Source organism: Oryx dammah, unplaced genomic scaffold, assembly GCF_014754425.2.
Source record: "Oryx dammah isolate SB20612 unplaced genomic scaffold, SCBI_Odam_1.1 HiC_scaffold_11, whole genome shotgun sequence".
Classification (NCBI taxonomy): Eukaryota; Metazoa; Chordata; class Mammalia; order Artiodactyla; family Bovidae; genus Oryx; species Oryx dammah.
This window is the reverse complement of record NW_024070195.1, coordinates 20,023,738-20,142,561: the sequence shown is the minus strand read 5'-3', so window position 1 is coordinate 20,142,561 and position 118,824 is coordinate 20,023,738. Positions and strand designations below refer to the sequence as shown.

Genomic DNA, 118,824 nt, shown 5'->3' with positions numbered 1-118,824 from the left:
AATGGGAATGAAGTTATGGAAGGACAGGGTGAAGAGATGGAGCAAGGTCTTTGGAAACACAATAAGGATTCAAATATAGGAGTCTGCCTTGAATGTATAGAAAGAAAATGTAAAATCTGAAATAATCTTTAAAAATGGGATTCCAGGAAAAAGTCCATCAACAAATGAAAAAACAGCCTACTTAATAGAAGAGAATATTTGCAAATGATATGTTTCCATGCATGCTAAGTCACTTCAGTCATGTGCAACTCTCTGTGAACCCATGGATTATAGCCCACCATGGGATTTCTCTGTCTATGGGATTCTCCAGGCAAGAATACTGGAGTGGGTTGCTGTGTCCTCCTCCAGAGGATCTTCCCGACCCAGGGATTAAACCTGTATCTCCTTCGGCTCCTGAATTGCAGGCAAATTCTTTACTGTTGAACCACCAGGGAAGCCCATCATGTTTGATAAGAGGTTAATATCCAAAATATAAAGAACTCATATAACTCAATAACGAAAAAAATCCGACTTAAAAGTGGGTAGAAGAACTGAATAGACATTTTTCAAAAGGAGGCATAAAAGTGGCCAACAGTCACATGAAAAGTGTTCAACATCGTTAGTCATCAGTTCAGTTCAGTTCAGTTGCTCAGTCATGTCCGACTCTTTGCGACCCCATGAATCGCAGTATGCCAGGCCTCCCTGTCCATCACCAACTCCTGGAGTTCACTCAGACTCACATCCATCGAGTCAGTGATGCCATCCAGCCATCTCATCCTCTGTCGTCCCCTTCTCCTCCTGCCCCCAATCCCTCCCAGCATCAGAGTCTTTTCCAATGAATCAACTCTTCGCATGAGGTGGCCAAAGTACTGGAGTTTCAGCTTTAGCATCATTCCTTCCAAAGAAATCCCAGGGCTGACCTCCTTCAGAATGGACTGGTTGGATCTCCTTGCAGTCCAAGGGACTCTCAACAGTCTTCTCCAACACCACAGTTCAAAAGCATCAGTTCTTTGGTGCTCAGCCTTCTTCATAGTCCAACTCTCACATCCATACATGACTACTGAAAAAACCATAGCCTTGACTAGACGGACCTTAGTCGGCAAAGTGATGTCTCTGCTTTTGAATATGCTGTCTAGGTTGGTTATAACTTTTCTTCCAAGGAGTAACTGTCTTTTAATTTCATGGCTGTAGTCACCGTCTGCAGTGATTTTGGACCCCCCAAAGATAAAGTCTGACACTGTTTCCACTGTTTCCCCATCTATTTCCCATGAAGTGATGGGACCGGATGCCATGATCTTCACTAATCATCAGTGAAATGCAATTCAAAACTACAATGAGATATCATCTCATACATATTAGAATGTTCATTATCAAAAAAATAATAGATAACAAGTGTTGGTGAGGATGTGGAGAAAAGGGACCCCTGTACAATGTTGATGGGAAGGTAGTGGTGCAGCCACTAAAGAAAACAGTATGGTGATTCCTCAAAAAATTAAAAACAGAATTATTGCATGATCTAGCAGCCCCAGTTCTATGTATGCAATGGAAATGAAAACAGTATCTCAGATATCTGCACTCCTATGTTTATTGCAGCGTTATTCACAATAGCCAAAATATGGAAACAGCCCAATTGTCCATCAGTGAGGAATGGAAAATGAAGATGTTTATTTAAGCCATGAAAATGAAAGACATTCTGCACAACATGAATGGATTTTGAAGGCATTATGCTAAGCAAAATAAGTCAGATAAAGACAAATACTTTGATATCACTTATAGGGGAAATCTGGCTTCCCTGGTGGCTCAGACGGTAAAGCGTCTGTCTACAACGCAGGAGACCTGGGTTCGAGCCCTGGGTTGAGAAGATCCCCTGGAGAAGGAAATGGCAATCCACTCCAGTACTATTGCCTGGAAAATCCCATGGACAGAGGAGCCTGGTAGGCTACAGTCTACGGGGTTGCAAAGAGTCGAACACGACTGAGTGACTTCATTTTCCCTTTCCCTTTCCCTTTCCCTTTCACTTTCACAGGGGAAATCTAAAAAAGCCAAATTCATAGAAACAAGATTACAATGGTGGAGATTAGAATGGGAGTTACCAGGGGATAGGGGAAAAGGGGAGAAGTTGGTCAAAGAGTACAAACTTCCAGTTATAAGAAGAGCAATTTTGGGAATCTCATGTACAGCATAGTGATTATAGTGAATAATATATTTTACACTTGACTATTGCTAAGAGTAAATCTTAAACATTCTCAACACAAAAGAGAAAAGGTAATAATGGTAATAATGTGACATGATGGAGGTGTTAGCTAACACTATGGTGGTAATCATTTTGCAAATGTGTTTCAAGTCAACATGCTGTAAACTTATACAATGTCACATGTGAATTATATCCCAATAAAGCTGGGGGGTGGGGGGAAGTAAGGGCATCCTTTTTTTTTTTTCTCAGTAAAATGCCTCCTGACTACAGTTGTTGAACTAAATTAAGAAGTTCCAAAGTAGATACATTTTTGTTTGGTGAATCCTCTTTTTTCCCTATATTAATGTGGCAAAAGAAAAAAAAAAATTACTAATGAAACCTGTCAGTTTTTCCTGGTGGACCATATAACCTAAAGCCTCCATATGCTGTATCAGAAGAAAGATCTTGATTATTTAATCTATTATTAAAATATCTACATTGAAAATGAAAGATGACTTAAAATTGAACCAGTTGATTAACATGATCCTAACTTTAGGTGTATTATATTTTTTAAGTTATATACTATACAATGAAAGCTCCTAAAGACAGAAATTTGATTCTTCTCTTCCTATTGCAATCAAGTTTTTAAAAGTGATCTCTGTTGTCTTTTCTGAAATTCAAAACAAATACAAAAGTGTTTTCCCCACATCATAGTTGTTTTGTTTTTTGACTATGTGTGTTTGCATGCTTCAGTCATGTCCTACTCTTTGTGACCCTGTGGACTGTAGTCTCAGGCTCCTCTGCCCATGGGATTCTCTAGGCAAGAATACTGGAGTGGGTTGTCATGCCTTCTCCAGGGGATCCTCCCCACCCAGGGGTTGAACCTGTGTCTCTTAGGTCTCCTGCATTGGTAGGTAGGTTCTTTACCACTAGCTCCACCTGGGAAACCCCATGTTCATTTGATTCACTCCTTTTCATTGTATTTAAATTCCATTACACACATGAGTAGACATTATGGATGATATAATAAGTATCCCAGGATCACAAAGAGTCAGACATGACTTAGTGACTGAACAACAACAATCTTGTCACTGAGAGCACTAAATGGATGTAACTGACATGCTGAAGCCCCAACATTCCAAGGCTGTGCCATGCTCCTTTGAGTCTTCAAAATAAGCATTTTTAATGAATATCTGGTGAACCGAGTTAAAGCACTAGCGTATGGTCAGGCCTCTCAAGATAGCTTATCTCTTACTCTCTTACATCTCCTGCTTGACCTACACATGCTTCACCTACACTCTATTCACAGGAATGTGCTTTCCACCTGCTCCTTAAGCCAGAATGGCTCCACCTGCTAGTTTATTAAAGGGAAACAGCTGTGCTCATGATGGTCGTTAACCTGAGGGGCTGGGAGGGAAGTGCCCTGGCTGTTGGTTTCCCTGGTAACTGATGAGCCAATCTCCTTGATGTCATTCCCCCTATAAATGGTAACCTCCCCACAGGCCCGGGGCCTTGCATGTTTTGCTCCTTGGTTGCTGCATGTTGTGGAGGTGCTGCTTCAGGACCTGGCTTCAGACATATACAATCTCCTGTCCAATAAGCCACTGCTGTCTTCGTCACTGTCTCTAGGTTATTTCTTTGGTCTCAAGGCTGGGCAAGTACAAGGCTTGCAGGGTGAGAATGGTGAGTCAGCCAGAAGACTGAGGAAACTCTTGTGAGTGCGAGATGTTAGGAAATAAGGACAAGAAACAGAAAGTTGCAGCGGTGACTGAACATGCAGGCTGTTCACTAGCGTATGGGGCCTTGTGGCAGCTGTCTACTGTGAGAAGCATCTTTCTTTTTCCATTATGTTGACGATATCCTGTTAACCACAGAGCCTCTTTCTAGTTTAAAAGTAGCAGCCCCATGCTCGTGGCTCATTAGATTCCCAAGAGATAGCTGGTGAATAAGCCACTGTTTGGGGTCTAGAACAGCTGTGTGTGAGATTCAGGACCCCCATGGACATCAATAGTGATGAGGGAATCCACTTTTCCAGCCATGAAGTTCAGGAATGGGTCCATAAGAATGACACACAGTGGCATCTTCCCCTCCTCACAACTCCATTGCTGCTAGGGCTGTGAATGAGATGCTTCAACGTTTGATACAGGAAACCCACTCCCTCAGCAGTGGACACATCCCAGGAGCCGTGGTCCCAGTGCTGACACCATCTTAACTCAGAGGCAACTAGTCAGTGCCATCGAGTTCACTAATTGACCACTGAAGGACTGTTGCCAACTGTTGGTCAGGACAATAATTCACTTTTGCCCTCATCGTAGGATCTTCCCCAGTGAACCACATTATAACAACATGGCCCTGAGACTGGCAGGGAAGTCCCCATGGTTTGGATTTGCAGCCTTATGGGGAAGAAAATTAGAAAGGGACTTAAAGGTTTCACCTGTCTCCTCCTCCTGGGCCCCACCTAAAAGGACTAAGGTAACTAATCTAGGCCCCCTACTGGAGAAGAATGCCATTCTACTTAACCCTGAGGTCTCGTTATATGATCGCTCCAGTATTCAGCCCTCAGCTATGGGGTCTGCAGGTGGATGGGTAGCGAGGTCCTCAGGCCAGGACAGAAACCACAGACAGGGGTGGTATTATCTCAGGATGCAGGTACTGCTTGTATTTTGCTTAATGGTCATGCTCTCCCCTGTACTGCACCTGTTAAACAACTTATGTTTCATCCCTAGTCTGAGCAGAGGAAATCTGTTCACAGACTGGGTGACAACAGTGGCCTCCCTATGAAATGAGTTGGATTTCTGGGTCTACAGGGAGATGCCAATGTGGTCCTCCTCTGGACCTTCCATGAAAAATTGACCTAATAAGGGCCTGACTCAAGTTTGCCCACCTCTTGGACTCCTAACACTCTTTAGCTGCTGTCATCTATATTGCATTTGTGGTATTTAGTTGCAGTTCACCTCTGCATACCTGACCCCAGGGATAATGTGGAAGGTAAGTGGTGGGGGAGCAAGATTGTAAGGATCAGGCAGGGTGTATAGGGGAGGGGTGTTTTGTCAGGCCGCTCAAGGTGGCTGTTCTCTTGCTCTCTGTACATCTGCTCATCCTGTGCCTGCTTCAGCTACTCCCTACCTACACTACTGACCATCCTTCAAACTTGCTGCAGCCCCAGTTAATGATTGTTCTAACTTTAGATCAGAACATTTCCATTATAATTACTTATCAAAGGGGCCATGAGGGGCATGCCCCTCTGCTGGTTTCCCTGGTAACCAATGAGCCAACTTGACTCAGTCCCCGACATGAGCAAGCTTTCCCCCTGCCCCTTAGGCCAGAATGGCTCCACCTGCTAGTTTATTAAAGCAAAACATCGGCCCTCTGATGGTTGTTAACCTAAGGGGCTATGAGGGATGTGCCCTCGTTGCTGGTTTCCCTGGTAACTGATGAGCCAACCTGATATCAATTCCCCTATAAATGGTAGCCTCCTGGCCCCGCCACCCCAACCCAATTAAGACTGCTGCCACGTCCTGCCTGCCTTCCTCCCCACATGGGGTCTGTCACTCCAGGACCTGGCTTCAAACATGTAGGATTCTTTATCTGTTACACTACTGATGTTTCTGTCAATGACTCTAGGCTCATTCTTCAGTTTCGAGGATGGGCAAGTACAGGGCTTGCAGGCCTGTGGGGTGCAGCCCAGCAACCAATATCTTCCAAGTGTCCCTTCCCACCTCATTACATGAGTTTCAAGCAGAACTATCTTGAGCATGGTGTCTTAAAGAGATTCTGGTAAAACTGCTCCTTTAGTTTTTAACTGCAGACCCCTCTCTCCTCATGAAGTCTGAAGGGCTGAACCACACTCACTTTTACTCTCAATAATTGCCTCTATTTACTATGCCATTGTTACTGAATCAGCATTATTGAGATTGTGTGCCTGCCTCCATCATTCCTTTTCTTTTTTTCTGATTTTCCTTATTCCCAGGGTATCTTTAGCCACTTATGAAGAGATTCCTGGTGAGAATGACTCCATTGGATTTCTCCATAAACCAAGCATATTTTGATTTTACTATTATTAATAGAAACAGCTTAGGTTCATCCTAAGACAATCCCTACCTTAGCTATATGTGTGCTAAAAAATCAATGTAGAGATTCTTTCCCATCAAAAAGAAATCTTCAACTACATGCAGTAACTGCAATACACATCCTCCATTTGCCTTAATCAGAATGCATACTAATTTAAGGTGAGCTTTCATTTCCAGTACCTGGCACCTATTTGCCTTACTACAGAGCTGCCATAAGGTTATTGGAGCCTGTTTTGTCTACCAACAGGAACATGCCTGAGAATTTATGTCCTCTAGGAACAAGAGGCCAATAATTCATTGCCACAGAGATATAAATACTCCAGCTTCCTTGCTCCTACTCTGAGACAAAATCTACACTGTCTCCCAAACTCCATAAGAATTGATCTGAAACTTACTTGATATCCCTTCTAGATCTTCTCTGACAGTTTTTCTTGAGAATGTGTCCTACTAGATCATCTTCATAGGAATTATTTCAAGATCTGATTCTAGAGAATCTGATCCAAGACAACTGTTTCTACAAGGGAACCTAGGAGACAGAGTCTCAGGATAGACTTCTGGAGTTGAACACTCAAGTCAGATGACACAAGGACACATTTGAGGTTAGTAAGGTAGCAGTAGTAGTCTTGGCCTACTCTAACAGTAGCAGAACATTGGGATGGGAAGTGAGATACAGGTGCAAGGGCATGCACTAGCTTAGTCAATACTTCTAGTCTTGAGAGATATGGAGAAATAGCAATTATAACAACTTCGAGGTTGGCTGTGTGTTGGTCAGAACCACTGAGGGACTCAAACAGGAGAATTATATCAGAACATGATATGGAAGATCCCCTGGAGGAGACCTTGGCAACCACTCTACTATCCTTGCCTGGAGAATCCCCATGGACAGAGGAGCATGGCGGGCTATAGTCCATGAGGTTGCAAAGAGTTGGACATGACTGAGCAACTAAGAACATGATACGAAAGTCAGAAAACCTCCCTGGCAACACATAGATATCACAGTCTCCAATAGAGAGAAGATATGCTCTAAAGACTAGATTGAAGATTTGATTGTTAGATTAGCAAAAACACAAGACTATTTAAAGGCACAAAATGTCTCTTATGCTAATATCACATTTTAGATAAACCTGAAACTTATTTGCTCTGCTGTTGGCAGATAGCAGCCTCTCTGAAGACTGTTCAGGTTCTATTCTCTTTTCCTTTAATACCTAACAAATAATAAACCTAACATGAGACAAATAACTAGGTTAGATCCTGCTGCTGCTGCTAAGTCACTTCAGTCATGTCCGACTCTGTGTGATCCCATAGTTAGCAGCCCACCAGGCTCCCCCGTCCCTGGGATTCTCCAGGCAAGAACAATGGAGTGGGTTGCCATTCCCTACTCCAATGCAGCCAAGTGAAAAGTGAAAGTGAAGTCGCTCAGTCGTGTCCGACTCTTAGCAACCCCATGGACTGCAGCCTACCAGGTTCCTCTGTCCATGGGATTTTCCAGGCAAGAGTACTGGAGTGGGTTGCCATTGCCTTCTCTGAGGTTAGAGCCTAGTGTGTCTTAACTGAAATAGTTCTGGTCCCACTAAGGGAGGGAAGGGACTATTCACCAACAAAGTATCAGGGATCCAGAGAATGTGCCTGAAATATGGGACCAGGGTTTTGGGGCAAAATGTAAGGCTGGATAAGGGAGACTTTGACAATATGAGGATACAATACTATGACTCCAGACCTGATGTTATATAAGCCTAAATGGAACACCTGAAATGGTCCACTACTGGCAAATTAGCAATTCAAAAGCAATACTGCATGGCAAGTGGAATAGCAGAGAGTAATGCCATTTTAAAAGATTTACAGGATACTAGGATGATGGCCTCTACAACGTTCCCATACAACTCACCATTTTGTGGCCCCAGCAAAAATGGATTGTAACAGAAGATGAAGAATTACCATAGACTTAATCTAAACAGTGGGTGCTAAATCGCTTCAGTCGTATCCAGCTGTTTGTGACCCTATGGACTGTAGCCTGACGGACTCCTCTGTCCATGGGAGTTCCCAGACAAAACTACTGGAGTGGGTTGTCATTTCCTTCTCCAGGGGATCTTCCTGGCCCAGGGATCAGACCTGCATCTCCTGCACAGGCAGGCGGGTTCTTTACCACTAGTGCCACCTGAGAAGTCCACTTAATCCAACGGTAGTCTTAATTGCATATGTTTTGCCAGATGGCATATCATTAATAGAACTTTATTTTGAGCATGTATAGAAGTCCTAGTTCCCAGAAAAGAGGAATACTTCCAGGAATGGGCTCAGTAAGGGTTCCAAAATGCCTAAAACTATGAGTGCTGACTTGTCATGTTGGGATCCTCTTGCTGGTAGACCCAAGAGCAAAAGAAAGGAGTCACCAGACTGGCCAGAGTAATTAGCCCTGATCATTATGAGATGGTTGGTTACTACTACATAATAGGGACAGGGACAAGTATGTCCAGAGCTTGTGAAATCCCATGCCCTTTTTAACTATGAATAGGTAATTACAGGAACTACATTAGACAGAGTTGTGACATCAAACCTCCAGGGATGAATTATTGGGTCACCATACTCTGCAAGCAACCCAAAGCAACAAAAGGACTGGCCAAGAGAGGAGACCTGTAAGGTGTGGATGAGGGAAGATCGTGAATATCAGGTAAGCCTTTGGGACTGACTGCAGCTGCGGGCATGTAAATGTTTCATTAATCTTTTCTTCCTAAAGAATCAGTGCTATGAACTTAATTGAAAAGAGAATGGAACTGGACAGAGTGAAGAATAGGAAGCTGTCAGTGTTTGCCTGTATCTTCTGGGGTCTTTTACATTTTGGAGCGTGAATACCAATGCCCCTTGTGCTTTCATTAACAATAGCCAGCACACCCATCACTTGGTTTGAGGGCTGTCCTTGGGCTGCTGGAACCTACTTGACCTGTAGTCACTGAAAGAAGTGCTTGGGGACTCAGGACCTCCCGGAGGCAGCCCTTGGCCAGTGATAGGTAGATGCTGGCATATAAATACTCCAACTTCCTTAGCTTTGGTTAGAAAAACTCTGAGGTATGGCCTAGGCTATGCCCATTGCTCCCTTGCAGAATTAATCCCAAATTACCTTCCTCCAGATTTAGGTTGTTACCACACCCTTGTTTGCTCGCCTTTCTTTATCTCCTTACTTCCCTACTGTCTTTTATTGTTTTTCTGAAAATACTACCTATTAAATCACTTTTACAGGAATCTTGATCTCAAGGTCTTCTTCTAAAAGAGGCAAAAAATTTATTCAAGTAATAATGTTAGTGTTATTTTGATGTTAATATGATTATATTACAATAAAGCAAGAAAGGTAATTAAGAACCAAGGTGTTCAACATAAGGGGAAAATGCAAGAGTTATAAAATTTAACTTTTTAAAAAATTGCTCTAATATTCAGTTTGATTTGGAAATATTAGATTTTTTTTCTAAGAAATACTTTTTCTGAGTTTTTCCACTGAAATAGCTAGATGTACCCCAATGTCCAGTATGTGGTCTCTTAATATTGTTTCCTTCTGAAAGGAACCGGCATTCCCTCAGAAAGTCCAGGTCTGGGAACTGAAAATATATGAGGACCCTAGAAAATATTGTGTGCTAGAAAACAAACTATCCAAGATCACTAGGGTCATGTCATAATGACATAGGAGCCAGCTTGAAGGGACTCCTGCTGGCCAAAGAGATAATTTGAGCATCAAAATAGAGTAAGGACTGTGATTCCATGAGGTCATTTTACTTGGTCATCTTTACTAAGGCATTGAATTATTATTACTCTGAAAAGTTTTAAATACTTATCCTGACTTTCCTTTTAAATCTGTATTTCAGGGTAACCAAATATTTGACTAGGTGAATTTCCTATTTTGTAGAAAATTGCAGCTCATAAATGAAGGCACAGTAGTATTCTAGAGTTACCATTTTGCAATTTATAATGAAATAACCATTCTAGGTAACATTCAGTTCAGTTCAGTCACTCAGTAGTGTCGGACTGTTTGCAACCTCATGAATTGCAGCATGCCAGGCCTCCCTGTCCATCATCAACTCCCGGAGTTCACTCAGACTCACATCCATCGAGTCAGTGATGCCATCCAGCCATCTCATCCTCCGTCGTCCCCTTCTCCTCCTGCCCCCAATACCTCCCAGCATCAGAGTCTTTGCCAATGAGTCAGCTCTTCGCATGAGGTGGCCAAAGTACTGGAGTTTCAGCTTTAGCATCATTCCTTCCAAAGAAATCCCAGGGCTGATCTCCTTCAGAATGGACTGGTTGGATCTCCTTGCAGTCCAAGGGACTCTCAAGAGTCTTCTCCAACACCACAGTTCAAAAGGGTCAATTCTTCGGCACTCAGCCTTCTTCACAGTCCAACTCTCACATCCATACATGAGCACAGGAAAAACCATAGCCTTGACTAGACAGACATTAGTCGGCAAAGTGATGTCTCTGCTTTTGAATATACTATCTAGGTTGGTCATAACTTTTCTTTCAAGGAGTGTCTTTTAATTTCATGGCTGCAATCACCATCTGCAGTGACTTTGGAGCCCCCCAAAATAAAGTCTGACACTGTTTCCACTGTTTCCTCATCTATTTCCTACAGGTGAAAGGTTGATAAGTACTTTGTTAGTGGATAAGTCAAGCTGAGAATATCTGAACACACTGATCAGTCTTACTAAAAGTGAGGCAACCTGCTGTGGTGAAAGCATCAGACACCCTTATGAAGTACTCTTTTCCTGAATCTAACCAACTCTCCATACTCAGAGTTTTCAGGATATAAGGGGATAAAGAAATATATCAAATGACATAGGAAGCAATTAGTCAAATCAATTATGAGAATAATTCTGCAAATGACTCTTTTGTTGTATGTTTTAAATATCAGCAAACAGAAAATGTGGGTGAGTGGAAGGATTGTTACGGAATTAGACCTGAGAGCCACAACAATTAAGTGTCATATGTGGATCTTGTTTGACTCCTCATTTAAATAAATAGAGTATAAATGAATAACTTTGAAGCAATTAGGAAAATTTTCATGATAGTAGATGATATTAAGGAATTATTGCTTATTTGTTAGATGTGATGATGGCATGTTATGTTTTCCCAAGTCCTAATGAATTATATAACCATGCTGTACTTTTTGTTGGAGAAATGACATGATATAATACAGAAATCCATTGTTGGGTATGGTATATGGAAACTCAAATGGCCAAATATTGAAAATTGTGGAAACTGGTTAATGGGTCTATGGTTATATTAGATTGATCTACTTTTTTCCTATGTGTTCGAAACTTTCCATCATAAAATGTTAAACTTAAAAACTTAATAAGGAAAACACAGAATCCAGATGTAGAATCCAGAAGCAATTTCAAAGGGTATCACAAAGCAATATAAAGCTTTGGGGTCAGCAAACAGAATGATGGTTCCCTCCTGGGTAATCAGTACCTAGAACTGGGGATATTGACACCAGATGGGAAGGTTGTTTGCTTAAAACATGGACATTAAACAACTGTTGACCTACGACTTTCAGTCAATAAATGGGTCCCTTTCCCAGAAAATGTCAGAAATTGACAGCCTTTGTGTCAGATAGGACAAATAGTAAAAACATCCTGAAAGAGCCAGATAAAAATCAGCACAACCTGGACTTCAGAAAAAGAAAAAAATCCAGGTGAATATAACAAGGTATCAAAGACTTGGGCAAATGAGTTAAAGTTTTCAACATTTAAAAAAATATTTTTATTGGAGTATAATTGATTGACAATGTTGTATGAGTTTCAGGTGTACAGCAAAGTGAATCAGTTATATATATATATGTATATATATGTATAAATTACAAATTGTATATATAGGCACTTTCTTTTAAAATTCTTTTCCCATATATGCCATTACAGAGTATTGAGTTCCCTGTGCTACACAATAGGTCCTTATTAGTTATATATTTTATATATAGTAGTGTGTATATGTCAATCCCAATTTTCCGACCTGTCTCTCCCCCACTTACCCTCCAGTACCCATAAGTTTGTTTTCTGTATCTGTGACTCTACTTCTGTTTCAACGTTTCTTTAGAGAGAAAATAACTTGATCATGTTATAGAGTATCTTCTATGTGCCAAACATACATTAAGCACTTTGAAAGCATAATACATTTTAAAATGCTTCAGTATGTAAGAAATTATAGCACAAAATTTTTGATTTCAGGGCTTAGATGTCCCTATCTACTCAGTAGCTTATCTTCAAAGAGTTCCAAGGTAAAATGCTCCCAAGTACCTCTATAGACGGGAGGCTGAACCAGGAGAACTTACAGTCATTGCAGGGGAAGCCACGAGGGAATTCATAGATCTCAGAGAACACACCTCAGTAAAATGCCCCTCTTTCTGAGTAGCTTGAATACCAAACAGATGTGACCTTTGGAAGAGACGAGGGGAGATGGGGAGTGGAAGGGGAGAGGAAACAAGGAGAGGCAGAAGGGAAAGGGGGGAAGAAGGAAGGATGGAAAGAAGGGAGGGAAGGAAGATGGGGCAGAAAGCCAGTAGGACATTTACAAAGCATTTAGAACACCATAGCATGCCTGTCAAAATAGCACTGTAGACACGGAGCCATCCTCAATCGAAAAATCCTGGAAACTCTTATGGGACAGGCAGGTTCTGCCTCCTGGTAGAGAAGGAGCCTGGGGGGGTGGCAGGGCGGGATGGGGTCGGGGGGGTCTGTCTATTAAAGTCATGAAATGACTGGCAGATTTCTAGGTTTCTAGTCCATTGGATGATTTTAAGACTCCCTCCCCTGAAGATTCAAGGCAAGAATGTAAGTGAAGTTAAAAATTAAATTTTTAACTTTGACCTAGGGAGATCAAAGGATATGGTGAAGGATTTAAGTGGCTGAAATTAGCAAATCCAGAAATTCAATATTTTTTAAATTTGAGAGGAAAGTCTTCACAGGGCAAAAAGGAATCGCTTTTCCCTCCTAAATCAGGTTAGTAACTATATGCTTATATATTATTCATAAAGTGAAGTTTAGAATTAATTCTCCAGAAGGATTAATAAGGAGGGCTTCTATTAGAAATTTATCAAAGCTATTTAACAATCTGGGGAAATTTGGACAGGGGAGTTGGACAAAATATATCTTTTTATAGATTTTTCACAAGGGAAAGAAAAGAACATTCCTAGGGATGCGTTTGAGGTGGACAGTTATGTCAATAAAGGAGAGAGAAGCGTGTATTGTGTAGTCTTTAGTGCTTGTGGATGTGTGAGTGGCATGGAGAGTATGTGTGCTTGTGACAGCGGTGGGGTGTGTGTGTGTGTATGTAATACTGAAATAAATGGCAGCCCCAGATGTCCCAATGAGTAATAATGGTGGTTGACAGACTGCTCATTTATACATACTTTGCAAACCCAGCCTTAGAAATTTTAAGTATTTTTTGAGCATCTGATGTCATACATGCTGATATAGACAAAACTCTTTGATTCACCCACTTTGTGGAGCTTCCCACCAAATGCAGACCTGGCAGCAGGGGTCATTTTGTCCAGGGTAGTGAGGAGAATGATTTGCCTCTGCTTGTAAAAGCATTTTTAAAAAATCTTTTAGCTCTATGAAGATATAAGAAAAACAAAGAACTGTATGTTACCTTTAATTCCTTTTCTGACATCCTTCCTTTCTTTTTGTACATCCAAGTTTGTTGATTAGTTGCTAAATCATGTCTGATTCTTTTGCCACCCCATGGGCTGTCCTTGGTATTTCCCAGGCAAGAATACTGGAGTGGGTTGCCATTTCCTTGTCTGGGGAATCTTCCTGACCCAGGAATGGAACCTGAGGCTTTTGCCTCATCTCCTGCATTGTAGGCAGGTTCTTTACCGGTGAGCTACCTTCAATAATCTGCTTCTGTCTGAAAAGCTTCCTTTCACATTCCCTACAGGGTAGATTTCCTGGCAGTGAATTCTCTCAAGTTTTGTTTGTCAGTCTTTCTCTTTCACTTTGGAGGGATATCTTCACTAGATATAGAATTATGGCTTGGCAGGATGTCTTGTTTGCTTTTTAGAGTTTTCAGGTTTTCTGTGTATTTTGTAATTAACAAAAATATCATAAAAGTGAAATGTCAAAACAATGGGTACTGGTATGACAAAGCAAGTTTCCCTTGGATTAATGTTTTAAAGCAGAGAGAGGTGCTAGGTGGATTTTAACCAGTTCTTCCCTCTGTAATGCTGATGTCAGTGTGTTTTGCACTTGCAGGGGATAGAAAACAAACCCTTCAGCAAGAAGAAAAACAACCATAACACCATTATGCAAGTGGATAACCAGGTCTCTCCAGGGAAAGGTAGAAATTATTCTCTATGACATAGGCTTCCTTCTTCTTAAACAGGACACTACTGATTCCATGTGAGAAGATTTTGTCCATAAACACATGGACTAAAATGTAAAGCGTCTTAGAAATGTTCAGGAAAGGAGGTGGGGGGAAAAATATCCATGCCATGATTTTCCATTAGAAAAACCCTAAATAAAATAACCCATGTACCAAGATTATTCACACTGTTATTTTGATTCTTATACACCTGTCAGTTTATCACTTGGTGGAGAATGTCAGAAAGAGGGGGGACTATTTTGGTTCTATCTCAAGGAGAGAGAGACAGATACATGGATGGAAGTGAGGCAGGATGAATGTTCTTGAGTCACTGTACCCTTCAACATAAACAGCTGGATATTTACAGGATATTCTTTAGATTGTTTGTCTTAAGCAGGGCAGGGGAAAAACGATATGGAATTACTGCTATTAGATTAGAGTTATATCTACATTATGGGAGACAAAAATCCTAGAAGAGAGGGTGGGCAACAAATTGCATACTTTTTCAATTTATATAAATGTTAGTGGCCTATTAAATTTTATATTTCTTCTTGTGTCAATTTTGATACTTAATAATTTTGGTATTTTCATATTGTTCCTTTGTATTCAAATTATCTAGTCTAGTGTCTGTGTGCTCAGATGTATCCAACTCTTTGTGACCCTGTGGACTGTAGCCCACCAGGCTCCTCTATCCATGGAATTTTAATTATATGTGAACATATAAAAGATATAAACATATATATATGTCTATAAAATTGATTTCTGCCTTTATGTTTAACATTTACTTCTTTTTAGGATCTTTTCATTTTCTATTGTTCATTTTCCAAGTCTTTGAGTTCTCTCTTTTTTAATAAATATGTTCTGAGGTGTAGAATTTGCTCTTTCCAGAGCTTGACATGTAGTATCTTAATGTTACTCAGTCCCAAGCACTTTAGAACACTCCTTGTGATTTCTCTTTTTGTATGTGATTTCTTTTTTTGAGTTTCAGATTTTTTGTTCTTTGTTTTTATTGACATATAGTTGATTTACAATTTTATGCTAATTTCTGCTATACAGCAAAGTGACTGGTAAACACACATATACATTTTTTTATATTCCTTTCTAAACTCCTATGATTCCTTTTTTTCAAGACTTATTTTGAAATAATTCATATTCTTTCTGGAGCAATGTAGAGAAAAGAACATAACTCAGAAGGGTACCCTTAACTGACTGTGACAAGCCCTATTCCACACATGGTGAAGATAGCTTCCCCTTTGCCCTCTAGAGGCTTTTTTTTTCTCATCTAGGAATTTTCCCACTGTTTCCTTCAGATTTTCAGGTCTACTTACTCCCCTTTTGCTTTTGAGAATTTTAAAAAGGATGAGGTTGTTTAGAAAGCTTTGAGGCAAGTCATCTCAGTGTGCATGTATACACGTGTGGTTTGAAATGTTTTGCAGATGACCCAAGGCCAGTGAGTTTAAAGGCAAAGGAAGGGCTGGGTAATGATTAAATTTCTAAGACACTTTTTCCTTCCTTTTGCTCAGTCTCAAGGTTCAAACAGGGCAAAAATTTTTGCCTCCTGGAAAAGGTTAGGAGGCAATGGATTTTCCCCTCACTGACTCAGCAAGTCTTTGGCATGTAAACATTTCAGGAAAGGGTCACTTACTAGACTCTTCCGTTGCCAGGGCATTGGTGCCTGATTCCTGTTGCTCCATTTTCTGGGAGGCAAAAAGCAACCTGAGGGCAAATGTCTTCAGGGAAAAATCTTCCTTCAGTGATCAGTCTATGCCTTGAGGACTCTGTCTTCACAAAATTTTCGGCCTGAGTATCTTATCTTTCCTGCCAGATCATTCAAACTTTCAATGAAGTGTTAACTTTAAATAAATTTTTATCTAATATTCTTATCTGTTTACAAAGGGAGATCTGTCAAGAAACTAATTTTCCAGGTACTAATGTTACTTTTTTCACTTAATAATATATCTAAATGGAATCCTACAGTTGTACATAAAGAGCTTCCTCATCATTTTTTTAAGTTGTATATGAATTTGGTATTACTATATTATAACTTAACTAGATAATTTATTAGATAACTAGATAATTTAGATAAATTTATCTATTTAATTAGATAATTGCTAATTTATCTAATTTAAAATCTTCTGTTTCAAATAATTCTTCAAAAATGTACAATGATACAAAATTCAAGTCAATGGGATCACTGAAAAAAAAACTTATGTAACTAAATAGACTCAAATATGTAAAGCAAAATTAACACTATTTTTAAAAGATACAAAAATCCTAATAAAACATTAGCAAAACAAATTTTTTTTAATTTTTAAAAATCACAAAAACTAAGTCCAATCCTAGAAATGAAAGAATTGTTTTCTATTACAAAGTAAATAATTGTCATTCAATACAAATTAAAGAAGAAAACTATATGATGACCTCATTAGATTAAAAAAAATCTTTATGAAATTAACATTCATTCTCGATGAACACTATTAGGTAACTACGAATATGTGATGGACAGTACTCTAAGATGGCCCCTTTGCACTCTTGGGTGGAACCAAAAGGCAGAGGATAAAGCAGAGAGCTCAGAGGGCAGAGCCAAGGGCCACAAGGATTATCCCCAGGCCTCAAGAAAAGTTCAACATTTGTCTAACTGAACTTCAAAACTCTTATTGATCAGTGACTTCTTTTTACACTCCATTTCTCCCCCTTTTGAAACTGGAATGTCTGTATCAATTATCCTATGCCTGTCCCACTATTATAAGTGGAAACAGTGCGAGTGTGTAATTTGTCTCTCTAATTTCACAAGTTCGCTGATAGATACTATTCCCATAGTGGGTTACTTTTAGAAGCTTCATCCGTATTTGTTTTAAATTTTGTAAATTTGAGCTGACATTTTGATGAGGATTTGGACTTGAGTTGATAGTGTAATGAGATGAGACCTTAAGGAACTTTGGGTTGGGGTGAGTATGTTTTGTATATGGCATGAACATGGATCTTCTGGGACTAGACCGTGAATTGTTCTAAGACTGCCCACAAGATTCTGGCCCGTGGTATACATACACCTTCCTCCAGTTATTTAAGCAAATGCCAAGGTAGGTGCTGCTTGAAGGGATGTTGCAGATCTAAGCATGGCCCATAATCAGCTGATCTTAAATCCAGGTAGGACTGATCTAATCACAGGAACTCTTTAAATCTGGATCTAGAGGTCAGAGAGCAGCTAGAGAGATTCAAAGCACGAGAAGGATTTAACAGAAGAGATTCTTCCTTGCTGGTTTTGGGGACAGAGGGGGCCGTGTGACAAGCAGCATAATGCACAACATCTTAAAACTGAGAATAACTCTTAGCTGACAGTCACCAGGGAAATAGCAACAGAAGTACAACAACCACAGAAAACTGGACTCTTCCAATAGTTCCTTCCAGAGAACCTCCACCTGAGAACTCATCTTGCCTGATCACTTGATTTTAACCTTTGAGACCAGGAGTGAAAATCCAACCACATCATGCTAAAACTTATGACCTGCATAATTGTGAACCTTTTATTAAAAGGGTGCCATTTTAAGTCATTAAGTTTGTGAAAATTTTTTAACACAGCAATAGAAATAAATACACTTCATAAAGCATATCTACAACAGAACTTCCAACAAACATTATCCAAAATGTAAAAACATTAGAATTACTCTATGTAAATCAGGAACAATGGCATAAAACCAGAACTGCTTGATACAATCAGTAATATACTCGTGGTTCTGATGCAATGATACCATGAAGTAAAAGACAGAAGGATAGGAAAAGAAGAGATAAAATCATAATTTGCACATTCTGTACATAGAAAACCTCTCCAAATTAGCAGATGAATTTTTAGAAACAAGATTAACTTTTGGCTAGCTACCTGGATATAATATCAGTAATTAAAAGTCAAATTTATTTCTTGGAACTTCCCTGACTGGCCAGTGGCTAAGACTCCGAGCTTCCACTGCCTGGGATGCAGGTTCAATCCCTGATGGGGGAACTAACCCCCTGCTGCATGGTGTGGCCAAAAAATTATTTCTTTATACTAACCACAGGCAATTTAAAACCTCTACTGGGTTGTAATAATGGAGGTCCCATCCTCTTTTCTTTCAGGCTTGCCAACAGATGTGTTTTTGGATCTATGCCAATCTGATACGTGATCATAGTTTCTCTACACAATTTTTTTTGATGTATGTGGCTGGGGCATTATTCTGCCTACTACACATCCTTTTTTTTTTTTTTTTGTCTTTTTAAATTTTTATCTGCACCGCAGGGCATGTGGGATCTTAGTTTCACACAGGAGAGATGGAACCCACAACCCCTGTGGTGCAGGCACTGAGTCTTAACCACTGGACCACCTGGGAAGTCCAAAACGGTCCACATCCTTGCCAATACTCATTTCTTACCTTTTTTTCGATAAAAGTCATTTTAACAGGTGTAAGATGCTATCCCATTATGGTTTTGATTTGCATTTCCCTAATGATGAGTGAGCATTCTTTGGCTTTGCCTTTCTTTGGGATTGGAATGAAAACTGCCCACAACTGAGTGACTGAACTGAACTGAATTGAATGATGAGTGATGCTGAACATCTTTCCATGTACCTCTTAACGATATGCATCTCTTCTTTGGAAAAATGTCTCTTCAGTTTTGCCCATTTCTTAATCAGATTTTTTTGGTTTTGCTTTGTAAAAATTTTTCCTGTTAAATTGTGCGAGTTCTTTTTACTCTGCTCAATGTTATGTGGCAGCCTGGATGGGAAGAGAGCTTGAGGGAGAGTTGATACATGTATTTGTATGGCTGAGTCCTTTTGCTGTCCACCTGAAACTGTCACACTGTTTGTTAATTGGCTACATCCCAATACAGAATAAAAACAAAATTGAGTTCTTTTTATATTTTGCAGTCTAACCCCTTATCAGATAAATGATTTGCAAGTGTCTTCTCCCATTCAGTAGGTTGCCCTTTCATTTTGTTTATAATTTCCTTTGCTGTGCAGAAGACTTTTAGTTTGATATAGTGCCCTCTGTTCATTTTTGCTTTCTCTGCTTTTGCTTTTGATGTCTTATTAAAAAATCATTGCCAAGACTTATGTCAGGGAATTTACCATCTATATGTTCTTCTAGAAGTTTTATGGTTTCATGTCTTGAGTTCAAATTTTAATCCATTTTGACTTAATTTTTGTATATGGTATAAGAGAGTGGTCCAGTTTCATTCTTTTGCATGTGATTGTCCGGTTTTCCCAACAACATTATTGAATATTTTAATATTTATTGAAGTATAATTACATAAAATATGGATCTTAAGTATATATTTAGATGTGCTTTGAGAAATGTATAAACTTACAAACAAGACTCATAGAACATTACATTAGTTTAAAGTCCCATGATGTCCCTTTGCCCTCCTTACCAAGAGGAAATTGTTATTTAATATCTAGCCACATAAATTAATTTTGCCTATTTTTTGAAATTCATAGAAATAGCACGCATAAAAATGGTATTCACTCTTTGGTGTCTAGCTTCTTTAGCTGAGCAAATGTTTGTTGGGATTCATCCAGATTGTTGAGTGTATCAGTGTTTCCTTCCTTCATATTTCTGAGTAATATCCATTGTATTAATATACTACAGTATGTTCATCCATTCCAAAGATCCAGCTATTTTAAATAAAGCTGCCATGAGCAATTCAGTACAAGCCTTTTGTAGATATATATTTTTATTTCTCTTGAGAAAGGCCATTTGTTGAAAAGACTAATATCTTCCGTTGAATTGCATTAGTGCATTTATTCAAAAACATATGATCATATGGACTCCCTATTTTCTCCTATAGATGAATTTGTTTGGTCTCACACTAACACTGCATTGATTACTGTAGCTTGAAGCTACCTCAAATACATTACTTTTTTAAAAATTTATTTATTTTAATTGGAGGCCAGTAACGTTACACATTACTTTTTTTAAAATGCAACTTTCTTCTGCTATGTGCACATATGAGTTTCTCAATCAGACTAGTCATCTTAGTTTTAAGAATAAAGTAGTTTACTTGAGGGAAGGTCTTGTTGGTTATTCAGGGGACTTATTTCCAAGAGTAACTCAAGGTGTTTTTAAAAATGTTCCCTTTAAAATAAACATTAGGAAGGGCCACTCGGAAATTTGGACCCCTAATGTTAAAATATGTTTTTTTCCTCAGCTGTGTTAACAATGGATATTTTCTGGCCATTATTAGGAAAGGCCACTCGGAAATTTGGACCCCTAATGTTAAAATGTGGTTTTTTCCTCAGCTGTGTTAACGATGGATATTTTCTCTCGTACATTCCAGTTCCATATTTCTGTTCCATTCGTTATGGAATCGCTGTCTTCCTGCTCCTCTGTAATGTTATAATAATGTCACAGCGTGTGTGTATGAGCCTCACAATGATAGCCATGGTGAACAGCACGGAGCCACAGGGTTTGTCCAACACCTCCACAAAGGAGCTCCAGGATAACATAAAGGTATATCAAAAATATTACACACAGTCATAAGTTTAAAATCCTATCTTGCCAACTAATTTGTGTAGAGATTGAATGTTATCATAATTGATATGATAGTAATTATTCAAAAAAGAAGCTCAAGTCTTGATCTACCTCGTCAGTAGTAAACCTAAATGAAGATGTCCCATGACTAAAGTATGTCTCAGTATTTGTAAAGGGCAAGAGAAGTTTGGACAAGAGAAAAAAGGAAAACATCTTAAATGAGAAATAGAAATCAACACGTTTTCTTTCTTATTTATGTTTTTAACTTACAGTATATTTACATGTTTTGTTAATTTCACCTACAGAAGGTAATGGGTTGATAACTATCTGTCAGAAGATGTAATACAAAAGAAATGGAAATAGATAGGAAAAAATATTTTTTCACTATACTTATGTCCCTTTTTTAATACACAAGCAAATAAAATATTTCCTTATTTTCACCCCTATTTATATTAAGAGTAATGCTCTATATGCAATGTACTGCACCCTGATTTTTTTTTTTAACATAAGCATCAGAACCAGATCTCAGATTTGACACATATGTAGGAATTCCTACAGGGAATTTAAAATAACTGTAATTAATATGTCAAGGGGTCTAATGGGAAAAGAATACAATACCAGAGAGGTAATGTCAATAGAGAGGTGGATATTATTAGAATAAAAAAAGAAATAGTAGAAATCATGGCAATTGTAACAGGTATAAAGAATGCCTTGATGGGCTCATATGTAGTATCAACACAGGTGAGGAAAGAATCAGTGAACTGGAATATATGAACTTCCCAAGCTAAAATGAAAAAGATGAAAAAATAAAAAACTAAGCAGAACATCCCAGAACTGTGGACAGTACCAAAAGGTGTAACATGTGCTTGATTAGAATATCAGAAAGAGTAGGAAAAATGGGAAGAAGAAATATTTGAAAAATTAATGGCTGAGAACTTTTTGAAGTTAATGGCAGACACCAAACGACAAATTCAGAACACCAAACAGGGCAAATACTAAAAAGAAAATTAATCAAGAACAACAAGAATTACCATCCAGACATACATATTCAAATTGCAGAAAACCAAGACAAAAAGAATATCTCAAATAAATCTGGAGGAAAAAGACTACAGAGGAACAAGGATAAAAATTACAGATTTCTTAACAGACACCACTCAAACATAAAGAAAGAAGTGAAATTTCTAAAGTACTGAAAGAAAAAGAAACCTGCCAAACTCAAATTCTATATCCTGTGAAGTTACACATTTAAGAATTTTAGAAGTTGTATACTTTATGACAAAGATTAAATACACAGTTTATTGTGTCAACTGTACCTCAAAAAATCTGTCAAAAAATCAATTTTATTCAAAATTGTTTAATTCTTGAGTATTCCATTGCCTTGGTTTAAACATCAAGACCCCCTTTTTCTAGAGAAATGGCTACTCACAAAAGCTGTATTTTATTTCCTTCACTGCAGTAAAAGAAGGGGCAGCTCAAACTGTGAAGCTTGAACTTTTCTTTGGCACATTCACCATCCCCCTCCCCGCTAGGAATCTGCTGCTGTAATCCAGGAGAACTGACCTTCTTCAAATAAGAGTCATAGAAAAGGAATTCAGTTTTCCCCTCTACAAAGGTACTAGATGAAGAAATTGAATAGATAATTATTCTCAAATATGAAAACTCACCAGATTATTTTCCCAAAGAAGACCTAAATTGTAAACTTAAGTTACAAATGAACCTAAAAACTAGCAAAGTAACTATAACTAGGGAAGGAACTAGTGTCCCACATTTAGGTACTCAAAGCCGAGATGGCCCGGTGATAGAAGTCTCTGCTCGGATAGCGGATGAATGGAGGAAAAAAAAAAAAGAAATGGACAGAACTCAGAAAACTGATACGATAATACTAGACAGAACATTTTAGAAAAGAAGGCAAATAACAAGGAAAACGAGAGAACAGAAACCAAAGAGAGCGCAATAAGGGACACTGAGTATAGAAAAGAAAAGGAGGGAAGATGAGAAAGTGTTACACATAAATGAGAAATATCCTCTGTCTTCCCTCTGCTAAAACAGCCAAAAATATATATATAATTATTTTATTTTGTTTAAAATTTACCAATCTGATAGAAATTATGTCGTAACTTTAAAATTTATTAATGAATGTATACATTTTTATATTTCTGTGATCTATATTTATTGGTCATTACCATTTTTTTCTCTTATAAGTTATCTATTGATACCCTTAGTCCATTTTACCTACTGGGATATTATCTATTTTTTCATTTCTATGACTCATACAGATGTATATATATTTATTCCTAAGATTTATATAGGTTAATTTACATATTTATATACAGAGTACTTTATTTAATGATAACTAGTTAATGGATTGAATACGTAAATACTCAGGTTTTATTCTTCTGGTGTGGGGAATTTCATCTGAGGTGAGTGGTTTGAATTCAACTATGGTGCCCACTTTTCTTCTTTTTCTACACTCCACTAGAAAGAGTGACGGCTTTATGCCATAAAAAAAAACCCAATATTCTGAATAATTTGCACAGGGAGAGTCGAGCAAATGTGTGCTGAATCATCTGATATGTGGAAAGGTGAATATTGATATCCTTGGGAAAATACCTGTCATTTAGAAAAATATGGCAGAGCATCTTGTTCCATCCTCTGAGTAATCTCCCACCAATGAAAAAGATCTGGAGCTTCCATGACCATTTGGCTACTGTATAGAGGCCCGTCACTATTAGTATTCAATATACTCAGAGTGATGCTTCTACCAAATCTCTCATGGAAGTCCTTTCTATCAGACAAGACATCACTATCTACAGCTATAGGATGACAGGGATTTGAGAAAGGAAGACAAAGGATGAAGGGCGCAAGATAACAGTGACAAGAAAGCAAACAGACAGACTCCTACCTAGTTGATTATTTCATAGTCAACCAAGAGTACCATTTAGAACATTCTTTATCTAAAATAAACTACAAAGGGACTATTTTAGACATTTCCAAAAAAGTTTTCATCTTGTCCTCACCTACTAAAATTAAAATTTCTTCCTGTGCAGTGAGTCCAAAAATACTACAGCCTCCTCATAGTCCAAAATGTAAGTTCAATATTAAGAATTTCTTATGTCAGATTTAATAAAGCAACAAAACTATGCAAGACCCCCTAGCCAAAACCAGCAGAGGAATCCACTCCTGAGACAGACAACAAAACATGCCACATCAGAGCCAAGTGAAAGAAGAGGAATGGCCTTTTTTCCTTTATTATCCCACTCAATTATTCCCATAGTTCAGCCTGAGAACTTCTCTTCATGATTTGATATTCTCTCTGTTGCTACTTTGCTCTCTGGGATCAGCGTGTGTGTTGTTAGGGGGATACGTTGTTTTGTCAACAAGGTTAACGGAATAGAGAAAAAGGATGAAAAGGGGTAAGTAGAAATTAATAACTGCAGTCAGTGTAGTACTACATGGTATTCTACAGAGGAGTTTGCATCTATTAGTAATATTTAAGAAACAAGTATTAGAGATGTTGGAGGTGAACCTGTAGAAATGTTCTGGATTCACCGCCTCCTACAGACACACCAAACATATAGATACCTACGGAAAATTTTCCTCTGGGAAAAAAATAAAAAACTGAATACTCCTACACATCAGGAGAACAAGAAAATGCCCATAACCAAGAGGAAATGCTGAGACACAATCTCACTGCAAACCCCTGGCAAGGTGACCCAGCAAGACATCCCTCTCAGGAGTGAAGAGTCTGAACCCCGCATTGGGCATCATCCCTGCACCTGAGAGATAAGCCACCCAAAGGTCTAGCTCTGAAGGCCAACAGGGCTCACAAACACAAGTCCCACAAGGGTAAAGGGAACTGAGAAATGGTTCTTAAATGGCTTGCCCATGGACTCACCTACCCCTTGGCACAGCACAGAAGCAGCTGTTTGAAAAGCACCAAGACATTCTATGAAAGAGGTTTATTTGCTTACCATAAACTGTTGACTTGCGGCACAAGCATCTAATTTAATACACATCCAGGGTCTCCTGGGGTTCTTTCTCTTTGGGGACAGAAGCCAGTGAATGCCATCCTTGTGTTCTCTCTTTGCTGTACTCCAGAGAGCCAGTATCTCCCAAAGGGGCAGCTTTTACATTCACCTGGCACTCTTGTTCTGGTGCTCCATTTTTTTTTTTTTTCCTTTTTAGCAGCTGCTCCCTTGATCACCTGGCTCTGGTGGCCAGCAGGGCTTGACAAAAGTAGTATCTATTTGTGATAAAAATTCTCAGCAAGTGAATATACAGGGAACATGCTTCAGCATAGTAAAGACCAGCAATGTAACAAGGCCACAGATAACATCATACCTAATGGTGAAAATCTGAAAGCTTTTCTTCCAATGTCAGGAAGAAACAGTGATGCCCACTCCCACCACTTTTATTCAGCATAGTTTTAGAAGGTTTCACTGGCACAATTAGGCAAGGTAAAAAAGGAGGGGTATCCAAACTGTAAAGGAAGAAGAAAAATTGTCACTATTTGCAGATGACATGACATTACATATAGAAAATTCTAAAGACTTCACTAAGGAAACTGTTAGGGCTAATAAATGAATCTGGTAAACTCGTGAGATACAAAATCAATATACAAAAATCTTTTGTGTTTCTATGCACTAATAAAAAACTGGCAGAAATAAAATTAAAACAATTGCATCAAAAAGAATAAAATAGCAGGAATACATTTAATCGAGAAGGTGAAACACCTATGCACTAAAAACTACGTGACACTGATGAAAGAAACAGAAGAAGATACAAGTAAGTGGAGAGATATTTTGTGCTCATAGATTGGAAGAATTCATACTGTCAAAAAGTCTACAGATTAGATGTAATCTTTATCAAAATTCCAATTACATTTTTTACAGAAATAGAACAAACAGTGCAATTTGTATGGACCCAAAATAGCCAAAGCAATAAGAAGAAAGAAAAACAATAATAAGAAGAAAGAAAAAGGCATCAACCCCTCTAATTTCGAACTATATCCCAAAACTATAATAATCAAGAAAGTATGGTATTGATATAAACACAGACACGTTGATCAATGAAGCAGAGTAGGTAGCCCAGAAATAAATCCATACATAAGGTGGGCAATTAATCTATGACAGAGGAGTCAAGAATTTACCATGATGAATGGACAATCTCTTCAATGAGTGGTGTTGGAAAAACTAGACCCCTAACTTATAACAGACACAAAAATTAACTCAAAATGAATCCAACTTGGAACATAAAACCTAGAACCATGAAACTAAAAGAAAATATAAATGAAAAACTCATTGACGTTAGTCTTGGCTATGATTTTTTGGATTTGACATCAAAGTCAATGGCAACAAAAGCAAAAGTAAACAAGTGAGACTACATCAAACTAAAAGCTTCTGCATGGCAAAGGAAACCATCAACAAAATGAAAAGGCAACCTACTGAATGGGAGAAAATACTTGCAAATCATGTATCTGATCAGGGATTAATATCCAAGATATATGAAGAACTCATCTAACTCTATAGCAAAAAAAAAAAAAAAATCCAACCAAAAAGGAGCAGAGGATATAAATGGACATTTTTCTGAGAAAATGCATTCAATATCATCATGGAAATGTAATTCAAACCCATAAGATATCACCTCACACCTGTCAGAATCAGTTCAGTTCAGTTCAGTTGCTCAGTCGTGTCCAACTCTTTGCGACCCCATGAATCGCAGCACGCCAGGCCTCCCTGTCCATCACCAACTCCTGGAGTTCACTCAGACTCATGTCCATCGAGTCAGTGACGCCATCCAGCCATCTCATCCTCTGAGGTCCCCTTCTCCTCCTGCCCCCAATCCCTCCCAGCATCAGAGTCTTTTCCAATGAGTCAACTCTTCGCATGAGGTGGCCAAAGTACTGGAGTTTCAGCTTTAGCATCATTCCTTCCCAAGAAATCCCAGGGCTGATCTCCTTCAGAATGGACTGGTTGGATCTCCTTGCAGTCCAAGGGACTCTCAAGAGTCTTCTCCAACACCACAGTTCAAAAGTATCAATTCTTCAGCGCTCAGCCTTCTTCACAGTCCAACTCTCACATCCATACCTGACTACTGGAAAACCATAGCCTTGACTAGACGGACCTTAGTCGGCAAATATGGATATCCTGTCAGAATGGATATTAGCAAAAAGATAAATATTGTATTGGCTAAGATGTAGAAATATGGGAACACTAGTGCACTGGTGGTATAATGTAAATTACTACAGTTGCCATGGAAAACAGTATGTATGAAGGTTCTTCAAAAAAAATAACCATATGATCCAGCAATTCTACTTCTGGGTATTTATCCAAAGAAAAAGAAAACACTAACTTGAAGAAATATCTACATCCCATGTTCATTGCAGCATTATTTACAATATCCTAAGTATTCATGAATAGATAATGTAAATGTGGTACTAATATTTAATAGAATATTACTTGGACATAAAATATGAAATCTTGCCATTTGCTGAAACATGAATGGATCTTGAGGGCCCTGTGCTAAGTGAAATAAATCAGACAAAGACAACTACTATATAATTTCATTTATATGTAAATTCTAAAAAAAAACCAAGCTCCTGGACACAGAGAATAGGTTGGTGATTGCTAGTAGCATGGGATTGGGGAGGCTGGGCAAAATGGGTAAAAGGAGTTAAAAAGTGCAAACATCCAGCTACGAAATAAGTTATGATGGTGTAGTAGATGGCATGGTGACTACAGTTAAAAGTACTATTTTGTATAGTTGAAAGTGGCTAAGAGAGTAGATCTTAAAAGTTTTCATCACAACTAAAACTAGAACCATATGTTGTCATGGATGTTGACTTACTGTGGTGATCATTTCTCAATATATACAAATAGCCAATCATGTTGTACACCTGAAATAATATGCCAATTGCATCTAATTTTTTTTTAAAACAAGTTTTAAATGTCTATGCTGTGCAGGTATGGGAGGAACAGATGATGCCCTTTATAGCAAGGACTTTGTTATAGTTGAGGATGCCAATGATAAAACATAATTACAAACAGAAAATGATGTTATCAGAAATAAATAAGTCATATAACAGAGGAGATTAGGCAGAGGGCAGATATTTTACATGGGGTAAACTGGAAGACTGGAAGACCAATTTTCCCGCATTCCTGAACATTGTAGAAAATCATTTGCAGAGTGGCTAAATCCATCTCCTTTTTTCTTTCAGAACCCTGTGTATAACTGGAGCACTGAAATCCAGGGGATCATGTTAAGTTCCATCTTCTATGGTGTACTCATCAGCCAAATTCCTGCAGGATATTTATCTGGAATATACTCTTTAAAGAAAATGATTGGTTTTGCATTACTTCTCAGCTCTCTATTTACCCTGCTCCTCCCACTGGCAGCTGAATTTGGAGAAATTTTGGTCATTATATGCCGAGTAATCAAGGGAATGTTCCAGGTATAAAATAATGCAAAATAGAATATTACTCAGCCATAAAAAAGAATGAATTTGATTCAGTTCTAATGAGGTGGATGGACCTAAAATCTGTTATACAGAGTGAAGTCAGAAAGAGAAAAACAAATATCATATATTAATGCATATATATGGAATCTAGAAAATGGCATTGAGAAACTTGTTTGCAGTGAAGGAATGGAGACACAGATGTAGAGAATGGACTTGTGGACCCAGTGGGGGAAGGCAAGAGTGGGATGAATGGAGAAAGTAGCATTGACATATATACACTGCTACTGCTAAGTCGCTTCAGTTGTGTCCGACACTGTGTGACCCCATAGACGGCAGCCTACCAGGCTCCTCCGTCCCTGAGATTCTCCAGGCAAGAACACTGGTGTGGGTTGCCATTTCCTTCTCCAATGGATGAAAGTGAACAGTGAAAGTGAAGTTGCTCAGTCATGTCCAACTCTTCACGACCCCATGGACTGAAGCCCACCAGGCTTCTCCATCCATGGGATTCTCCAGGCAAGAGTACTGGAGTGGGGTGCCATTGCCTTCTCTGCATATATACACTACTAAGTGAAAAATAGATAGCTGGTGTAAAGCTGTGTATAACACAGGGAGCCATATGGCTGATTCACATTCTTGTACAGCAGAAACCAATATAACATTGTAAAGTGATTTTCCTCCAATTAAAAAGATAAAAAAGATAGTGCAAAAACTAGAGTTTAAATTCACAGAACATGTCAGCGATCAAATGTTCTAATCATTCTTTCAGGGGATAACTTTAACAACTCAGCAAGTAATATGGATCAAGTGGGCTCCTCCCTTGGAACTAGCCCGACTTACTGCTCTGAGTTTGTCAGGTAATGACTTAGGGCCTAGAATGTTTAATCCCATTGTCATCTCATTGTAGCATGTTCTGCCCTAGAACATAAGAAATATGTGTGTTTTGAACTGTCAAGCGCTTTGGAAACCATCCACACTAAATATGTGGAAATTGTCCAGGACAGAGAAGAGGTTTCCTTATCTCTAACAACAGCAAAAAGAGAAAAAAGCAAATATTTCATTATTTTCTTCTGTTTGGTATTACATGAATGTTTCACTAGAAGTTGTTCACTGCCACCATGAAGCTACGTTATCTCCATTTCCAGATGCCTGCATTCATTACGGATGTTCTTTGTGCCTTCTGATTAGGACTTCTACTAGGACCCTGCATTGTCCTGCTTATCACTGGATTCATCTGTGACTCCCTGGGATGGCCCATGGTCTTTTATATTTTTGGTGAGTCTCTTTCTATAAAAATCCAAGTCATTATTTAAAGGTCTAAAAAACCTAAAAGTAAATGCAAAATTTGATAATTTATATGAAGTTAACAATATTAAAAATAATCACATTGAAGGAAAAAGAGCAGTCAACATTCATTAATTTCTTATTGCAAGCAAGACATCATGTTCAGAACTATACATGCATCATTGTACATAATTTCACAACTCTATAACATCAGTGCTACAGAAACATATCCCTTATGTAAACTCATGGGGAAAGGGATGATCAGAACAGGTCAAACATAATATGAGTATACTATGTATACTTAATATCCCAAGCATGATTTGGTACATCATCTTATGTGAAAGTGAAAGTTGCTCAGTCATGACTGACTCTTTGAGACTGCATGGACTATACAGTCTCCAGGCCAGAATACTGGAGTGGGTAGCTATTCCCTTAACCAGGGGATCTTCCCAACCCAGGGATCAAACCCAGGTCTTCCACACTGCAGGCGGATTCTTCACCAGCTGAAACACCAGAGAAGCCCAAGAATACTGGAGTGGGTAACCTATCCCTTCTCTAGGGGATCTTCCAGACCCAGGGTTCGAACTGGGGTCTCCTGCATTGCAGGTTGATTCTTTACCAGCTGAGCTACCAGGGAAGCCCTATCATCTCATAATCAAACACATTAGTTTCTAGAGTGACACACGAAATTCTCAACAAATTGGAATAAATGAAAAACTATAAAGGACTGGGGTTTCCAGATAAGTTAGAAAATCACTTTCAAATCTTGATTTTAAATTTGTCAATAAGGGACTGTGGATGAGTGCTTTTATGCTCATTTGATAGACAAATAATATAGAGTCTTAATGCAGAGGGATCTATTTATGAAGTGATTATTTAAAATGATATAAAGATGTGGCAGAATCACAGGGTTAGAGCAGTGATCTGGTGCTAGCAAAATCAAAATTAGCTAGAAGCTAATACCATCCCCAGGCCCAAAGGGGCAAGCAAGGGAGTAGTTGAGGGGAATCCACTAGGAGAGAGTCCTGTAGAGATATCTACATTGAGAGGACCTGTGACTTTTCATAAAAGGGAGTATAGACTGAGGCAATGCTGGGGAAGGTGATAACTAGGGAACGAGACACCCTGATCTCATTCAGGTCTCTCCTTCTAATCTTCTGCTTAGGCTTTCTTCTGCCTAAATCTATCTGGAAAGCAGAAGACATGGGGCCTGTTGATGTTCATTCAAGTCAGCCATCTGTGGCCAAAGCAGGGTAAAGAAGGGTGGAGAATGAATCTACAGGGAGCCTCCAATACCCACAGGGAGCCTCCAATACCCACAGGGAGCAACTGGGCAAGCCATAATGTGAAAATATGTCTTCCATCCTCTCAGTTTCACTGCTCTTCATCACTGTCATTAGTCATCAAATATTTTTTCTGCTCCTTTCTCTTATTCTCTTTCTGATATTCCCACTACACATATATTACACCATTGTAGTTGTCCCACAATTGTTGGATATTCTTTTCCTTTTAATGTTTTTATTCTATTTGCATTTCAGGTTTGGAAATTCATATGGCCATTTCTTGAAGTTCAGTGATTTTTTTTTCCTTCAACTATGTCTATCTTAATGAGCCCATTAAAGGCATTCTTCATTTCTGTTACAATGTTTTTTAATTTACAGCATTTTCTTTTGATTGTTAGAATTTGTCTCTCTACTTACTACTTATTCTTATATGCTATCTTTTTCACAGGCTTTTTAATCATGTGTTAAATTCTTGATCTCATAATTCCACACCTCTGCTAATATCTGAGTCTAGTTCTGATGCTTGCTGTGTCCCTTCAAACTGTTTTGTTGTTGTTGTTGTTTTCTATGCTTCGTGGTTCTCTTGTTGAAAGCTCAACAAAATACACTAAAATGAACTGAAATAAATAGCCCTTCAGTGTGAGGTTTTATGTTTTACTGGCTACAGGTTAATCTGGCTTACTGTGTGCTCTGTTTCAGAGGCTACAATTTCCTCCAGTATCTTTGTTTTTGTCTTTCCTGTAGTTTTTTTAGTTTCTCTAGAGACTTCTTAAATAAGATTTGGGACATGCAATTCTAGATGGATTCCCACTAACATGCAAGGATTCTTCTGATATGGTGGTAAGGTGTGTATGTGGGGAGACAGTGTCCTGTGGTCTATGATTTGGTCTCAGGGTTTTGGTGAGCCTGTGCCCCTGAGCTTCACCAGTTCTTCTCAGTTTTGTTTTTTCCCCCTCCTTAAGTGAGACAGGAAGAAGGGTCTGGAGTTGGGTGTTGCCCTTTCCTTAAGTTGGTGAGGCTCTGATAAAATAATTTCCCCTTGAGTAGTTTTTGTGAAGAACAGAATGCTCTAGATGTAATTAAAAATGGTTACTTTCTCCATCTTCTCCTAGAAGGATTAAGAGATTTTATTCTTATATTCACTGTGAGAATCTGGCAGGTCTTCTGGAAATAAAACTCACAAAAGTGTGAGGGGTCTGCTTAAGCCTGGGACCCCTCCCACCCAGACCTTTCATCTCTCAAACTTGTCCACACTGAACCTACAGTAAACCATCAAATGCTAGGTTTTCCTACCCTGCTACTGACTGGTTCCATTGGAGTTTTCTGTTTGGGGGCTTCTGTTCTGAGAACTTGTAATTCTCTGCAACTGTCTGTCTGTCTCTCTAGAGACAGGAGGGCAGTGGTTTGGGGACAGTGGTTTGCCCTGTGACCTCAATTCTCTGCCAGATCAAAGAAGCATTGTTGATGTTTATAATTTCATTTGATGATGACTTCCAAACTCCTTATATGCCTCCCAAATGTTAGAACTGTCCAAGCCTTGATGCCCATAAATCAAGTTGAATTTCTTCAGTCCACATTTGACCTGAACAAGTACCATCAGTCAACCCAACAATACCATTCTTTCCCTGATGCCTGTACCTTTGACTCCATGTGCTGAACTTCAGTGATCAGGCATTTCCTTCTCATCTCAGTTGCTGTGGTCCTGCTTTCCCTGCATTAGACTTCATCCTTCTGGCCATTTCCTCTCAATCTCTTTTGCAAAGACTTGCAGAGATTCTCCTCTTCTATTTGCCACTAACTGTTGTCTTTCTTCAAAGCTTTTCTCCAGTCTCCTCCTCTACAGCTATTTTCCCTCTCTAGACAATATAATCCATGCTTAAGTGTCAGTTACCGCTTACTAACCATGTACCCCTGAGCAAGTAAGTAGACCTTTCTGAGCATCTATTTTCCCATTTTTAAAGAAAGCTAATAGCATCAAATGAATTTTCTAAGGATTGACTACAGTAATTTAGAGAAATATATTGTATTTCCTGTGTATTTATTAGGTGTTCATGTCTACTTACATTTTGCCTTGTGTTTCGGCACTCAGGTCACAGAATGAGGTGGAAATGGTATACTGTCAAACTATTCTTTTAATGTTGTCTTCAAGTGTGTTGCAGAAGTCTGAGATGCCACAGTGGCTCCGGCTTTCCACATGGTCTGATCTCACTACCTCTCATCCTCATCCATTACCATCCTCACCTTGCTTGCTGTCCAGTGACACTGGCTTCATAACTCTGGACCTTGGTACTTATTTCTCCCCCAGCCTGGAGTATCTGTGTCCACATCGATGTCCTCACTTTCCCTGAACATAGTGCTCCTTTGTTCCTCTCCCCATAACTCTCTTCCCTAGCTCTTGTCACTGACATTTATTACCTTTTGCTTAATCATTATTCACTATCTCTCTCATCCATTAGAAAGTAAATGCTATAAAGGCAGGGTATATGTCTGCTTTATTCACTGCTGCATTCCCATGACCTAGAATGGTACATGGTACATAATGGCATTTAACCAGTATATTTGTCAAATGAATGAATGCATTTCTGGAGCCTGACTACTAAGCAGTATACATTCCCTATCCTAACAGAGGATTCCTTATGATCAGATCATTAGTATGAAAAAGTCAAAAGCAACAAATAATTTGGCACACTCTTATGGGACTTGGACAATCCTGAAGGCCTAGGCTGCAACTTAGGAGTATGGCTAAGGCCTACTTCTCAAAACCAGGTGATTGTCAAGCCCATATGAGCCCAGTTACACCCTCCTCTCACAATAGAACACATTAAGAATCTGTAGAGATGATGGCCTAAGAGCAAGGAGGCCCAGCTATCCTACATGGAGAATAATAGAGGCTAAGAAGTCAGAAGAGGCCAGAGGGTTTGCTACCATTTCTGTAAAATTCACTCTGTTTGGAGATGCAGGTGTGGATACAAAGAAAATTATGAAAAATGTAAGCCTTGCTGCAAATTTCCAAAAAGAAAGAGGAGGTCCTAGTTCTCAGACCAGTAATGAAAAGTGCCAATTTGGAAAAGAAACTCACTACAGACAGAGCAATTTCAATTCTAATTTGTCCTGCTCTGATAGGTGCTTGTGGCTGTGCCTTAAGTGTTCTCTGGTTCATTCTGTTTTATGAGGACCCAAAGGACCATCCATATATAAGCATCAGAGAGAAGGAATACATCACATCCGCTCTCACCCAGCAGGTAGAACCCGCATGCTCCACTTTGGTATCGCCCAGATTCTGTGCCAAATGAAATGTGTTCCAGCTTGACCTAATGGGCTAATGATTAATGGGTTCCCTTCCAGGTCAGGTCAAGTACACCCACCAAAGTGCCCATCAAAGCTATGCTGAAGTCTACTCCACTCTGGGTCATTTCCCTCTGTAATTTTGCTTTTTTCTGGTCAAATACCTTCCTGAGTATTTATACACCAATATATATTGACTACAAGCTTCATGTTGATGTAAAAGAGGTAAGTACACCTTTTCCTCTTCACTTTATGAAGGACTTTGTGACCATGTCTTTCTACCATGACTCTAGTCCTAGCTCTTGCCCATCCCTATATTATTTGAGCTTTCGAAGTGGTGCTAGTGGTAAAGAACCTGACTGTTAATGCAGGAGACAGAGAGACAAGGGTTCAATCCCTGGGTCAGGAAGATCCCCTGGAGGAGGGCATGGCAACCCACTCCAGTATTCTTGCCTGGAGAATCGCATGGACAGAGGAGCCTGGCAGGCTATAGTCCATAGGGTCTCAAAGTCAGACATGACTGAAGCGACTTAGCACTCATACTATTTAGCTGATGTTCTTTACCTAGAGACTTCACCATTTCCAATTATTATGTTAATGTTGCCCAGAACAAAAGGTGTAGCCATCCTGTCTAGCACTCCCACAAAAATACACACCACCCAGCTTCCCAGCTTCCCTATCTCCCATTCCCTATAACAACAACCTCTGTGTATTCCTCAAAGCTCAATACTATTGTTCCCTGCAGGGATGGGGATCCTCCCCTGAAAGTCAATTGGCCAGAGTCTACCACCCATCACAGCTCATACCAATCCTCTCCATGGGGGAGAGGCAAAGAGTCATGTGAACCCATGACTCATGTCTTGCTCTGAAAGGACTGGCATTCTCCTTGCTTTTCTGACTTGAAAAAGTACAAATGCTTGAAACCTTCTGTTGCTTGATGCCATAATAACCAGGAAAGACTCCTTTAGAAATGGAATCTGGGCTTGCCACTTTGAGACATTCTATAATGAATTTCCAACTACCCAGCCTAGGGACTAGCATGACAAAAGTCTTTTGAGCTCCATATGATTCAGTGTAATCTTCCACTAGACCACAGATTTGTTGCAAAGATTAACAGCAGCTGGTCCAGAATAAGCACCATATACATGTCTTCTGTTATCATTATTATTTGTCATTTTCCTCAGGGACAGCATTTCCCATTCCCAACTTAGTTTTCCTCTCTACCATCTAGAACTTTCAGGCCCCATGATAATACAATAGAAAACTAAGCAAATTGTGATATCTGTTTCTGACCTCAAAACTATTTTTCTCTTTCTCTTGGGTAGCATGAAATAATTCTGGGGTTGCATGTTGATTGTTTCCTGTGTGACAATTCAAACTTTCAATACTGAATTTCAGTGTAGAGATTATTCCATTTCTCATATTCACTCACAATAACATTTCCTCCTCAGAATGGGCTGCTGTCTTCCCTCCCCCATTTGTTTGCCTGGATTTTTGGTGTCCTAGCAGGTTATATGGCAGACATCTTCCAGACAAGGAATACTTTCAGTCTAGTCACCATCCGGAAACTCTTCACCTCACTAGGTAAGAAATAGCCAATACGTTCAAGTATTTTGGGGTATCCCCCATCTTTGGCATACACCTGACTGTTGTCTGAATCATTCCGTAGGATTTCTCCTGCCTACCCTCTTCAGCCTCTGCCTGCTTTACCTGAGTTCCAACTTCTATGCCACTATAATTTTCCTGATACTTGCTAATTCAACAGCAAGCTTTGCTATGGGTGGACTAATGATAAATGTCGTGGATATCGCTCCCAGGTAGGTTTTTAAAATCTCTTTCTTGTATCTAAGTTCTTAAGGATGTTTTAAGATTTCAACTATTTTGGAATTGATGGTCAACAGGCCAAACATTCTGAAGAAGCATCGATATAGGTCAGACTTAAAAAGTATATATTATCACTCCTCAACCAACAATTAGTAATATTTATTTTGCAACGAAGGAAACTGACATTCAGATACTTGATTATCAGCCTAAGATCTCACCACTGGCTTGGATATTACCTAGGATTTTAATCCAGATCCAGTTGGCAAAAAACTTTTCCTCTTTTTACTGTGCTATATGCCCTTTTTAGGTATAATAAGTGTGATTAATGGAAGCAGTTCTGTTGTTTGCACAACTCCAGGGGACACTGTCCAGGGCTGGCACTTTCTGGAGAACATAGATCCAATATGAACAGAATTCTCTGAAGTTTTGTAAATCTGCGGCCTGGGGTAGAGAGGCAAAGATCAACCAAGAATATTCTAATTTGTCACAATTCTGTAAAGAATCTTGTCCATCAGATCTATACTAGGGGAAGGCCAAAGTAACAAAGACATGTATGCATTTGATTTATTCATTTTTAGACCCTCCTTGAAAATGCCTGAAAGTTTTCTGGCTACTTGAAATTATATAAAGACATAAAAGGATTATTTGATACAGAATACACAATGCCAGTTGGGCTATATACACTCTGAGAAACAGGTAAATTAAAAATGTGTCTACAAATGCTGCTGCTGCTAAGTTGCTTCAGTCATGTCTGACTTTGTGCGACCCCATAGACGGCAGCCCACCAGACTCCCCTATCCCTGGGATTCTCCAGGCAAGAACACTGGAGTAGGTTGCCATTTCCTTCTCCAATGCATGAAAGTGGAAAGTGAAAGTGAAGTCGCTCAGTCGTGTCCAACTCTTCGAGACCCTATGGACTGCAGCCTACCAGGCTTCTCCACCCATGGGATTTTCCAGGCAAGAGCACTAGAGTGTTAAGAAAATTATAAAGAGCTACCATTTTGGGGGTCTTCCCTGTTGGCTCAGTGGTAAAGAATCTGCCTGCCAATGCAGGAGATAGGTGTTCAATCCCCAAGTCAGGCAGATCCCTCTGGAGTAAGAAATGGCAATCCACTCCAATATGCTTAGCTAGGAAATCTCATGGACAGAGGAGCTGGGCGAGCTGCAAGTCCATGGGGTTGCAAAAGAGTTGGACATGACTTGGTGACTAATCAGCAAGAACAAACATTTATTATTTTTTATGTGACATGCCCCACTGTAAGATAATATTGTCCACAAAGTATGAGAAAAGAAACCAAAGACCAGGGAAATGAATGTATGTAAAGTCACATGATTAGTAATAAATAGGAGGATTAATACCTAGATTTACCTGCCTCCAGAGCTGCCTAGATGTAGTCAATGCCTCCCTAGTGTTATCCACTAGTACCTGGTCAGTAGGATGGGAAATAGCTTGGCCAGCAATGGCGTCAATATCAGAGAACTTGACCTGCGTTGCATCATTCCAGTGGGTCCAAATTCCATGTTAGCCAGGTGATTTTGTAAGGTCACAGAAGATAGACTAATATACAATTTGGAAATATTATTAGCCTCTTAAGCTAGATCATCATTAATATTTAGGGCATATGTATTAATACCTTATGTCACAAACATATTGACATAATACATTATGTCACAAACAATTCTTAAACTTTTTAATTAATGAGTTAAATGAAACTTATTCCTAATGTTCCTAGTCATATACCTCCCTTGCCTATTAAAAAGAGTTCCCTTAGAGGATAAATTACTAAATTGTCCTTTTAGGGGAATTTGATCTTTGCTAGAACTGAAAGTGAAAGTGAAGTCGCTCAGTCGTGTGCAACTCTTTGGGACCCCATGGACTGTAGCCTACCAGGCTCCTCGGTCCATGGAATTTTCCAGGCAAGAGGACTGGAGTGGGTTGCCATTTCCTTCTCCAGAGGATCTTCCCAACCCAGGGATCGAACCCAGGTCTCCCGCATTGCAGGCAGACTCTTTAACCTCTGAGCCACCAGGGAAGACTAGAACTGAGGAATGGGCAAATGATTACATTTGTTTGAGTAGAACCCAGATGGCAAGAAAGAAGGTCTGGAAGGAAGAAGAGACACAGATGTGGTTCCATGAGAATATTGTTTGGGAAATGGAGTGAGATATAGTGGACCTGGAAATGTAGTGACCATCTCTTTGGTGGGTAGCAAGAGTAGAGAAGCACAGAGGATTCTAAAGATGCTATGTGATGCATTAAGAAGGCACTGTCATTCCCTTGACATTCTTAAAGGGAGGCTCCAAAATGTTTTATAATTGCTTTTAATTATTTTTGACTGATGGATGGGTCATGCACTGGAGTGGGTTGCCATACTGTCCTTCGTCTTTCGGGGGTCTTCCCAACCCAGGGATCAAACCCAGGTCTCCCACATTGCAGGCGAATTTCCCTCCATGTGAGACTATAGTTTAGACATCTGAATCTTGTTCTGGTTCTACTGAATCATTATTAAACCAAATATAAAATCAATTAAATTGAAAGGCTGCTTCAACAGCTATTTATACTTCCAAAATGCTTTTACCATGTGATGTTACAGCTGAAGAAGGAGCAATTTTAGAGCTAACTCCTGTCCAGGGAATCGTCCAGCATTAAAACAATGTCAGGGCTTTCCTGATAGCTCAGCTGGTAAAGAATTCGCCTGCAATGTGGGAGACCTGCGTTTGATCCCTGGGTTGGGAAGATCCCCTGGAGGAGGGTATGGCAACCCTCTCCAGTAGTCTTGCCCAGAGAATCCCCAAGGACAGAGGAGCCTGGCAGGCTGTAGTCCATGGGGTCACAAAGAGTTGGACATGACTGAGCAATTTTAGAGCTAATTGCTATCCAGGGAATTGTCCAGCATTAAAACAATCTCAAGACTGTTTTCATTGCCCATATCAATACCTACCATCTGAGGTTTGGATGGCATGAGGAGTGGAGCATAAAAGGCTCTCACCTTGTCAATCTCAGGTTGGTGAACCACTCCATATTCTGGATGTGTAATGATTTTCAGAGGAACTGTCATGGCACTCAGGACTCTTGACACTGGGGACTGCAGAATCATATAGCAAACTGAATTAAGATTAAATGACTGTAATCACTCAGAATACATTCTTTAATCACAGTGAAATTAGGGTTGCTATCAAAAGCAAATGATAGATAACTCCCATTGCTTTGAAATTAATGTTTAGGTCAAAGGAGAAATCACATTTGAAATTAGAAAATACTTTAAATTACAATGAAATGTGAAATATCATTGATAAGCATGTGGGGTACATTTAAAAATCATACCCAGAGAGAAATGTATAGCTTTAAACTTATATATTGACAGACAATTAAGTCCTAAAATCAGTAACCATGTTTGTATCTCAAGTAGGTAAGGGGAAAAAGTAGCAAATTAAACCCAAAGAAAGTAGAAGGAAAGAAATTATGAAGATGAGGACCAAAAAACCCCCCAAATGATGCATAAAGCCAACAATATCAAAGTTGCTTCTTTTAAAATTAACAAAATAAGATCAAGAAAAAAATTATCAATATAAGAAATGAAAAAGGATACACTGTAGTAAGTTTTAGCACATAATAAAGCAACAGAATATTGTAAACAATATTATAAATATTATAAACAATTTTTGAAGGCAAAAGTGACAGAGGCTCCCAAAGGCAGAAGTGGCCCTAAACCCAGGGAGTCTATTGCTAAAATAAAAAAGGAAGCAATGAATACTGGAGACAATTGGTGGTTTCTGCCCAATCGGTACCTGTGGCTGCTCATAACCATAAATGTTCTTCTTCACATATTAAAAGACACTCTGCAGCTCCCCTCAAAAAGAGACAACTCAAATTTCCATCCTGTGACTACATACACCTCCACAATCCAGGGACTCTAGGTCCACTTGCCAAGAATGTTTCATTAATCAAAAACGAAAGCCAGAGGTTCAAAGACAATCAAATACTATTATAGTTCCAACCTTAAGAGGGATGGCCAGGGGTGCATTTCAGGTGAAACTCTTGGACTGGAGCAAGAGGGACCAGAGCAAAAGCATACACCAGGGATTCTGGGCCCAAATGTGATGCTTCTTTGATCAGGAACCCATAAATAAATTATACACTCCCCCCCCCCCATACTCAACATGTAAAGGTAGAGAAAGATTGGAATAGACCCAAGGAAATAAAAGACAAAAAGCCCTCACTGTCACAAAAGGGAAGAATTGAAAGCATACAATCTTTGGTGGTGAAATGTGTTGGGCAGGAAAGTCACAGATTCCCTGTCCTGGAGTGAACTAATTTCTTGTTTAGACAGATTCTGTTCTCCAAAAGGCACTTCCTTGTTCTTGATGACTGATAGATTTGACCCCTACTTTATATGTTATTCCCTGTGGCTCCCCTGCTTTCTGCAGTGCTCATTTTCTGCTGAAGTTGGTTTTGGCACTCAGGATTGGCCAATCACAGTTGCTTATAAACAAGTTTCTGGTTTCCTTGCCTGAGCAATCATTGCTCCTTGCCTGGGAACAATCACTGGGACCAGTAATTCTGGGATGGTGAGAAGAGGCCAGGTGAACAGAACCCTTCAATTTTGTATTAATCCCAAACCAGTTCCTATTACCAACACACATCACCTTTGGAATTTCTCAAACATAGATTTCACAACTAGCTGGCTTTCACTCTTAATATGCTTTCATTTTCTCAATATATTAATATTCTTTACTGTTAAAGCCAAGTTTTCTGACTCTGTAGTATAACCAGAAAGTTACTTATGTATCCATATACTTTTTCAGACATTTTAATGGAATTTGAATAGTGGGAATGGGAAATTTAGGAAGTCAACAGTTCTCTCTCTTAAACTCTTGATACATTATGGTTTTTTCCTGTAGCATTTGTATTACTTTACATTTGTGTATTGTCATTCATTTTTGTATAGATATTATGGATTTCTTAGAGGAGTTACAAATGTAATTGGACTAACAGGAGGGCTCATTGCTTCCACTGTGACTGGAATCATCCTTAGTGAGGTAAGGAACATCAAGACATGGGTAGTTACTTTTCTAATATTAACTGTACAGAAAAAGAAGGTAATGCATATAAAAAATTGCAGAGGAGACATCATCAAGAGGTGAGTTATGAGATTCTGTGTCATATTAAACTTGGTCAAATCAGGCATTGCCTCCAAATTCACAGATGATACAATTTCTTTTTTGTAATATGTCAACTAATGATGCTGGTAACTTTAACTATTGGTTATTGAAACAGAGGTGGACTTCTGTGCTTTTTAACAATTAATGTGTGCCTTGATCAAAATAGTTAGTTGACTGGGTGAATGGTAATAAAAGTATTAAGACATGGTTTTGTCAGTAAAGGAATGAAAAATTAGGAACAAAGACAAGTTTAAATGACCAAACAAAACAGTTCTAAGAAGGCTGGCTTCTGTTTCCATGGACAAAGTTACCTGAAATTCTTCTTCTAAAAATACTTAAAATGCCTTTTCTGGTGTTGAAGGAAGATAACTACTAGTCTAGAATTCTACAGTCCATCAAAAAAAAAATCGCCATAAAAAATGGAGTTTAAATGCATCCATTTAAAAAAAAAAAAAAAAGAGTTCATCAAAAGTAGGCTAGCCCTGGGAAAAAAAAGCTAAAGGTAGTTTTTTTTAGAGAAAAATAAAATTATCCCAAATGGTAGATTAGAGATATGAAAAAGAAAAGAGGCAACAGAGATGATAAATAAATGGGCAATTCTGAATGAATATTGTATAAATTGATAGTATCATGTAAAGAAACTCAATTCCCAGAGCTGGTTGCCTGGGGGCAAAATCACTATAGTCACTATGGTGATTATTGGAAACCATTCCTCAACCATCACATTTACTCTGACTTTTCTTCTTAAGTCACAGATTATTTACCCACTAACTATTAATAATAAGTTTATTATTTGTTAGCTCAGTTGGTAAAGAATCCACCTGCAGTGAAGGAGACCCTGGTTTGATTCCTGGGTTGGGAAGATCCGCTGGAGAAGGGATAGGCTACTCACTTCAGTATTCTGGCCTAGAGAATTCCATGGACTGTACAGTCCATAGGGTCGCAAAGAGTTGGACACGACTGAGAGGCTTTCACTTTACTATTTGCTAGATTGGTTTATCTTTGACCAGGATTTATTGTTCTGATACGATGACTGTTGTAACACCTGAATATACTTTCTCCAGCCCACTGGATTCAAATGGCTGTACAATCTTTGCCAACATAATCTGATGACTTCTGTGGTTCCAGAACCTAATTATATATATTCAAAGAAATTTAAGTGCCTTATCAAATTTTAACAATCATGCTAAAGGCATGCCTGACCTTGAAAAGGGCTTCCCTTGTCGCTCAGCTGGTAAAGAATCCGCCTGCAATGAGGGAGACCTGGGTTCGATCCCTGGGTTGGGAAGATTCCCTGGAAAAGGGGAAGGCTACCCATTCCAGTATTTTGGCCTAGAGAATTCCATGGATTGTATAGTCCACGGGGTCACAGAGTCGGACATGACTGAGGTCACTTTCACTTTGACCTTGAAAAAAAATGTAAGGGAAAATTTCAGAGACTGAAAATGAAGGAAGGGCTTGATTCCAGAGAGGTAAATGACCAGCAAAGCCACTGGCTGCCTTGGGGAAATTGCCCATGCTGGGTGATCTATAGCTCCAGTTATTATGGACAAACAGAGCACAAGCAATAATACTCCCAAAACCACTCACAAAGAAGAGCCAAAATGAAAATGCTGACATAAAACTGTAATCACTAGGGACCATAAACTGATACCACTACTACCGTGTATCTACTAAGCTGAGAAATAGCAGTATACAGGAAAATCCTCCAAATGCTCTTTATCCCACAACTTCGGCAGCCCCTCACCATCATGTGTTAGGATTTATGGTATCAGAAAGGCTGAAAACATCACTATAACCATGGAGACTCCATGGTCAGAGAGGTGGCTTCAATAAAAAAGAACTCTTAAAGACCAGAGTGTGTTTTCTCCTCCTGAGCATGTAGCCCACTCAGCCAGTTCAGCCTTTCAGTGAACTCATTTGGACCTTCTGAGCTGACTTTCCCAAAAGGTGGCAAGAAACATGACTCCAGAACTGTCTGAAGTTGTCTCTGCCCAGTGAGGAAACTTGTCTCAGCCTCAGCTACAAAGGGAGAGGGAAATCTGAATAAAGACTCGTTTGAACATTTGAAACAATAAACCATTCACAAGGATTTGAGACCTTAATTCAAACTCTGTTGGGTCCTAATGCCATAAGCCAATAAATTAATTTCAAGTAGTCCACAGATGTCTAGAAAAAGTAAAATTTTTTTTTCTGAAGAAACTAACCCTAAAATTCAACCTCCAGAATTTCTTATGCATAAAGTTTTGGTGAATATGATTTCACAATCAATCAAAAATTACAAAATGCTTGAGGAAATGAAATGTCATGTGAGAGAAGAATAAAAACCACAGAATCAGATGAGATATTGGACATATATGTATATATTTAAAGAACTAAAAGGACTGAACATATAAGAAACATAAAGTTTAACAAAGAGTTAAATCTAACTCCTGGCAATTAAAAATATAAAATTAAAAATTCAGATTAAATACATCTAATAAGAGAATTTGTGAGGCTTCTGCTTCCATTCCAGAGAAGGCAATGGCACCCCACTCCAGTACTCTTGCCTGGAAAATCCCATGGACGGAGGAGCCTGGTAGGCTGCAGTCCATGGAGTCACTAAGAGTCAGGCACGACTGAGTGACTTCACTTTCGCTTTTCACTTTCATGCATTGGAGAAGGAAATGGCAACCCACTCCAGTATTCTTGCCTGGAGAATCCTAGAGACAGAGTAGCCTAGTGGGCTGCTGTCTATGGGGTCGCACAGAGTCGGACACGACTGAAGCGACTTAGCAGCAGCAGCAGTAGCAGCTGCTTCCATTCATTGGAAAGGTAAGGAATTTGGACCAGTTCTCTTAAGACAATTTAAAGGCCTGAAAATGTATAAAAACTTACATGCATAGCAATTTTATTCCTTCTATAAGGAAGTCAGTTCAGTTCAGTTCAGTCACTCAGTCACGTACGACTCTTTGCGACCCCATGAATCGCAGCACGCCAGGCCTCCCTGTCCATCACCAACTCCTGCAGTTCACTCAGACTCATGTCCATTGAGTCAGTGATGCCACTCAGCCATCTCATCCTCTGTTGTCCCCTTCTCCTCCTGCCCCCAATCCCTCCCAGCATAAAAGTCTTTTCCAATGAGTCAGCTCTTCACATGAGGTGGGCCAAAGTACTGGAGTTTCAGCTTTAGCATCATTCCTTCCAAAGAAATCCCAGGGTTGATCTCCTTCAGAATGGCCTGGTTGGATCTCCTTGCAGTCCAAGGGACTCTCAACAGTCTTCTCCAACACCACAGTTCAAAAGCATCAATTCTTCAGCACTCAGCCTTCTTCACAGTCCAACTCTCACATCCATACATGACTACTGGAAAAACCATAGCCTTGACTAGATGGACCTTAGTCGGCAAAGTAATGTCTCTGCTTTTCAATACGCTGTCTAGGTTGGTCATAACTTTTCTTCCAAGGAGTAAGTGACTTTTAATTTCATGGCTGCAGTCACCATCTGCAGTGATTTTGGAGCCCAAAAAAATAAAGTCTGACACTGTTTCCACTGTTTCCCCATCTATTTCCTATGAAGTGATGGGACCGGATGCCATGATCTTCGTTTTCTGAATGTTGAGCTTTAAGCCAACTTTTTCACTCTCCTCTTTTACTTTCATCAAGAGGTTTTTTCAACAGATAACCAAAGTCACATCTAGATATGGCATCAAGTTCAAAGTGCAGAATGTGTCCACCCCTTCATTGGGAGAGAACCCTCTATACCAGGGGCTACATGTTCTATCATTCTGTATATAATGGTAGCATAGCAATCCAATAGCTGCAATAAATATTTCCTTTCAGAAAAGAAGGATTGGGAGACAAACAGAAGCCATGGGTCCTTAGTTATGCTGACACAACCCCCAGGTGGTTCAATGGTAAAGAATCTGCCTGCCATTGCAAGAGACGTGAGAGTTGTGGGTATAATCCCTGGGTCAAGAAGATACCCTGGAGTAGGAAATGGCAACCCACTCCAGTACTCTTGCCGGGAAAATCCCACGGACAGAGGAGCCTGGCAGGCTATAGTTGATGGGGTCGCAAAAGAGTCACACAGACACCAATGCTGATGACACACTGCCAGGCAGACAGTTTGAGAGCCACGTCCTGGTGAATGTTTGAATCTTCTTCAATGAGGCTCTGAAGCAAATGAAGGTAGGGCTGGAGGGCCTGTGGAGTGGTCCCTCTTGATTAGTGTGTTTGGCATAGAGGAAGGTAAGTGAATCCATTTGTGGAGCAGAGGGCAGGCTGGGGAGTAATTATTGCAGATACAATAATTTTTCTGGTTCTCCTCTTGGGCATTTCCCACTTCCTTGAAGTTAGATATATTTTATATAACTTGTTTTGACCAGTGACACATGAGAGAAAGTGATATGTGTTCATTCTGAAGACAAGCATTAAGAATCAACAGACCACTTTCTTGTTTTGACACAGCAACTGGCAACAGTCAGAACAGCAACTACAAATCCATCAACCAGGAGCCAGGAATAAAGAGACATGGAGCACGATCTCTAGCCAACTTGCTATGAACCTTGTTGTTGTTGTTGAGTCATTAAGTTGTGTCCAACTCTTTGTGACTCCAGGCTCCTCTGTCCATGGGATTTCCCAGGCAGGAATACTGGAGTGGGTTGGCATCCTTCTCCAGGGGATCTCCCTGACCCAGGGATCGAACCAGCATCTCCTGCATTGGCAGATGGATTCTTTATCACTGAGCCCTGGGGAAGCTATGAACCTTTGGTTTAAATAAAAACCAAATCTCTGCCATTAAAAGCCACTAGGATTTGTGAGGGGTTGGGGAGTGGGTATTAGTATCTGTAGTATATAACTCACTTTATCTTGACCTATCTGGAGGATCTATCCAGAGTGAATCACATTAAAAAATATATAGAAGGTATAGAATATGTGGACTCAGGGAGAAGGCCCAACATACATTTAACTGGAGTTCCAGAAAAGAGAATAGGGCAGAAGTTAAATTTGAAGAAAAAGTGATTGTTTTCTAGTTTTACAGAAAGACAGCAATTCACACCTTTAAGAAACCCAATAATGACAAGTAGGATAAACTGAAATCCACAGTTGCATACCTCATAGAGAAATTATTTATATAAAATACATAAATATTATATAAATAAAAAAATAAATATATAACACACATACCTAAAATAGACATGTGAAGTGAAGTTGCTCAGTCGTGTCCAACTCTTTGCGACCCCATGGACTGTAGCCCACCAGGCTCCTCCATCCATGGAATTTTCTAGGCAAGAGTACTGGAGTGGGTTGGTATTTCCTTCTCTAGGGGATCTTCCCAATCCAGGGACTGAACCCAGGTGTCCCGCACTGCAGGCAGATTCTTTATCAGCTGAGCCACAAGGGAAGGCCTAACAGTTTCTTAGCAGTTTCAGTTTCTCCAGCAAAACTATCTTGTTCAAGTCTTAGCTACTTACAAGATATGTGACCTGGAAACACTTCTTAATCTCAGTGTCTCTAGCTGTAAATGCCTAAGATGACATAGAAACTTAATGGAGTTAAGGTAATTACTACATCAGATCATTCATGGGAGTATTAGATGTTTGTGTTCAATGCATAACAGCTATTAGTAGTTTTATTCTTATATACTTTTAAATCAGGAAAAATAAAAGTGTATTGCTAGCCATCCTATTGTTTAGCATTCTGAAAATGCTAGCAAACACACCTGTCAAAAAAACTAAATTATTGATATACACCATGTAAATGCAGAGGAAAAATACAACACTATGGACAGAGATTGTGATTATCTTCCTGGCAGGGGGTGGGGGGTGAAATCAAAGTTAGATAGCATAATGTGAAGAAAGCACAGTGTCAACTAATATTGCAAAACACCTATGAGTATTTTGAAAATTGTACAAAGTCCATATGAAGAAGACTGCACACTTATTGAGCAACGTCAGTGAAAATATTAGAAGGGAGATGCACATTAAATTTCTAGGTTGGACTTCAATTCCAAATGACAATAAATTCTATTAACTTAAAATTATCAAAACTTTTTTATCATTAAATTTATAAACACATCTTGGTTCTTTTTTTCTTCACTCTGTTTATTAGCTGTCAAATTTGGCATGTTTTAATTATAGAAATCATTATCATTAAATATATTTAATGTCTAGTTTGGCAAGAAACATTTTTTTCAACTTCTACTTTTAATTATATTTTAATTGAAACTGGTGATGATTTGGTCAAGTTCTGGAGAAAAAAAAAAAACACATTCTTTATAATAAAGTTTCATCTCAAACCAGAAGGAATGGATTGATTTCTTTAAAAACACAGTGGTGAGCCCACTTGAAAAAAATAATTACATTCTGTTCTCATATTTACCCCCAAGTTAATTATGGATGATAACAAATGTAAATGAAGAAAGGATATAATAAAGATACTAAAGTAAAATAGGAGTTAATAATTATTTAAACTTTAGACAGGACATCCATCCTTCAAAAGCATGACACCAGAGACCAAAATGCAATCACAATGCATTTTTACATTTAACTGCATAAAATTTAACCTCAGCTGATCAAAAAGTAAAGGGCAAAGTAGTAAACAAACCTGAAACATAACTGAAATTTAATGTCGAGTATGGATGCCAAAAATAAATTACCTGTGCATAGAGTTCACCAATATATTAAAATATGTACAACATCATGATTAAGTAGGCCTTTTTCTAAGAAAGTGAAGTGGCTCTATTTATTAATAAAATGTATTAATGAAACTGATCATATTAATAGGCTGAAAGAGAAAATGTATCAACCATTTTTATAAATAAGGAAAGGGTATTTGATAAATCTTATTCAAGAGCATTGCTGTGTTTGTAATTAATCACCAACCTATTTAAGCTTGTAGCAACAAAAAGTGAAAAACAACTTTAAAGAAATAAGGGGTGCTCTTATAAATTTTGCAAATCTAAACTCTGGATTACAAGTCAGTAACAGTTACAATACAGTCAAATATTTCCTAATATACAAACATGTTTATGGGATATTTCTGAATATAAAACCATATACATTCTTGGCTTTAGCACTATATTCATGCAATTTTATACATGAAAAGTTATATGTATGTAGACACAAACCATAAGTCAAATGGTGATTATCTTTGTAGAGTGGAATTTAACTTTTTGTTCCTTATTAAAATGTTTTGCCATGTTTAAATGACCTGCATCAAGCCTATATTAATTTTAATACTATATTTTAGATGTTACAAAACATAATAGTTTATAATTGTTGGCACTTTAATTCCTTAGGATGCAGAATCTCCCTGGCTTAAAATCTTCCTCCTGATGATAGCCAATAACATGATAAGCCTAATCTTCTACCTTATATTTGCTAAAGCAGAAGTTCAAGACTGGGCTAAAGAAAGACAAAACACCTATCTCTGAAGGTAAGAAGTGTTTCAATTAAGGGCAGATTTTGAAACTGTGGATGTAGGATAGAAAGTAGCTAAATGGCCTCTGAGCAAACTGTGGTGTTGCTGACTGAGATGGGAAAAAATAAGGGGTGCAGGTTCAGGGGAGTAGAGGGGGCCAGGTAAAGTCTGAAACTATTTGACACCTTGATGAAATGGCAGCCTGGCGGCTGTACTGCTCTAGAATTCTTGAGAGATATTGTGGCTAGAGAGAAATTTGGGAGTGTGGGCCTCTCTAACATTTAAAAGTGAGGAAGAGAGGTGGACTCTTGAAAGGGGAACTGAGAAGGGCCTTTGATGAAGTAGGAAGGATGGTTGGAGAATGTGGTATCTCAGAAGAAAACTGAAAAAGGTGGGAATGAGTACCGATGGCAAATGCTATCAAGGGGTCAAATTATGTAAGATTCTGAGAATTTATTAATTGGTTTGGCAAGAGGTACTTTAAAGATGATCCCGACTAGAATGGTTTTTCAAATAAATGATGGAGACAAAGGGTCCATTAAAGTTCAAAGGAGAATCTGATATTGTGCCTTTTTTTGTCTAAACTCCATCAGTGGTAAGTAAACAGTAGGAGAAATGTCCCTTCGTAGATTAGTTTAGCTAATACATCAATGAGAATTGATAGATGTAGAATATCCCTGTTTTACAAACCCCAGTGAATTAAGAGATCTAGGGTTGAGCATCAGGCTGTTATCACAAAGAGAGATAGACGTTTTATACCTCCTGGTGCAAGAACACACCACCACCAAGGTCTTGCTAAAAAGATCAAAGTGAATGTGGTCAAACCTCTGGGTACAGCTACTGTTTTGTAAAAAATACAGAGAACAGAGAATATGTTGAACTAAATCCTAAGGATATCATCAGCAAATCCAAACAGCTTTATAATTATCTTAAACAAATGAATCATCAAGAAAAAGAAGAGTGATGGAGGGGGAATCTCTAGATTCAGAGACTTAAAAGACATACAGTTTTCTAAAAATTGGCAAAACTAAAGTCTATTAACATGTGTGGGTGACAAATCTATAAAACATGTGTGGGTGATAAATCTATAAAGACATGCACAAAAGATGTTATGCCAGGGTCAGGACAGTCATTACTTTTAGGGGGAGAGGCTGTGATGGGGATAAACTACATGGAAAACTGCTGGGATCCTGGTGATAGTCTGCTTTTCATGTCCATGATTAAAAGAGTGTTCACTGGGCTGAGACTTCCGGGTTCTCTATAGAGAGTATCATGCCGTCTGCAAATCATGACAGTTTTACCTCTTCCCTTCCAATCTGAATACCTTTTATTTCTTTTTCTCATCTGATTGCTGTGGCTAAGGAAATGGAGACAGCAAAATAGACAGCCCTCTAAAGGAAAGCAGAGAAATGGCATGGTACAGCAGGGAAATTTTACATGTTTGTTGTTTTAGAATTAGATGTAATAGTATATCAGCTGATGGTATAATCCAATAGTGAGGTTTCACAGCGTTGGAGAGAGAATGGAATGCACATGCAGAATTAAACCACTTGAATTGCCTGGACATATATATACTATCTGAGACTCAGCTTGAAACGGTGGCTGAGGCCCTGTCCACAGAGAAGCCAGAAAGCATGGCACACAGGATACAGGCATGCCCCGGTGGGCACTTGAGGTAGAGCTCTCCTTGGAGATGTGAGCTTCTGCAAGGCACAGCCTAATTGCTTTACTCATTCAAGTCATCCCAGGTCTTCCCCAAGGTCCCCTCTTCCTCTCCCTGAAGAAACTATCATGACAGAGACTGGTAAAGGGGCTCTGGCCAGCATGTGCATGTATACATCACAGATGAAGAGAGGCTTGTCTTCCTGGTGCAGGACCCCTGGGCTGGGGAGCCCAATGTGGGGCTCAGAAACACTCACTCCTTAAGGAAACCTCTGACTATAATTATTCTCCAGTTTGTGGGTAGCCCACCTGAGGTGATGGGACTTGTTATATAGTGAGTCCACCCCTCCTACGTATCTCATTTTGGTTCTTCTTTCTGCCTTTAGTTGTCAATCTCTTTCTGATAGGTTGCAGTCTTTTTCATAGATGATTATTCTGCAAGTAGTGATTTTGATGTGCTTGTAAGAAGAGGTAAGGTCTTTCTACTCCCACATCTTGGTTGATCTACAAGGTTTTCACTTAAGAAAGAAGTTGAGAGAAACTGAAAGAAAAGGAATCCACATTGGAAAAGGGTAAAATTACCATTATGAGTTGATGATACAATTGTTTACCTAGAAAATGTAACTGGGTTGGCTGGAAAGCTACAGAAAAAATAAGTGCATGCATTAAGTTTCCTGACTAACTTATTAATACAGAAATATTTTTTCATGTTGAATGGCAATAACTAGTTAGAAAGTTTATTGAAATTTATTTAGTTAGAAAAATTATTGAAATGATCCAAATGATGGTTGGAGGAAAATTTGATCATTATTAATCCAATATTAACTTGACTTAGTTTGCTAGCACCAAGAAATTTCCATAAATGGTACACTCACAAAAATTCATCAAGATGCATTTATGCTCAAGATTGCTGATTAGAAATGGCAAAAATTTGGATCTGGAATTAAACATGTCTATCAATGTCATCTTTATTAATACATTTTGTAGGTGAATGGAATATAACTAGCAGTTGAAAAATATGGGATCTCATACAAATATTTTAATATAGAAATTACTGAGGTCATTGTTATGAATAAGCACGTAACAGCACTAGGATATATTTCATCAGTTCAGTTCAGCTCAGTCGCTCAGTCGTGTCTGACTCTTTGCGATCCCATGAATCACAGCATGCCAGGCCTCCCTGTCCATCACCAACTCCTGGAGTTCACTCGGATATATTTCATAGGCATTAGCAAAAGTTCCTCTTCTGTTTCCAAGGTACAGAGTGGGCACAGCTGTGAAAACAATCACACTACTCAGACCCTATAAATCTCACTTGTTTGCATATATTTGATGTATTAAATACTGAAAGTTATAAGAGTTTTCCGTTATGGTTATTTCTACTTATTTCTGTTTATCTCCAAGCAGTCATTAATGAATATTCTGAGATTATATTACAATTTCCAAAAGATTTTGACAAGTTAATTTTGTAAAGCTCTCAGCCTTTTCCATTTTATGGTTTTTACTCTTAACTGACTTTCTGATATTGATATTGCAACCTCAAACTTTGTGCATTTGTGCTTGTTTTAGATTCCCAGGAATACTTTTTCATAGCCTTTATATTCCACCTTTCTGAGTCATTTCACTTACATGTGTTTCGTACGAAGGATATATAGTTGGGTTCAGTGATTTCACCCATTCCGAATGTTGTCTATGTTAGCTGAGTTCCAACTGTATTCATTCTAATTAGAAATAGACTTCATTTTCTGTCATTTTATATTCTCTCTGTCCTCCTTTTCTTCCTGCTCCCTTGCCTGCCTCTACTAATTTGGAAGTTTTATGAAATATTGTAAGTTTGGGTTGTGTTTATACTCTAATTAAATCTTCTTTGAAAATGTGGTCATGTCCCCTTACCTTGCCATATTCTTTTTCTGCCTTCTTTTCCCTTCCAAAATATCTAACATACTCGACTTTTCTAATTACTTTTCCCTGGCGAGGATCGATTCTCCCAGAGATTGCAATTCCTCAAACATGTTGTGGATAGAATTTCCTCAATATTCCTGTTTACCTGGTCGCTGTTTCCATCTTCCCATCAGGCTGCTGTTGGAGAGCCAGGAGTTGAAATCTGCTTTTCAGACCCTAGGCTTAGACAGCTCAGGGAACGCAAGCTCCGGTACTGTGATAGTTCTGGAGACGTTTTCCCAGCCTTGTCTTCTGTTTTGATGTGCTACTGTTGTTTCTTCCCTCACCTACGTCTCAAGGGCTGTCAGCCGTTAGGCAGTGCACGGGCGTCGTATTTCTGGAATCGGCAGTATTTCTGGCGTCGGTCAAACTGACACACTGTTGCAAAGTTGGTCAGTCTCCACTTCCCATCTTCATTTAAGAAACTGAGGGAAAAGAAGAAAGAGTTGAGTCACAGCCACGTGTTTCTCCTCCAACCCAGAAGCCACTGCTAAAGGGCATGAGACGCCACAATTGCAAGGGTCTATCTTGTTCCTAGATGCACTTCTTCCTGGTGGAAGGATATAGCAGCCCCTGGACCTGGGGCTTACCCTCTCTTATTTCCAGAGGAATGCACCTACCTTTTCAGTCTGGTATCCATCTGTGAGTTGATGTCCGATGTCACTTTTTTATTTGGTTCTCATTGTTTTGAATTTAGCAGATACTCTTTATTGTTTGGGGCATGATGTCGTTCTCCAGTATTTATAATTTTTTGATTTTGCATCTTTGAATGTATTTCAGTGGGTTCCAGATATAATAGTTGTGTAAAGGGACATACATTCTGCCTGTGAAGTCCTTTAGACCAAGCCTGCTTAACTTTTTTGTGATGGGCCTCAATTCAGAATATAATGCAGAGAACTCCAAAGGAGAACAGTTATGTTGAAAGTCATCAAAGATATTTAAAAGCATGTTTATGATCATACATATGCTCTTTTATTAATTCATTAAATAATGAGAACTACCAGCCTAATAGAGCTACTGTAATTTCAAAATAGTGTTGAGCAAAACAATGTATTTTGAGACTTTGAGATATTAATTACTGAAATGTCATAAGAAAATATCTGTGATTTCATATGGTATCGGTCATCAATACTGCTATTACTGTGGTTTGATACTTACATTCATAATAGAAATGTTGAATTTCAACCAGAGGTTGGGGATATAAAGATGTAACTTTTTCTATAAAGTTCACAGATCTGAGATTAAAAGCCCCTGCTTTCTAATATTCAACCAGATAACAAATTTTTACAGCATTTTTATAAGTACTGAGAAGTCAGCTACATCATCAGGACTTCTAATTCTAAAAGAGCTTTACATTGTATTGTGTGTGGTGAGGTGTGTATTTTGGGGGTGGAATGGGGAGAGAAGATGAATGATATATGTATTCTGAAAGTTAAGACAATTCCAGGTCCTAATTAATAGACCATATAGAACATGAAAGAGGGTAGCATGGCAGTGTCCAGGAAAGTTGCTTTAGCTAGAGGTCCAGGAGGTGACATTTGTGTTCAGTAATGAGAAGAGTCTCGTGACAATCAGGGGAAGGAGTGCTTCAAGTATCAAAAATAAGCAAGGAAACAACCCAGAGGTGGGAGTGAACTGAGTCTGCCTAACAGGGAGAACAAGAGTGTGCTGGGGCTGGAATCTAGTGAGTGACAGGAAATGAGATTTGGAATTAGTTAAAAGCCAGATCCTGTGGTGCTTGCAGATCATGTGAAGGACTTGGTTTGAATTTAATTCTGTTTATAATTGAATCAATTAAATGCTTTTGAGGAGCGGAATGACTTGCCTGATTAATGCTTTATAGAGATCCTCTGGCTGCCTTCTAGGAAACGGTCTCTAGGGAAACGAGTGGAGGCAGGGAGACCAGATTGAAGCTGTTTCAGAAATTCATTGCCAAAGATGCTGGTGGTGTGGACTAGGATGGAGGCAGAAGAAATGGTGAGAAGCAGTTAGATGTAGACTCTGGAGGCAGAGCTAGGCAGACACGGCAGGGAGATTATGGACTGTGCAGGAGAGAGACTCTTGGGATGGGACCTAGATTTTGGCATTAGCAACTAAATGAATCAGGAAGTACGTTCCACAGAGCTCTCCGAATTTCATCCATGGTGTGTTGTCATACTTGTCTTTGCCACCTTACTGGTTTCCATCGTGGAGATACTGTTGAACATTTCCACCAGCAATGTCTGAAGGTTCCAATTTTCTGCATCCTTGCATTTGTTGTTTCCTATTTTGTTTTTGTTTTATTATATTCATCTCACTGGGTTTGAAGTGGATTTATTTGGTTTGCATTTTCCTAATGATTAATGGGGCTTCCCAGATGGCTCACTGGTAAAGAATCTGCCTACCAATCCAGGAGACCCAGATTTGATCCCTGGGTTGGGTTGGGAAGATCCCCTGGAGAAGGAAGTGGCAACCCACTCCAGTATTCCTGCCTGGGAAATCCCATGGACAGAGGGGTCTTGTGGGCTATAGTTCACGGGGTTGCAAGAGAGTCAGACTTCACTGACAACAGTGATTAATGATGGTGAGCATCTTTTCATTGCATTGCCAGTCATTTTTATATCTTCTTTGAAAAAATATTTATTCAAGTTCTGCTCATTTTTCAATTGAATTGTCTTTTATTGTTGAGTTTATATATTCTAGATACTAGATCTTTATCAGATCTGTGATTTGCAAATAGTTTCTCCCATTCTGAGGCTGTTTTTTTTTGCTTTCTTGACAGTGTCCCTTGGCCACCCAGAAGTTTTTAATATATATGAAGTCCACTTTATCTATTTTTTCTTTTGCTGCTTATGCTTTTGATGTTATATATCTAAGAAGCCATTGCCAACTCGGAGGTTGTGGAGATTTACCCTTATGTTCCCTTCTAAGAATTTTATTGTTTTAGCTGTTACATCTAGACCTGTGACCTATTTTTATCTATGTTAATTTTTGCAAATAGTATGAACCTAGGGATCCAAATTCATTCTTTAGAATGTAGCTATCCAGTTGTCCCAGGACAATTTGTTAAAAGACTGTTCTTTCCCCACTGAATGGTCTTGGCATCCTTGTCAAAAATCAGTTGATCATGGACACATTGGTTTATTTCTAGACTCTGAATCCTATTCCACTGGTCTATGTGTCTATCCTTATGCTAGTACAACTCTTGCCTTGATTACTTTTGCTTTGTGGAGAGTTTTGAAGTGTGAGTCCTCCAACTTTATTCTTTTTAAAGATTGTTTTGGCTATTCTGGGTCCCTTGCAATTCTGTATCAATTTTGGAATCACTGTCAATTTCCGCAGAGAAAGTGCTGGAATTCTGATAGAAATTGCATTAAATCTGTGGATCAGTTTCAGGAGTTTTTCCATTTTACCAGTATTGACGTCTTCCAATCCATAAAAATCAATTTTTTTATTCATTTAAATCTCTCATTTCTTTCAACAATTTTTTTTTTTACTTTTTGAGTATAAATCTTACATTTCTTTTGCTAAATTTATTCCTAAATGTATTCTTTTTATGCTACTGTAAATGAAATTAGTTTAATTTTTGGATTGTTTGTTGCAAGTCTGTAGTATATGTGTATTGATCTTGTACCCCAGAACTTCACTAAACTCATTTATTAGTTCAAACAATTTTTTAGCGATTCCTTACAATTTCTATATAGAGGATTATGCCATCTGTGAATATGGTCTGATTTCTTCTCTTATAACCTAGACGCCTTTTCTTTCTTTTTAAAATGATTTTCTTTATATATTTTTAGCTGTGCTGGGTCTTCGTTGCTACATGAGCTTTTCTGTAGTTGTGGTCAGTGGGGGCTACTCTCTGGTTGTGTTGTGCGGGGTTCTCATTGTAGTGGCTTCTCCTGTTGTACAGCACGGGCTCTAGGGTGCTCAGGCTTCAGTACTTGTGGCTCCCAGACTCTAGAACAGAGTTGTATCACACAGGCATAGTTGCTCCACGACATGTGGGATCTTCCCTGATCAGGGATAAAACCTGTGTCTCCTTCACTGACAGGCGGATTCTTTACCACTGCCTTCTAAAGGAAGACCCTGCCTTTTATTTCATTTTCTTGCCTACATGCCCTGTCTAGAACCTCTAATAGGATATTGAATAGAAGTGGCAAGAGTGGAACACCTTTGTCTTGTTCTTGACCTTAGGGGGAAAACACACGTTTTAAAATTCTTTCTAAGCCTGTCTCCAACTCCATGCTCACAAGGTTTTTACTTTTATCTAATCCTAAATGATTTTAGAACCATCAGTTCAGTTAGTTCAGTCACTCAGTCATGTCCAACTCTTTGCGACCCCATGAATTGCAGCACGCCAGGCCTCCCTGTCCATTACCATCTCCCGGAGTTCACTCAAACTCACGTCCATCAAGTCAGTGATGCCATCCAGCCATCTCATCCTCTGTCGTCCCCTTTTCCTCCTGCCCCTAATCCCTCGTAGCATCAGAGTCTTTTCCAATGTACTGGAGTTTCAGCTTTAGCATCATTCCTTCCAAAGAACACCCAGGGCGGCTTTTTAAAAAAGCATATCCTGAATAATATCTGTAACGTACCCTAACACCTCACTTTGGAATTTTATAGCTGTTGTACATGGCCACCTATAGCTAGTCTTCAGTATAACATTGTTATATAGCCTCTTAGAGAATTAGTCACCGTACATTTGGCCAAATACAGGGCATCCCAGAAAAGAGGAAACAAGAGAAACCTTTATTTCTTCCAATGGACTATGGGCACTTAAAGGAGTGACATTTTGGTGAGGGATACAAACTTTTTTCTCAGTCATAGGTGAAATACCTGTGTTACATAGCATTTTCCCTGCTGTGGAAAAAATGCATCAAGATTGCCTACCTTAAAGAAATGTTTATATTCAGCTAACATGTAGAAACACATGTTTTCTTATTGGGTACTTACTGAGAGTTATTAGGCAGGGTAACTGTTTCTACTGGGAAACCCAGAAAATGTCTACTTGTGTGAATGGCCATGTTTCAAGTGTGCCTTCCTCACTGTTGCCCAGATAGGCTCCCTGATTGATACCCAAAGCAAGCACCTTGGCCACTTTCCTTTTTGGGTTTTGGAAAACATTACAGCAGATGAATTAATCTGGACACCTACTAACCAGATGAAACTGGGTTTCCGTCCAGTTTTCCAGATAGCACTGTTACAGTTGCCACAGGCGTTGGTAGCTTGCTCTTTGAAAGGACTGGGATGCTTCTGAGTGGGACCAGTGTGTGTGGTTGGTGGAGGGTCACAAGAAGTTTCATTGTTATTTTCTTTGTAATAATATTAGTTACAGAGAATGGGAATTTGGGCAAATACAAAAAGTGTGCCTTGTGAATGCTGTGGATAAAATGTGTTCTTATTAGGGAGGGAAGCAATATTAGACTACCTGCATCCCAGCCCCCAAGAGTGTGCAGTGTCTTTGTTTTCAAGTTACAGCATAGGTCTAGAGCAGATGGTGGGTGACTTCATACCACATGCCTGGACCTGGAAAGATATTGACATGGAAACTTGTGAGAGTAGGGACAAGGAAGGAGGACAAAATCACACCATTTTTAAGTCAAGAAGAGAGAGTGTAACAAACTCCTAGGATAACCTGTAATTCGGACAAAGGAAACAACTTGAAAAAATACACTAAGTGGGACTATTCCTTAGAACTGTTATATAAAACTTTTTATATCCACTGGCTATCAGGGCTTAGCAGTGACATTGTGTGTGCTTTTTGCTTTTTCTACACAACTTAGTGTAAAACAGAGTGTTTAGAGAGCCTGAGACTAAACTCCTTTTGTAGGGGAGAGGGACCAGCACCTGAGTTGGGACTGAGGGTCATTGACTTCCAGTCACCAACCCAAGGAGGAAGATGGCATGGAGAGTCCAAGGAAGCCAGTCCCCACCCCCACCTCCTGCCACCATGCACATGCCGTGGCCATCTCTTTTGTCCATGTGTTGTTTATAACACATCTGAAATTTAAACTCAGATTTATTTGTCTTCTATTCTGCATTAATTGCTTTATAAAAGATAGTGAAATAAACCAAAAACAAGCACAAGAAGATAAGATTTTATTCTAAGACTTTGTGAAAGAGCTTTTCCACAATTTGCAGCTCTTACTCCTCCATGTCCTAGATGTATGGGCTACTGGAAAATTGAAGAAATTTTCTGTGCTTAAGGACAGCCTTAAAGTAAGGGACAAAACTATTAGGCTGGCCAAAAAGTTTGTCCAGTGTTAAGTAAAAATAAAAGACACATTTTTTTTTTAATTTTCACCAAGAACTTTATTGAATAATGTATTGAATTAACAAAACTTTTTGCCAACCCAATATAAGTCAGGCCCAGAGAGAAATCACTTGTTTTCAGAAGCAACTAAAAGTGACAGATTAGAAAGAAATAAAAGGGCCTAGAGAAGGAAAAGAGGTGAATAAAAGCAGACATGGTTGACTCATAAATAAACAAGAAACTCTGTGCCCTGATGGCAAACATCTTAACCATCACCGATGAGAGCCTGAAGTTGACTGTGTGATGGCTATGGAATGGAGCAGACCTAGTTTCTCAATATCTAAATATCAGATGAGATAAGGAAGAGAGTCTATGGGTGTAAGTGATTCTATTTTGTAAAACAAAGGGAGTTAAAGAAAAATTGGATCAAAATAGGATCCTTTTTCCCCCATCATTTCTTTCCTAACTTATGTCTCATATCACCCCAAAGCCATTTCATTTCTGACTCATACAGGGATTCAACAAGTATTTCATACACACACACACACACGTTTATTAGCACTAACTGTGTACAAGATGCTAATATCTTCTGTGTTAAAGATATTACAAAATAGTGTATGTCATGGTTCCTAAACCTTAGAAATTTACAATCATACTAGGTAGAGGGGACTGTCATAAATGAAACAGTTGTGGAATAATGTGTAACACTGGCATTACTCTGTGGGAGGTGATCACCTTGCCTGGCTACCTGCAGGATGTGTCACTCCTTTTTGGTCCTCTTGTCTGACAAGAGCACTTTAGACCTTTCTCTTACCCCTTCCAAATAGGAGGCAACATAGAATAAAACCACTTGATGGGCCTTCCCAGCTCCCTCCTGCCACCAATCTTTTCTTATTTTATACCATATTTCTAGAACATTCTCTCCATCCACCTTCTGTATCAATTAACTATTGTTCTTCAGATCCTAGCAAAAAATTGAAACTTTGTTATGGGGGCCCTTCCTCATCTTCAGATGTGTGCATATGCCTTTATCATTCACTCTCATAGCCTGGTGTACCTCTCATGATGTCATTCCACAGACATCGCACATTCATTTGAGTGGTATTTTGATTCAAAGTCATCCACCCTCCTGAGAAGTTGAAGCTATATCTGGTTTTGGTCTCTGCCATTGCTCCATGTTATGTGTTGATGAATATTTATTTAGTGTTCATGTTGCCCACATGAGGGATTAATGAAAGCAGATATACCATATATACTGTCCAGATATTTGGGATGGAGTCAAGCCAGCACAGGAATTGTACTCATTTTTGGAAGACATGTTAACAGGTGAATATTAAATGAGGCCCTCTGAAGGCAGGTAGAGTTCCAGCATAGGAGCAGAGGAAGGACATCAGAGACAGGAGTGGCAGCATAAACAGGTGTTTGAAGGAATAGGGGAGAAACTGGACAATATCTGTTCACCAAGATTCAAGGGATCTGCATGGTGCTGCAAGCCAGATGTGAGGCAGAGGTCATGATGGCCAGAAAGAAGGAAAGAGCTGACCCTGGAGAGGACCCCAGCACTGCAGTATTAAGAAGGGTTTCTGATTCCAAAGCTAGCCTCCATAGAAAGCAAGTTGTCTGAAATAGCTGAAGTCTACTACCCCACCCCATTCATTGCAGGTATGTTTCTTACTCTTGTTAAAATGGATTCAGTCATTTTTTAAAAACTTTTTATTTTGTATTGGAGTATACCTGATTAACAATGTCATGATATTTACAGGTGCACAGCAAAGTGACAGCCATGTGTGTGTGTGAGAGAGAGAGAGTGTGTGTGTGAGTGTGTGCGTGCATGCTCAGTCGAGTCTGATTCTTTGTGGGCCAATGGCCTGTAGCTCACTAGGCTCCTCTGTCCATGGGATTTTCCAGGCAAGAATACTGGAGTAGCTTGCCATTTCCTACTCCAGGGGATCCTCTTAATCCTGGTTCGAACCTGCATCTCTTGGATCTCCTGCATTGGCAGGCAGATTCTTTACCACTGCACCACCTGGGAGTATCCTAAAATGGATTCAGTCTTTAGTGTCCATTCTGCTTTGACATTTTTCACCTGGGCATCCTATCCAAGCCAAGCCTCAGAATGGCCCTGTATCCCTCCTTACTTAATTCCCTGCTCTGTCTTCCTGGTCCAGGACTTTGGATTTATACACTGTGGCTTCCATTGTTTGGGGCTTTTTTTTGATAGTAGTGCTCAGGATTCATCTTCTGGATGTTTGGCTACAAGTCCTATTGTGATTCTCAGTCTTCACTCCCCATGGTTCTGGTGGCCTCTTTTGCTTTGGTAAGAAATTGTCCTCTAGCCTCTCTAGCTTATATCTGGATAACTAAAGAAAAATTGTTTCTCCATTTACAACACTGTTGCAATGGCACCCCACTCCAGTACTCTTGCCTGGAGAATCCCATTGACTGAGGAGCCTGGTGGGCTGCAGTCCATGGGGTCGCTAAAGGTCGGCACGACTGAGCGACTTCACTTTCACTTTTCACTTTCATGCATTGGAGAAGGAAATGGCAACCCACTCCAGTGTTCTTGCCTGGAGAATCCCAGGGACGGGGGATCCTGGTGGGCTGCCGTCCCTGGGTCACACAGAGTCGGACACGACTGAAGTGACTTAGTAGCAGCAGCAGTAGCACAGCAAATGTGGCTTTTCCACACCAAGCAGTTCTCCAGTTCTCTGTGGACACCAAGATCCTACTTAATTCAATTTTGATAACAGCTACTCAGACACCGATCAAAATAGTGGGTGCCCAAGGTACCCAGACTTCTGTTTACTTTCAGAACTCAGGGTCCCCATGGCCCCTCCTCAAATTTGGTAATTTGCTAGGCTGACTCCCAGAACTCAGGAAAATTGTTTACCTACTGTTAACGGTTTATATACTAAAGGATGCATCTGAGGAACAGCCAAACAGAAAAGATGCATAGGGCAAGCTATGTGGGAAGGGATGCTGGGCTTGCATGCCCTCTCTGGGTGCACCATTCCCAGAACCTCTGTGTGTTTACCATCCCAGAAATCCTCAGAACCCCACTGTTAGGGTTTTTACAGAGATTTTTATTGTGTAGGCATAATAGATTAATTCACTGGCCATTGATGAATAACTAAATCTCAAGCCCCTCTCCCCTCCCCAGATGTGGGATGGCACAGCTGAAAGTTCCAACCTTCTAATCAAGTCTTGGTCTTTTGGCAACCAACCCCCATCCTGAAGCTATCTAGAGCCCCCAGCCCCCAGTCATCTTATTTGTATACCACAAAGACACTGTGGTCACTCCAGAGATACTGAGGGTCTTAGAAGCTCTTCTGTCTGGAACCAAGGACTAAGACCAAATATTATAATAAAAGATTCTCCTCTCTTCCCTATCACTCAAGAAATTAACAAGGGTTTTAGGAGCTCTGTGCCATTTTAAGAAATATGTATTTCGTCGCTACCAAATATGTTGCAATAACAGTGAAAAGAGTGGAGAACACATAGAAATTCAGACACACCTATGCTCTCAAGAGCTTAGAGTTAAATAACTAACCTTCCCCTCACCATCCCTTGTAAAATCTCCAGGCAGCATTTTCAGTATGACATAGTATATCAGAGAAGATACAGGAAGTAAAGCCAATTCAAGTTGAAAGGCTAATTAGTCAAGCAGGTATGAAAGGGGAATGTCCATGAGGGCAAACAGTGAACAACTAAGCGCTGGCATCTGAGGCGTCACTCGGTTCGCTCAGAAGCGGGTGCATATCTGCATTTAGCCCAATCTTGCACTTCTGCTTGGCCGAAAATGAGGTAGAAAATCAGGCCTAATACACCCACAGCAGCTGAAAGTAAGAAGACATTTCTCCAACCAAGCTCTGGATCCTGGAGGCAGGAAACCACAAGTTATCAACAGTCCCCTTGTTCTTGTCCATCCTGCTGCAGAAAGGCTCTGGCACCATGTTCCACTGACCCCACCCCCAACTCTGCCCTAAATTATATATTCCTGGTTGTTCCTAGAATTTCTGGTGCCCAGGGCTTTCCCTCTGCTGGAATGTTACTCCCCTCAGGTAGCCATTTGTCTCACCCATGTGCTTGCTTCCCATTCTTGCTTACTTCCCATTCTTTCCATTCTTACTTTTTCAGCCACCCCATTTAAAACTGTAACCCCACACCCCCCCCCCCTTATATGCCCTACTCTCCTTTCCTGCCTTACTTTTTCTCTTAGCACTTACCATCATTCAGTATATCATGTTTTTGTTTAGCTTATTAGTTTTCTGTTGTTTTTTTTTCCCTACCATATCAACCTTACAAGGGCAGGGACTTTTGTTTTATTCATTTAAACATTGCATGGCCCATTCCAATATTCATTGCATACTTGTTGAATGAATAAGTGAGTAACAAAGAAAAGAAGGGCTATTTGAAAATGTCTATTTTAACAGCAATTTGAGAATTTCTATTGTAAACAGCAATTTGAAAATTTCTATTTTCTGACAGTGTCTTAGGGGCTGGAAGAGAACTGAAGCTTCAAACAAAGAAAGGACTTCATATAAAAAAAATACCCTTTCTTTATTATTCTCTATTCATTTTCCTGGCTTACTGGTAGAAACCGCAAGAAACTTAAAGAATGATTGTCATGTGACTGTCATATACATATTTCTCACAAAAAGTCTGTACCAAGTCTGAGTCATATGAAGTTGTCATCAGATGAATTTGTTTATTCTGACAACTTTAAATGCACCTCCCAGGACAGAAGGTTGTATGAGTGTAAAAACACTATGTAAGGAATACTGGGCAGAGGAATTGCTATACTAACCACTGGTGAACATATGTGAAGGTGCAGATTACGCTTTCACTCTGTCATCTACTCAGCATCTCGCTCATTTGTTCTATAAATATTTGTTGGGTTCCTACATAGGATAACCAACTCTTTCCGGATTGCCTGGAACTTTCAAGGTTTTAGCATTAAAAGCTTCACATCCCAGGAAAGTCCTCAGCCCCAGGCAAATCAGAATGTTGGCTATTCTATACTTTACAATAAATGCTGTGATTATTCCTAGAAATTTTGATGATTAGCATGAGAAACTCATCTAAAAACTTATAAGGCATAAACTCATACAATGGAGCATTCTCCTTCACTTCATACCCTGAACATGTGGTGATTCCTCTGCATGAGATGAGCCTAGGGTGAGAATGAGAGGCTGGGTGACCTTTCTAGGTGATTCTTGTGACTGTCATCATCATCAGAACATTTTACCTTACCTGACTGATCAAAAATCCATTGACCATGGGAGAGATGGCTCCTGCCAGGTAAGAAAAGATCTGTGATAGTGCCCTGAGTAAGGCACTGTGCCTGGAGAAAGCAATATTCCTGTGTAAGCATAGAGTTCATATCAGCTCATCTGTTGCAACTCTGTGTTTATCTGGGGATTCCTGGGGCTGTGTTGGTCCTTAGTCAAACCTGAGTGAAATGTACTGACTAGTGATGCATATAATCCAGTGCCAGGATCTTGGATTTCCAGGGGGGTATAAACTGTACTAACTTGTCAACATTCTTTATACCAAATGCACAAATTGATGGCTGGCACCTACTTTATATGTTCTCTTGGCTTCTGCTAAGAAGCCTTGTTTTTAGGTATAAAAGATCTCTCATTGGATGAGACATTGGCTCCCCTAAGACCAAGGTATCTCCCATGTAATTTGGTGGTTCATTATCTGAAGATGAAGTGTGTCCTGTTGACTGTGAACGGTCCGTGGATGGTCCCTGGGAGCTACATTTGGAAGTCTCACTCATCTCTGATATTTCCTATATCAGAGGTAAATGTTTCTCCTGCTATCCTCTATCTATATTAAAGGCTTACATAAGCATACCCTCTGAAGTTTATGAGTCCTTTCAGTGACCCAGTCCTGTGTAACTGCTGCATTCCCCAACAGAAAGAGCTTGGCAGGAGTCTCCCACAGTTGAACTGTGAGTGCAGCCACTGACTCCTGTTTTCATCTGGAAAAACTAATTTAATAGTGGTTGACGAGCTTTGGGTCCCTTCCAGGAGTTATTTGGATGAGGAGTGGTGCTGAAATTTCCTATGACCCATAGTACATGTCACATTTTACTCGTGTGTGTCAGAGCAGATTACTGGATATGAACTGAACTTCTGTGAGGATCAGGCAAAGGGGTCCCTACCGAGGAGCAATATCCATGAAGTTGACAAGGGCTCCTGATTGGGCGAAGCTTTTGATGGCAGAAGATATTGTCAAGAAGGCTATAGTGGTGCTGAAGCTGGATCTAACCCAGAAAACAGATGTGAAGAGCACAGCTGGGAGGAGAACCCCTGGGGCAAGAGAACAAAGAGTGAATAGGAAGCTTCCCTGAGCATCCCACATCCACCCCCTGTATCCACCTCAGTTCTTACCTATAGTAGTGAAGAGTTTCCTGATGGTACTGAGTCTGAGGATTTTTCTGGAGAGGAGAAAATCTGCCAGTAGACCTCCAGGGACAAGACAGATACAGGCAGAAGCAAACGGCAGGGCTGACAGTATCCCACTCTGAGAACCAGAACTGAGGTGAAGCGCATGCCTCACTACAGCCACCATGACATAGATTGATCCCTGGGTGGATTGTCTACATCTGTAGCTTTTCTTGTATATACATAGCACTTTTAATAAAAACTTAAGTTACTGGAATGAGCCAATATAATTTTAGTGTCTGAGGAAAAATATACATTAAGTTCAATTTGAAAAAAATGGACTAATGTTATCATATGTAAGGATCTTATGGAAATAGATATTAAAAAGAACAAAAGCTCAGTAGAAAAATAGTCAAAGGGTATGAAAGACAAGTTACTGGGGAAAAAAAAGTGATTCCTAAATGTATTAAAAGGTAACCAACCTCATAATAGTAAAATTACTATGAGATAACATTTTGTCAAATTGGCAAGAGTGCAACAGTTTTTTGACTTGATCTGTGGTGATGCCAAGGGGAATCAAGCACTTCCAAATATTAATGCCCCATGGAAGGCAATTTGTTGATAAATATAAAAGTTTATAGAGGAGGGAGATCAAGATGGTGGAGTAAGAGGATGCAAAGCTCACCTCCCTATGAACACATCAAGAATACAAACTACATGTGGAAAAATTCTCACTGAAAACAAACTGGAGACTGGCAGAAAGACTGCTATCCAACCAACACTGTAAGAAAGATCCACACGGAATTGGGTAGAAATGAAGAGAAGTGATCGGATCAGGATTTGCATCCTTAGGAGGGTACACAGAAGAGGGAGAATTACATAGGTTCGGAGATGCTCCCTGGGGAGTGAGTGGTGAGAACCACATACTGAGTGCTACACCCTGGGGTCTGACACCAATAGGACAATTCCCCTTAGCTGATATTTTGAAAAATAGTGGGATTGATAGCCGGACTATTAAAAAAAAGAAGAAAGAGAGAAACCTAGACTCCATTTAGGAAGAGAATGCACACACTAGCTTACTCCCCAAAATAAGGCAGAAGAAGCAGATTGAAACTGACAAGGACTCTGGATGGTTTCCCACCACTGGGTAACACACATCAACCTGAGCAGAGCACCTGCTGCAGCCCCTCTTGCTCCCAATGCAGCTCCACACTGGGGAGAGGGCTGCCATGCCTGAGAAGAGTATGCAGTTGTGAGGGAGAGAGACAGCTCCGACTAAGCGTAACATCTGAACCTTGCTGGTGCCTATGAAGGCAGCAGATCAGAAGCTGTCCCGGACTCTGACTGATGCTGGGACTACCACAGCCCACACCCAAACTCATGCCAAGCACCCACTTCGGCTCCTCTTGCTCCAGCACTGTTTCTCCCTGGGTGAGGGCGCCAGTCCTGGGAGTGGGCAGAGCACACAAAGAAGGAATGTAACCGGATCAGACCAACCCTCAAGGCTTTTGACCCAGAACCTTGGGACGCACCCATCGCCCCACCCCCACACAAACAGTGTGGTGTTGGCTGTCAAACTGAGGAGAAGCCCTGGCTCACAACTGGCTCTTGCTGTAGCCCTTCTACCTCTAGTTCTACCTCCTACTCTTGTGATAGCTACCAGCAAACCATGGGGAAGAGTGACTCATGTTCAACATTGAACCTAGCTTTCCCACCAAAGACACTGGGCGCAACAGACTGCACAGGGATGCTTCTACATAAGCACACCCCTTCAAGTTTGAGATAGGTAACTGTTTCACTTAATTTCATAGATACAGAGAAGATTACGCAAAATGAAAAGACAGAGGAATTTAATTCAAACAGCTAATGAAACAAACAATGTATCAGAGTTCAAATAATTAGTAATAAGAATGCTAATCTGAATTAGAAAAATAAACAGTGATAATTTTAATGAGATAAAAAATATTTTTAAAAAAGAGCCAGCCGGAACTAAAGAATACAATAATTGAAATTAAAAACATACTGAAAAGAATTAACAGACTAGATGATACAGAAGAATGCATATGTGATCTGGAAGATAGAATAATGGAAATCAGCAATCAGAGCTGCAAAAAGAAAGAGTTTAAGAGATCTCATGCTTTGTACTACAAGAGTCCCAGAAGAAGAAGAACAAAAAGAGAGGACAAAAATGTGTATATTTGATAAAATTGTGGCAGAAACCTTTCCAAACCTGAAGAAAGAAATATATTCAGGTACAAGAAGCACAAAGCGTTCCAAACAAGATGAACCTAAACAGAGCCACACCAAGACATATTATAAGCAAAGTGACAAAAATTAAAGATGAAAAGATAATTCTAAAGGCAGCAAGAAAAAGCAGTTATATACAAGGGAACCCCTGTAAGACTATTGTCTGAGTTCCTGCAGAAACTTTGCAGAAACTTCCTTTTGGTTTCAAAAGGAAATGGCATGATGTATTTAAAGTGCTCAAAGGGGAAAACCTGCAACTAGGATACTCTACCCTGCAAGATTATCATTTAGAATTGAAAGAAGAGAAAACTTCTTAGACAAGCAAAAACTAAGAGTTAATCAATACTAAACCTACCCAAAAAGAAATGTTAAAATGTCCTCTCTACGTGAAAAGAAAAGGCTACAACAAGAAGTAAAAATCTATAGGACATAAACTGGCAATTCGATTCTTACATGATATTATACATGTTTCAATGCCATTCTCCCAAATCATCTCACCCTCTCCCTCTCCCTCTGAGTCCAAAAGTCCGCTATACACATCTGTGTCTTTTTTGCTGTCCTGCATACAGGGTCATCATTGCCATCTTTCTAAATTCCATATATATGTGTTAGTATACTGTATTGGTGTTTTTTTTCTGGCTTACTTCACTCTGTATAATTGGCTCCAGTTTCATCCAAGACTGATTCAAGCCAGTCTATGTCCGATGCAGGATACAGCACGCTTAGGGCTGGTACACGGGGATGACCCAGAGAGATGTTGTGGGGAGGGGGGTGGGAGGGGGGTTCATGTTTGGGAACGCATGTACACCCGTGGTGGATTCAGGTCAATGTATGGCAAAACCAATACAGAATTGTAAAGTAAAATAAAAAATAAATTAATAAATTAAAAAAAAAACAATCTATAGGAAAGCATAAGTCCCACTGGTAAAAGAAAATAGTAAAAGCTGTAGATCAACCACTTAATAGTCTAGCATGAATATTAAAAGACAAAAAAAGAAATGTAAAATCAACTATTAAGTGAAAGGATAAGCATAAAGACGTAAAATATGGAATGTAAAAAATACAAAGCATGGAGGAAGGGAGTAAAATTGTAAATCTTTTAGAATGTGTTTGAACTTAAATGACTACCAGTTTAAAACAAGTAGATACAGGTAAACATACATGAGCCTTATAGTAACCACAAATCAGAAACTTACAGTAGACACAGAAGAAAAAAAAAAAGCACGTGAGAGAGAGAAAGGAACACAAGTATACCACTAAAACATCAAACCACAAGGTAATAAACTAAAAATAAAGGCGTAGGAAAGAACTACAGAAATAACCAGGAAACAAGTAACAAAATGGCAATAAGTATATATCGACCAATAATCACTTTAAATGTCAGTGGGCTAAATGCTCCAAACAAAAGACACAGGGCCGGTAATTGGATTAAAAATCAAGACCCATCTGTATGCTGCCTGCAGAGACTCATTTCAGAGTTAAAAGACACATACAGATTGAAAGTGAGGGGATAAGAAAAGATATTTCATGAAAATAGCATGATAAAATGGTGGTAGCAGCACTCAGACAAAATAGACTTTAAAACAAAATCTGGAACAAAAAAACAAAGGAGATTATATAATGATAAAGGGATCAATACAAGAAGATATAACACTTTCTAACATATATGCAATAGGAGCACCTAAATATATAAAGCAAATATTAACAGACATAAAGGGAGAAATTGACAATAATACAATAGTAGTATTAACACATCAGTTACATTAATGGACAAATAATGCAGACAGAAAATCAGTAAGGAAACAGTGGTCATAAATGACACAATAGACCAGTTGGGTTTATAGGACATTCCATCCAGAAACAGCAGAATACACATTGAAAAGTTGCACTTGAAAAGTTCTCCAGAATGGATCACATGTCAGGCTACAAAACAAGTTTCAACAAATTTTACAGGATAGAAATTGTATCAAGCATTTTTCCCAACCACAATGGTATGAAACTAGAAATCAATTATAGGAAGAAAAAATAGGGAAAACAAACGTGGAGACCAAAGAACATTCTACTTTTTAAAAAAGTGTCAATGAAGAAATCAAAGAGGTAATCAGAGTACCTTGAGGCAAATGAAAATGGAACCACCATACTCCAAAATCCATGAGATGCAGCCAAAGCAATTCTAAGAAAACAATGAAAACACGACAACTCAAAACCCATGGGATGCAGCCAAAGCAGTTCTAAGAGGGAAGTTTATAGCAATACAATCCTACCTCAAGAAACAAGAAAAACATCTAATAGACAACCTAACTTTACACCTAAAACAACTGGAAAAAGAAGAACAAAAAAACTCCAAAATTAATAGAAGGAATGAAATCATAAAGATCCAAGCAGAAATAAAAATAAATGAAAGAAACAATACTAAAGATTAAAAAAACTGAAAGCTGGTTCTTTGAGAAGATAAAATTGACAAACCTTTGGCCAGACACATCAAGAAAAAAAGAATCACATCAAAATTAGAAATGAAAAAGGAAAGGTTACAACAGACAATGCAGAATTACAAAGGATTATAAGAAACTATTATGAACAACTATATGGCAATAAAATGGATAACCTGGAAGAAATGGACAGATGGACAGATTCTTAGAAAAGTTCAATCTTCCAAGACTGAACCAGGAAGTAATAGAAATTATTAACAACCCAACTACAAGCACTGAAATTGAAGCTGTGGTCAAAAATCTCCCCCCCCCCCGCCCCAAAAAGCCCAGAACCAGATGACTTCACAGGAGAATTCTGTCAAACATTTAGAAAAGAGTTAATGTCTATCCTTCTAAAACTGTTTCAAAAAATTTCAGAGGAAGGAACACTCCAAACTCATTCTACAAGGCCACCATCACCCTGAAACTAAAACCAGACAAAGACAACACACACACACACACACACACACAAAAAAAAAACTACAGGCCAGTGTCAGTGATGAACATAGATGCAAAAATCCTGAACAAAATTTTAGCAAACAGAATTCAGCAACACATAAAAAAGCTCATACACCATAATCAAGTTAGGTTTATTCCAGGGATGCAAGGATTATTCAGTATATGCAAATCATTAACAAATTGAAGGATTAAAAACCTTCAATGATAATCTCAATAGATGCAGAAAAAGCCTTTGACAAAACTCAGCACCCATTTATGATTAAAACTCTTGAAAAAATGGGCATAGAGGGAACCTACCTCAACATAGTAAAGGCCATTTATGATAGTATTGTAGCAGTAGTGAAAGTCACTCAGTCGTGTCCAACTCTTAGGACCCCATGGACTGTAGCCTGCCAGGTTCCTCTGTCCATGGGATTCTCTAGGCAAGAATACTGGGGTGGGTTGCCATTTCCTTCTCCAGGGGATCTTCCCGATCCAGGAATCAAATCCATGTCTCCTGCATTGCAGGCAGATTCTTTACCAACTAAGCTAGGAGAGAAGCCCTATATATGATAAGCCTATAACAAACATTATTCTCAATGGTGGAAAACTGAAAGCATTCCCCCTAAAATCAGGAACAAGACAAGGGTGTCCACTTTTACGACTATTATTCAACATAGTTCTGGAAGTCCTAGCTACAGCCATCAGAGAAGAAAAAGAAAAGGAATCCAGATTGGAAAAGAAGAAGAAAATCTCTCACTGTTTGCAGATGACATGATACTGTAGATAGAAAAACCTAAAGATAGTATCAGAAAATTACCAGAGCTAATCAGTGAATTAAGCAAAGTTGCAGGATACAAAATCAATGCACAGAAATCACTTGCATTTTAATATGCTAACAATGAAAATTAGAGAAATTAAGAAAAAAATCCTATTCACCATTGCAACAAAAAGATATCTGGAATAAACTTACCTAAGGAGACAAAAGAACTGTCCACAGAAAATTATAAGACACTAATGAAAGAAATCAAAGATGACATAAACTGATGGAGAGATATTCCATGATCCTGGATAGGAAGAATCAACATTTTGAAAATGACTATGCTACCAAACACAATCTACAGATTTAGTGCAATCCCTATCAAATTGCCAATGACATTTTTCACAGAACTAGAACAAAAAATTTCACAATTCATATGGAAACACAAAAGACCTCTAGTAGCCAAAGCAGTCTTGAGAAAGAAGAATGGAGCTGGAGGAAATCAACCTTCCTGAGTTCAGATTATACTACAAAGCTACAGTCATCAAGACAGTATGGTACTGGCACAAAAACAGAAATATAGACCAGTGGAACAAGATAGAAAGCCCAGAAATAAACCCATGCACCTATGGGTACCTTATTTTTGACAAAAGAGTCAAGAACATACAATGAGGCAAAGATAGCCTCTTCAACAAATGGTGCTGGGAAAACTGGACCACTATGTGTAAAAGAATGAAATTAGAACACGCCCTAACACCATACACAAAGGTAAACTCAAAATGGATTAAAGACGTAAATGTAAACCAGAAACTATAAAACTATTAGAGGAAAACATAGGCAGAAGACTTGGCATAAATCAAAGCAAGATCCTCTATGATCCACCTCCTAGAGTAATGGAAATGAAAACAAAATAAACAAGTGGGACCTGATTAAACATAAAAACTTTTGCACAGCAAAGGAAACTATAAAGAAAATGAAAAGACAACCCTCAGAATGGGAGAAAACAATAACAAATGAAACAATTGACAAAGGATTAATTTCCAAAATATACAAGCAGCTCATACAACTCAATACCAGAAAAACAAACAACCCAATCAAAAAGTGGGGAAAAGACCTAAACAGATATTTCTCCAAAGAAGACAAACAGATGGCTAACAAACACATGGAAAGATGCTCAACATCACTCATTATTAGAGAAATGCAAATCAAAACTACAATGAGATCACCTCACACCAGTCAGAATGGCCATCATCAAAAAGTCTACAGACAGTAAATGCTGGAGAGGGTGTGAAGAAAAGGGAATGCTGTTGCACTGTTGGTGGGAATGTAAATTGATACAGCCACTATGGAAGATGGTATGGAGATTCCTTAAAAAACTAGGAATAAAACCACCATATGACCTAGCAATCCCACTCCTAGGCATATACCCTCAGGAAACCAAAATTGAAAAAGACACATGTATCCCATTGTTCATTGCAGCACTACTTACGATAGCTATAACGTGGAAGGAGCCTAGATGCCCATTGATAGATGAATGGATAAAGAAGTTGTAGTACATATACACAATGGAATATTACTCAGCCATAAAAAGGAACACCTTTGAGTCAGTTCTAATGAGGTGAATGAACCTAGAACCTATTATACAGAGTGAAGTAAGTCAGAAAGAGAAAGATAAATATCATATTCTAATGCATATATACAGAATCTAGAAAAATGGTACTGAAGAATTTCCTTATAGGGCAGCAGTGGAGAAACAGACATAGAGAATAGACTTATGGACATGGGGAGAAGGGAAGAGAGGGTGAGATGTATGGAAAGAGTAACATGGAAACTTACATTACCTTATGTAAAATACATAGCCAACGGAAATTTGCTGTATGGCTCAGGAAACTCAAACCTGGGCTCTGTATCAACCTAGAGGGATGGGATGGGGAGGGAGATGGGAGGGAGGTTCAAAAGGGAGGGGCTATATGTATACCTATGACTGATTCATGTTGAGATTTGACAGAAAACAATACAATTCTGTAAAGCATTTATCATTCAAGGGGGGAAAAAAAACAGTTCTAAGAGCAAAGTTTATGGCCTTTCTCAAGAAAAATCTCAAAATCTGGTATTTGAAAGAACAAAAAGTGTCCAGAGTCAGCAGAAGGAAGGAAATAATAAAAATTTAAAAGGAAATAAAATATAGATAAGAAATAAACAGCTATGGAAAAGATCTGTGAAACCAAAAGTTGGTTTTTCCAAAGGATAAACAAACTTGATACAGAGCCAAGATTACCAAGAAGAAAAGAGAGAGGACCCAAATAAAATAAGAAATCAAAGAGGAAAAATAACACTCAATACCATAAATACAAAAAAAAAATACAATGAACAGTTATATGCCAACAATTTGGACAATCTAGAAGAAATAGATACATTTCTAGAAACATACCTGACTGAACCAAGAATAGACAGTCTGAACAGACCAATCAGTAGTGATGAAATTGAATTTGTAATTAAAATAATAAACTCCCAGTAACAAAAGTTCAGGACAAAATGGCTTCACAGGGGAGTTCTATCAAACATATAAAGAAGAGCTCATACCTACATTTCTCAAACTATTCCCAAAAAATGGAAGGGGTGGGGGAAACACTCCCAAATTCATTCTATGAGGCCACCATTACCCTATACCAAAACCAGGTAAAGACCCTACAATAAAAGAAAATTACAGGCCAATATCCTGATTAATATAGAAAATACCCTAAACAAAATATTAACAAACCAAATTTGATGATATAAAAAAGAATCATACCTAATGATCAAGTAAGATTTATTCCAGGAATACAAGGATGGGTCAGTATTCACAAATCAATCAATGTGAGACATCATGTTAATAGAAGGAATGGTAAAAATCACATAATCAATAGATGCAGAATAAAAGCATTTGATAGTTTAATAGCCATTCATGATAAAAATTCTCATCAAAATTGGGACATATCTCAACAGAAGGCTGAGAAAACGGCAGTTTGGGGACAGGAATGAGAGTAAGATTTTTCACCATATCTTTTTATATATATTTTAAATGTTATTATTTCAATTCCTAAATCAAAATGTTATTAAAGAAAATCCAAAATCCTTTGTTGTACATAAACCAGACAATGAAAAGGATCTCACTGTCAAATGGTCCAAGATGTTTATTTTACAGATGAGTATACCAAAGCCTGGAGAAGGAAATGGCAACCCACTCCAGTATTCTTGCCTGGGAAATTCCATGGACAGAGGAGCCTTGCCAACTATAGTCCATGAGGTTGCAAAGAGTCAGGCACAACAAAGAGTGGGCAAAGAGTTGTAGTGACAAAAACAATAACAAACCAGGACCATCAAGGTTACTGAGAAAAATACCCTGAGACCAATGGGACTCAAGACCTCTTGATTTCTCAAGCTGGGGAAACCCTACTGTCTGTTCTCAACTTGCCCTTCTAATCATTCCCTTATCACCCTCTTCCTCAGCCTTGGCTTCTGAGATTAAAAAGGCTACCCCACTTCACACCAGGGACCAATCGCTTCCAACAGTCGGCCTCAGGGTGTCTAGCTCTCAGCACTGGCATCCTGCTTGTCTAGACCTCCTGTCTCCTGATTCCTTTGCCTAGGATTCTGGTTTCAATTACCTGCTGCTAGCTCCCCCCTTCCTCCTTTGGGAAGACCCATAGCTACTGTGTCCTTGGGCTTTCTGATCTCAGGACCTCCAGACTGTTTGCATGTATGCTGTCTAGACTCTGACCTTGGGAAAGGTCAGTTCTTTGTTGACCACTTAGCATGGTTTCACCAGATGAGCCCCACTTTTTGTACAAAGGATAAGAATGAAACACTAATTCAGTAACCTAGTGTAGTGTCACTAACAAGCTAGAAGATGATACACCCTTCACCACTTTCAAGACACTCAGATGGCAGGAATTGATAGGCTCTTTTCAGCCATTCAGAGCATCTGTTCACTTTGTGAAAATGTGTACAGAAAAAGAAAATGTCTACATATTGTATAGACAGCTGTACACATGTGCAGTTTTCACACTTTTCTTTATATATGTTACATTGGAATAAAATGTTTATTTTCCACAAGTTTTTGGTACAAGTCCTATTTGGAACTTTATGTCCTTTTAATGTCACTACATTGTTTATGCTTCTCTGTCACAGCCTTCTCAAAGGCAAATTTTTATTGTTTTATCACTTATGCTGCCAGCAGAATGTCTTGTTTGCAAATGTTGATTGGATTGAACATAAACATTTCTGCATAGGTCCCTTAAAAAGTATGCTATTCTGTGAATGGCAAGTTGACCTAGAGCCATACCATTCTGCCCCCAATAAGCAGTAGGACACGTTGAGTTGAATCAGAATTCAAGTGAATCAGGTATCATTTCCTCCATGAAGACCCTTGGCCTAAACCTGTGACTGTAGGAGAGAGAAGAAGGGATTATATATAAAGCAACAGAAGAACAGAATGAGTTTTCTCTGTACTTACATCTACGATGTTAGCTTGAAGTACAGAGGTGATGAATGTTGGTAAGTATGACGTCTGGACAAAAAAATGCCAGTAATCACTGAAGTAAAAGATGAGAATGCTCCAAAGTGGTAGTGATTTGATCATAGCTTTAGTGGGAAGAGACCAGCCTGGTGGAGAACCCTGGAAGAAAGTACATATCAATATCAGATATGTATCTGAAGATCAGAGCTCTGCTCTACTGAAGTCTTCACCACTGAGTCATCCAGACAGACATGGGGAAGTGGCAGAGGAGTTCCCCAGTGCACCTCTTGAGCCAGTGAACAGACGATATATTCCTTCTCTCTAGTGCTAATAAATGGATGATTCACAGGGTCATCATAAATGACAGCAAACCAGAGAAAAGAACAGACACAGCCAATTCCACCTTTAAAAAGAAAAAAAAAAGTTATACTTAGCACAGAATTGGACTTCTATCAGTTTGATTCTGCCTTGAGATGATTCCTGTGGTTAACATAATTGCCCCATACTCCCCTCCTTCCTGCACGTATCCCTTGCATAGGCTTATCATAGATGGAGGGTACTTCCTTACCACATGACTTTTGTCTTGGCCATGTAACTTGCTTTTGCCAGTGGCATGGGGCTATTCAGAGGCTAGGCTTTAGGAAGCACTGCGTTTTTTCACTTGTCCTCTTGTGCCTTAGCCATTAGCATGGGAAGAGCATGCTCCAGCTCGTCCACTCTCTAAGGCAGATGAGAGACACAGAGAGCAGACCTGCCGAGCTGTCCCACAAAACTAAGAGACTAAATGGTTGTTTAAAATTACTGAGTTTGGGGAGGTTTTGAAATGCACCAGTAGTAAGGCTGTACATTGTTGCTAAAAGTTATTAGTGTGTTCATCCCATGTGCTTGAAAGTGCCCTCACTGTTGAAGTTACCAGTCAGCATCCCCCCTACTAGTCATGCTTCACAAAGTTTATGTTTTATTAAATCTTTTATTATTTATCTTTAACACTTAATGGTTAGCAGCAGTATATATAGTATATATGCAGCGGATTACCCAGGTAATTTCTGGATATAGAATGAAATTAATCCTCAGTAAAGAAATTGTGTAATATATACATTATTACAGTGTTGGACAACTCAATATTATTAGTATTGAGTGGAAACATTCATTCCCTTTTTAGAATCTTAAGGGAGTCTTCTTCTCTTCACTTGTTAGCTTGTTGTTTATACAGTCCTTCCCAAATATAGAACAGCCACCATATACAAGGCATTTTGCTACATGTTGAGAATATAAGAGTATAACGACATGATCTTGTCATCAAGGAACTTAAAAGCAAGAGGGGAGGGGAGAGAGAGATGAAAATGAGCTCTGTTGCATGTTGAGGATGGAGGATGTTAACATTGATTCAGCAATATTTAGTGAGTTCTTATTTTATGTATATTATTTACCTTTTCCCAAAACCAGGAGCACAGTAAGCCTTTCTCATTCCCTGAAAATTTTGTAACCTGCCCTTCTGGAAGTTTCCATGACAAAGCTTTTGAAGGCTCATATGCTATAGTATAGTAAACAATCTTCATACGCTTTTATTCTCAGCAGAATTACTGACCTGATGTTATAAGAATCCTGGATCTAAGACTATTATCCTCTAATGAAAACACCAATGAGACCAGTAAGTTCCGCTGGAATCAGGCAGTTTGCAGATGGGATTCCGGAGAATGTTCAAAAATCAAACACAAAGATTAGCTATATGGTAGAATGTCACCTCTGGAACACTGTGATCTTCGGAAACTTCTCCAACATCTCTATATTATTGTCCACTCCTGAGCCTCACATGATCTGCTCTGTCCTGCAGCCTCTACTGATTGACTCTCTACTCCAATCAGTACTTTACCTATGATTACGTCATATTGGGTTTCCCAGGTGGCAGAGATAAAGAATCTGCCTGCCAATGCAGGAGACATGGAGTTTAACCCCTATCAGGCAGATCCCCTAGAGAAGGAAATGACAACCTACTCTTATATTCTTGCCTGGGAAATCCCATGGACAGAGGAGCCTGGCAGGCTACAGTCCATGGGGTCACAAAGAGTCTGACACACCTGAGCAACTGAGCATGGATGAAGGTCAAATTCCCATAATTTTCTGGTTGTAGTAATAACAGAAATTTAAAAGAATGTACTGAATAAAGTTTTGTTGTTTAGTTGCTAAGTCGTGTCTTAGCAACCCCATGGACTGTAGCCCACCGGGCTCCTGTGTCAATGGAATTTCCCAAGCAGGAATACTGGAGTGGGTTGCCATTTCCTTCTCCAGGGGATCTTCCTGATCCAGGGATTGAACCCATGTCTCCTGCATTGGCATGCAGATTCTTTACTGCTGAACAACTGAGGAAGCATTAAACAAACAGCATAACTAAAAATATAATCTCACTAAGATTACATTTGCAGCATTTATGAAAGAAATCCCTCTGAGGTCCTTTGTGGGTTCAATTTAGAAGCAAGAAGGAACATTATGATGCCTTTAAACTCATCAGGTTATTCTAGCTATACATTCAGGATATTAAAACTTAAATGTCACTTAAAAGATTCACCATATGATTAGCTCTGAACATTATCTACTAGGATTTGGTTAACCATAGATGACCTGCATCACAGAAATCATGCCCAGCAGTCTCAGTCATAAAACAAAATTCTGAGATTTGAAAAGCACAAACTCACCAAAGATATAGAAAACATAAGGCCATCCTATAGTCTGGCAGAGGTAACCACCGACAAGGAAGATGAGGAAACAGCCCAGCACTGACCCTAAACAGAAAATGTGAGGATGTTCTGGGTGAGAAGGTCAGACTCAAGACTCTAGATGCTTCCTATAGACCAACGTCATTACAAAGCTAAGCTGCAACCCAGGCTACCTAAGTTAGATTCTGCTCCTTCACTCAGTAGCCTTGTAATTCTGGAAAAGTCATCAGTCTGTGTCTCTTATTCCCTTATGTGTGAAATGGAAATAATTATATGTTACTGAGTTACACGATTGCTTTGAGACTAAAATGAAATTAAAAGCCCTTGCAAGAATGGTGCCCAGGAAGCTTTTGGTTATGATCAAGAAAGATAGGATAGTTTAGGTTAGCTCCTGTGAAGCAGGGAGACAGAGTACTTAGGGTGTAAGGTTTGGCTTCTGTTGATAGGCTGTGGCAGAGTACTCTTGGACAGAGCATAGTGAAAGTCGCTAAAAAGCCATGTCCAACTCTGTCCAGTCTACCCAGTGCCGTTTAAGTGTCTGACTTTTGCAACTCCATGGACTATACAGTCCATGAAATTCTCTAGGCCGGAATATCAGAGTGTGTGGCCTTTCCCTTCTCCAGGGCATCTTTCCAACTCAGGGATCAAACCTAGGTCTCCCGCATTGCAGGCAGATTTTTTACCAGCTCAGCCACAAGGGACAGGGTATACAAGGTGATAATTACGGTATCAATTACCTGCTATAGCAATGGTGATGAGCTGACTCCTTTCTTGTGGTGGAGCCCATCTAGCCCAGATTGAATACTGACTTGTTAATAACGCAACCTGAAATAAAAAGTTGATTCTTGGCTCTCTGAGGTCATTTTGGAACCTAATTCTACGTGTACTTAGGAAAGGTCTTGGTACCTGGACTATGCCTTGGATGACCCGTAGGACAATGAGCACAGTCACTCCAGTATCAGCTGCTAGTGGAGTGAAGAGGGCCAGGACTGAGGTAATAAACATGCAGGTACCAGACAAATACCTGGTTCCAAATACTTCAGCCATATAGCTACTGGGAATTGGAGCCAAGAATGAGCCATAGTTGAGTGAGCTGAGGATGATCCCCTGAATTTCAGGACTCCAGTCATACACAGCAGCCTAGATGACAAAGAGAAACTCACTGTTTGACTAGAGACTCAACAGTTTTTATCGTGAGGACTTAAGATGCAAGAAAATGATTGGCAGTTCTCTTTCCTTTTACCTCTCTCCAATTCCTCAATCTACCAATTTTATCAGTAAAACCTAAATATATGCCCAATATACTGTTTCCCTTACTCACTTTCCCCAGCTACACAATTAACTGAGAACTTGTAAAGAAAGAAAACTTACAAAGAAGAAGGCATTATAGGCAAGGTAATAAAAAAAAATATGTGAAGAAAGAGAAAAATAGACATAAATCTGTAGAACTTACTTTTTGGTGATTTTCATCATTGTAGGGGAAGAATTTACCTCCACTAAATGCTAAAGATCTGTTCCTTTCATTCTAATTGTAATCCCTAGGTACACTTATAGACACTAGTATAAAATCTCAGATGCATATTATGCTTTTGTGTAATATGGTTCTTTGAACATAGTATATCTTAGCACATAACTCTTTAGGTCAAAACATTTGAGTCAAAGAAAGGATCCAGAGTTTCATTAAACTTACCACTGCCTTAGATTCGTTCAGAGTTTCATTCCAGTTGTCCTGGGAGTCAATGGGTGGCCTCTCTGTGGAGGCATTGGGTGAACTGGGCAGAGCTGTGTTGTTCACCATAACTGGCAAGGCAATGCTCATGTTCATTTGTTGGGTGGAAATCGAAAGATTACACAGATGCAGGATAAGCGCTAGCCCATGTCGAACTGAACAAAAGCCTGAGACAAGAAGTACAGAAAGTCTTACAAAGAGTGCTTTTGTCCCACCCTACCTAAGTCTGGATGTGGAAGAAGATTGCAGCCCGTCTGTGAAGCAGAAATGCAGAGAGAGCAGAAGTGACTGTCAGTGTTCAGCAAACACCTGTACCCCTTGGAGTACGGGGGTGGGGAGTGGATAACTCCATCAGAACCATTATTTAAGTAGAGACTTGAAGAATATATGGAATTGGCCAGAGCAAACAAAAGAAAGAGTTTCCCAGTCAGTGTCCTGGCATGTGCTGATGAGAGCAGGAATAGAAAGAAGTAGACTTAGAGAAAGAATTAGCTGAAAGTTGTGATTGATTGAATATGGATAGTAGAGAATTTGTTGGAAATGATTCCCAAGTGCCCCCACTTGGACAGCTGGGATGGCTTTCAGTACCAAATGTAACCAGGAACATGGTAGATTAATTATGTCCGGGGGCTGAGAGGAAATGAGATTTGAAAGGAAGGTTAATTAGACCATAGAAGTATTTAAACATTATCTCGATATTATAATCCAGGCTTGCACATAATTTGCCAGTGATCCATGCGAACTCTGAGGTTATCCCTGCAGTTGAGTCCAGATACATTAGTTTGACAACAGCTGATAGAATTGATTCATTATCCCTGGAGAGAACCCAGAGGTATGATGTGTGATCACTGTCCTTAGGGCAGGTGGATGCCCCATTTCCTGGCTCCTGCAAGGGAGCAAACAGTTGGGGTGGCCAGCACTGTCCCCAGTTGTGTAGCAATACCCTTGTTAAGTTCCCGGAATTGACAGATCCCCACCTTTGGTTTAACTCTGGGAGCAGTTAGCTGAAACTCTCCCCTCCCCCATCCACAAAATTTATACTAGAATTTTGATCAATATTATATTGATATGGCAGATTAAGAGGGATTGCTGTATATATAGTATTGCCTTCTCTTAGCCAAGAGCAGAGATGGCTCCCCATGTATTCAAGTTCTTTTCTTTGTCCCAAGGTAGAATTTTATAATTAATCTTTAGTTAAGTCACAAGCTTTTTTAAAGCACTTTTCTGTGTTTTTTTAACTGAGTCATTTTCCCCTGTCATTTTCACTCTCCCCCCCAACCTTAGATTTAGACAAGAAAATCAAACACATACACAGGTTATGTACAAAATAATGGGAAAAAAGAGATGATTGTTTTTACCATTTTATTCTCTTGGGTAATTTTATTCGCTGGCAGTTTCTAAACACTGGTAAATAGGAATGGTGAAAATGGGCAGTCCTGCCATACCTGAATCTACTGGGAATACTTCTCACTTTACTTTTTAGGGATATTGCTAGGTGTTGGTGGGAATTATACTTTTATTGTATTAAGCTATCCTGTTTTTATTTTTATAAGAATGTAGTAAGTTTGATCAACTGTATTTTAATCATAGAGCCAGACTCCTGGATCTGCTCTCTTTATAGCTGTGGCAAGTTTCTGAACTCATGTGGGTTCAATTATTTCCCCTGTAAATTAAGGTTAACAATAGAGACTCAAGGTGCTGATGAGATTTGAAAAGTTTATATAAGTTCCTTATGGAAGAAAAAAATGGCAACCCACTCCAATATTCTTGCCTGGGAAATTCCATGGATAGAAGTGCCTGGTGAGCTACAGTCCGTGGGGTCACAAGAGTCGGGCATGACTTAGCTACTAAACAAAAACAGCAACAGCAATATAAATTCATTATAGCTATTAATATTCAAGTGGACTTACATTCTTAGAATGACCTCTTCTTAATAGACTGTTTTAATGAAAACACATGATTTATTTTGCGAATATTTTAGCTAGAGTTTTACATTAGCATATATAACTGAGCTTAATTCGTAGTTTGTGAATGTGTATGTATGCGATTTTTTGCCATGCTAGCTTTATAAAGAAAGGAAGTTTTAAGCTTTCCATCTCAATCTGTGATCTGAAGTATTTTAGATACATAGTCGTTTTCTCTTTTCTTAATATATTTTTTTATTATAGAACAGTTTCAGACTTAGAGTTATTGAGCTCCTGTAGACCATTTCCCCTATTATTAACATCTTAAATTGGTATGGCACAGTTGTCACAATTAATGAACCTACATTAATTAGTATCATTAACTAAAGCCCATTCTTCATTCAGAGTTCTTAGTTTTCACCTTGTAGATTTTTTTTCTGTCCCAGAATCCCATTCAGGGTGCAGTAATCCAATTAATCACCACATGTGGGATCCTTTTGGCTGTGACAGTTTCTCTGACTTTCCTTATTTTTGATGATTTTGACAGTTTTGAAGAATATCAGATATTTTGTAGATTGTCCTTCAACTGGGATTTGTTGAATGCTTTTCTCATGATGAGACTGAAGTACTGTGCTTTTTGCAAGGATGACCATAGAGGTAGAGTGCTATTTTCATGACATCATATCAAAAATACATGCTATCAATGTGATCTCTCACTGATGATATTAACCTTGATCCCCTGGCTTGAGGTAGTGTTTGCTAGGTTTTTTAATCATGAAGTTAACTCTTTTATTCTTTATCCCTTTCCATGCCGTGCTCTGGAAATAGTCACATGCACAGTCCACACTTAAGGAGTAAAGAGCTTTATTTAACCATCATCTCCATAAATTATTTGGATTTCTTCTGCATAGAAAATATCAGTATTTTCAGCTCCTTAAGAAGATCATGTACTTTCAGTCAGTTCAATTCAGTTCAGTCACTCAGTCATGTACGACTCTTTGCGACCCCATGAATCGCAGCACGCCAGGCCTCCCTGTCCATCACCAACTCCCAGAGTTCATTCAAACTCATATCCATCGAGTCAGTTATGCCATCCAGCCATCTCATCCTCTGTCGTCCACTTCTCCTCCTGCCCCCAGTCCCTCCCAGCATCAGAGTCTTTTCCAATGAGTCAACTCTTCGCATGAGGTGGCCAAAGTACTGGAGTTCCAGATTTAGCATCAGTCCTTCCAAAGAAATCCCAGGGCTGATCTCCTTCAGAATGGACTGGTTGGATCTCCTTGCAGTCCAAGGGACTCTCAAGAGTCTTCTCCAACACCACAGTTCAAAAGCATCAATTCTTCTGTGCTCAGCTTTCTTCACAGTCCAACTCTCATATCCATACATGACCACTGGAAAAACCATAGCCTTGACTAGATGGACCTTAGTCGGCAAAGTAATGTCTCTGCTTTTGAATATGCTATCGAGGTTGGTCATAACTTTTCTTCCAAGGAGTAAGCGTCTTTTAATTTCATGGCTGCAGTCACCATCTGCAGTGATTTTGGAGCCCAAAAAAGTAAAGTCTGACACTGTTTCCACTGTTTCCCCATCTCTTTCCCATGAAGTGATGGGACCGGATGCCATGATCTTCGTTTTCTGAATGTTGAGCTGTAAGCCAACTTTTTCACTCTCCTCTTTCACTTTCATCAAGAGGCTTTTTAGTTCCTCTTCACTTTCTGCCATAAGGGTGGTGGTATCTGCATATCTGAGGTTATTGATATTTCTCCCAGCAATCTTGATTCCAGCTTGTGTTTCTTCCAGTCCAGCATTTCTCATGATGTACTCTGCATAGAAGTTAAATAAGCAGGGTGACAATATACAGCCTTGACGTACTCCTTTTCCTATTTGGAACCAGTCTGTTGTTCCATGTCCAGTTCTAACTGTTGCTTCCTGACCTGCATATAGGTTTCTCAAGAGGCAGGTCAGGTGGTCTGGTATTCCCATCTCTTTCAGAATTTTCCACAGTTTATTGTGATCCACACAGTCAAAGGCTTTGGCATAGTCAATAAAGCAGAAGTAGATGTTTTTCTGGAACTCTCTTGCTTTTTCCATGATCAGCAGAGGTTGGCAATTTGATCTCTGGTTCCTCTGCCTTTTCTAAAACCAACTTGAACATCTGGAAGTTTACGGTTCATGTACTGCTGAAGCCTGGCTTGGAGAATTTTGAGCATTACTTTACTAGCATGTGAGATGAGTGCACTTGTGCAGTAGTTTGAGCATTCTTTGGCATTGCCTTTCTTTGGGATTGGAATGAAAACTGACCTTTTCCAGTCCTGTGGCCACTGCTGAGTTCTCCGTAATTAGCACCTTATACATTTTAAATGCTTCTCTCCCCCTTTCTCCCATGATTGCTTTATTTAATCTCTCTAATCAGTCTGAGTATTGAATTGTCTTATTGCTGTTGAATAGAATCTTCTTTATCAAGAAATCAGTTCTTATATATATATTCCATTTCAATTCCCTTCATAATTTGAGCTTACATTTTTTATACATTTAAGTTGTCTTCTTTGGTTTTCTATATACTTTCCTTGAAGTTATAAACTCAATAAACTGGATGTTTAATTAACTTACTTTTATTTATTTTTGAAGAATCTTTGTTACTTTCCTCACACCCATTATCTTTTTTATAATCATTTATTTTTGGTTGTGATGGGTCTTCATTGCTTTGAGGGGTTTTCTCCAGTTGCAGCAAGTGGGGGCTACTCTCTGGTTGTGGTGTGTGGGCTTCTCATTGCAGTGGCTTCCCTGGTTCTAGAGCCACACCCCAGGCTCTAGAGCACAGGCTCAATAGTTACGGTGTACGGGCTTAGTTGTTCCACTGCTTGTGGGATCCTCCTGGATCAGGGATCAAATCCACAACTCCTGCATTGGCAAGAGGATTCTTTATGACTGAGCCACCAGGGAAGCCCCACATCTATTGTCTTTTGAATCATTTCCTTACTGGGGCTTCCCTGGTGGTTCAGATGGTAAAGAATCTGCCTGCAATACAGGAGACTTGGGTTGATCCCTGGGTCAGTAAGACCCCCTGGAGCAGGGAATGGTTACCCACTCCAGTATTCTTGACTACAGAATTCCATGGATAGAGGATCCTGGCAGGCTGCAGTCCAAGGGGTCACAAAGAGTTAGACTCAACTGAGTGACTAAGCCTCAGTTCTACATTACTGATTTGATTTTTTACAGTGATAATTTCTTTCCTTGCTACTGCTGCTAAGTCGCTTCAGTCATGTCTGACTCTGTGTAACCCCATGGACGGCAGCCCACCAGGCTCCCCTGTCCCTGGGATTCTCCAGGCAAGAACACTGGAGTGGGTTGCCATTTCCTTCTCCAATGCATGAAAGTGAAAAGTGAAAGTGAAGTCGCTCAGTCGTGTCTGACTCCTAGTGACCCCATGGACTCCAGCCTACCAGGCTCCTCCATCCATGGGATTTTCCAGGCAAGAGTACTGGAGTGGGGTGCCATCACCTTCTCCTCTTTGCTACTACTAATTCTGTTTTAGTTCTGAAGTGACATTTTTTTCTCTTTAGTTTCCTTTCTCATCTTCTTTCATATTTTCCTATTGATTTACTTAATACATGCTAAGCTTTTTTTTTTTTTAAGTATTCTTGAGAACTTGGAGAAATGTGAAATGAAAATACTCTTCAATTTCCCCAAATAAGCATAGCACTGTAATATAATGGTTAATAATCAGACCATTGTAGTTTAAATCCAGATAATACCTGTTTGTGCCTGGATGATTTAAATGAGTCCTTTAATGAGGACTTAATCCCTCTGTACTTGAGTTCTTGCTCCTGAAAAATGGAGATGATGCTGGCAGTATGTTCCTTGAAGGATTCTCATGAAGTTTCAGTGAATTAATTCATATAAAGTGCTCAGTACTTGATAGACATGCCTTCATTATGCAGTGATCTCTCCTTTATGTATTTGTTTCCTTTTCTATGCGTGTGTGCTAAAGTACTAGGTTGACCAAAGGTGTTTTGGAAAAACTGAACAAACCTTTTGGCCAATTCAGTATGTATATAAGTCCCTTGTGGTTCCCACCCATACCTCCAGTCTTGGACTATAAAAGCCAATCATGTGTGATTTTGCCCCTGTGTGATATAACCCTTGCGATGGGCCACCTTGGCTGGTTGGAGGCCTGTTGTCATGTGCTGATAGTATTGTGTATGCATATGGTCAAGAGACAGGTGGTGGGAAGATGACCCCTTGGCATTTTTTCATCAATTCAGGGAAAACTAGCTATTCTTGCACTTTAAGTCTACAATGACATTACATAATTGGAGGAAAATCCGCGCCCCCCACACACCCCCCCCCCACTGCCAATTTCCAAGTTAATTTCTGCAATTGTGTATGTTTTCCCCTGCTCTGTTGCACTGGCCCAAGAGCCTAAGCTACAGACCTTTAGAAAGACTGGTGAGCTGTGGAGGGGGAAACATCAAGATGTGGGCACAGAGCAGCTTCCCCCACCATATCCCAGTATTGCAGACCTCACCTTGTCTGTGGTGACCTCACCTGGCCTGTGGTGACCTCACCTGGCCTGTGGTCCACCAGCCTTGAGATGCTGGAGAGTATCTAAGCTGGAGAGCTTGACCTGGGGCTTCACAGTGCCGTCCCCTTTCTGCTTGTAACATGGGGCCATGCTCCAAAGATGAGAGTTTTGTCTCCTCTTGGCATCCTCTTCAGTTCAGTTCAGTTCAGTTCAGTTCAGTCGCTCAGTCATGTCTGACTCTTTGCGACCCCATGAATCGCAGCACGCCAGGCCTCCCTGTTCATCACCATCTCCCGGAGTTCACTCAGACTCATGTCCATTGAGTCCGTGATGCCATCCAGCCATCTCATCCTCGGTTGTCCCCTTCTCCTCCTGCCCCCAATCCCTCCCAGCATCAGAGTATTTTCCAATGAGTCAACTCTTCGCATGAGGTGGCCAAAGTACTAGAGCTTCAGCTTTAGCATCATTCCTTCCAAAGAAATCCCAGGGCTGATTTCCTTTAGAATGGACTGGGGGGATCTCCTTGCAGTCCAAGGGACTCTCAAGAGTCTTCTCCAACACCACAGTTCAAAACCATCAATTCTTCAGCGCTCAGCCTTCTTCACAGTCCAACTCTCACATCCATACATGACCACTGGAAAAACCATAGCCTTGACTAGATGGACCTTAGTCGGCAAAGTAATGTCTCTGCTTTTGAATATGCTATCTAGGTTGGTCATAACTTTTCTTCCAAGGAGTAAGCATCTTTTAATTTCATGGCTGCAGTCACCATCTGCAGTGATTTTGGAGCCCCAAAAAATAAAGTCTGACACTGTTTCCACTGTTTCCCCATCTCTTTCCCATGAAGTGATGGGACCAGATGCCATGATCTTCATTTTCTGAATGTTGAGCTGTAAGCCAACTTTTTCACTCTCCTCTTTCACTTTCATCAAGAGGCTCTTTACCTCCTCTTCACTTTCTGCCATAAGGGTGGTGTCGTCTGCATATCTGAGGTTATTGATATTTCTCCCAGCAATCTTGATTCCAGCTTGTGTTTCTTCCAGTCCAGCATTTCTCATGATGTACTCTGCATAGAAGTTAAATAAGCAGGGTGACAATATACAGCCTTGACGTACTCCTTTTCCTATTTGGAACCAGTCTGTTGTTCCATGTCCAGTTCTAACTGTTGCTTCCTGACCTGCATACAGATTTCTCAAGAGGCAGGTCAGGTGGTCTGGTATTCCCATCTCTTTCAGAATTTTCCACAGTTGATTGTGATCCACACAGTCAAAGGCTTTGGCATAGTCAATAAAGCAGAAACAGAAGTTTTTCTGGAACTCTCTTGCTTTTTCCATGATCCAGCGGATGTTGGCAATTTGATCTCTGGTTCCTCTGCCTTTTCTAAAACCAGCTTGAACATCAGGGAGTTCAAGGTTCACGTATTGCTGAAACCTGGCTTGGAGAATTTTGAGCATTACTTTCCTAGCATGTGAGATGAGTGCAATTATGTGGTAGTTTGAGCATTCTTTGGCATTGCCTTTCTTTGGGATTGGAATGAAAACTGACCTTTTCCAGTCCTGTGGCCACTGCTGAGTTTTCCAAACTTGCTGGCATATTGAGTGCAGCACTTTCACAGCATCATCTTTCAGGATTTGAAACAGCTCCACTGGAATTCCATCGCCTCCACTAGCTTTGTTCATAGTGATGCTTTCTAAGGCCCACTTGACTTCACATTCCAGGATGTCTGGCTCTAGATTAGTGATCACATCGTCATGATTATCTGGGTCATGAAGATCTCTTTTGTATAGTTCTTCCGTGTATTCTTGCCACCTCTTCTTAATATCTTCTGCTTCTGTTAGGTCCATACCATTTCTTTCCTTTATCGAGCCCATCTTTGCATGAAATGTTCCCTTGGTACCTCTAATTTTCTTGACGAGATCTCTAGTCTTTCCCATTCTGTTGTTTTCCTCTATTTCTTTGCATTGATCACTGAAGAAGGCTTTCTTATCTCTTCTTGCCATTCTTTGGAATTCTGCATTCAGATGCTTATATCTTTCCTTTTCTCCTTTGCTTTTTGCTTCTCTTCTTTTCACAGCTATTTGTAAGGCCTCTCCAGACAGCCATTTTGCTTTTTTGCATTTCTTTTCCATGGGAATGGTCTTGATCCCTGTCTCCTGTACAATGTCATGAACCTCATTCCATAGTTCATCAGGCACTCTATCTATCCTCTTAATTCATCCAAATTATACTAAATTTAGCAAGGAGCCTTAGAATTTGTAGTATGTGATAGGAATAATTCCCAAGTTTTAACCTAAGTAAAAATATTTTCTCAAGGTGTTGTGCTTATTTTATTGATTTCTGTGACTTTCAGAAAGGAACGTTATTGCAGACTCATCTTTTGGGGCCATTCCTAAGATAGGCCAGGGTATATTTAACTCCATGCTGGATTTTGACAGGGAGCAAGGAAGCAGTGTCCAGTGTTGTTTATTAATTATCACTGCCAGGCCTGCCCTTCTAAATTTTTCACAGTAATAGATAAATACCTGGAAACTAAAATCCTCAACCTACAGGCAAGCAGGGTTCCAATTACAAGAGCATTAGGATAAAGTTTGAAAGGCTAAACACAGTGAGAACTGAACACCGTGCCAAGGAGGCCACTACAGGGAGGAGTAGGAGGATTAGTAATGGTAGACGGGGTTTTTGCCTGGGCCTGTGGTGCTCTCCTGAACACCATCCACGGTGTGCTGCACAGGATTGCTAGCTGTATCCCATCCGTCCTACACTTCAGGATTTCCTGGAAGTGGCTAACTTGACTTCTTCTTCCCCAGCCTCCCAAAGTCTATGGACTATTTCCATCTTCTATATTAAACCTATTTTTTTTTCTTAGATTACCTAAAGTGGCTTCCATTTATCTGACTGAACCCAGGCAGAAGCTCATGGGCCTTTGGTAGAGAAAGGATAGGAAGGTCAAGGTGATGTCTGTCCCTACCCTGCCATATGAACCCTTAATAGAGCCTGACCTCTGGCAGAACCTGAAGGTCCATCTCTTTTCACCTAGTGTCTCTAGAGATATAGGAGCGTAAGCAAGTCTTTTCTGTGGCCACGTGACCAGATATGACATATAATGGGCGAGACGGCATTTCCCCACATGCCATGGAAAGCCTGGATTTGATTCTCTGAGTATCTTCAAAGCACAATCATGCCCAGTAAAGATGTCAGTAATCTCCGGGGGTCCTGGCCCCGGGAGAAAGCCCCACAGGGTCCTGAGAGTGAGATACAGAGGACCCAGCAGTGCCCAGTGAGAATGAGCTAGAGAGAGAGGTGAGAGAAAAATTGATGTTGGACGCCAACTGAAGAAGCAGCCAGCAAGGCTTATTCATAAGCATTTATGAGAAATACAAAATAACTAAGTGGGACATTGAGGACTGGTTGAGGTTCTCTCTTACAAGGTGGGAGGAGAATCAGCCAAAACAAAAGATGAATGTTATTAGCATAATGCCATTTGTGATAACAGGCTGGGGTCAAGAAGTGCTCAGCAGGGGATAAAGCAGCATGGTGGGGTGGTTGCCCTAAAAGACTGTGGAAGAAACTAGAAAGACCACATTAAGTTCCACTTTTAGACAAATTAGCCCAGAGTTCCAAACACCACTGAAAAGCAGACTGAGGAAGAAAAACTGGATGAGAGGTGATTATGATAGTGAAGTTTATACAGTGCTTAACTACATGCCAGGCGTTGTTCTAAATGGTTCACATATTATAACTAATTTAATCCTCATGGAAATCCTATGAGATAAATACTGTTGTTATCGTCTCATTTTTACAAATAAGGAAACTGAGACACAGAAAATTTAAGTAACTTGCCTAAGGTCACACAGCTCATAAATTGCAAAATCAGGATTGCAAACATGGGCAGTCTAGCACCTTAATCTGTACTCTTAGCCAGTATGCTATATTGTGCCATGGAAACTGTTTATAAGTTCTTTGTTTGTAAGTTACTGATTTTTAGAGAGAGAGAGTTGGGATAAGAAAATTTGGCCAATGGCGTAGAGTCCAATAGGCTCCTATTGTTTAGAAATGGATGGGATCTTAGAGATACAAATGCTTCCACTTTACAGATAAGGAAGCTGAGGCAATGGAAGAGTATTCATTAAATGTCTGATGGTAGTTAATTGTAGAGTGAGTAGTATTAAATAGCATGCATGTTTCCTGATTTCTTCTTTGATGGATAAGATTAGGCGAATCCCCTTTTCCTTAAGGCATGTTCACTTGCCAGCAGATATACTTGTTAAAATGTTGAGTCTCACAAAGCATTCCATCTTGGTTAATGTTGTACTTTTTAAAGGCGTTATCTTATGAAAAGCCTATATGCTTAAGATAATTAGTGAATAAAATAGTTATAAGTCATTTAGAGTTTAGAGTAAAATATGGTGTTCAACAGTTTTGTTATGATGTATTATTGAAAAAGTATTAGTTGCTCAGTCATCTCACCCTTTGTGACACCATGGACTATAGCCCACCAGACTTCTCTGTTCATGGGATTCTCCAGGCAAGAATACTGGAGTGGGTAGCCATTGCCTTCTCCAGAGGATCTTCCTGTCCCAGGGATTGAACCCAGGTCTCTTGCATTGCAGGCAGACTCTTTACCATCTGAGCCACCAGGGAAGCACCAATGTATTATTTTATATATTCTTGAAAAGCTCTAAATTGTAACTTAACTGAGAGGGAGGAGGATATGTGACTTCTATGATATGGTGTAAAGAAAAAGCCTGTTCTCCTTGAGGTAGATTTAAATCTAGTATGAGTGGAAAGATCAAATGGGATGGTCTCTGGACTTAGTATCAGAAAAACCTAGATTGGTTTCCATATTTTCCATTTGACATCTGCTCTAAATTTTTTTCTTTATCTCTACCTAACGTCTTGATGATCTAGTGTCTTTGATATCTACCTGTCCATATACCTTCAAGGTTTCTTGCAAGAAATGAAGTAATTCTCAGTAAAAGTGCTTTACAGCTATTTAGAATTCTTGGCAATGTGTAGGATCAAGAAGAAGCTGTACATCACCAAACAATGACATAGCTCCCAGTTTTATCCACACCCCAATCCACGATTTTACCTTTCCTGGAGGTTTGTACTTGAACCATGTTTACAGTATCATTATTGACAGGACCTCCCACTGTGGTTCCGGCTTCTATCGTGTTAGACATTTTGATTCTCTTCTCCCAGACACTGGTGTTTACCTACTGAAATAAAAGCAAATATAAAAAACGGTGTCCTATAGCATGGCCCCAATTCTTCTAAGAATTAGGAGGAAATGTTTAGTGGAAAAAGTGCTAGATTAGTGTTCAAGAGACATGTTTTGTTGTCCAGATTCTATCACTACCCAAATGTGTAGTCATGGGAATGGCACATCTCTGCTTTTCTCAAATGAGGGATTTGGTCTGGCTTGCCTTAATGGATCATAGTATTCTTTCCAGTTCTATGTTTCCATATCTTTCAGCTGCTACCAGTAGCAACTGGCTGTTAAAACCTGACAATCTTCTTTGAAATTTCACCTGGAAGATTCCAATAGATTAAATAACCTGAAAAACTAGATTTACTAAATAAGATCTAGATATACAAGATAGCATATTAAAAAGCAGAGACATTACTTTGCCAACAAATGTCCATCTAGTCAAGGCTATGGTTTTCCCAGTGGTCATGTATGGATGTGAGAATTGGACTGTGAAGAAGGCTGAGTGCCGAAAAATTGATGCTTTTGAACTGTGGTGTTGGAGAAGGCTCTTGAGAGTCCCTTGGACTGCAAAGAGATGCAACCAGTCCAAAGGAGATCAATCTAAAGGAGATCACTCCTGGGAGTTCATTGGAAGGACTGATGCTGAAGCTGAAACTCCAATACTTTGGCTACCTCATGCGAAGAGTTGACTCATTGGAAAAGACCCTGATGCTGGGAGGGATTGGGGGCAGGAGGAGAAGGGGACGACAGAGGATGAGATGGCTGGATGGCATCACCGACTCTATGGACATGAGTTTGGGTAGACTCCAGGAGTTGGTGATGGACAGAGAGGCCTGGCGTGCTGTGATTCATAGGGTCACAAAGAGTCGGACACGACTGAGCAACTGAACTGAACTGATACAAGACAGAATGTGGCAAACATCTTTTTTACTATTTATTTGTTGATTCTTGGCTGTGCTGGGTCTTCATTGCTGTGCATGAGCTTTCTCAGTGCTCGGGCTTCTCATTGCAGTGACTTCAGGCTCTGGAGCGTGTGGGCTCAGTAGTGGTATACAGGCTTAGTTGCCCTGTGGCATATGATCACTTCTATGAGTGTTTATAATTTTGGATCTTGAATTCATATTAAGTGGAGTTTCATCTTCAGTAATTCTGCGTGATTTGTGTTGAGCAAATCAGCCTAGGCCCAATTCTTCTTACTTCAGTTTTTTAGCTGAGCAAAAACTGATCCCTTTTGGCTGATCCCTTCCTAGGCCAGGGATGGAACCCATGTCCCCTGTGTTGGCTGGCAGATTCTTTACCATTGGATCACCAGGAAAGTCCTGAGAAAGCATCTTTTTAAATACATATATTGAAAGATAGTATGAGATATCTCCATGGATGTAATGAAAAATTAGAGGAATGAGCTTACTCTTCAGAAACCTTGGGCCTGGGGACAAAGCATCAGTTTTTGTCAGGGGCTCGTCAGGTCCTTGTAGGGAATGGAGGATGAAGCCTAAGACTCAGGCCAGGAAGGCAGCTTTAATAGAGATCTTGACATAGAGCCAGAAACCTCAAGGGAATTCAAAACTGAGTTAGAGACTCTGCCCTTTGCAACAAGTGAGACAGCGACAGCTCTCATGTGCATTGTCCTGAGCCTCTCCTGAAAGTTACAAAAATTCATAACTATGTTTTGGGAAGTTGGAGTTTGGAATTCACATTGTCTTAACTATCTGAGAACTCTTGCTCAGCTGAAAAACTGAAGTAAGAAGAATTGGGCCTAGACTGATTTGCTCAACACAGATCACTCAGAATAACTGAAGATGAAGCTCCACTTAATATGAATTCAGGATCCAAAATTATAAACACTCATAGAAGTGATCATCCAAGGCAAATCCTCAGACTTAGCACATAGCATGATTAAATTGCTGAGAACTTCCCAAAAAATAGACTGCACTGATAAACACATTCTATAAGCATCTTTAAAATAACTACAATACTTTGGCCACCTGATGCAAAGAACTGACTCATTGAAAAAGACCCTGATGCTGGGAAGGATTGAAGGCAGGAGGAGACAGGGATGACAGAGGATGAGATGGTTAGATGGCATCGCCAACTCAATGGACATGAGTTTGAGCAAGCTCCAGTAGTTGGTAATGGACAGGGAAACTTGGCATGCTGTAGTCCATGGGGTCGCAAAGAGTCCGACATGACTGAGCAACTGAACTGAACTGAAAATAACTGAAGAAATAAAATATAAGAAGATAACAAAAGAATAGGCAGATTTAAGAAAGATACTGCTTGAAATACAAAAGACAAATTTAGACATTGTGATTGGAAACTAGCTGACTAGACATAGCTAATGAAAGAATTAGAGAAATAGAAGGTAGAGCTAAGTAAATTATATCAAATAAGGCTGAGTAAGATGATGAGGTATGATAGAAAAGTTGACAGACCTGGAAAATGGAGTGAAAAGTCCAGTATACATTGAGTAAGAATTCTAAGAGGAGGAAAAGAGAACTGGAGAGAGGCAATACTTTAAGAAATAATGAATCAGACTCATTCAGAACAGATGAAACATGATATTTCTCAGATTCAAGAATCACAATGAGTCTCAAGCCAATGAAATGAAATTTATACCTAGACATATCATAAGGACACTGTCAGATACAAAACACAAGCTTTATTTATAATAATAGCTGCCATTAAAGGTCATTGACAAATGGGAAGAAATCCATTTCAGTATGATATCAGATAGAAGAGTGGTGTTTTTTTTTTTTTTAACATTTTCAAGATAATATAAAAAAGACAAAATACAGGAAAATAGGTAAAGAACAGGTAACTATCAGAACAGTAGACAAATACAGATGAAGAACAAATGGGGTAAATGCACTCTGCCTTATTATAAAGGAAGGACATGGATGTCAAAGAACAATATCATTCCATTTATTACCCATCAACTTTCATAAATATTTAGAAGACTTTTATCAGCAAGTTTAGGCAAAAGTGTGAATAAATAAGCTATTGTTTGTAGTGGTCAAATTTCATCCCTTCCACCTGATACTTCATGGTGTCTGCACAGCCACACAGAGTATGTCCCAAGATACTCCTTGTAGCAATATTTGTAAAAGTGAAAAATCAGAAACAATAATCAATGATCATTAATAATTAAATTAAGTAAAGTATATGTAAACTTTAGAATATTATGCAACAGTCAAAGGAGTTCACTAGGTCTGTCTTTGTGACCCCATGGACTGTGGCCCCATCAGCCTCTTCTGTCCATGGAACTCCCCAGGCAAGAATACTGGAGTGGGTTATCACTCCGTTCTGCAGCGGATCTTCCCAACCCAGAGACTGAACCCAGGTCTCCTGCATTGCAGGCAGATTCTTTACTGTCTGAGCCACCAGGGAAGCCCTTTGAAAGAATATAAAAAATTTAAAGACATATTAGGTGAAAAAAAAGTATGTTTGTAAAATAGTAAATATAAGATTCTATAACTTTTCCATTTAATTTTTATATGCTTTTTAATGTAGATTCAATGGATTCCTTTTGATTGCTGCATAGTATAATAAAATTTACATAAGTATAACATATGTATACATAATATCCCATTATATAACTTATGTTCTTGCAAGTGAATAGAAAATGATGAAAAGAAACTTTACAACACTGAGACAGTGACAGCTCTCATCTACATTGTCCTGAGCCCTGGTTTTAAAATTAAGATGCATGAATCTGGTAACACGGGTCATCTATGAATATATATAAGGGGATGAAGAGGACCATTGCCTTGAGAGGGATGGCCACATGGAAATTTAAATCTATCTATAATGGCAACCCACTCCAGTATTCTTGCCTGGAGAATCCATGGACAGAGGAGCCTGGTGGGCTACAGTCCATGGCAAAGAGTCAGACACGACTAAAGCGACTTAGCACGTAGCATGGTGTTTAAATGTATTACAACAGTAATGTATTTCTGAATTATTACTATGGTTAAAAATACATTTAAAACTACAATAACAAAAAACTGTCACAAAAACTGGGGTCTCAGTGTTTGAAGTATCAGAATCTTTCATTCTGACATGCTCAAAAACCGTGCGCACCTGTGTTCGTGCATGATAATGTGTGTCAATGGCTATTCACATAGGCCTCTTCTGATTCCAATTTGACTAAACATATCCTATTCTGAGAGGAAAACAATAAGCGTTGCCTTTATTCCAAAGTGATGGGAGAGACTTGAGAAGGAGGAGGCTGCTGAACTCACTTCAAGGGCACAAACTGATACAAAGAACCTGAGAAAGCTTCTTTAGAGGAAGGTGCTGGTACGCGCGCCACTTATTCACCCTGACTTCATGAAAGAGATCAGGTGGATGCTGCCCCTTACTCCAAGTCAAACAATATTGGCTGCCTGCAATGGGATCATCCAGAGCTTGACTTATGTCCTCCGGAGGCTGTGTATGTGTGTGCACCACTATGAGTGTATGAGAGAGAGAAGGAAACTGATAAGTAACACAGACCTCAGAATCTAAGGCCATGGGGCAGCAACTCATGGCCTGAGGCTGCAGGGCAGAGAAAGGGCCCACAGCACATCGGAGGGTTGTGCGACTTCCCACAGCAGCAGGTGTAAGGATGCCTGAACAGATACAGGCAGTTTCCTTCTGAGCCAGATATGAGTGACTAGAGAGGTCCAGGTTATACCCTTTTAAAATCCTGCCAAGAGAATTGTCTTGAGGGACCACATGACTCCCCAAAAGGTGAGGTGGAGTGCCGGATGCCCAACGGCTGAGGGAGGAACAGTAAGGGCTGAGCAGAGGGTATGGGAGAGACTTTCCCCAGCAGGGAAATCTCCAGAAGAGTAATGCTGAACATCCACCCAAGCCTAGAAAGCCCCAGTGGCAGATCTTAAGAGTCCAGGGAACAACCATACTTCTTGCCTCTTACCGACCACCCTAACCACCAGCCTGAAATGGATCAGAAGCCTCAGTTACCAGGAGGGGCAAGAGGAGTGGACAGAGAAAGGGAATAAGAAACCAAACCAAATCTTCCACCACCACCCTCCCCAGCCAGACCCAAGCTGGAGATAAGGAGAAGTTTTGCTTCTAGATAAAATTTGGGAGTTGTATGCTTTTCATCAGACTGGAGCTATGAATTATCACATGAGATTATTTGGAGGCTGAAAATAACCAATGGCTTTTTCACTCTCTGAAAATGATCAGAAAAGTTATGGAGCTGAGCAGAGGTAAAGGAAAGTGAGGGCAGGGCAGGAGTTGCTTGTAAAATAAAATTTCTAATTTCTCTCAATGGAGTACTACCTTAATTAACATAAGAGCATGGATATAACTGATTCTTTGATGATATTGTTTTTAAGTGTAAATGGAAACACTGCATAATGTCTGTGTTGTGCACATCACAACTACAATGGGTAGCAATTAATTAATACAACAGTTGCCTCATTACATCATTTTAAAACACAGAGATTATAGACCAAGGAGCCCTCCAGTCTATGTTGAAATTCAGAAACAAACTGAAACTTGAATTGGAATTCAAATCATTGCTCACTGGCAAAATAGAGTGGGCCTGATAACTGACATGAAACCTGTCATAAGAAGGGACTGAATATCCCAATATAAAACTGTGGCTCAGATCATGAACTCCTTATTGCCAAATTCAGACTTAAATTGAAGAAAGTATGGAAAACTGCTAGACCATTTAGGTATGACCTAAATCAAATCCCTTATGATTATACAGTGGAAGTGAGAAATAGATTTAAGGGCTTAGATCTGATAGAGTGCCTGATGAACTATGGAATGAGGTTCGTGACATTGTACAGGAGACAGGGATCAAGACCATCCCCATGGAAAAGAAATGCAAAAAAGCAAAATGGCTGTCTGGAGAAGCCTTACAAACAGCTGTGAAAAGAAGAGAAACAAAAAGCCAAGGAGAAAAGGAAAGATATAAGCATCTGAATGCAGAGTTCCAAAGAATGGCAAAAAGAGATAAGAAAGCCTTCTTCAGCAATCAGTGCAAAGAAATAGAGGAAAAGAACAGAATGGGAAAGACTAGAGATCTCTTCAAGAAAATTAGAGATACCAAGGGAACATTTCACGCAAAGATGGACTCGATAAAGGACAGAGATGGTATGGACCTAACAGAAGCAGAAGATATTAAGAAGAGGTGGCAAGAATACACAGAAGAACTGTACAAAAAAGATCTTCATGACCCGGATAATCACAATGGTGTGATCACTCATCTAGAGCCAGACATCCTGGAATGTGAAGTCAAGTGGGCCTTAGAAAGCATCACTGCAAACAAAGCTAGTGGAGGTGATGGAATTCCAGTTGAGCTATTTCAAATCCTAAAAGATGATGCTGTGAAAGTGCTGCACTCAATATGCCAGCAAACTTGGAAAACTCAGCAGTGGCCACAGGACTGGAAAAGGTCAATTTTCATTCCAATCCCAAAGAAAGGCAATGCCAAAGAATACTCAAACTACCGCACAATTGCACTCATCTCACACGCTAGTAGAGTAATGCTCAAAATTCTCCAAGCCAGGCTTCAGCAATACGTGAACCGTGAACTTCCTAATGTTCAAGCTGGTTTTAGAAAAGGCAGAGGAACCAGAGATCAAATTGCCAACATCTGCTGGATCATGGAAAAAGCAAGAGAGATCCAGAAAAACATCTACTTCTGCTTTATTGACTATGCCAAAGCCTTTGACTGTGTGGATCACAATAAACTGTGGAAAATTCTGAAAGAGATGGGAATACCAGACCACCTGACATGCCTCTTGAGAAATATGTACACAGGTCAGGAAGCAACAGTTAGAACTGGACATGGAACAACAGACTGGTTCCAAATAGGAAAAGGAGTACGTCAAGGCTGTATATTGACACCCTGCTTATTTAACTTATATGCAGAGTACATCATGAGAAACGCTGAACTGGAAGAAACACAAGCTGGAATCAAGATTGCTGGGAGAAATATCAATAACATCAGATATGCAGATACCACCACCCTTATGGCAGAAAGTGAAGAGAAACTAAAAAGCCTCTTGATGAAAGTGAAAGAGGAGAGTGGAAAAAGTTGGCTTAAAGCTCAACATTCAGAAAACGAAGATCATGGCATCCAGTCCCATCACTTCATGGGAAATAGATGGGGAAACAGTGTCAGAGTTAATCTTTTGGGGCTCCAAAATCACTGCAGATGGTGACTGCAGCCATGAAATTAAAAGACACTCCTTGGAAGAAAAGTTATGACCAACCTAGATAGCATATTCAAAAGCAGAGACATTACTTTGCTGACTAAGTTCTGTCTAGTCAAGGCTATGGTTTTTCCTGTGGTCATGTATGGCTGTGAGAGTTGGACTGTGAAGAAGGCTGAGCACTGAAGAATTGATGGTTTTGAACTGTGGTGTTGGAGAAGACTCTTGAGAGTCCCTCGGACTGCAAGGAGATCCCCCCAGTCCATTCTAAAGGAGATCAGCCCTGGGATTTCTTTGGAAGGACTGATGCTAAAGCTGAAACTCCAGTACTTTGGCCACCTCATGCGAAGAGTTGACTCATTGGAAAAGACTCTGATGCTGGGAAGGATTGGGGGCAGGAGGAGAAGGGGACGACAGAGGATGAGATGGTTGGATGACATCACTGACTCGATGGGCGTGAGTCTGAGTGAACTCCAGGAGTTGGTGATGGACAGGGAGGCCTGGCGTGCTGCAATTCATGGGGTCGCAAAGAGTCGGACACGACTGAGCGACTGAACTGAACTGAATTACCCCTTAGGGCAATTAGTTCGAAGACAGCATTCAGTGTAATGTTTTTTCCCAAAGGTTATACCTATCCGGGAGCTTCCCAGGTGGCTCAGTGGTAAAGAATCCGCCTGCCAGTGCAGAAGATTCGGGTTCAACCCCTGGGTTGGGAAGATCTCCTGGAGGAAGAAATGGTAACGTGCTCCACTACTCCTGCCTGGGAGATCCCATGGACAGAGGAGCCTGGCTGGCTACAGTCCATGGGGTCACAGAAGAATCAGACATGGCTTAGTGATTAAATAATGACCATAGCTAGCAGGACTCTTCTAGTGTACCAGCACCTGAAAGCTCACTGACCACTAGTTCATTGACCCTGTAAATATTTGTTGAACCAATAAGTGGAATATTTTGCTACCTTAGGTCTTTCTCTTGCATTTATGACTGAAGGACTTAGTTTTCATTAAACTTCCCCTCTCCATACTTATTGTTACAGAAGCGCTTACTAGTTTTTCTGGTAACCAGCAATAATGTCATCATATTGTCCGCACCTGCATCCCTTACCCTGTATCTGCTTTGTCCCAATTTCCACTGCCTTGTTAACTCCTGCAAAGTCTCCGGGAGAGGCACAAAATGAAAAGAAAGAAGTAAGAATGACATTTGGTATGAAGATAATGGCAGTAGCACTGACATCAACTTAGTAACCAGCGTCACTTTGCCAAATCTAACTACTTTACCTGGTTGTGTGAGGAAGTTATATCCAAGCTGAAATGGGAATGGTGAGAAAGGGGCAGCTCTGAGCAAGGGCATTCCAGGCAAAGAAACAAAGCAAGTTTGTCCAACATGACCAGAGCAGAGTGAGTGAGAAGGTCAGCGGTCGGAGAGATCAAAGTGGTGGTTGAGGACACACCATGTATGGTCCTGTGGGCAGATAAGGGGACTGGATTTGTCTTGGCTGCCATAGGGGGGGACATGGTCTACAAGGGTTAAGACTGGGAACCAAGAGACTTGAGAAGAGGCTGTCATAGTTACCTATTCAAGAGTTAATGGTATCCTGCTGGGCTGTCCTGGGGATCTGTTTTGGAGCTAGAGTCAAGAAGAATTGCTCATGAGGTGGATAGGGAGATCAGGAAAAGGGAAGATTTTTTTTGGAGACTTCTAGAATTATGGCTTGAGTGAGTGAGTGAATGGTGCTGTGCACTCAGTGGCAGTAGGGAGATAAGCAAGAGGAGAGCAAGTTTCCAGAATAAAAACAGGAGTTTCATTTTGGACATGTTGGGTTTGAGTTGCCTGTTTGATCCAGAAGGGAAGACTGCCAAATAGGCATTGTGTCTATGAGCTGGTAGTTCAGGACAGAGGGCCCAAGTAGAAATATAAATTTGAAAGTCATCAGCCTTATCTATTTACTTGGAGACCAGAAAATGAGGAAGAACCAGCAAAAAAAAAATTGGTTCATTCATTCCTGTATCAATTTCCTATCACTTTCTCTGGCCAAGACTGTTTCTGTGTCTATCACCTTTGCATTAAATATATCCTGGTCTTCTGCCATTGATTAGTTCACTGTAGAATGAGACTCTTCTTTAAGGTACCAGGCAGAGCTATTAATAGCAGAAATGTTATCTTTGTCTGGTCTCAGCACTGAGCATTTCCTGTATATAAGAACAGTTCATGGCTCTTATTCAGAGGCCCCAGATTAAAGTTCTCTGCCCCAAACTCTTCACTCATTACCTACTTCCCAAAGCCTTGTGGGATTTCATTTTGTTTTACTTTTCCTTCATGCATAAATTAATTGGAAAGGTCAAGTCTGTTTTGGTTATTTGATCTGTTAGCCCCTATGAAAATCTCCCTCTGCCAGAATTTACATTTATTGTCTCACCATAGACATGACCAATTTTTTTTTTATTAATGCATCCCATAAAAACAAGCCCAGTTTAGGAATCTTAAACTCAGGCTATCTAGTCTAATTCCAATAAATGGGTGATATTAACTCCAAAAAATATAATTTTAAATTATTGATTTGCTTCCAGGTCTCTGTAGCCATCCTTTTGGATAATTTTATTCCCAGAGTTTTATTCCCTAGAGTTCTGGGACCCAGGTTTCTTTTAGGTAAAGGTAACATCCTTTCTCACTTTTCAGAATTATCTCAGGAAAAGTCTCTTCCCCACCCCCAAAACAGCAAACTAAGCAGCTCTCTATGGGAAAACCCATTCTCATCATCTCAAAAGCAGAATATTAAAGAACAAAAGATGGAAGGCTCACCTGAGGGAGGTGAACTATAGGATCCTCATTCCATTCAAACTGATTTCTCTAAACATTCCCAAATTTCCTAGTCTCTAGGAGATAAATGATTACCCTAAGCCTTTAGCCCCTGTGTTACCAATGGGGAGAAGTTTATTGGCGCAATGGTTTAATTTTAACTTTACTTTCATTATCTCACTGACAAGTAGATCGAGCTCATTAAATCTTGCTCATGCTTCAAGCACAGATGAGGCCACCACCATCATCCCTGATATTCCATTTGTAATAAATGCTCCTTATAGGAGCCTGACAACCCATGCTCCTTGTTTAAACACTGGTGCCTTATGAAGTGGCTCAGGGTTATTCTTCATGAGAAGGGGTATGTCTTGTCCCTTTTAAGTCCTTGCTCTGTCAACCTCCTGTTTAATACAACTGGGCTCTCCAGAGTAGAGACTTAATATATTTTAGTTAACTTTAATGATTTTTGTGGTTTTCTGATTATATCTATTTGCACAAAGCCACCGAGTTTTCTGTGAAAATAGACACCATGTGATTCTTCTCCCTTTTTTAAATTTTTTAATTGAAGAATAATTGCTTTACAGAATTTCCTGGTTTTCTGTCATGTATCAACAAGAATCTGCTCCTTTTGTAACAAAACATTTCATAAGACTCAGGCAAGCTTGTCTGTCTGCTCATCTCTGATTCTCTCTCTCTCTTTAAATTGAACTATATTTGATTTACAATACTATATTAGTTTCAAGTGTACAGCATAGTAATTCAATATTTTATACATTATACTCCATCAGTTCAGTTCAGTCACTTAGTCGTGTCCAACTCTTTGTGACCCCATGGACTGCAGCATGCCAGGCTTCCCTGTCCATCAGCAACTCCCAGAGTTTACTCAGATTCGTGTCCATCAAGTCGGTGATGCCATCCAACCATCTCATCCTCTGCCGTCCCCCTCTCCTCCTGCCCCCAGTCCCTCCCAGCATTGGGGTCTTTTCATGAGTCTTTTTTTTGCATCAGGTGGCCAAAGTATTGGAGTTTCAGCTTCAGCATCAGTCCTTCCAATGAACACCCAGGACTGATCCTCTTCAGGATGGACTGGTTGGATCTCCTTGCAGTCCAAGGGACTCTCAAGAGTCTTCTCCAACACCACAGTTCAAAAGCATCAATTCTTCGGTGCTCAGCTTTCTTCCCAGTCCAACTCTCACATCCATACATGACTACTGGAAAAACCATAGCCTTGACTAGACGGACACTTTGTTGGCAAAGTAATGTCTCTGCTTTTTAATAAGCTGTCTAGGTTGGTCATAGCTTTTCTTCCAAGGAGCAAACATCTTTTAATTTCATGGCTACAGTCACCATCTGCAGTGATTTTGGAGCCCCCCCAAAATAAAGTCTGTCACTGTTTCCATTGTTTCCCAGTCTATTTGCCATGAAATGATGGGACCAGATGCCATGGTCTTAGTTTTTGAATGCTGAGTTTTAAGCCAGCTTTTTCACTCTCCTCTTTCACTTTCATCAAGAGGCTGTTTAGTTCTAGTTCACTTTCTGCCATAAGGGTGGTGTCATATGGTTATTGATATTTCTCCTGGCAACCTTGATTCCAGCTTGTGCTTCATCTAGTCCAGCATTTCTCAAGATGTATTCTGCATACAAGTTAAATAAGCAGGGTGACAATATATAGGCTTGACGTACTCCTTTCCCAATTTGGAACTGGTCTGTTGTTCCATGTCCAGTTCTAATTGTTGCTTCTTGACCTGCATACAGATTTCTCAGGAGGCAGGTCAGGTGGTCTGGTATTCCCATCTCTTTAAAAATTTTCAACAGTGGAAGTAACAAATAGATTCAAGGGATTAGATCTGATAGAGTGCCTGAAGAACAATGGATGGAGGTTCACAACATTGTACAGGAGCTCATCTTGGATGATCAAGACCATCCCCAAGAAAAAGAAAAGCAAAAAAGGCAAAATGGTGGTCTGAGGAGGCCTTCTGAATAGCTGAGAAAAGAAGAGAAGCTAAAGGCAAGGAGAAAAGGAAAGATATACTCATTTGAATGCAGAGTTCCAAAGAATAGCAAGGAGAAATAAGAAAGCCTACCTCAGTGATCAGTGCAAAGAAATAGAGGAAAACAATTGAATGGGAAAGACTAGAGATCTCTTCAAGAAAATTAGATACCAAGGGAACATTTCATGCAAAGATGGCACAATAAAGGACAGAAATTGTATGAACCTAGCAGAAGCAGAAGATATTAAGAAGAGGTGGCAAGAATACACAGAAGAACTATACCAAAAAGATCTTCATGACCCAGATAACCACAGTGATATGATTACTCACATAGAGCCAGACATCCTGGAATGTGAAGTCAAGTGGGCCTTAGGAAGCATCACTATGAACAAAGCTAGTGGAGGTGATGGAATTCCAGTTGAGCTATTTCAAATCCTAAAAGATGATGCTGTGAAAGTGCTGCACTCAATATGCCAACAAATTTGGAAAACTCAGCAGTGGCCAAAGGACTGGAAAAGGTAAGTTATCATTCTAATCCCAAAGAAAGGCAATGCCAAAGATTGTTCAAACTACCACACAATTGTACTTATCTCACACTCTAGCAAAGTAATGCTCAACATTTTCCAAGCCAGGCTTCAACAGTATATGAACCATGAAATTCCAGATGTTCAAGCTGGATTAGGAAAGGCAGAGGAACCAGAGATCAAATTGACATCTGTTGGATCATCAAAAAAGCAAGAGAGTTCCAGAAAAACATCTATTTCTGCTTTATTAACTATACCAAAGCCTTTGACTGTGTGGAGCATAACAAACTGTGGGAAATTATACTCCATAGAAAATTATATTCTCTCTTGAGCCCACTAGCAACTAGATGGCACTTGGCAAAGCCATCACCAACCTCCATACTGGCAAATCCAGTGATCACTTCTCAGGTCTTAGCTGTCAATACTTGACAGCTTTCATCACTCACTCTTTTTTCCCCTTGTCACATGCCATTTAGGTCTGGTTTTTCTCACACCTTATATGTTGCTCTTTCTTGAATCCTTTTCACCGAGTCAGCATTTTTTCCTTAACCTCTAATGTTGGTGCACCCAGAACTCTGTTCTTGAACATCCTCTCTAACTGAACTTATTCCCAGTGATCTCATGCAGTCTCCTTTCTTTAATGCCTTTCCTCTGAGCTCCAAACTTTATTTGCTCAGCTGCCTTCATCTGTTGTGATTAGATTTCCACCAAGTGATGCAGAACCACAGCAACTCCTCTTTAATCCAGCGACCCACACACGTGCCCTCTCCCAGAAGGTGTGGATTTTAGTCCTTGGTGCTCCCCTTTGACCCTACGAGTAGTAACTGCCCCTTATCTCTCCTGTTGTTTTGTTGTTTAGTTGCTAAGTCATGTCCAACTCTTTTGCAACCCCTTGAATAGTAGTCCGCCAGACTCCTCTGTCCATGGAATTTCCCAGGCCCGAATACTGGAATGAATTGGCATTTCCTTCTCGAGGGGATCTTTCCAACCCAGGTATCAAACCCACGTCTCCTGTATTAGCAGGCAGATTCCTTACCACTGAGCTACCAGGGAAGCCTTATCTCTGCTAGTCTTCCACTATTTGGTTATTTTTGCTTCCTATTAGTCAGTCCCTGAGTCCTTACTCCAGTTCCTTGAATTCATTCTTTATACTAAAGTTTCCTATTTCAGATAACTGTGTGGTTTTTCTCTCCTAATTAGATCTAGTGGTATATCCATAGATTTATCTTTTTATATTAATATATTTACTGAATATTGAATCATTGGGATCATAGATTATCCTTGTGTGCTAATGATTAATGTTCTCCCAGAGTTGCTTTCTAATATTTATTAATAACATATGAAATAGGTCAAATCTGAACAATTTTGAGCATGTTATTTTCATTGGTTTCATCATATTGTTATATTTTTTACATATAAAGAAATGAAATGTATTTTGGGGTAATCTGAGGTTGTTTTCTCTCTACATTTCCTAGAATCTCTTTGCCTCTTTATGGGAAAAAGAAATCCGCAGCTGCCATACGCAGAGACAAACACACATACACACACACACATACACACAGAAGGCACATGTACTTAATTCAAGGAACAATTGATTCACCTAAGTTTATTCTTAGCTATTATATTATATTATTAGCTATTTCTAATCACATGTTAATTAATTTCCTCTTAGAAAGCCTTAGACTTTTCTTCACAATATCACTGTGCATTTTTTTTGTTTGTCCCAAATCTCTGTAGCTTTTAATTGTGTAGATGTATGGATTACATTGTTTTACTTTATAGCCTCATAGATTAAAAGGAGCTTTTTTTTTTTTTCCCACAGTAATACACAGTACAGTAATGTATCTGTTTTCATTTCTCTCTTTAGATGTTCCTCTAAACACAATGCAATAAATCAACTCTTTGGAAACTTCCTTGATGACTATTACTAAATATGTCACAAAATGTCATCAGTAACAGTGATGGTGATACAAAGATTCTTTGTCATGTTCCTGACTCTCTGGGGAATGGTACTGATATTTCACCATCAAACATGATATTGGGCTTTAGGTTGAGATATACTAGGCATATATGTTAGAAATCCTATTTGTCTTATTTTAGTAAGCACTTTTTAAATGTAAAATAAGTGTTAATTATGCCTTTTTAGCAAATTTTGAATTTAAAATACTTTTTTGGGATGGGGGATTTGTTGTTAGCTCTGTCAGGTAGGAGGAAATTTCCCCCTACCCTTCTTGAGTTCTTTCAACTGGTCTAATGATGAAATTGACACAAGACAGATTAACAAGAGAAAAATAAATCTAATTCTCAGTGGATTCTCATAGCAATGGGACCCCAAAGTGATCAGAACAGGTTGTTTATATCATTTTTAAACAGAGAAACAATTATTTGTGAAGATGTAACAAAACAGAGGGGCTTGTGCTTGGGGCAGCTGACTAATGAAGAAGTAACAAAATTTGTGTATATAGCTTTCTTAGTCTTGAATTCCCTAAGTCTGGTGATATATTCTACCCTCCTGGTACCAGGTACTTTCACATGGAAGATTTATTTTCCACTTTTAGGGGGAAAGCAGGAGATGAGAGTAAGTTTTTTAGTTATTTTTTTCCACTGGTGGTTTCTCAGGTCACTTTAATTCAAAGCAATCCGCATGCTGTGTTCCACTATGGTTGTACCAGTTTACATTCCTGCCAACTGTGTACTAAGGCTCCCTTTTCTGCTCATTCTTGCCAACATCTGATATTTGTGTGGTCTTTTTCATGGCAGCCATTCTGACAGGTATGAGGTGATATTTCATTGTCGTTTTGATTTGTGTTTCCCTAATGCTTAGCATGGAGAAGGCAATGGCACCCCACTCCAGTACTCTTGCCTGGAAAATCCCATGGATGGAGGAGCCTGGTAGGCTGTAGTCCATGGGGTCTCTAAGAGTCGGACACGACTAAGTGACTTTACTTTCACTTTTCACTCTCATGCATTGGAGAAGGAAATGGCAACCCACTCCAGTGTTCTTGCCTGGAGAATCCCAGGGACGGGGGAGCCTGGTGGGCTGACATCTATGGGGTCACACAGAGTAAGACACAACTGAAGCGACTTAGCAGCAGCTTAGCAGCAATGCTTAGCATGGAGAAGGCAGTGGCACCCCACTCCAGTACTCTTGCCTGGAAAATCCCATGGACGTAGGAGCCTGGTAGGCTGCAGTCCATGGGGTCGCTAAGAGTTGGGCATGACTGAACGACTTCACTTTCACTTTTCACTTTCATGCATTGGAGAAGGAAATGGCAACCCACTCCAGTATTCTTGCCTGGGACACAGGAGCCTAGTGGGCTGCCGTCTATGGGGTCACACAGAGTCGGACACGACTGAAGCGACTTAGCAGCAGCAGGAGCAGCAGCAATGCTTAGCAATGTCTTTTCATGCAAAAAAGAAACAGACTCACAGATGAGGCAGAGAGCAAACTAGTGGTTACCAGTGGAGGAGGGGAGGTGGGGAAGTGCTTCAGGGGGTTAAGAGGCATAGAGGTGTTTTTCTGTTGTTGATGTTTTTGGTGAATAGCTTTGGGAGGCCCTATTCAAATCAAAGATTCTTTTTAGGGTACTGTGAATTTGTAAAAGAAAGTGTATCTTTTTATTGGCAATCTATTGCTAGGAATCAGTAAGTAGCTCCATCGATTCTCTTTTTTCTACTCTGTGACTAAAAGAAACTCCTTTATCTATTATAATCTAATCTCCAAAGTGACACACTCTAACTTCTGCTGTATTGTGTTTTCTGTATCCCATAGTCTCAGTTCAGTTCAGTTCAGTCACTCAGTCGTGTCTGACTCTTTGCGACCCCATGAATCACAGCACACCAGGCCTCCCTGTCCATCACCAACTTCCAGAGTTCACTCAGACTCATGTCCATCGAGTCGGTTATGCCATCCAGCCATCTCATCCTCTGTCGTCCCTTTCTCCTCCTGCCCCCAATCCCTCCCAGCATCAGAGTCTTTTCCAGTGAGTCAACTCTTTGCATCCGGTGGCCAAAGTACTGGTGTTTCAGCTTTAGCAACGGTCCTTCCAAAGAACACCCAGGACTGATCTCCTTTAGAATGGACTGGTTGGATCTCCTTGCAGTCCAAGAGACTCTCAAGAGTCTTCTCCAACACCACAGTTCAAAAGCATCAATTCTTTGGCACTCAGCTTTCTTCACAGTCCAACTCTTACATCCATACATGACCACTGGAAAAACCATAGCCTTGACTAGACGGACCCTTTGTTGGCAAAGTAATGTCTCTGCTTTTTAATATGCCATCTAGGTTGGTCATAACTTTCCTTCCAAGGAGTAAGCGTCTTTTAATTTCATAGCTGCAATCACCATCTACAGTGATTTTGGAGTCCCCAAAAATAAAATCTGACACTGTTTCCACTGTTTCCCCATCTATTTTCCATGAAGTGATGGGACCAGATGCAATGGTCTTAGTTTTCTGAATGTTGAGCTTTAAGCCAACTTTTTTACTCTCATCTTTCACTTTCATCAAGAGGCTTTTTAGTTCCTCTTCACTTTCTGCCATAAGGGTGGTGGTATCTGCATACCTGAGGTTATTGATATTCTCCCGGCAATCTTTATTCCAGCTTGTGGAAGTCCCATAGACTAACCCTTGTATAATGTGGGAGAGGGGCTGCTCAAGGGTGCCAATACTAGGAGGCAGACGTAATGGAGTGCCATCTTAGAAGCTGGCAGCCACGCTAGACCTTCAGTGAAGTCATCCAAAAGTCTGAAATTGGCTTAAAGTTGACCATTGTTAAATTCTGTGCTTACTATCTTTGTCTAGTATTCCACAATAAGATATGTATTGGTGATAAGAACTTTGGGGGGCAAGTTCCTGACTCACATGACAGTAAAACTATTATTTCACTACTGGACATGCTGGGCTATCTTTGGGGATGTATTCATTCAACAGTTTTTAGAATTTATCCCATTAGCTTCAGCTTACTAAAAGTTTTTAACTGAAGAGTAACTATAGTGAGTATTTTCAAGTGCATTTTTGGTAACCATTGTTAGGAACATAATGCTTTATCAGTATTAACTTACTAATTTGGTGAATCACCTTTATGGATGTCCCAGTATTGAATCATCCTTGGATTTGGGGGAGGAACCCTTTGAGGCAGTCATCAAGGACTCCAGCTGCAGATAAGCTAGCTAATTCAAGCTCATCAGAAACCAAAGTATTTTCAGAGCAACTAACTTTCCAAAATAATAGCTGTAATTAACTATGTTTTTCTGGTGTATATGTTCATGGCTCTGAATCACACAGTTTATTGGGTAAGACATGATGTACTTTTTGTTGAATTTACTATTTGCAGATGTGGTAAACATTCAAGCTCACCAGGTAGACGAGAGTTAATTCTCTTTATTATCCGGGCTTCCCTGGTGGCTCAGACGGTAAAGAATCTGCCTGCAATGCAGGAGACCTGGGTTTGATCCCTGGTGGGGAAGATCCCCTGGAGAAGAGAATGGCTACCCATGTCTTAACTTAAAGAAGTTATCTCCAAGCATGTCCTTTAACACTTCTGAAGCATCTCATATAATGACACTGTTTCTAGAAAGCCTTTGTTAATTGGATGGAATATGAAAGGCAATTTTTCAAATAGAAGAGTAGCTCAACAGACATACTAATACCTCGATAGTGCCCAAGTGTTTTGGCTTTTAAACTTTCCCAGATTTTCTGAAAAGAGGCCAGATCATCTTCTTTTATTATTTGATGATTGTTACTCTACAAGTCTGAGGTAGGATCAGGAGCCTGAGAACAAGCCTCCAATTTTAAAATGGGGAAAATGAGCATGTTTGACTTCCTATTTTCTTTAGTACACGGAAAACGGGCTTTCCCAACTTGAAGTTCTTTTGTCAAAGGAATGTTTCTTGTTTACTGACCTTGTAGGACACCAGCTGGAAGTGAGTACTAATTTATATTCTTTAATTTTGTTATTTTGGAATGCTACATAAATGAAATCATACAGTATGTAACCTTTGAGATTGACTTTATTTCACTCCGCATAGTTCCTGAGATCTATCCAAGTTGTTGCACATATCACTATCTTGTTCCTTTATATTGTTGAATAGCATTCCATGGTATGGATAAACAATAGCATATTTAACATTCGCCTATTAAAGGACATTTTAACTTTAATTTTTTTCCCAAGCTTTGGCCAGTACAGTTCAGTTCAGTTCAGTCGCTCAGTCATGTCCAACTCTTTGCGACCCCATGAATTGCAGCACACCAGGCCTCCCTGTACAAAATAAATAAAAATTGAGCAGAACCCTGCTGTGAACATTCTAACGTGCTGCTGCTTCTAAGTCGCTTCAGTCGTGTCTGACACTGTGGGTTTTGTATTAACATAAATTTCCATTTTTCTGGGATGGATGCTTGGTAGTGGGAGTGCTAGATCACGTGGTAAGCATATGTTTAGTTTTTTAAGAAACCACCAAAATATTTTCCAAAATGCCTCATTTTATTTTCTCACTGTATGAGAGATGAGAGTGTGGAAATTCATGCCAGCATTTCATTTTTATCACTATTTTTTAATTTCACTTGGCTAATAGGTGTGTATTAGTATCTCATCATAGTCTTAATCTGTATTTCCCTAATGGCTATTAATGTTAAACAGCTTTTCATGTGCTTTCTTATCAAGTGTTATGTCCTCTTCTGTGAAATAGCTCTGTAATTTTTGCCCGTTTTTTAATGGGATAATTTGGGTTTGATGTGTTTTTTTTTTTTTTTTAACTAATGAGGTTGGAAAGTTCTTTATATACTTTAAGACTTTTGTCATATATGTGGTTTGTGCATATTTCATTTATGCCTATAGCTTCTCTTTTTTATCCTTACAGAGACTTTCACCAAACAAAAGATTTTACTTTTGATGAGATTTACCAGTTTTTTTCTTTATTGGATCATTTTGGTTTCATTTTTGGCTAGTTCTAGATCCCAATATTTTTATATTTTTTCCTAAAATATTGATACTTTTACATTTAAACCTACCATCCATTTTTAGTTTCTTTTTGTAAATGGTTTGAGGCTTAGGTGGAGGTTCTTATTTCTGCCTATTGTTCCATCATTATTTGTGGAAAAAAACTATTCCTCCTCCATTACATTTCTTTTTCATCGTCAACAATCAGTTGGCCATAATTGTGTGAGACTCTTTGTGGGTTATTTTCTGGTCCACTGATACATTTACCCTTTTCCCATTACTGTGCAGTCTTGATTACTGTAATACATAGTAAACCTTGAAACTGGGGAGAGTGGTTCCTCTCACTTCATTTTTCTTTTTCAAAATTATTTTATATATTCTAGTTCCTATAGCTGGCAGCTAATAGTTTTAAGAGGCTTTTTGGGTTTTGTTTTACTTGTGGATTCTTCTTTTCTTCTACACAGACTATCATGGCATCTTCATACAAAAGGAATTTTATTTCCTCCTTTTGGATCCATATCATATGCCTTTAATTTCTTTTTCTTGTCTGATTGCACAATGGAGGACTTTAGTGTGAAATCGAATTTAATGTTGAGGATGGATGTCTTTGCCTTGTTCCTAACCTTTTGGGGAAGCATTAAGTCTCTCTTCATTAGTATGGTGTTACCTGTAGGATATCTGTAGCTGTATTTCATTGGACACAAAAAGCTCTCTTCTACTCCTAGTCTGTTGAGATTTTTTTAATAAGATAAGGATGATACATTTTGTCAAATGTTTTTCCTGCATTCATCAATGTAATCGTGTTTTCTTCTTTATACTTTTAATATGGTGAGTTGCATTGATTTATTTCAAGCCAGTCTTGCATTCTTTGACCTCTATACATTGCTGGACTTGATTTGCTAATACTGTGTCAGTGTTACTAAGAAATATTGGCCTGTATTTGGTTTTTTCTTCTACTGTTTTTGTCTGATTTTAGCATTAGAGTAATTTTGGACTCATGAATTGGGAAATGTTTTATCTTTTATTTTCTGGAAGAGATTGTATAAAAACAGTATTATATCTTGTTTAAACATTTGGTAGAAATCGTCAATGAAACCATCTGGATCTGGATGTTTTAGTTACTGTTTCAATTTCTTTAAGATATAAGAATATTTGAATTCTCTAATTTATCTTGGATGAATTCTGCTAGTTTGTGTTGCTTATAGTACTCCCTTATTATCATTTTAATAGTTTGTTATTTTATCCTCTTTGATTTTTGAGATTGGTAATTGATGTCTTCTCCTCTTACTATCAGTCTGGATACAGCTTATTCAGTTGTATTGATCTTTTTAAAAGACTATTTTGTTTCACTGATTTTTCCATTTTAATCTCATTGAGTTCTCTTTTTATTCTTTCTTTATGCTTAATTGAACTTATTTTGCCCCTTTTTCCCACAGCTTAACATGGAAATTTAGATTAATGATTTAAGAACTTTTACCTTGTCTGATATTTCTAAGCTAGCTTTAACTACATTTTACAGATTTTTTAAATTAAACCTTTTTTTTATTTTGAGATCATTATAGACTCATATGCAGTTGTAAGAAATAATACAGAGAGATACCATATACCCTTCACCCAGTTTCACCCAAAGGTAATGAGAGGATAACAGGCAGGAAGACCAGGGGTCTCTAAACAGAGGAAATAGACTGCAAGTGTCAGACATTTTTTCTCTCTCTCTTAAGTGGCAAGAGGAAACAAATAAGTGTTAGATTTTTTCCCCTTCTCTATATGAATTTAAAAAGAGGTTTCCTTTAAAATTCTGTGCTGCCATAACACCTGGTTCCACCTGAACTTAACTTTTCTCAAACCTTGAGCTAATCAATGCATTTTTCTTATGGAAATATTTGTATTAAGCTATGTTAATGAATTATGTATTTACCCTAGACTCTGTCTTCAAGGTGGTTCTGCCTAAGACTCAGAACTGACTTGACAAACCAGTATGTTTTACTCATGCAAATATTCTCTTAAGCTATGTTAATGAGAATATATTTGCTTGGAAACCTGCCTTTCTTCAAGATTCATGTCAATCATTTTATGACCGGGGACAACTCAAACTTTGTGCCAGTGTTATCTCAAAATGCATGTTGTAGGTGAGGGGCCTAGTGCCAGTCTCTGAGTTTTGAGACATTTCCTTTCTCCAATTAGCAGACTGCGAGAAGCTATATAACATCTAGTTAAAGACTAGCAGGGGGGGCACTCTTTCTGCCTCCCTCTGATGTCTATGTCAAAAGCTTTCTCTATCTCTTTTATACTTTAATAAAACTTTATTACACAAAAGCTCTGAGCGATCAAGCCTCATCACCGACCCTGGATTGAATTCCTCTCCTCTGGAAGCCAAGAACCCTGGTGTCTTTCATCGCTCAGCAACAACCTTTCACTTTGCTTCCCTTGTCGGACTTAGTCTGTCCATTACCAACACAGGTGCTGTACTCATCCCTCCCGGTTCTACCACCAAAGTGGGGTGGAGGTGCACCAGGGGTAGACCTGATGGCATCCCATGTTAATGTCCAGTGTCTCACCATCAAAACTTTGCTTGCCTCTGATGCCACCTGGGGTGCAATCAGAGTAACCTTCTGGAATGCCTCTCAAGCTAAGACCGTTAGGGGAAACATTCGTCTCCAGGAGTGCCTGTGCAGGACCCTGAGTATATTCCTGACCACAATAAGACCGGTACAAACATAAAAACCATTATGTTCCTTCTGAGCATCACCACACCAGTATAAGTGATAGCCAAAGAAATGGTGAAGGGCTGGCCAGTGAAGAAAAAATTATTTTTGTCCTCAAGTTATTAGGGCCAGTCCTTCCAGTTTATTCCCACTAATTCCACAGAAATGATATCTAAGAAATTGGGACAAAAGCCACTGGAGAGCCTCTTCTGGTCCACTAAGAGCTAGCATTACCAAAGGAAGAAGCATGCTGTACTTCCTATCTGAGTAACCTTTAACCTGAGATATGCTCTTGGAGCTAGAATTCCATCTAGCTTTGGAACTTTCAACTCCTAGCAAGGCTAGGCACTTCTTGACTACAAATCCAAGTTTGGGACCTCAGTAACAGTACACAGTAACAGCATAGATCACAAGTCCCTTGAAAGTCTGTGATCCTACAGATTAGGTTAGTAGTTCTAATTCCCAGGGAGTTATGAAATGGTCAAAGAGACTAGAAAGTTTGACTGAGAAAGGAGAGCTCAGTCCACATGCTTTGCTCATTTCTGAATGACCTCACAGGGAAGCTGGATGTCTCATGGCATTGGCAGGTTGGTATAAACCCCTGACAGGGCTCCCCTTTTGGGGGCTGCCTTCAGTCATTACGAGGCATCTCGAAACAGCAGATCAGGGCTCCTCATTTGCTTCACTCAGGGTGTGTCATTCATTCACACAAGCACACCGTAGAGTTAGTAAAGTACAGCAGAAAACGTGTTTTCTAGGAGAAGAAAGAACTAGCACTCCAAGTGTCCTTACCTTCTGAAGAATCCCAGACAAGCCCCCAGGATGAAGGGTTGTTGCTGAGCCGTGAAAGACGCCAGGATTCTTGGCCTCTGGAGAAGAGGAATTCAATCCAGGGCCAATGACAAGGCTTGTCACTCAGAGTTTTTGTGTAATAAAGTTTTGCTAAAGTGTAAAAGAGATAGAGAAAGCTTCTGACATAGACATCAGAAGGGGGCAGAAAGAGTGCCCCCCTGCTAGTCTTTAGCCAGATGTTATATAGCTCCTGCTGCTGCTGCTGCTAAGTCGCTTCAGTTGTGTCCGACTCTGTGCGACCCCATAGACGGCAGCCCACCAGGCTCCCCCGTCCCTGGGATTCTCCAGGCAAGAACACTGGAGTGGGTTGCCATTTCCTTCTCCAATGCTTGAAAGTGAAAAGTGAAAGTGAAGTCGCTCAGTCGTGTCCGACTCTTAGCGACCCCATGGGCTGCAACCCACCAGGCTCCTCCATCCATGGGATAGAGCTTCTAGCAGTCTGCTAATTGGAGAAAGGAAATGTCTCAAAACTCAGAGACTGGCACTAGGCCCCTCACCCACAGCATGCATTTTGAGATAACATTGGCACAAAGTGAGTGGGCCATAAAATGACTGACATGAATCTTAAAGAAGGGCAGGTTTCCAAGCAAATATATTCTCATAAACATAGCTTAGGAGAACGTTTGCATGAGTAAAACATACTGGTTTGTCAAGTCAGTTCTGAGTCTTAGGCAGAACCACCTTGAAGACAGAGTCTAGGGTAAATACGTATTAAGACAAATATTTCCATAAGAAAAATGAAAAAACCTTAGCTCAAGGTTTGAGAACAGTTAAGTTCAGGTGGAACTAGGTGTTGTTACGGCAGCACAGAATTTTAAAAGAAACCTCTTTTTAAAATTGTATAGAGAAGGGGAGAAAATCTTAACATTTGTTGGTTTTCTCCTGCCGCTTAAGAGAGAGATAATGTTCATTTTTATCTCATAAAAAATGACACTTGCAGCATATTTCCTCTGTTTGGAGACCCCTGCCCTTCCTGCCTGTTACACTCTCATTCCCCCGTTTTCTTTTAGGAGAATTAGGTTGCCAGGGGAAAGAGGCGTCATTCTGGTTCTATAACTGCTTCTGAGCTGATAAGGGGTGTCGTCCCTAAATTGATGAGGCAACATGTTCTCCTAACCCTCATAATGAGAGTCTCTGATCCAGGGGCCCCAAGTAGTAGTTGGAGGAAGCTGCTGCAGTCTCAGGGGTTTGAGCAACCATTTGTAACTTAAAAGCCTTCATGGGACTAGAAACAAATCCAGCTACACAGTTACAGATGCAGGGAGCAAACAGCAAAAACAGAACAATCAGAATTAATGCAATTAGGATAGTTTTCCACTATGGGGAACTAGTTAATGTCTCCCAAAGTGAGGCAATTGAGGCTTCAGAAGTATTTATAGCCTGAGTCATCTTGTTCATGTATTTAGTAAAGTGTATATATGTACAGCACTGGGTATGAATAATGGCACAAGTTCCTCCTTGTGCAGCTGTCTGAATACCTAAGGCCAATCTGTTTTGTAAAACCATCTTTTTAGTTTGTATTTGTTCAGCATTAAGAGCTGAAATAGCTTTCTGAGAATCTTGTAAAGCCTGTTGAGTAAAGTTAGAGCATCCGCTTGTAGCGTAGCACCTGTAGTTCCCAGAGAGGGAACTAACACTGCAGTCAAATAACCATACCAGCGAAATACAGACCTTGCCCAGCAAGTTCTAAGGTGTGGTAAATTAGCAGGCTCCTCTGGAAACTCTGAAAATATGAAACCATGAGTAAAAGCTAGACCTAGGGTACACCTCTCTATCCAGCCAGGGGGAAGCCATGCCCATGGGTAAGAGCCACATATCCAGTAGGTCCCGTTTGGAGCAAGGCAGTGTGACTGAGATATCCAGTCCCAGTCAGTGCCTGGCCAGGCAAAGGGAAGACCTGAACTGGGGTTGGAAAACACGAGAATGATTACATTGCATGTTTCCTTGGGCAAAAAACCCAATTGTTTCCAATCATTATAATTAAGTTGTTGTCTAACTTCTGGGGATGGCTCTATTTGTTCCTAGCATATTGTGGTACTAGATATTAGATGTCCCTTTTCAGGAGTTAGCCTTATAACCTCATCCCATATTTGATAAACATCAGGTAAAAGGCCACCAGATCTAGACCCATTTACCTTCTTATGTGTAGCAAAATAATCATTAAACCAAGACAATGTATAATCAAAATTAAAAGTCACATTATGTCCATAGTTAAAGTATAAAGTGTTGCACCAGTCCATTTTAGGATTGTTAGATGTCATCAGATGAAGAAGAGGCATCACATATGATTGTTGTTGTCAAAGGTATTTGCAGACTTGGAGAAAGTCCTTTCCTTGAAGTGGAAATGCCCACCACTGGAAGCCTTCCACTGATGAAGAGGGGCGTGCTCCACAGACCCAGCAGTTAGACTGATTGTGGAACACAGCATAGGAGTGAGCCCAGGACAGGAAGGCATTGTCTTGAGGATCAAATGGCAGACTCAGGATTTTTGGAGTCAGCAGAAGCAGGCTCACGTAGATTCTCAGGCTCGTCTGAAAAGTACAAAGTCAGAGCATAGAAAGTAAAGACATAAAATGACATCACTTAGTTCTGGTCAGGGTGCCACCTCTTAACTCAAGTGTGATGTACCCACAAATCAATTCCTGGCACTCTGACAGCTGTGGGAGAAGAAAGAATAACCTGGTAAGGGCCTTCCCAGAGGGACTCAAGGGATTGGCCCCCAGATCCCAATGTTTTTATCAGGACCTTGGTTCTTGGCTCAAATAGAGGCTTGCTTGATTCAGAGGCTGGATCAGGAGTCACTTCCTGGAGTTCTGTTAATGCATGTTGAAAAACTGAGAGCAGAGTTACATAATTAGTTAATTCCAAGGCTTCAGGGTCTATAACAATGTCTGTGCGTAAGAAGGGCCTTCCATAAATACATTCAAAGGGGGACAGTCCCTCATTTTGGGGGGCAGTTCTAGCCCTTATTAAAGCTATGGGTAGAATTTTAATCCAGTTGTCCTGCATCTCTTGAGTTAATTTGCACAGTCATTATCTTTTTTTCAAACTTTCCTGAGTTTGGGGGTCTCCAGGAACAATGTACGTAATATTCTATTCCTAGAGCTTTTGACACCCCTTGAGTTACAGCAGCTTTAAAGGCGGAGCCAGTATCACTCTGAAGGCTCCATGGCAGCCCAAACCTGGGAATAATTTCATGGATTAAAATTCTTGTAACCTCCTTAGCCTGTTCACTATGACAGGCAAAAGTCTGAATCCATTCAGTAAAAGTATCCACCCAAACTTTTAAGCAAGAATATCCACTTGCTTTTGGCATATGAGTAAAATCAATTTCCCAGTCCTCTCCAGGATATTTTCTACTTCGTTGGAACCCAGATTTTGCTAGGTTTTCAGTCTTTGGGTTATTTTTCTGACAAACCTCACATCTTTTGATAACTTTCTTTAAAGTTTTTGTTACGTTTTTACCTTCAAACAAATGACAAGCCATCTGGTAAGTACTCTCAATACCTAAATGAAAGCTCTGGTGCAAACCCTTAAGAATTTTCCATTGAGCATTTTCAGGAATTATTAATCGTCCATCCTCAGACAGTAACCATCCTTTATTAGTAATCTTTGCTCCTCTTTTCTCATATCTTTCTAATTCTTCCTCAGTATATTGTGGTTTTTCCTGTTCCACAGGTCCTGTCCAGATCAAAGCCATCTGCAGTGAATGGGGTTTCGTAAAGTGCCCCTTTTCTGGCTTGACAGCCAGCCAGCTACTTCTTTAGAACAATATATAGCAGTTAAAAGCAGCTAAAAGTCTCTCAGTCTCTCTGAAATGCTTAATGGGTTCTCCCGTTGCCATTTTAAACTGTCTTTCTTTCCATATTGCAGCTTGAGCATGTAAAGTCAAATAAGCATACTTAGAATCAGTGTAGATATTTACTCACTGCCCTTTGCTTAACTCGAACTCAGGTAAGAGCCACAAGCTCCACTAGCTGAGCACTCATTCCCTGGGGGAGAGATTTTGCTTCTAAAACCTGTTCAGCCGTCACCACAGGGTAACCTGCTTTAGGCTTCCCGTCCCGAACCAAAGAACTGCCATCTGTAAATATTTCCATGTCAGGATTGTCTAATGGGGTATCCATTAGATCTTCCCAAGCTGCATAGTTTAAAGTTAGAAGTTGAGAACAATCATAATCGGGTGTTTTGTTTTCCTTCTCAGGAAGGAAAGTGGCAGGATTTAAGTTTCCACAGACTTTAAGCTAAGTTATTGATCCTTCTAACAACAATGACTGATATTTAAGAAGTCGACTGTCTGTCATCCAAGTATTAACCTTAGAGTTTAAGAATACACTCCTATAGCATGCTGGTGAGGCTTT

The 118,824-nt window shown here is 39.7% G+C and overlaps 2 protein-coding genes across 2 annotated transcripts; one reads left to right on the top strand and one right to left on the bottom strand.

Annotated features, from left to right (window-relative positions):
* Positions 1 to 12,911: 12,911 nt before the first annotated feature.
* On the top strand, positions 12,912 to 64,453 carry SLC17A1 (solute carrier family 17 member 1). The gene is made up of 13 exons (XM_040250131.1): positions 12,912 to 13,196; positions 14,451 to 14,535; positions 20,866 to 21,038; positions 28,276 to 28,509; positions 29,282 to 29,369; positions 29,701 to 29,787; positions 34,203 to 34,321; positions 34,425 to 34,589; positions 35,816 to 35,948; positions 36,034 to 36,181; positions 41,138 to 41,228; positions 48,633 to 48,769; positions 64,204 to 64,453. The coding sequence occupies exons 2-12, from the start codon at positions 14,502 to 14,504 to the stop codon at positions 48,765 to 48,767; spliced, it is 1,407 nt and encodes a 468-aa protein (XP_040106065.1). The 5' UTR covers positions 12,912 to 13,196; positions 14,451 to 14,501; the 3' UTR covers positions 48,768 to 48,769; positions 64,204 to 64,453.
* SLC17A4 (solute carrier family 17 member 4) lies at positions 61,655 to 79,952 on the bottom strand. Its single transcript, XM_040250133.1, has 10 exons — positions 79,803 to 79,952; positions 79,019 to 79,252; positions 78,850 to 78,937; positions 78,092 to 78,178; positions 75,683 to 75,801; positions 75,396 to 75,557; positions 64,994 to 65,126; positions 64,765 to 64,912; positions 63,846 to 63,936; positions 61,655 to 62,468 (listed from the first exon to the last, which is right to left on the bottom strand). The coding sequence occupies exons 1-10, from the start codon at positions 79,935 to 79,937 to the stop codon at positions 62,322 to 62,324; spliced, it is 1,344 nt and encodes a 447-aa protein (XP_040106067.1). The 5' UTR covers positions 79,938 to 79,952; the 3' UTR covers positions 61,655 to 62,321.
* Positions 79,953 to 118,824: the final 38,872 nt, after the last annotated feature.

Coding starts and splice junctions, on each gene's coding strand:
- SLC17A1 (XM_040250131.1), top strand. CDS start 14,502: ATGCAAGTGGATAACCAGGTCTCTCCAGGGAAAG. Junction 29,370..29,700: donor TACTGCTCTGAGTTTGTCAG/GTAATGACTTAG, acceptor CCTTCTGATTAG/GACTTCTACTAGGACCCTGC. Junction 34,322..34,424: donor CATCCGCTCTCACCCAGCAG/GTAGAACCCGCA, acceptor GTTCCCTTCCAG/GTCAGGTCAAGTACACCCAC.
- SLC17A4 (XM_040250133.1), bottom strand. CDS start 79,937: ATGAACATGAGCATTGCCTTGCCAGTTATGGTGAACAACACAGCTCTG. Junction 79,253..79,802: donor TGAACGAATCTAAGGCAGTG/GTAAGTTTAATG, acceptor TTTGTCATCTAG/GCTGCTGTGTATGACTGGAG. Junction 64,913..64,993: donor GAAACTCTTCACTACTATAG/GTAAGAACTGAG, acceptor CTCTTGCCCCAG/GGGTTCTCCTCCCAGCTGTG.